Raw genomic sequence first — 118,873 nt, 5'->3', positions numbered from 1 at the left:
ACCGAAAATGTTTTCTCAAATTTTAAAAAATATTTTAATTTTTATTTTTTTATAAACTTTTAAATGTTTTTATATTTTGTTATTTATTAATTTTTATGAAATATTTTTATTTTTTACTTTACTTTTAGGCGCTCGGGTGAAATCTTAGGGGTCTAAACAGACCCCTGATATTTCCCTTTCAAAATAAAAAAAGAGATTGAGGACACAGAGTTCTCAATCTCTTTTTCTGCATCCCCTGTTATAAATGAACAGGAATCCTCTATACTGAGTGCTCCCTTTCATTTATAACATGAGGACATAGTATGTTTACCATATCCACAATCATAAATGAACAGGAAGAGATGTAGATCCCTTCCCATTCATTCATAATTGAGGTCACAGTAAACATACTATGTCCTCAATTATTTACAAACACTCAGCGATCAGTGTTTGTACCCGCTCTCCATCCTGACACGCTGTCACAGGAGGCTGAGCGAGTGGTGCAGGAGAAGAGCTCAGCCTCTTGTGACAGCAATGACAGCTGTCTCCTACCACACCGCCGCTCTCCATTCTGACACATTGTCAGACCGCACTACCCCACCCAGCCTCCTGTGACAATGTGTCAGGATGGAGAGCGGCGGTGTGGTCTCCGCCAACACATTGCTCTCCTAATCTGTGACAGGAGGCTGAGCAGTGCGGGGAAGAGAGACACTGGCTGCTCACAGCGCTCTGCTCCCACAGCGCTTTGCCTCCTGTGACAGTTTTTCTCCTCCCCGCTGGGACACAGAGCAGCGCACGGAGGGGAGGAGAGAAAGAACGGATGCACCGCTATTTCTGCCAAAAAATTGCATTTTTCGGCATTTTGCCAAAAGTGCAATTTTTGCCCAATATGTTTCGGCGGCCAATATATCGGTGCGTCCCTAATTTCATTATTAAATATTGAAAGAGAGTAACTTAATTATTAAATTTAACTAAATGTAAATGTCAGATTATGAATGTGTTGCTTTTCTTATAGGCAAAGTATGTGGAGAATCTTAAACTTGTATTCTAAGTGAACAAGATTACAAGACTTAAAGTGGTATATTCTACAGTATATGTTTAAATGACAAGTTCATGATCATTCCTTTCCTATCTGTTTACTCTTCTGACTTCTTATGTGCTTAAATCTTAAATAGATATCAATAGACGTCAGAAAAATGTCCCGGAGTATCTGGGGCAATTCTTAGACATGGCCTTGTCCAGAGTTTTCCTTCTCAGCTGCCCAACCATTTACTTTACCATAGGGTTCTAGGGTCATAGGGGTTTTGAGCAAGCAAGGCCTCCCTTACTTGCTCAAAAACTGAGGCTTGCTGGGACTGGGAGGGGTTATACTGGACTGTCCTTACAGCTTTGCCAGTGTCCAGTCTCCTGAAGGCAGCTGCATAATTCTATGTTCCAGAATGCTGTCCTGAATTGCAAATAAGACAAAACGCCATTTGTCTCTCATAATGCAAATTTAAAATAACAGTTTATTATACAAAATTCCACATTTAAAATCATGGTAAGCTCCCATGACAACACCCCCCATATAACTCCCAAAAACATCACATGCAACTACATATAACCTGATTATGCCCATGCAATATTTTTGGGTGGTTTTTAAATGTTAAGGTTTGTACACATGTTTCTTCAAAAACAGTAAACTCCAAGTGCAGGGGTGTTAACTTCTATGCAGCAGGTTGCCTATAATTTCCCCTCAAGTCCTGTGTTGTCCTTTTGGGAGGCAGAAAGGTGATTACATCAGTGCAGGGCCAAGGAATATGAGAACTCCTATCTACAAAATGAAAACTGTTGGTATGGTTAAAAGTAGGGATGTCCCGATACCGATGCTAGCATCGGAATCGGGCCCGATACAGGGCATATTGACAAGTACTTGTACTTGTCAAAATGCCCCGATGCCTAGCGATGAAGCTTGCTCTGTTTTTTTTACCTTCCGTGGTAGCTGGGGTCCTCTGGGCAGGCTGGAGGAGCGTTGCGTCACTTCTGTGGGCGGAGCTCCAGGTGGGGTCTAATGTAGTTGGCTGGCGACTGCCCAGAGAACTCCTCCTGTAGCTCCACCCACAGCAGTGACACTACGCTCCTCCGCTCAGCCTATCAGCGCTGCCGACGTCGTCCTCGCATGAGGAGAAAAAAATCATTTGTTGATCGCCGATCAGGCACAGAGCCCAGCTCAAGTGAAGAAATATGGTATCGGCAAGTACATGAGGGGAAGTACTTGTACTTGTACTTGGGGCTGAAAAAGTGGCACCGGGACATCCCTAGTTAAAAGGATGAGAAATTTGGAGGTTAAAGAAAATGATGATGAGCTGGAGATTAAAATGCTAAGGTGGTATTATGAGGTGAGTGGAAATCACTCATCTCATAGTTCTCCTTTAAGAATATCAAAATAATACTAAATTAAATGAAAACAAATCTTAGAGTAAACAGTTTGTTACTGACTCTACCATCACTGTTCAACAATTTGTACATTGCAATCATATAAACACTGCAGAGTACATAAGTGCAATTTTTTTAATCTTTCCTCATAGCCTAGGTCTTAAAGCCCCCTTATTAATTGTGTTCCCCTTCGCTGGACTTTCTCAAGTTTATCCTTCCTGTGGATTGGTGCCCATAGCTCAACTGCATACTGAAGATTTGCTGAGATCTGCTGGGATCTGTTGTTCTGCCCTTACTGGATGTACTCATACTGTGCCTTGTTACCTGTTGGATTACCTCTTGCTGCAACTCTGACCCCTGGACTACTAGCATTGTGACTCTGTACTTATTCCTTCCTGTGCCGGTTGCCTACCTTCTGGTTTGACCCTCCCATTGCCCTGCAACCCCCCAGGACATAACCCCGGCCTCTGTACCTCGCTTTGTATACCTGAATTCCCCAATAAACACCCCGCACGCCATGTTCTGTGTGATTGGACTCTGTGTATTCTCTCTCTGCGCTCCTAGTTTGTCACACACACAAAAAAAAACACTTTCTGCGACTAAATCTAAAAGACAAAACTGTATAGATAACAAATATTTATACATTTTAAATTGCGCCCTTTTTGCGAAATGGTTAAAAAAATGAAGGAACGCAAAACACATACCGTTGCTCGCTCACTTTCCGATCATCTCCCTGCAGAGAGCGGTGACTGTCTGTCTGGAGGAACGGACAGGGGAGGGGGCGGGCACAGCTGGCTCTGCCTCTAGATAGGCAGAGCCAGCTGTCACTCACGAAGCTGGATGGATCTCAACAGTATTGTGGGGATCCGTCCCGGCTGCGGGGCTCTCAGTATATTGCGGGCAAAAGCCCACGATATACTAAGCTTTGGGTCATGGGAGAAGGTTAGTACATGTCCTCCCTTGACCCTAAAGAGAATTATGGGGAAAAACACTTACCCTATAGTTCTCTTTTAAGAGGACTGTTTTTTTTCTCATTTTTATGCTTTTTACCCTTGAGATTAAAGAATATCCCATCAGTTCTCACAGTGCCTAACAGTTTTTACCATACCTCACAGCTCTTAAGGTGCCCAATAGTTCTTACAGTGTCCAACAGTTTTCAAAGTGCACATCAGTCTACACAGTGTCCAAGAGTCCTAACAGTGTCCACCAGCCCTCACAGTGTCAAACTGTCCTTACATTGCCCAACACTCTCACAGTGCCTCAACAGTCCTCCCCATGCCAAGCGAGTCTCACATTGACCAATTCTTACTCCCCCAGCCCACAGTGCCTCCAGCTCTCACAGTGCCTGCAGTTCTTATGATGCTCCCAGCTTTCACAGTGCCTCAGCTCACACAGTTCCCCCCAGCAGTTATAGTGCCCTACCCCCTCACTAACCTCTTTCACCCAGGGAGAAAACCCATGGTGTCCATTCACAAAGCTCCTGGTATCCTTCTGCTCACAGCTCCCCGACATCCCCGCAGCTCCCAGGCATCCTCACATACAGCTCCTAAACTTATATAGTTTACTGTCCAAAACTTTACTAAAAGGAATTGACTGGGAATTGGATCTTTTCTTTGGGGTTGTAGTGTCACTCAATTGTAGGATTGCTTAATAAGGACAAAAATGAGCAAACTATAAAAGTGAAAGGCATGCTGATGCTACCTAACTTTATCTAATTCAATTACTAGCTAAAGCTTACCTAATAATTTCTAACTAAATCTTATTTAAATGGGACCGTGTGGGAAGTGGATAATTTATTTTGGGGGTATCTCACTGGAATTTGTGGTATTGAGTGATTTAAAAATAAGCACTCTACCAAAGTGAAAGACATGGTACCTAATCGTATCTAATATACTGACTACAGCTGAAATAACTGACTGCCTGGGAACTGGATCATTTATTTGGAGGTACATTCACTGTAAATTGTGAGATTAGCATCACTAGCAATCTATGTGATTTTTCTGTGAAAACCTCAGAGTTTGCAAAGGAGTCATTCCCAAGTCCATGCCCAGACCAGTGGACACTAACCATGATGTAACACAGTGATTTCCTCCAGCCAACAATATTGCACCATTCCTGCTACCAGCCCCATGTCAAATGGCACCAAGCAAATTGCAACACAGTGATGTCCGCCAGCAGCATTACCACATTTCTCATAAGAATAGATACATGGGAATTTTAATTAATAGTATATTATGAATTACCAAAAGGTTATGCTAACATGTCTTCTAAAAAAAAAGTCATCCTCAAGAAAGAAAGTGCAGCAAAAGAAATGTAAAACGGGTTCACAAAAAAAAATAATCTTGCAAAAAAGGACTGGTTGAAACAGGATACGTTTCTGGTGAACAAAAATAATACCTGTAAAAAACATACTACTTTTGCCCCTGCGCAATCTGCAATTTTAAGTTTGTCTGTGAGTGACCAGATGACCGAATGGGCATGTTCAGAGGATGATGGTACAAGTGGTGACACAGGGAGACATGAGAGTGTGACTGATTCTGAATGTAATGAACCTACTTCCTGTTCAGATATGCCTTTAACACCTGTAGAATCGTATGTGCGGACATACCTTGTTCTAGTACTGCATCTGCAAAATCTGCAATGTCTTGCTCTGTTATGCCCTTCATAACCGCAGAGTCATAACAAGATATTTTTCCACATTTACAAAACCTGTAACTTCATGGATAGATATGCCTTTGCCTTCTGTAAAGTCAGAATCTGTTGCTTCGCCTTCAGGTATGCTTTCTACATTTGCAGAATCGTTTTCCACATGTTTTGATACACCTTCTACATCTAAGACATTTGTGGCACCAGATCTTTTGTCTAGTAAAACTCCTAAATCATACTTTATGAAACCACACCAGATCCAAACTATCATCAGATGCTACTAACAGGTTACCTTTCCAAAGGGTTAAAGTCTACTTTTGCCCTGTGTCTGGTGCATGAACAAGAAAATTACTTTCTTTTTGTGTAGAAACCTAAAAATTATTTGCTAAATTTGTATGGTTTTCAGTATTAACAGGTGAAGTCCAATTATTATTGGTTGGTAAGTTGAAAAAAGTACATGCATATGAACGTGTCAGTGTGTGTAAAGAAAGAACATAAGGCATCAGCAAATGCATATCCGTCTGCAGAAAAAGAACCTGTATGGATACTGAAAGTCTATTTAATTTGAACTTGTGAAACAACCAAAAAGAGAAAGTACCTAAAAACTGGGATTGTTATGTTGTTAAATTGTTAAGAAACTAATTGATATCATTTTGTGAGTTGCCAAACTAGACCTTGCTTACAGAGGGAAGGATGAACCTGCTCATAATTTATGTACCCTGAAAATAAAAATCATGGTAATTTTCTTGAGCTTTTTTTGCTTCTTAGAAAATATATCAATCTGCACAAGAATTTAGAAGAGGTTGGGGCCCTAAGTAGTAAAAGAAAGGCACAGTGCCCAAATAGTAGAGGAAGAAGATCTGGTAACATTGTTAAACAAAGCTTCAGCTAATCACTTAGACACCATCATGGGAAACATGGTGAAGGAATAGGCCAGGGTGTTAATGAAGCTTTTAAATTCAGTGTACAGATTGGCAGTGCATATGATGTTGCAGTGAAAGAACAATGCAGCATACGTTTGTAATATGTCAAAGAAAGAGCGGTACACAAGATGATGCCAGTAGTACAACTGGAGAAAGCCTGTTTGGTGTTCTAAAAGAGCACTTGGAACAATTTTTTAGTGTTAACATTATTGACTGCTCATTTGATGGTGCTAAGTGGGAGCCATAATGGAGTACAAGCCAACCTGAAAACAATGTTATGCAGCTCTGTATATACCAGGTGCTATGCTTACATACTTAATTTGGTGATTACTAATATCAGTGTGTCACTGCTAGAGCTGCAGCTAACGATTATTTTCAAAATCGATTAGTTAGCCGATTATTAAGTTCGATTAATTGGTTAATCAGATAAAAAAAATAAAATACATTTTTAAAAATGGCTCCAGTGATGGGACTACTAGTTTGTATTGAGATTGTAGTCCATCACAGGAGCAAGCTTTGAGCGGTGGAAGTAAAAAAGAAAAAAAAAAGTGTGGTGTGCAATATAGTGAAATGGAAAGTGTAAAATTATACAGTAATGAATGCAGAATGGCACCGGCTATAGAGGACTACAAAACCCAGCAATAGTACATTATACAGCACAATGCAGAATACCATCAACTATAGAGGAATACAACAAATCCCAGCAATAGTACATTATAGCTGGCGGTATTCTGCATTGCGCTGTATAATGCACTATTGCTGGGTTTTGTAATCCTCTATAGCTGGTGGTATTCTGCATTGCGCTGTATAATGTATTATTGCTGGGATTTGTTGTACTCCTCTATAGCTGGTGGTATTCCGAATTACATTGTATAATGTATTATTGCTGGGATTTGTAGTCCTTTATACAGCGCAATGCAGAATACCATCAGCTATGTAGGAATACAACAAATCCCAGCAATACATTATAGAGCACCATGCGTGGGAAAGTGCAGGCTTACCTGTCTATCGGCAGCTGTCATCCCCACGCATCTGCTCCTCCTTACTTCTTCTCCCCGCCTCCCTGTGCCGATCGTGGATGTGGGCTGGCGGTGAGCGTGAGGAGGTGTGGAGCGTGGATGCGGGCGGGTCTGGCAGCGGCGAGCGTGAAGTGGGGAGGAGGTGCGGCGCGCAGCGTGTGTGGAGACGTGAACAGGGCCAACTAATCTGAAGATGATTAATCGATTATTGAAAACATTGACAACTTTTTCAACAATCGATTGTAATCGATTTAGTCGATTAGTTTTTGCAGCCCTAGTCACTGCTGTACGAAAACTCTTCTGTTTGGATTCAAAAGGTCTGTTCTCAGGGCTATGGGCATGAAAAGTCCTCTAGATCTAAGAAAATTGGTGATGCTAGATGGTGGAGCAAGCCAAGAGCACTGTGTAACATATATATTTCCACTGCTGACCAATCAAATGCATTGTATGCCATTCTACTGTACTACCTGGTAAAGTACACATTGCTGAATCCCTGAGATTTGGCAATCAAGCGGTGAGTAAGGCCAACTTCACACCTAGACATGAGATGAAACCTTGCTTATCTCATTCCTGCTTATGCAAATCTTTGACACTGGAAACCCACATTCACAGTAACTCCAAACATATCATTTAGCTATTTTACAGGCATGGTGAAAGGTGGAAATTGCCAAATTACCAAATTCTGATGCTCAGGGATTCATTTTCTAACCTAACTACAATGGGTGGAATCATTTGTCACAATCACTAGCAGTATCCTTGTTAAAGCTGCAGGGAAGAAAAGAATGCCTGGTGAACTGTCACAGAATGAACTTTCTATCTCTTTTAAATTGTTTCAATATTTGATTTTGTATGTAGTCATTAATCAGGCCAGGAAAAAAAAATACATTTTGATTCGTATGTATCATATTTAGACACCAAATGGCTTAGCCAGACCATATAAAGGGACATTCCAACAGAAGCTTGGCAAACTGTAGAATGTTGATATTGTTCAATTTAAGGTTTACCTTTTTAGTTTAAAAGAAAATAATAAAGTTCTTAAGAAAAGCTTTGACCTCCTCCAAGATTTCGTTGAGAATAAAGACTTAATGATGTGACACATATACATGTGATAACTGTCTTACTTGTTGCTATACGATTTTGTATGGCCATAATTGCAGTCTGCTGCATATAAAAAACTTTTTTGGAGTAAATTAACTACTTATTACGCTTGCAATTGTCATATGAAAGAGTTTTTTCATAGTTGAAAATTGTAAAAAAAAAAAAAAAAACAAGATTAAGGTTTTAGGATTTGACACAGATACATTTGTACATTCTTCTTCTGTTCTCCAAAAAAAGTTTCTTTAGGGCTGAATCTAAAAACTACACTCAACACATTTCTGTAAATGTAGATTATTGTGAGCCAGCATAGGTTAGTGTATGATTCTCTATGCTGTAGACTGTAGCAAGGTTACTACATTTTCTAACATGTTTAATTTTCTTTGTAACCTTTAAATTTGTGGTTAATTGCTTAATTATGTTCTTTAAATGTAGCATGTTGCTTTTACCACTGCAGTAGTGCAGAGTTGAACCCTGTGTTGCATGGGCTTTGCAAAGAATACACTGTCTTTGCCCAGTGATGCATTTCCTTTTACTGAGGTAAATGGTTTTCAGTGGCTCTAACAGTTATAACTTAGATGTTTCTAATTGTATCATGTTAATCCTAACTAAAGCTGCTGGGGTGCAACCTTGTTTTCCATTATCAGGTTTGCAATTTGACACTTCCTGGCCTAGTGACAGGGTGGCTTTAATTGTGGTAAATGCCTTTCAGTGGCTTAAACTAAAAAAAAATGTTTTTCCAAATCATTTGATTATTCATAACTTGGGTATGAACTAAGCTATTGGTAATTAGCTTTCAGTTGCCTTTGATAAGGATACTGGGGTCTGACCTCTTCAAAGTGCTAATTGTATACTAGGCTTTGCTCTGAAAACTACTCTGTCATGTGTACATGTGGCATGATGGCATAAGTGATTTTTATAAAGTTAAACTGACCTTACCTTACAATGAAAAAGTGCTTTGCAGATGCCGGTTTTCTTAAGTGCCTCCCTCCCCAGTTACACGTACTATCCTTCCCTTCTACCTCCCCCTGCCAATTGGGTCAGCACCTTTAGCAAAAAAAAAAGGTAATGGGTAGCATGTGGCTATCAGCCATTCCTGCCCCCTGTCATGTGGGTTCCTTGGCCCCCATTAACTGTATGGTAGGGCAGCCGTGGACAGCATAAAAAAACTTGGTAGCTGCCAAGTTAGCTCTCTTAATTACATCTGCCTATCCACTTTGACTGCCATCTGACTATAGGGGCAATGAAAATTTCAATTACATAAAATAAAGCAAACTACTGCAAGATGCAAATATTTGGTGTTGTATACCTGTAATAAACCTGAATATTTTCAAAGAACAAACATTTTCAGGTCCTTGTATGCAGACTTGCTATGTAGTTTGCACTATTGTGATGAATACAATTAAAAGTATATGCTTTGAGTTACATTTTTGCTCATCTTACAGAACACAATAAGACAGTAGATATACCTTAGTACAATGCAGGCATTGGTAAGTTCAGCAACAGGTTAGATCTTTTGTTGGATATTAAAGCCAAATTGAAACCTTACACCTTTTTGTCTCTTAATAGTCCTTTACCACCATATGTTATAATTTTTACTGATTTTCATTTGGAAATACCCTAAAATAACTTTTTACCTCAATAAAAATGCTGCTTCCTAGTGGTATTGATGAGTAAAGGCAACACTTCTCATAACAGGCATTGTCACACACACTTGCACTCCAATGAAACAAAGGAGTGTGTTTGACCAGGTTAGTCAGAGTGCGCTGAACTGAGTGGTCTGGTGCCTATTGGACTGGTAAGTCATATTTAGACACACTGCACAACTACTATAGCAGGAAGGTATACTGTATGAGAATTTATGAAATTAAAGGCTATTAGTAGTCTTTCTGACTAAATATTTATTTCTGTGACCTCAACTGGACAGTAAGTTGAAGCTTCAGCCACAATTTATTCTGTCCTGGTGTTAATTTGTGAGAAATGTGAGGGTAAAATTTGACAGTTTAAACTGGAACTCGGTTAACTTTTTGCATGGAGACAACTGTTTCAATGACCGCCTCAAAGATTGGGTTTTTCTAGACATTATTTCCTGTCATGCCTCTCCAGGGCCATTTTATGCAGGCTGATTTGCATCAGCCATCCCTTCTTTAGATTTAGGCCACATTCACACTAGGGTGCGATTACGTGCTTTTATTTTAATAGTTTTCTAAAAGCATATAAATGCATCTAATGATTTCCAATGGGTCTATTCATACCTTGCATTTAGATGCTTTTAGAAGCAGTCATTTTAGCTGCATCTAGGATAAATAGAAGTCAGGTACCTCCAGAAAACAATTTTAGTTTTTAAACTAAAACGCATGTTTTTGCTGAAATCTCATTGGTTACTTCAATGAACTGTTTAATTGGACAAAGGACAGATGCATCCAAAATTATATGACTGTAAATGCGTGTCATGTTAAGCATCTAGAAGCAGAAAAAAGCATCTAGCCTGACAGATTTCCAGATAGATATCTGCATAAAAACGCAAGTGGACAGTGTGAATGGGGCCTTAGAAATAAAGTTAATACATTATACCTGGAATATCATTTTCTTTGCCTTTATAAACTAAAAGGTTTTGGTGTAGACCAGAGGAATCTTTAATTACAATAATCTATAGCAGATGTTAAAAAAGTGTAAGCACTTCTTTTGGGTAGCTTCTGAAATCCAAAATAATCAGTGAAAGGCAGGGCAGAAATTATGGTAAAAAATGCACAATTTTGCCACTAGTGTTTAGGGGATACTGGTTTTAAAAAATCTATTAGAAAATGAAATTATATTTTATGCCTAAGGGTGGCCACATGCAGACTGATACAATAAGTTTGTGATATCAAGACGACTGCAAGTGTTAGCACTAGATAATATGGGACTGTTGTGTGCACCCCCATGAATTTCAGAGAACCTCATGTGTTGCTTTTAGTTGCATGTTCTACATACACAAGAAGTTTAACAATACCATACTGTCACAGAACTGCAGGGGTTAAAATACCTAAGCAAAAGGCATCGAGTATCCCATATTATATTAACAAAACAACACAAAGTGAATGTGCTTGTATCCACTTTCAGTGCCTATAACCTATCATCGTAGTTTGTTTCAAGAAGCCCTTTGCAAGAACAGTGTTGACCCTGGGTGGTCCAGGTGCTATGGGTGACTGCTTGAAAATTGAGAAAACAAAGAATTGAAAAATGAGAGTTTGGCTCAAAGAGGAAATGTGAACAGCTTAGATTGTACATCTTCTCTTGTACACATAATATAAAAGGAGCAGGTAATCTGTCTAGTGTATTTTGTTGGGGTGACATTTTGACAACTGCAGTATAATCCCACTGTTACTTTATTACTGCATATAATGATAGGAAAATGAAGGGGGCATCAACTAATGAATGGTTGTGCACAATGTCTCAATTTATTTTCCTAGACAGAGTAAAATACTTTTAACCAGTGATGTAATCACGAGACATCAGTAAGGTTGTATACCTACCCATAAAGATCAAAATCTTTCTCCCAACATCTTTATTTGAAGACAGACAAAGGGTGACCTAGCAATTAACTAAAACAGCCATCTTGAAGGGTTCTTGGAAAATTCTACAAACCACTGGCTGCTATCTTATGTCTATATCAAATTGCAGAGACAAGTACTGTGGGAGTTTTCAAGAGCTGTGGCTGCTGGCTCTTGTCATTATGCATAGGCTTTATGTGTAGAGGGTTTATAATTAGAAATGGTTAGGTTGTTGGATTTTAATTAGGGGGTAATTATGTTTACCGCGACTACATGGATTATTGTTTCATATTGATGCATAAACCTACTTTTTACTAGACCACAATTCAGTGATCATTGTATTTTCATTTTTGCATCTAATCTAACAGATATAGTAATCTCCTGCAAATACTGCCTAAAATGTTGGTAGGTGAAATACATTGCACTGTGCCTTTTAATAAATATTCAATATACATGTTTAAGTACACTGAAAACGCTGGGATCAGCTCTCAGTCTAAGGTGCTTCAATCCTTTAAAAGAATCGCATAAAGCAATCATATTGTTTTGCTTTTAAAGAATAATTATTCAGTAGAAAAAGTAGTATTTGAATTAGTATCTGCATCAAAAAGTAAAAAATAGCTCACAGATACAAAAAATGTACACTGCCTCAATGTGTATTAATAATATTAGGTTAATTAAGTACATAAATGGCCACCTGGATAAAAAAAACTTGAAAGCAAAAAAACAACAACAACCCAGTAGTAGAACTGTACTATTTGTAGTGATATAAAAATGTTTCTTATGTTACTTGCAATCTCAATTTCCTTTCTGAGATGCTACTATGTGCAACGACAGACAAAAACAGAGGAAAAGCTGATACTGTGATTTGAACCAGGTTTACCCAGGGAATGTTCTTAATCTCTGAAACTCCTACGACTACTCTAATTATAATTCCACACTCCATGCACAGTCTTTAAATATAGACAAGGATACTTTATGCTATCCATACCATATAGTGCATATAGCTACAAGGATCCTTCTGCAGTAAAAGACAAACATATTTTATTCCAAAAACTGTACTGTACTTTCTGTCTATAACAACATTTAGCAGTATTTTTATCAACAGCTTTATAAAGATTTGAATAAAAAACACAAAAATGGATGTGCAGAAAGTAAAAGATAATTGATAATGTTTAAAAGTATTAAATGTCTAACAACTTTTGACTGATTTTATAAGAATTATTTTGCTTTCTGAGTATGTATGCCATGAAATGAGCATTCTTTAATCTGCCTTCCCAGAAATCTGCTGCAGCTCCCTCCTTGTAAAGAGAGCATAAAACATGCTCATAGCTCCCTCTGATGATCACTAAGAATCACTCAACTTTCTTGTTCGTGCTTTCAGCTGCTGAGTGGTTAGATCTAATTGCTTCCAAGTGAGGTCAGCAAAAGGTATTTATCGAAAAGCATTGAACAACAACAGGCTCAACACACACACACACACACACACACACACACAGAAGACCCCTCTTGCGTGTTGATTTATGGAAACAATTAAGATTGTGCTGGAGTTTTTCTGAGTTGAGAAATAGTTTGCTGCTACAGAATCTCATGTTGCAAAGAGCAGGCAACAGAGATGGAATACAAGCATATCCAGCTGTTATCATCGAGAGCAAGTAAGTTACTTCTGCTTTTTAGAGAACAATTGGTGTACTAGTTCTGTAGGGTTTTTATTTCAGTTTTGCATTCTAAGAGATAGGTACTAGTTTAGCTGACAGCTGTTACCAGTTTTAGGAGGTCTTCTAAGTGAATGCCTCTGGAACAGAGTGTATTAGTAGTCTAGCATTTTCTGACAGCTCAGCATGCTGCTGTCCATAAAGCATGCTTCTAAAACAGTGTCCCCTCACTGTGTTTTACTATGCTGTCAATGTAGAATTTAAGGATGTTAGCAGTAAATCAACCAAAACTCAATCATTGAAACATATTTTTATGTATTTGGTACACTTTTAATGCTAAGAACATATTTTCAAGCATGTTAGATTAAAGAAGACTTGCAGAAAACAGTGGTCAGCATCTAAATTCAGACACTGCACTAGCTGTCAAGAGTAATAATGCAGATATTAGATATAAACTTCATGATGTCTTTACAGGTCTGTTGGAATTGTATACAAAAGAAAGTGTGAGTAGCCTTCATTATTACGACTTTCAAGATCAGCGTATCTGGATCTTCTGAGGATACTAGTTTGACAGAACAGCATAGAGACATCCAAGGTTTATGGCATAATCACAAGACAATATAACTCAAGTCTGGAAGTATCCGAGTCATTTCATCTGCATTAACCACAAAGTGTGCAGTCAGGTCCTGGACCTAGAAACACAGATCCACCGGAGATTTAAGTTTCATTATGATGTTCATGAAAACCCAGATCACTGCACTATAATGCGCAAATGGATACTAACTTGGATCCTGCCAACTTTGCTCTACATACCATATCTATACATTATCTTTTTACTAGGCACGCTCTCACTAGCCTGTAATGACATGACTCCAGAGCAAATGGCTGCAAATGTGAACTGTTCCAGCCCTGAGCGGCATACCAGAAGTTATGATTATATGGAGGGTGGGGATGTTAGAATAAGAAAACTTTTTTGTCGAACGCAGTGGTATCTGTGGATTGATAAACGTGGTAATGTGAAGGGTACACAGGACCCAAACAACAGCTACAGTAAGTAAATGTCTCGTTTCATTAACTATTGTGCTCTAAAGTATGGCTGCAAATACACAGACGATGAATGATAATTATATAATGATACTGTGAATCTGGTCTTGATCCACCCTACATTATGTGCATAATCCGAGATAAATCAGGCTTGTGTTCTATTCCCATGGACAGACATTTGGCATTGATTTACCAATGTATCATTTTAGCCAATGCACTGCAGACTGGTTGCAATAAGTTTGCTAATTCTGACTTTAAATCTGGTAACCATTAGTTAACTGCAGCTTGTGTTGATAAGTGATTCAAAAGAAAGAATATTTATATGTTGAGATCCCTCCAATAGATTTCATGCTGTGCACAATTTGTGAAAGATATACTTGCCTGATCTTCACTGAGTGCAATGTTAGAAATATAGAACTGGTATTATGTGAAGAGACATCTGAAAAGTTGATTACGGTGGATGAGGAGATTGACTACTTTAACAATAGAATGTACACGAAACAGGAAAATAATCAAATAACAAGAAAGGAAGACACCGCTGATGGCGGATGAAACAACTGCAGTAACCGAGTGCACTGAGAGGAAGGGACATTGGCAGGTGGATTTTAGAGTATTGCAACTGTTAGCAAGAGTCATGCTGCTAAATGAATCAGTTATTTGTTATGAGAATTATGCTATGCCTATAAAGCCACAAATATCTCCAAAATATATTTCATGGAAAAGTAACAAATTATTATTAAAATAGGAAAATTAAGAAAGGTAGTAGGATCTAAAAGAGTCACTGATGTTTATGAGTAAACAGTAAGTGTAAGAAAAAAAAAAAAAGTTAATGGCTGGTTCATGCTAGTTGTTTGGAAATGTGCAATAAAGTGTTTCTGCAAAGTGCAATGAACATACTGAGGTATGCGAACGTTTTTTGCTTAGTCATTGTACGGCAATGTATGCAACTATACATTTTTAATTTTTTTTTACATCTGAATCTGAGTATATCATATCTGAAAACACTGTGATCAAGTTTAAAAGTATAAAATGTGAGGATTCGACTTTTAAACTTTTAGACTGTTAAAAAGTCAATGTGAACTCAAGGAAAGGTTTGGCAATCTCAAATAGTTTTAAGGATTTTTATATATAACCTATTAAAACACAATAATGCCACTTCAAAAATAAAGGGCAAAGACAATAATAACCAGTAAAGTATTTTTGGAACAGATATAGCTGTATTTCAACCCAATTGATAGTGAATTGATCATCCACAAGTACACTACAAACACTAGAGAATGTTACAAACACTGCATTAATAAAAAGCTCATGAATAATCTTAACAAGCTTGGAATGTCAGTATATTAGATACATTTATACCATGTTCCTGTAGCACTATTGTAAACATTGTTGTGTTTTGTTGTCAATCTGACACTTGGCAAGATGGTACAATTTTATAAAGGAATAGTTTTGGTCGAAGCGACCAGTACAAGCTGCTCTGATGCTGATGTTAAAATGGCATTGTCATTCTCATTATCTAGGGATTGGCTAACATAAACTGGAGCTGTTTGCTAGTTGGGATTCTGTGCTAACACCAATGCACTGCAGGTGTATTTAAAGGAATTCATCCTAGGATCAATGTTCCAGTCTCAGCATTAGAATTGATGACATTCACAATTCCATTATTATTTGCTGTGGTCTGAGAATCCAGACTGTGTGTTAATGCGTTTGGAACTCATTTCAGAACTTCGAGATTTATGGTACATTGCAGACACATTCAATGACAAAGTTAAGACACACTCAGACTTCCTGACACTGTGACATTTACAGTATTTGTCAATTTCTTAGTAATACTACCTACAGTGACTGTAAGTGACTCATATATATGTATATAGATCTATATTTATATAGATCTATATAGATATAGATCTATATCTATATAGATCTTTATCTATATATATCTTTTTGTGCTGTTTACATATATATGTATTTTTGTGCTGTGTAGATAACTGGTTTTCAGATTATCTTTTTTAATTGAGGTGCATTAACTACCTAATAAATGTGCTCTGACTAGATGACTAGGTAAGATACTAAAAACACTTGATGCGGTGATAACTTGCTAATGAGTAATGCATTGTAGAGCATGCAAGGGGTCCCATTCTATTTCTTATTTCTCTATTAATGTTCTTGTAATATAGCACACATTTACTTCACAGCAAATATGACTAGGGAACCTAACCTCACCTTACCCATTTCTATTACATTAAATACCACATCAAATGCTAAACACTACAATACCTATTTAAGGAATACAAATTATACAACAACATAATTGAGAACACAATTCCACTATAATACTAGGTGAATTTAAAGAAATACTTTGTGAACCAAACATACTCTATCTCAACATTTTATTAAATGTTGGTAGACCTTGCTATCAATATATTATGCTACGTGGTAATATGTATGTGCTAAATGTCTGCTTCAATCTCAGTCTGAAACCCATATTCAAAAGGTATGTGCCTATTTATTACCATTGCCAATAAAACCAAAAAAAGTGACTGATATGTGTTAAGATCTGAGGACTAGGTGCCCGAGGCAAAGGTTTCCTTAAACCTTAAAAGTGCATAATAGATGACCTAATTAAAAGCTTCAGACAGAATCCCCTTGTAATTAATTTCTAATTGTACTATTTTACGATGCCTGCAAGTAAAGTAGTGAGAGACAACAAGAGGTAGCATAAGTTATGGATGTTGTAGAGCCACCTTCTTTCTCTTAGGACATTTTACATTTACAAAATCACTAATAATGTTAGTGGTTTTAGTCTTCTGTATTTAACTGTAACAGCAATTTTAACCCAACACATTGTTTATATGCTAGTTTTTAAGTATATTACATCATATTTTAAACTTTAATTCAGAACAAAACAACAAAACTCACTCTGTGTTAAACTCTTTTCTTAGGTGTACCATTAACATAATAATCATTAGTAACTTAAGATACTGTAACCTTAACCCGTGTCACCTCACTAGAGTTCTACCAACTGTTTAGTCTACCCTTGTTTTCTTCCACTAGCAAATAGAAATGCTGATCAATCATCGATTACTATCTTAGCTTACATTGGACATACACTTTATGATATGATGGGATTTTAACATCAACTGAGAACATTGGAAAATGTATGGGTTCATTCCTAAAGGTTATTAAGCACTTGTGTGATAAAAAGTCAATACTATTCAAAGGAATTACCAAATGTGTTGGAAAATCTGAGACAGTGATCAGCGATTGTTGCCCTGGTCAGAGAAGATGAATCTTTGTGGGTCCAAATGCCAGCTAAATCACGGAGAAACCTTGCAGCAAATCTGGGCAACATGTGAATGGTGAAGGGCAGGCAGATTTATTAACATTGTTTATTCTTCGTAAGAGATGGGCTAAGTCTAAGAGTACCAAAACTGTACCTGGAATGGTCCACTTAAAGTATTTATACTAAGGCAGGATGTCAAATCTGGCACATCTAAGGGAATAACCCCTAGGTCAAGCATATCAAGCTATTAATTTAGGTGCAACATAATGTAAGTTATCAACTGATAGTGATAATGTGCCAAATAGCCTTTGATTAGAGCATTCTGAGGCAAACAGATTAATCCACAAACTCTCTCTCCTGAATGGAGAGATTCAGTAACTACAACAACCCTGGAGAACAATCTTACCATTTATAATTTAACATTAAAAAAAACATCATCATAATAGACAGTTTCTAAACTCAATAAAAAAGATGCATGTTTTCCTTTTAATTCAGAATACTAATAAATACCCACTTAAAATTTTAAGGGGGAAACTAGACGATTAAATAAAACATATATTTATCATGCTTATGAGTTCACTGGAACTGCAGAGCCAATTTTTGCAAGGAGCTCTTATCTCCAAGTATTTAAATATGTCTTGCTTCTGTATTTAACAGCCAGTGAGATATTTCTTTCCAAACACCACTATATTGCTGGGTGTTCTGTTTTATTTTACACTGAATACTTAATGATTATTTCAGACCACTAAAGTCTTATATGGTAGGGAAAAAAAACCTGAATGACTTATGCATTTGGACACCAAATAAACATTGACCACGAAAAATGGTGTAGATTTTACAGATATTAAGTACATAACCATAGTAAAAATAAACCAAAAGAATACATCTTTTAACAAATAAGATATGTAATTAACAACCTATTTACCTTGGTGGAGTAAAAAATGTTTAAGCAAATATGAGTCAGACATACAGAACAACTTTGAAAACCACAAATCATTAAGTTAATCTGATGCCAGAATAGAAAACTGATTAACAATTGAACTTTTTGGCAAATAATATGTTAAAAAACAAACCGGTTGTTTACTGGCCTGGTGTTACTTGGACCCACTTGTGTAATACCAGATAGAATAACCATCCTCTTGCATTTGTTTATGGACAGGTTAATTGAAAAATAAAAGGCATACATTTGACCAGTTACGTATTAGTGATAACCAGCTGAAATACAGATGAAGACACACACATAATATTTGTCATGGGCAGTAGGTGCAGTTTTCTGTGTCTAGGGGTTTGACAACTCCTGGGGTAAAGTGACCTGATAACAGGAAAATGGCAGAAATCCAGGGCACTGCAGGAGCATAAATCTGAGCAGAGTGCAGACACGCAGAAGAGCAGGTACACAATCAGGGGAGGCACAAGGGACAGTATACTGCATTGTCAGCTAAACTTAAGTGGCTCTCACCGGTCTCAAGCAAAGACCAGTGTGCCTGGTCTTTGCTTGAGCCGTTAAAGGTATAGATGGACCCACAACATTGCCTAGCTAGACAACTTAACACAGACCTACAGGAACAGACAGAGAGCTTTTACACGGCAGAAAGACAGGGACAGATAGAGTTGTGACCAGGAGCAACAGGATACACATACAAACAGAAAATATCAGAACCTGAAAGTAATGCAGACAAACAAACAGAAGCTGTAGCCACAACAGGTTGGATCAGAATGTAAAAGACGCAGTAAGAGACAGAGGCTGAACTGGTAGAGTCAGAACACACTAACTCAGATGCACCAGCACTGGCAAAGGAGAAAACACCCCACACAAACTAGCGTCTTCCCGTCACCCTAAGCTCAGTATACCGCGAGCTACAGCTCGCGGTATACTGAGACGCCGCAGTATACTGATACACAGAGACATGTTTTTCAGACATCTGCAGCATGTTTGGAGATTCCTACTATGAGTATATCAATTCAGAGTACAACCTAGGCATATTCTTGCATGTTTTCCATGCAGCAACATTTTGTTGTATTTTTAAGCAGAACTTGGACTGCAAGCCTGATTGCAGCTTTCAGCAAAAAGACAATTTAGATAATTAGTTTACCTGGAAAATTATTTAGTAGCATTTGAAAGAATACCAAACTGACTGAAGAGGTTTTACATAATATCCTGGAGTTCCTCTTTCACATTTTAATGAGCCGACATTTGTCAGCACATTACATTCTACACAGCTTGTTAGTTTAAACAAAACAGCTTAATCAGGCATAGACACTGCCGTTAATTTACAGGCAAAGCATTTAATATAATAAAACTTTGAGTACAGATTTGAGGGCTTTTTGTAAAACCATGGCTTTATACTGTTTACAATGAAACATCTGGCTATTTTATATGCACCTGAAATAGTTTTCAAGCAAAAAGAATATGATAAATAAAGCCTTACAAAATTACCTGGATACAATTAAGAAAGGCAGTTTTTTTTTTTTAAACTGACCATTACACATGAGGTAACTTACTAAAGCAATAAAGGCCACTAGCAAAGTGAATGCTCACTTTGGAAAGTAAACCAAATTAAAGAAGGTGAACCTGTGTTCACTTTAAAGTATATTTAAATCCCAAAATGTGTATTTCTTTTGGGGAGAGCAGGGGAGGGTTAACCCAGTCAGTTTCTTTAGCATCTGTGTGTCAAAGTAAGATTTCACTTCACTTCCTGTCATGTAGACATAGTTGCCAACTGTCCCAGAATTGCCAGGACAGTCCCGATTTCCGTCCCCCTGTCCCTACCCGTCTGTGTCCTAGGTTTTGTCTTGAGAACACAGTGACGCACTGATGCTCAATACTCCATGCTGGGCATTGGCAATGTGTTCCCCAGCATGTCCCCCTGTTCCCCCTTTGAACCCTGCTGCTCTCCCCTGCCTGTATTGGCAGAGGGAGTATTATAGGGGACACAGTGAGTATTATAGGGGACACACAGTGGATCATGCTGCTGGCGCCAATCAGGGAGAAGAGAGCTGCAGCAGGGAGGATTCGGGGTGCCAAGCAATCCATCCCACTGGGTGCAAGCAATGTGTTCCCCAGCATGTCCTCCTGTGTCCCCTCCGATCCCTGCTGCTCTCCTCTGCCTGTATCAGCAGAGACCGCAGGGATCAGAGGGGACACCTGGGGACATGCTGCTGGCACCCATCAGGGAGTAGAGAGCAGCATTGACAGACGGGAGGGGGTGGAGTGCTTCAGGATGCCAAGTGGAGGATTGGCAAACATGCAAAATATTTGCTTTTCCCTGTACTGAGCAAACACCAGAGTGATTAGTACTAATCACTCCAGTGTTTGTTCATAAATGAGGCGATAGTGTGTTTAATATGTCCCGCAGTTATGAATTAACATGAAGCACTACAGATCACTTCCTGTTCATTCATGACTGGGGACTTAGTAAACATACTATGTCGCCTCAGTTTCTGAATGAACAAGAAGCCTCTGCAGTGAGTGCTTCCTGTTTATTGAGCGTTGGGACTGCAGAAAAGGAGATGGAGGACTCTAAATCTCTTTTTCTATCTCAAAAGGGAGATATCAGGGGTTTATTGAGACCCTGCTATTTCCCCAAAGCACCCTGACAGTAAAGTTAAATAATAATAATAAAAAAGAAATAACCACCCCCATGCACACACAACATACATGTGCAACATTATGCACCATATTGTGGTGTGTGTTATGCACATGCGCTGCAGGGCATTATTAGAACACCTTGCCTGATATTTTTTTTTTACTTTTTAAAGTAACAATAATTCAACCGTTTGTGGCAGTGCATGGCAAAGCATTGCAACACGTTGCGATGAGTTGTAATAAGCTGCATTGCGATTAAATATATGGCTGCCTCATTTTATCGCAACACACACAAACGGCGCTGCAGATCAGATGTTACCACAACACATAGTGTGATGACAACCTCCAGATTTTTAGCACATGTTGCTAATTTACAGGTTTTGCGTTCCTTCCTTTAACATGTTGTAAAAAGGCGCAATTTAAAAATACTTGCTATTTGTTAACTCAATACAGTTTTATCTTTTAGATTTAGTACACATCTTGTAATTAATGGGTTTTTGTGTGCACTGATAATGATTTTAGTGTATTTTGTATCAAAAATATTGATTTTGTAAACATTTGCACAACTGTCATGGGAGCTGCAATATTAGTAGCACCATCTTTTTATTCTACCGCTCATGTACTTTCAGAAAATATATGGTTTGGTGGTTTTAGTGTAGAATCCACTATTACATTGGTGGTCAGTGTAGAATCCCCTTACATTGGTGGTCAGTGTAGAATCCCCGTACATTGGCGGTCAGAGTAGAATCCCCCTACATTGGCAGACAGAGTACAATCCCCCCTAACATTGGCGGTCATAGTAGAATCCCCCCCAACATTGGCGGTCATATTAGAATCCCCCCTAACATTGGCGGTCATAGTAGAATCCCCCCTAACATTGGCGGTCAGAGTAGAATCCCCCCTAACATTGGCGGTCAGAGTAGAATCAGCCCCATTACACTGGTGTTCACAGAAAAATTCCCCCTACAATGGTGGTCAGTTTAGAATCTCCCATTACATACAGGCAAAAAAAATAAAATTCCAGCTACACAGGATTTTTGCCAGCTAAAAAAAACAAAAACTTTCACCCATCAGCAGCTACAACAGGTGTTGCAGTACTCAGCAAAACAGTCAGTGGCACATAATGTTTTCTAAATATTTATTCCAGATGTGTTTGCATTATAATTTGTGTTTATCACTATTTTTTATATCTGCAAGAACTGTTGGGTTGCCACACTTTAAATAGATTGTGTGGACTAATGCAGGCTGAATGAGAGCAGTCACCCACTAAAGAGCGTGGATGGAGGAATTTTCTCTGATGGATATTGTACTCAGAGAACCGGCACCCACGGCTGTTAGAATACCTGAACAGTGACTGCATTTGAGTGGATGTAGTCACTATCCAGCCCACCCAGCTACTTCACTTTTGAAAATCTGATGTTTGTTGAGCTGGCTGGTGCTAACAGGGCTTGCTAGAAAAAGAAGAAGAAAAAAAGTGTCCTTGGAAATTTGTTTTAAATGTTGGCAACTATGCTTGAATACTCAACAGAAAGTGATGAGATATCTTTCCAATATGAGGGAAATCCCCTCTTAGACAGTTGTCATGGGAACAAATGTACCAGTTGGAAGATTTCCCCTCTTTTCCTGTTGTGGTGGCAACTCAAAATTTTGGATTTACCCTTACTTTCATTTCACATAACATTGGTGATCAGGACGATTAGAGAGAGTAAATGTGCCTAAAGGGGACCCAGACAGCAATACAATCTGACAGTGGTTCTATTCCCCTGCATTCTATCCTAATCTAAAAAAAATACCATACCAAAAAATTGGCCATAGGCGGAGCTTTAAAAGCTTTTACTGCTCATCAGTTTAGTGTTAATAGTGATTAATGGCCCTACAATTATTGCCCTCACTCTGACGTTCGCGGCGATATGTAACATGTGTGGCGCAATCGCCATTTTCACACGTAGGCGCACCCGACGCGGGCAGGGGACTTAAAAAAACATGTTTGTGTTTTTTTTTATATTTGGCTTAACATTTCTTTTTGGTAACTTTCATTTAAATTTTTGTTTTGTTTTTACACTAAAAAAAGTTATATTCACCCGATCCTTGGAGCCAGCTTGCTTTTAGACTGGTCCCTGGAGCCTCTCCCCCCCTCCGCTGCAGCGGTCTAAGGATGCTCGAGTCACCACATGCTATACAAAGTGTATAGGACATGAGGATGCTGAGGGACATAACCATTGCTGCAGCGGAAGAGGAGACAGGCTTCAGGGACCAGGAGTAGCAGCCAGCCGGCTGTGTGGTTTAGGGGAGTATAACTTTTTTTTCAGCAAATAGACAAAAACAAGCACTTGACCCTTGCAGTGTGGGAGTAGCCCCACTGCAAGGGTTAAGAACAAAATGCCCAAAGTTCTGCTTTAAACATGCTCTCTTGCAAAGTAAAAATTATTCAATAAGCAATTTTTTACTTTTTTTATTGTTTTTTTTAACTACATGTAGCTTTCTACACTATTACAAACATTAGGCACATTATGTAAACTAGAATTGCTTTCAGAGTATTAAGGGTTTCTATAGAAGAACATTTTCCCCACCATATTGTCTTATTACCAAAATTATAAACATGTCCATGCTGCTGTAACTTTATTTATATGACTGATATTATAATGCACAGTCAGCAAAGCTTTAGCTGAAAACCTACAGGTGAAACTCGAATAATTAGAATATCGTGCAAAAGTAATTGCAGTAAGTGCTGCAAAAGGGGCCCAAACCAAGTACTGAGTACATATGCATGCTTGTACTTTTCAGAGGCCCGATATTGTTCTATGTACAATCCTTGTTTTATTGATTGCATTTAATAATCTACTTTTTTGAGGTTGTGGATTTGGGGTTCTTGGGGTTTTCATGAGCTGTAAGCCATAATCATCACAATGATGACAAATCACGGCTTGAACTATCTTGCTTTGCATGTAATGCGTCTATATCTCATATATTAGTTTCACCTTTTAAGTTGCATTAGTGAAATAAATGAACTTTGCACGATATTCTAATTATTCGAGTTTCACCTGTATATGTTTTCCACTTTTTTTTTTAAATAAGCAGAAAACCTTTCCAGAACCGCTCCCCACATTCCCACTGCTTCCAACATTCCACCTATTAGATGTTTAAATAGCACTACCAAGCAGCCTACTGCTACTCTGCAGCTATCACTACTCAACTTTTTCTGAAGCGATAGAGGCCTTGAAAACCCACTGTTTCTCATGAATGAAAGTCAAGTGAACACTATTATTTGATGGGCTGGATGGTAGAGTTTCTGAGAGGGAAGAGCCCTGGGGATCAGATTTTCCACTTTCTATTTGAAATAAAACAACCTAGCAACAATCAGAGAAATAACACAATGGGGCCATTCTACGAAGTTAGATAAAAGTGGTACACTCCTTAAAAGTATTCTTCTCCTTATGGTTCCTATTTCATATGCTTTTTCTTGGGTATTCCTACACCACCAAGAGTGTGTAATTCGGGGTTCCTACCAGCATTAGGAGATTAGTCTTTTGCAACTTTTAGATTGTTTACTGCAATCAGCTTGTTATTTAAACAAAAAAATCAAAAAGATCTTTGATCATTTGTAAATGTTATTTGTTTTTTCTAATCCAAACATTCCCCCATTTGTAAGTTTATACTATAGGTTTCCTTTTCTAAAAAAGGATTCTTAACATTGGCTGAAATAAAACACCAATCTTGTCATGACACTATGTAACTCAGACTGGTTTCGGAGAATGGAAATCAGGGCATACAAAAGGTACTGTAAAAGTATAGGTTTCTGTAAGATGTCTCACGCTATTACTTTACATCCACTATTATAAGGAAGATTTCCAGACATCTTATTTGTATTTAGGCTGTAGAGTGATGGGAACTTGGTATGTTGTCAGTTCCTGACTATGATTTTAATGCATACTTTCTGTCTTCCTTTGTTTTCAAGGGAGTAACATAGCAAGGCTGGGATAATTGCATTTCACATAGCTTCAGGCAAGGCAGCTTTTGTAAATGGTACTGTTCCTTGTGGGATCAAAAGATCAAGAAAAATTGCAACCATTAATCAGAGCATCAAGTCAATTGATTAAAAGATATTACATCTTTCACGAAAGGTGTTTAAGGACAAGCACTTTGAAATATTCTTACATGTATTTAAACTTCTGCATTGTCGATTAAAGGAAACCCGTACTTTGAGACATAGGTAGGTTTTCACTGCAAATCACTCTTTATGAAAATGCTATTTTCCTGCTTATCCCAGTGATCCTCTGGTTTCAATATTTTGACTGACTCACTGATGTAGAACAAGTATGCAGATCAGGAGTTCTGATTAATTTTGACTTCACTTTATGCATGATTATTCCAGATCTGTGTCTTAGAAAGCACTGAAAACAGAAAATCAGCAAGAGGAAAAAAAAAAAAACTAGTATTACCACAAAGAGGTCAACAACAACAGCAATTTCTCCCAGCACATATTTGTTTTAGATTTACAGTAATGCCTTTAAATAGCTAAAGTGCAACTTTTCCAATGGGGACAATTGTTTCAGTGCCAGCTAGTGGGACTTCAGCTCATTTTGGGGAGATTTTCACATATATAAAAGGACAGGAAACACAGGAAAATATCCCCAATGGGGATACAGACAGCTATAAAAACTCAACCTTTCCCCAGGCTAACTAAATTATAAACTGAATAATACACACTATAATTAAAGTGACACTAAAATAGACTCAGGAGTTAAATCTTAAAAATGCATTCAAGTACCTTGACTATTAACAATACTGTACAGTTGTTGTTCATCACAGCTGTAGATCCTCAAATCATCTCTCAATTCAGCTAATGTTGTTCTTATAATTGGAGGGGGATACTTTTGTTCCCCATGCTCCCTGTTGTAAAGTAGATACAGCTCCAAGCTCACTCCCATGATGGACTACAATCTCAATACAAATGAGTAAACTAAACATGAAATTGAAGTCCATTATGAAAGCATGCTTGGAGTTGTCATGGGTTCCAGCTTTACCCTTCTCTACTATTACATAAGGGTCTATTCACGAAGCTGCCGAAGAATCTAGCCGTAGCTTCGGCCGATCCTTCGGCTAGCTTCGGCCCCAGGACCCCTTCGGTTCAGTAGAACCACTATCTCCAGGAGTCTCCCGCTCCCGGCCGCCAAGGAGAGAAACACTGCTTTTTATTCTGACACAGAGCCTTACGTGTCTATTTTTACTGATTTACTATTCAGCTCTGTACCACGGAGGGACCGAGCAGAACAGCCGAGCCGAATGGCGCTCAGCGGCATTCGGCTATTCACTCACTGCTGTTCGGCATCTATAAGAATAGACCGAACAGCAGTGAGTAGCCTGCCGGAGGTTCTGCTCCGCCGATCCAGATGTTGGATCGGCTGAGTCGAACTTCTTCTGCACTTCGGGTCACCCGAACATGCTGAGCTCAGCCGTACAAGCCTGAAGTGAATAGCCGAACAGTGTTCATTTGGGGTCGGTTGTTCACTCGGCTGCTCTCAGCAGCTTAGTGAATAGACCCCATAGTTAGATATAGTTACATAGTATTTGAGGTTGAATAAAGACATAAGTCCATCAAGTCCAACCTATTGCGTGTATGCATTTATGGTTGAGCTGGTGTGTGCTTGTGTATGAGTCCATGTGGGATTTTGCTCTTAGCAGTACATGTACCCCTGAATGTTATGGTCTCCAAGGAAATCGTCCAAGATAGATAAGCATTTTCTATTTCTGTTACTGTTTGAAAGTTCCCCTGACATTCTGGCTGGTAAAAGGTTGTCAGCAGTATAGGAACTGAGGGTTAAGGTATTTAATTGAGTCCTGGATTGCAGTACAAATTTGACAGGGGTTGTAATCTTTTCGCCCTCTATCCATAACTAAGAAAAACCTTTTGGCTGAAGATACATTTATGGTGTATGTAAACCCTAATAATGAACCCCTCTTATTTGTTTCCGTTTGGTTTATTAACTCCAACATTAAATGCATTTTGTCTGTTCAATAATGTTTTTTTTAAACAACCTCCCCCATGTTATGGAGAAGAGGAAAGGGGAGGTGTCCTGTAGTCCTAAAACACGTGTTTTAGGGTGACAATGCTGCTCCTCCATACATAGAGTAAACATTGTCACCCAAAAAACCTGAGAAAAAGAAAAAACTAATGCAGTCACCACATCGAAGGACTGGCAATCTGCAATATATCAAATGTGTGTTCTCCAATTTAGATGAGTGTTAATGTAAAATATGTATGTATAAATATATAAAACACTTCCTGACACCAACATGGCAGCATACGAATAGGGTTTAGCTCCGCCCCTCACCCAATCACAAGACCAGTTATACTATCAATCAAAATACGCCTCCCAAGGCAACCATTCTTTTTGCTGTCCTCACTGCTTAAGCCGGTTATGCCAAATAATATTTTTGATTGTTACCTTCACCTTGCCAGTTTCTTCTGGCCTGCCGCACAGGTTCAGCCTCTTCTTGTTGCGAAGTTCCCTTTGTTCAGGTGGCTAAATGCTATCTTATAAAGGGAAGCCTCCCACATATCTTTAGAGTTTGGGGTGCAGAAAGAGGTCTCTTGGGGTCTTTTCATATTCGGATGCTTCCTCCATCATGGCAGCATGTTGAAGACACTTGCTTGGCTTCCTCCTCCTGTGACTCCGGAGTGAGACACTGTTACTCAGCTGCATCATCAGAAACTATGTTTCTACTGGAATGGTCACATGCATGGACAAGATGACAAGTAGGATCCACTCCATTTTCTTTCAATTAGTTTGTTTAAGTAGTGAATGTGCTACTATTTCTTATGACTTTGCAGTACTGCTTTGCGACGGCTGAATCTTCTTTGAATATCTGTTATTATGCCTGCAAATCCACACATCCAGCTTTCCATAGGTGCCTAAACCTTACAGGTGCACTGCAAGTAAGTATGGGATTCTGTGGTGCTTTTAATGCCTTAGCTGAATCTTGCAGGTATATCCCTAAGAATCCATTAGTTTGCTTGTGGTGCTTTAACCTTGCAGGTGCCTGCTGAGTGCAGGCTGCTGCCACTTGTAGGTCTGCTACTAAAGCTTTAGCTGGATCTTACACAAATGTGCTGTTTGCCAACTCTGTCAGCTTCAATTTTGTGCCTTAATTCTTTGGGTGCCTTTCATGTGAGTATTTTTGCTGCCAACTGTGATTCCCCGGCGCTGTTAATGTTGAAATATAACTTATGGAGTTTTTGCTTCATTGCAGACTTATTCTGCCTGTTATACTGTAATCCTTTAATTGCCTCATGCACACAGCACCCAATCATGTTCAAGAAAAAAAAATCTGTTTTTTTTTTATTTTCCTTGCACATAAATGGGTATTCTTTCCAAAGTAAAGTTTCACCAAATTCACTAAGCAAAAGTGCAAATTTCCTTGCAAAGTGAACAGCGAATTTGCCCTTAGTAAATCAACCCCAATGTTTGAGGAACTGGCAGTTGTTCAGTTTTCAAAATGATTAGTAAAAGATCTACGTAATGTCAGGATACTATCATGTACGGATGAAGACAGATATATTTGTTTGCTTATTTGTTTCAGTGTACCTTCTCTTGCCAAGTCTAGTTCTAGACAATATATGGAAGTTAAAATATGCTGAATAATTGTTTTGACTGCTCTGAACATAGACCCTGCAGTCTGGTGTTGCTGAAATGGATGTCTATGTACTATGGAAATACACTTTTGCCTCCAACAATTATTATCTGTGTGGTCTTCCATGACACAATGCAATAATAGACACTTCTGCATCATTATTTTTACCAAGCTTTGCTCTCTGGCACAAGATCTTGAGAGGAAATAGCAAAATTGCAAGAGCTTATCAAGAGTAGGTTTTGTCAACTTTTTTTTTTTTTTAAGTGGGCCTCGCAACTAAGGTTGAAGGTCTGCTTACATGTAAAGCAAGATAATAGTTTTATGATATATTACTACTGTGCATATTTTATGATACCTTACTGCAAACAATAGCAATAGGTACTATTAGAATACACCTATCACTTATTGCATAAAATCCAGGGACCAAGAGTACACCAGCTACTTACCACTTACTGCTCACGCAGTCTTCTCCATAGGTGTCTGCACAATGGGAAACAGGTGGCGAATGGTAGTGTCTGGGCACTTTTATGCAATATTTACGTTACAGCACTCTGGAAGTCCTTTTATTTTTGTAGTGTATAAATGCTGTAAAATAAATGTTAGCAAATCCCTGCCCTCTCCAGTTGTGTGTTAGGCACCCTCCACTGCCTTAACCTACTCTCCTACCTTTATCTGCTGCCATCCACTTTAATTAGTACATCCAGGTATGGGGGGCATATATCAGCACCTGAGCAGCCAATTGCCAGACTTTCATGCAGCAACATGGTTGGCATGGGGCCAACCATATTGGTTATAATTTATGCTTGCTGGAAATACTTTTGGTGGTGGTAGCAGGGATTGTAGAGGCAGAAAACTAAGGGTAAATGAAGGCACCAGAGATTGTTTAGAAAAAACTGCAGAATTGTTTTTTTCTTTTCAACTGACTAGTTTGCTGTAAACCCAACTGAAGCCCATATTTTCTTGGTTTTGGCTAGAGAAGTGTAGGCTTTATGTATGCACCAATGCCATTTTCTCCAGACACAGTAGGAGTACCAATACTTTTTCTCAAGTACTCACCAATACCAATTACCGATAAAAAATGTTTAATGTCATGTGGCAATTGTGTTAAAACAATGCAGACTAATGATTTTAGGACAGTGGTAGAGAACCAGGGCCAGTCACAGCTATAACCACTGCAACCCTGGTAGTTCTGCCACTGACTCCAAGCTGTAGGGATGTCCAAACTCCGGCCCTCCAGCTGTGGTAAAACTACAAATCCCATGAAGCATCTCTCTCTGGAAGTCATGTCTGTAGCTGTGAGAATCTTGCAAAGCCTCATAGGATTCGTAGTTCCATCACAGCTGGAGGGCCGCAGTTTGGACATCTTTGCTGTAGAGGGACTACAAATCTCTGCTATACATTATACAGCAATGCAGAATACCACCAGCTATAGAGAACTACAAATCCCAGCAAAACGTTATACAGCAATGCCGAATACCACAATTTATAGAGGACTACAAATCCCGGCAATACATTATACAGCAATGCCGAAAGGCACCAGCTATAGAGAACTACAAATCCCAGCAATACATTATAAAGCAATGCAGAATACCACCAACTATAGAAGACTACAAATCCCAGCAATACATTATGCAGCAATGCAGAATAAAGAGAAAGCTACATACTCTGTTGCTCACCAGAGCTGTGCGGCGTCTCAGGAGGCTGTGTGGGGGTCTGACCAGGACTGTAACAGAGTCTTAGGAGGTGGTGCAGGGTCTCACTAGGGCTGTGCCGGGTCTCAGGAGGATATTGGGGGTCTCACCAGGGCTGTGTGTGGTCTCACCAGGGCCGTGTGCAGCGTCTCACCAGGGAGGCTTGTGGGTTTAACCAGGACTGCATTTGGGTCTCACCAGGGCTGTGTGCGGTGTGTCACCAGCGCTGTATGTGCATGTGTCACCACGGCTGCGTTCGGGTGGCGGGAAGGAGAAGATGTGTGGACAGAACCACGCTGTAAAAGACAGCTGCTGCAGTCTCCCAGCAGGCTGCCCTGAGGTCCCCAGCAAGCACAGGACCTCATGGCAGCCACTCCTATTTAAATGTAAAGTGCCAGTATCGGCGCTTAGTATCAGGGCGTTTTTACAAGTACAGTATTGGCACTGGTAACAGTGCATCCCTAGTAGGGTTATAATCTCTTGTTTATTGCTGTCTGTGTCCTGTTCACCACACAGGTATGTATGGATGTGGCATGTCAAAAAAAAGGACTCAAATTTATTCATCATTTTGACTGACCTTAGCTTTCTACGTATCTATTACTACTGCCTTCTGGCTCCGGTTTTGGTGGTTTTTACCCATATTTCCCTAATACACTAGATCTGAAGCCACCATCCCCTCCATCCACGCATGGAGGAGCCTCAAATATACCTTCACACAATAAACAAACATAAGAGAACCTCTTTGCATCTAGAGCCACCCAAAATATCCATCTATACAGGAAGTGGTAACCGCACAGTACTTGAGGGAAAGTCTTCCCTATGGCTACAGAAACCACAATAAACGCCCCACATTAAAAATGACAGTACTATCAATCTCTATCCAAAGCTAAAAAAATAGTTTTAACTGAAGTTATACTTTAAAGACTAAAAGTAAGTGTATATAGATTTAATATCAGAAGTACACACAGAGTGGCCTTATGACTACATAACTCCAAAATCTCAGAAAACACATCATACACAATTTACACCCTCTTTAAGCCCTTTTTTTCTTACACAGCTTAAGGTTCACATGGCAGGTGCATCCCTCTTTGAAGTGACAAGTATATAGTTATATTAGAAAAATCATTAAATTGTATGTAATTAACATTTTAAGGGAGCAGTCTAACAGATCTTTTTTTGGATTCAGTAATTTAGAAAATAGTTGGTGTCAGATGTGCTTTATTCTTAAAGCACTCCCTGAGAACAGCAGCAGGGGTATCAATTTTCTGCATTGCCCCAAATGTACTTTAATAGAAGACATGCACAAAGACCTTTGTATGTTTGTTTCTCCAGTGAATGGGAGGATCACTACAGGCAAGAGAGCCAAATACAGGTGAAACTCAAATAATTAGAATATCGTGCAAAAGTTAATTTATTTCACTAATGCAACTTAAAAGGTGAAACTAATATATGAGATAGACTCATTACACGCGAAGCAAGATAGTTCAAGCCGTGATTTGTCATAATTGTGATGATTATGGCTTACAGCTCATAAAAAAAAACCAAATCCACAATCTCAGAAAATTAGAATTTTGCACTATATACGGAAAAAAACGGTATCGGTGCATTCCTAATAATTAACATGTACACTAATATAAATGATCCATTGAGACAATTTAAACACATAGGAGATTTTGTTACCAAAAACTTGTAGTTGGAAAAATAATATATCTGAATGCTGCACAAATTAGACTTATTTGACCCACCAATCATGCACAGAAAATGCAAAATCTATTCACTGAGCAAATAAATAAATAGTAAGCCAATGGTTACAGCTATGGTAGGATGATGATCATAGGCAGTTATGAATTTGGATGACAACCCACTACCTTTAATAAGACCAGTGATATACTTCTTAAAAAAAATAAAAATAAATCAGTGGCCCAGTGGTTTCCTAGATGGAGGAAAGCCAGTGGACATAGTTTACCTTGATTTTGCAAGAGCATTTGATACGGTACCTCATAAACGTTTAATTTACAAGCTTCAATCTTTGGGTATTGATGAAATGGTGTGTACTTGGATAGAGAACTGGCTAAGTGAATGTGTCCAGAGAGTTTCAATAAATGGCTCATTTTCCAAGTGGTTCTCGGTTTGCAGTGATGTGCCACAGGGTTCTGTCTGGGGGCCATTGCTGTTCAACCTGTTTATCAATGATATTGGGACTGATATTAATAGCAATATTTCAGTTTTTGCTGAACTTCCATGCCTGCTCCAGCTGCAGCACTGCACCTCTCATCCTGGTCAATCACAAAATGAATACTTGCACTATTTGCTTTGTGACTGGCCGAGAAGAGGCGGAGATGCAGCGACCTACAGCTGAAGTGAATTAGGAAGTTCAATAGGAGCTGTTCTCCATCCGCAGGTATTTTGAAGATTTATGGTGAGAAGAAGGAGAGGGCAAGCAGAGGCAAGTCCCCCTTTTGCCCCCTCTCAGGGTATACAAAATGAGTTGATGATCAGGGGGTAGAACACAGTATGAGTATCAACCACTGCGGGAGGGAGCTGTGGAGTGTTGGCCTGCTGGATGCTGGCAGCTGTAGTCCGAGGAGGCAATGTTGGCACCTCAGCGGTTACTGGGCCTGGACCCTCTTGTTCCTTTCTGGACCTGGTAACCGCTGAGGCACTGGCACTACAGCTCCCAGCATGCAGCAGGCCAACACTTCCTCCCGCAGTGGTTGATACTTGCCAGGGCCCAGTCTCACATATGACCGCTGCGACCATGGTAGCTGCGCCAGTGTTAAGCATCCAGAAAATTGCCTATGTCTGACCTGCCTGTCACTGCTGCCAGAACCCCACTTCAGGCTACTGCATTCACACATACCTTCCCAATCATCTGCTGGAGACACAAAGAGGGGAAAAGCATGTATGTACTATATTGCACACCACACTTTTTTTTTACTTCCACCGCGCCAAGCTTGCTCCCGTGATGGACTACAATCTTAACACAAACTAGTCGTCAATCACTGGAGCCTTTTTTTTTATCCGATTAACCGATTAATCGAACTTAATAATCGGCCAACTAATCGATTATGAAAATAACCGTTAGCTGCAGCCCTAGATCAGAGTGAAGCCTGGCTGCTGTCTCACTTTCACTGATGACAGTCACAAATCTAGTCCCTTGCTTGGAGAGCCCAGCACTGAATTTTTCAACTCAATTTAGTGCTCCAAACTACCAGAAGCTTCTGCTGGCTGAGGTGGTCTGGAACAGATCTCAGTGTGGTCAGTGCACTGTAGTTATATCAAACTCTGAATAAGCTTAGATGCAATACTTTCTGGATTACAGTAGATTTATTTCACTTTTTTCCTGCAATGCCTCTTGAAAGTAAATATAAAGCAAATCTCAGCTTACAATATTTTTATATGTAAAACAGGTCCTTTCCAGAGATTTTAGCTGCAAAGATTTTAGCTAAAAGGTATATACTGTAAACCCAAAAGCAAAACAAAAAATCTATATTGCAGCTTACTAGTTCTTCGATGTGGTGGATGTATTAGTTTTGTTTTTTGTTTTTCCTGGTTATCTGGTCAGTAAGTCTGTTAACTTTCAACTTACTTTAACAGACCAAGATGTTAAGCCAAAAGTGACAGATAGAGGGTTGAGACAAACCATTTAACCTTCACGGGGTTTTAATGTATGTAAAACCTTTATCCAAAAAGATTTTTTGTTAAACGGTTGCTGTTACTGCTTTCAAAGTGTTAGCTAGAGTTCAGTTTTGATTTGTTAGTCAAGTCAATCTAAATTTGCTCATGCATCTAACACTGCCCTCTCCATAGGTTGACAATGCTGCCATCCAAGGGTAGCTCTGTTGCTCCTCCATAGAGTGGAGCCACCCTAGGCCAGTCAGCCTATTACTGACTAGATCACCAGATGAAATTAAAGGGGAAAAAAAATTGAAAAAAGAAAACTAATGCAGCCACCACATTTAACCAATTCACAAATCTGCATTTTTTTTGCTAGAAAATGTACTTAAGACCTCCAAACATTTATATATTTTCAGAAAGCAGAAGCCCTGTAGAATAGAATGGCAGCAGTTACAATTCTTTATGTTGCACAATATTTGCACAATTGTTTATCAAATCTATATTCTGGGGGCGCTGCCTGACCCGTACAATAGAGTACCTAGTTTGCACATCAATGAGCTCGGTCGCAGAATCGTCTCTGTCGTCACTTTCAGTGTCTGATGACGAATTTCCCAACGAATCGCTATCACTCAATTCTGCAAGTGATTCTAATTTACTACCTGGTCTAAAACCGCTTTTGACCTAAAGGGACGCTTTTTGGATGCCATGGACGTTCTCAAGTTTCCAGGCAGAACAGTAAAAGTGCAGGCAGGGCACTGGACAAAGCTCTAGGGACAAAATTGAAGCAAAATAGTTTCATACATATATGTAATTATAGCCGATTACATTGTATTCTGTGTATTCTGTGTAAATGCCATATTTGCACTTTTGAATTATCCGCCGGCTCTGCCCCCCACTAAAACGAAACTGAAAGCCGAATGTCGGCATCGGCCGGGCACACACAGCAGAGGACATGCAGGGACAAGGTAAGTGACACTTTTGCGCAATCCTGAGTGTGGCGCTTTTGGTACTGAAAATTAACCCCGAGCCACACTCGGGAATACCGCCAGGGAGGTTAATAGTCTTTACAGTCATCAGTGTAGAGTTAACAGAGAACGATGGCCCTAGAATGCTCTCGCTCAGACGTTCATGGCAATACTCAACGCGTGATGCATTTGCTGTTTGCATTTTTGTGTGTCCATTGGGAGATGGGATTGCTTTAAAAAAAACTGTTCTTTTTATTTTATTATTTAACACTTTTTAATTTTTTTTCACTTAACTTTGTTGCCATCACATAAGGATGTCTCTTTATGGCCACATCAGGGGTCTATTAGACCCCCAAATGTCGCTCCTGCCCTCCGCTGCAGTCGATCGTGCACAGGATTGTGCTTGATCATCTGTTTACCAAGCATTTGAGCCGGGCTTCTGACAGCCGAAGCAGGAAGCTCTGAAAGCACTGTGTTTCCTGCTTCAGTGATTGAAAAGCAGATCAGGGAATAGGCATAGCTGGAGGCCACCTCAAAAGGACACAATGTTAACCACTTAAAAGTTTATAAATAGCATGTTGACTTCGAGTCGTTAAGGATTGGTAAGCTTCAATATAATAAATATTTACTTTTGGGTTTAGATACACTTCAAGGAATACAGTGTCACCGCTCCACCTGTGCTGTGCTAACTTTCTGTGCAGTCAACATGTAAGAGAGTCTGATTAGCCCCTTGTGCTGTCCCAGTCTTATTACTGCTGTGCAATAGATGACAGGTTCTAGACAGATTTATGTACTAGAAGATAAAAATACATTGAATTGATTTTAAAGGAATAGGCAATAAAGGAAGAAACTGCAGTAAAATTAAATCAAACCTGGAGTTGTTTGACCAGCAGGTTAAAATAGGCTTTTAATGGAGAACTATGAGGTGAGTGCTTTTCACTCACCTCATAGTTCTAGCTGACCTGTGACAATGAGACTGTCACAGGTCGGCTCAGTAGATCGGGAGGTGACCGAACACATACAGGCGTTCGCTCACCTCTCGATCCTGTCATGGCTCTCTACCGTGACAGGGGAGGGGCTGGATTCCCCCCTCCACGCTCTGATCCGCCAGCGCTGACTGACGGAACGGACGGGGGAGGGGGCGGGTACAGTTGGCTCTGCCTCTAGATAGGCAGAGCCAGCTGTCAGTCACGCAGCTGGGCGGATCCCGACACAATTGTCAGGATCTGCTTCAGCTGCGGTGTCTCAGTATACCGCAAGCAGCAGCTCGCGGTATACTGCGGCGTCTCAGTATACCGCGAGCTACAGCTCGGGGAAAAGCCTTAACCCCATAGTTCTGCTTTAACAATAAACATTCATTCTTTCATGCTAATCATATACTTGTGCAGTTTTAACGCATATAGGCGATTTTCAAAATTTACTGAATGATAGGCTTTAAAAGGGGAACTACAATGGTTCTGGGTTTATTTTAAAACCTGTGCAGAGATTTTAATTATTTGCAGTTTAATAGGGCATTTACAGAGATTTGTGCATTGTAAAGAAGCACGTGTACCTTATGTGTATGCAGGTGGGTTTGTTTAAAGGATTATTACATTTATTTTTTGGATTTACTTTTTTTAATTTAATAACAGTTAACTTTTTTGTTATCTTTAATTATTTTATCTTTATTTTGTTTAGCAAGGGGCTGAGAAGTGCCCTGTGTGACCTGTGTGAAAGAATGCAAATGCGATTTCTTCTTTATGGACATATTAGGGATATAAAAAGATGCCTGAATAAGCACGACAAAATGCTTAAAAAACCCCCCAACAAATCCCATTCATTCTAATGGCCCCTATTCACAGCTGACCGTTTTTTCACAATAAGCAAAACGCCTGTTGCTGGAACAAGTACTTGAGCTTCTTTTTGGCAGATTACAGATCGCTTTGTCCCCATAGAGTCAATAGGATACCCGTGTTGCAACTGGTTTTGCGTGCGTTTTGCCCATTTACATCAATGTGTCACAATCTGCTCATAAAAAAGTGCAACTTACTGTGTGCGCAACAAAAAATGTGCATTTCTATGCGTGAAAACGTTGTAGGCTAGGTGTGAATCAGGGCTAAAAGGTAACACCTACAGTAGTTGTTTAGCTTTTTTTTCTGCGCCATAAATTGACTGATACAACTAGTTTTCTGCTTTTAATTGTGAATCTGGTTAGATTAATTAATTGGCACAAGGGTTGTCCTACTTGACCAACTTGTCCTGCTGGGCATTTTACACACATTATCAAGTGTAAAAGCTGACTTTAAAGAGACTCAGTCTCAAATGGACATTCTTAATAACCTAAATCTGTATTATCAAACTGTTGGAATAGTGCAACCTTACTGGTCAGGGAGAGCTACATTTTCCTATATTAAGTATATTTTATTGTGCTGAGAACAAAATTTCTGAGATGTAAACCCCTTATGGTCAACTGCAGTCATACAATTGTTAAATTAAAAATATTTTAGTCTACTTTGCAGTATTCCTGACTGAACTTTGGTCATTAGATGGTTTTATGGATGCTCCTACTGTTAAAACAACCGGAATATAGCAGTCCGTTATCAGCACTGAGCTCAAATAGATAGCTTCCATGTGGGCTTGCACTAGACTTTCACAGAAGAAGTGGAAAGCTAGCCAGAGATCCTCACTTGTGTTTCAGTTGGGAAAACATATTCTTGTTGACTGCAGAGCTGCGACCCACTGCTGTTCCTTGTGTTACTCGACCTACAGAATTAAGTGCCACCCATGTGCAAAACTCCTCTCTTCCCCTTTTCTTTTCACCAAAATAATGAAAAGGACCTGCAAGGTTACACAGGGATTTTCCCGCGAGAAATAACAAGCACTTCTGGCGCTATTTATAGTTAGTCTTATCCTCAGAGAATATATTTAAATAATTATTCAAATGGCTATAGCTATCCCTAACCAGTGTGGCCCAGATATCATACCAATTTGGTGGATGGAGATTCAGATTATTGCATGTTTAGTCAAATCTAGTGTTTTGGATTTGGTGGTGGGCACTGTGTTACAGCACATATCTGCTGCTTATATTTCTCTAGCAATATAGAGCAGAGAATGAGCAGAACAGCATAAAAATCAATGCAACAGTCCTTTTGTAAGCCCTACCAGATACAAGTTTTTAACAATGCTTACAGCCCATTTCCACCTTTGCAGAGGTATTTAAAAAAAAAAAAAAAAACATATGCCAGCAATGATCACCATGTGTACATGAGGCAAGCATATGCAGTTGCTCTATATAAAGACAAAAACTTACTTTTTCTTAGTTGTCCTCTCAGCCTCCACATGGCTTTTTTGAAATGGCAGCCTTTGTGTTCTGTGTAGACTACAGAATGCTGTGCTGTATATATACACACACAGCAATTTTGTCACATGGTGCCATGAGTTACAGTACATCAGGAGAATTGCAATACTGAATGGCACCTCAACACACCTCTTGGCCACAATGCACTACCATGCAGATCAACGCATGATACCACGATACCATGCAGTGGAAAAAAGTAATGCACGCACTACTCTTTTCCTCTGCACCACAACACACGATATTGCAGTACCATGCATTGTCAATTTTGGTGTTGTGACCCATTCAAAATCCATAAGGGCCCATTTACACCTATGCATCATATTAATTGCACAGTACTGTGTGATTCAGGCAAGCTATCGCACAGCACATCTACCATGGGTTACAGTGCATCAGGTGCATTTCAGTTCATTTGAAAGGCCTCCTAATGCACCTCCCAGCCACAGTGTGTTGCTTGAAATGGAATGTGTGGTACCACAATACTGCGCAGTGTATTGGAATTGTGGTGGTAGTGCATTGCGGTCAGGTGGTGAATTGCGATTTCTTTCAAATAAATGGCAACACACCTGCCCCACTGACACACAGTAGGTGTGTTGTACAATAGCATGCGTTGCAGTTACAAGCAGCCTGGTCTCTTTTTGCAACACACTAGTGTGAACTACACCAATGAAAACTTTTTTTTAAGTTTTCTGCATTTAAAAGAGAGAAAGAGAACCCATTGAGACAGACAGATCTGAGAGAGGGAGAGAGTAAGATAGAGCAGAGAGAGACAGAGAGATTAGATCAGAAAGCGACAAACAAAACAGAGTAACAGAGAGAACATTTAGCGACAGTTTCACCTTTGCAACATGTAGAAGAAATTGTTCCTGACGCACAGAGCCATGTGGACATGTCTTGTGATGACTCACAGGGAGGAGTTCTCCTTCTCTCTGCTCTGGCACAGCTGCTGCTGATCATCTTCTCAGAGCTGAGTGTGTGCTCCTTCATGAGAAGGGTCAGCACAGTCAGATCAGCAGAGCAGAGAGAAACATAGCTGATTACAATTTGCAGATAACATCCCGACCCTCAGAGAGTCGGATTGAAGTTCCTCTGGAGGGAATTTTGAATATCTAGGACTCTGACCTATGTAAGAGTCCATTAAAAAAAAGTATAACAAACAGCACTGTGACGCATGACAATGTACATACCTTGCACTTGCACCTCTACATTAACACAATAAACACAAATCACTTACAAAGGTGGAAATTGGCTTGTTACAATGGCACCAGGAAGCGGGTAGGATATATGAGGCAGCAAGTGAACATTTTGTCCCTGAAGTTGATGTGTTGGAAGCAGAAAAAATGGGAAAGCATAAGGATTTGAGCAAGTATGCCAATGGTCAAATTGTGATAGGTAGACGACTGGATCAGAGTAGCTCCAAAAGTACAGCTCTTGTGGGATGTTCCTGGTCTGCAGTAGTCAAGGCCAATCAAAAACGGTCCGAGGAAGGAAAACTGGTGAACTGGTGACAGGGTCATGGGTGGCCAAGGCTCACGGATACACGTGAGGAGTGATGGCTGTGCTGTGATTCAACAGAAGCGCTACTGTTGCACAAATTGATGAAAATGTTAATGCTGGTTCTGGCAGAAAGATGTCTGAATACACAGTACATCGCAGTTTGTTGCATAGGGGGCTGCGCGGCCGCAGACCAGTCAGGGTGCCTATGCTGATTAGTGTCTACTGCCAAAAGCGCCTACAATGGGCACGCGAGCATCAGAACTAAACCATGGAGCAATGGCAAAGGTGGCCTGGTCTGATAAATGACATTTTCTTTTAGATGATGTGGATGCCTGGGAGCCTGTGTGTCGTTTACCTGGAGTAGAGATGGCACCACAATGCCAACAATTATCAAAGTCATAGATCTTTGGAGGGGTATGAGCAGCCAATGTGGATTTAAAAACTGCAGTATCCAACCAATATGAACATTTTAGTTCTGGGAATTGGATCAGTAAAAATTCACATTTAAACCTCAATTCCTTGCTGTATTGCACCAGCTTCCCCCAATACCTTTTGTCAGTAATCTAGTGATCTGAGAACCTCACCTTTTAATGGAGGAAAACTACTTCCAAACACACTCATTAGAGGTCACTTTCCCAATCAGTTTCACACTTGCCTTCGAAGTGACGATGTGTTAAGTGATCCAGGAGCTGGAAGAGGAAGTTACAAAGCACATTCTTCAAAAAGTTTGCCTGTAGTGATTGCATGTTTTACATTAGCCAGACATCAAAGAATGACTGGCCATTAACACACAATATGAGGGCCTCACAATAATTGCATGTATAGTTTAGGCACTAAACAAAAATGTGCAGAGACCGCTTAGGCATTGGAGAACGTCAGGGAAGGTGCAACTTCTCTGCAGACAGAACTTGGCTAACTTCAAGTGGTTATGCAAACCTCTTCAGAGCTCAAAAACCCAGTTGACCAGGTGCCTCACCCCCTCAGCAATACTCAATTAGTCACAATTTAAACCAATTGGGGTTTCAAGAGGCACTTAAAAGTTGTATATATGTTTGAAACAGCATCATTCTATTTGTACAAATCAGACATTAAAAATCATTAATAAATATGATAAAACATGGAAAAATAATCCAAAAGTAGTCCCCTCAGCAAGTAAACCTCTCACAGCAAAATTCAAAATTCATGAATTACAGGTCCATCAACAATATGCAATACTTAGATGACTTGTATCAACAATGTCCATTAATTTGAAATCATATTTACACAGTCTGTACACTGTGGCATGCGTTTTGTTCCTGACATGTTTCGCTGATGTGATTCCATGGGGGACCAGAGGTAACTTATCTATTATGAACAAGAAGTTAGTTGATTGTCTAAGAGTCTTTATTAATGCATCATCAAATACACTTTGTGTATTAACACAACACAAATAGAACAATATATTTTGCTACTGCTCACCAAGGAGTGTTAGCATAAGTAAGAGTCATTCCAAGCAAAGATGGAGTTTAAATCTTCCCCCTTGACACGGGCTTTGGTGGGACCACAGGGATAGTACAAGACAAGGACCCAAATGACCTGTGTACTTCTATTCGAGGATCATATCCAAAAGTTATTGTCATAGATACCGACAGGGGTAACCCAGATGTGTCCTGCCCATAATCTATTTGGTCATAAACAAAACTCCATCAATTCCAAACATGTGCATTCCTACCCAGTTCCTACAAATGCATATTTCCTCACAGTGAACCACCTGCCCCTCTCCCCCTCCCTCTTTGAGTAGACCTCTGCCCACTCCCTCTATAGACACATCCCCTTTGGATAAACCAAACCCAAAACCCACCCTATTTTCCCCCCCCCCCACCCCTCCAGTGTCCATCCACCACTCAATAGCCCTACCAAATCCTTCACCCATTCTAATCCAACCACCGACTATTATGGCCAGTATACATTGGCCCCCAAACCCACCACTTACCACTATTATACCCAATCGATGCACCCTGTTTGTCTCTAAACTCCCTAACCATAGCTCACATTAAACACCAATCCAAACCCATCCCAAAATGGGATAGATCTGAGGGGAATACCTTTGGATTATGTTTCCATGTTTTATCATATTTATTAATGATTTTTATTGTCTGGTTTGTAAAACAAAATTATGCTGTTTAAACATATATTCATTTTTTAAGTGCCTCTTGAAACCCCGATTGTTTTAAATTGTGACTAACTTCAAGTGGAAGATTAGAAAAAGAATTCTAGCCTGTCAAATAGATTTTTTCCCGGTAAAAATAGTGAAGGACTGTTTAGGGTTTTAACCATTCAATTAGAAACTAATGCCAATGGGCACTTTAATAATTGATATCACATCCAAACATAAAAAATAAACCCAAATATAGTATGACAAATTTAGGCATTTATAGCCATATTAAAAAATAAAAAATAAATATAACAGGAAGAATTGTACATTAAACCCCAAGATGAAACACTACAGGTGAAACTCGAATAATTAGAATATCGTGCAAAAGTAATTGCAGTAAGTGCTGCAAAAGGGGCCCAAACCAAGTACTGAGTACATATGCATGCTTGTACTTTTCAGAGGTCCGATATTGTTCTATGTACAATCCTTGTTTTATTGATTGCATGTAATAATCTACTTTTTTGAGGTTGTGGATTTGGGGTTCTTGGGGTTTTCATGAGCTGTAAGCCATAATCATCACAATTATGACAAATCACGGCTTGAACTATCTTGCTTTGCATGTAATGAGTCTATCTCATATATTAGTTTCACCTTTTAAGTTGCATTAGTGAAATAAATGAACTTTGCACGATATTCTAATTATTCGAGTTTCACCTGTATAATGTTACAATATTCCTCATGAGTAGCTTTTAGTCTATAAAGTGATAAGCTGTAAGAAATGTTTACCATCAGAATAAAATCTGGGGTGAAATGGAATATTCTAAGTCTTCTCTGCAATTTTCAGAGTAATGTGCGATTGAATAAGACCCATAGTGCTAATTTGCTTTAACAAATGGCAGAGACTGCAATTTGACTTGTATACACAGAACAGTCCAAAGCAATAAAAAGTGTTCATAAAGGAACCTCTAAGAAGAAAGGAAGGAAGAATATAAAAAGCCATCAATAAGCTATCTAGATGAGGAAATGACAGCTAATGCTACTTTATTTGTGCATATGGATAGTTTCAGTGGATTAACAGGCAAATAACATGTGCAATCTATTTATATTCCATCCTACCATAAAGGCAGAAGAATTATGGTTTGTGAAGGACATGAGGATCGGTTTTATATGTACATGATTGACTTAGGCCTGAGCACATTATCATAGATTTGCTGCATTTGGAGCAAAAAAATGCATGAACTAGTGAAAATACATTGTTTTCATTAAGACTTGTTCACACCAGTGAGTTGTAGTGCATTAAAAAGTGCCTTGCATGCTTCAGCTCCAGTGAGTTGACCTTCATTTTGCAATGTAAATAAAGTAAAATTAAGTCCTTTAAAATGCAATGTATTTTAATCCCGTGTCAATGCACGGAAAGAATAATTCAAGACATGCATTTTTAATAATAAGAAAATACACAAAAAGGTATTATAAATGTTCCGCTTTAACTGGCCCATGGAAAAATCTTTAACTTACAACCAAAAACTTGCCTATCTATAACAAAAATAATCAAGCAATTTAGGAAGGATAAATGAAGTAGAAATCACATTGTATTATTGACACTACTACCAAATACCAATACCAAATAGTGTTGCCTATAGTTACAATCTCTTTCCAAAACAGGGGTCCCATTGGAAGATTTACCATTACCCCACTTATGTTTTAGTGACAAGTTCATGATTTTGATAAAAGTGTCCTGTTCTGAAAACATAAATTACACATTCTTTAGAAAGCAGACTCAAATCAAACTCAAAGTGAAACTAAAGCCTAAACTATTTTTTCGTTTTAGATAGAGTGAGGGAGGGTTGTAACCGCTGTATTTTTTCTCCACCATCTGCATCCCACTGAGGAGATTTCCCTTTACTTCCTGTCCCGCAGCCACAACAGGAAGTGAGAGGAACTTCTCTAAAATGAGGGAAATCCATCAATAAATTTCTTATCCATTTCTGCTCTCATGACAATTCAAAATTTGGGGTTTTCTTTCACATCAACTCTCAGTGATAATGGCCCCTAACTAAGATGCAGATAGCAACAAAAACCTGACAGGTGTTCTAATATCTCTCCACTCCATGCAAAAGTAAATATGTTTTGGCTTAAGCTCTACTTTAAACTCAAAAGAACCAATTTTTTATATTCACTCTGTCTGCATTTGAAGCAGAGCTTCTATAATATTCCTTCCCCTCCTATGTCAATACAGTTCACAAATTTGGTATGCGCATGGGAGTGTCCTTGCGTCCTCCAGTAGATGAGTAGGACTAGCAAAAAATTAAAAGTATTTACAGGGGCGCATGTTGGGAACAGAAGACACCATAATAAGGACCCTAAGAGGATACATGCATTGGGTATTAATAAACTGAATACACATTGGAGGGGGGGAAATATATAATATAAAATCATTCTGATAAGGAGGCAGGGTAGATATTTAAAGTATTTATTCTGTGTGAATAGAGGCAAAAGCAAATGTTCAGTGGCACAAAAACTATTACCCCACCAATTTATGTCAGCATGTATGGTATAAACATATGTGAGGGAACCTTGTACCTTTCACGCTGCATAGAATGCTGCAATGGGAAGGAGCCACCCTAAAACCGGATATCAGGACCAGTGCTCAGGGGACCAGCTAATTCTGCAGGTAGCTAAAACTTTTAAACATCAAGGAGCAGCATCCAATGTAAGTGATATAATCAGCATTTGAAATAGCTTAAAAATAGTTTGACTATAATATCACTTTAAAGCGAAAAAGTTTCTTGGCCCCAGTAAAAAAAAAAAAAGCTCTAATTGTATACAAAGTGAATGTGTTACCAATACAGTTCATCAGTAATGCAATAATAAATCATAGCATGCTCTTTCCCACAAAAATTTTACATAGCCAATTATCACAGGTCAGGATAATTGTTTTCTTTGAAATTATCTTCCTGTAGATTGGAATGTCATAAAAGAAGAAGGTCAGCAGAACAAAATGCTGTCTGATGATCTTCAAATTCAGAACCCAAAGATGCACTGATGACAGACTCTAATTTACAGAAATAATCTAATTATCTTTAACTATATTAGATGGCATTAACAGAAATCTAATTGGGAACTCATTGATGCCTGGAGTAGCAAAATTGTATTGAACCAAAAGAAACATTAAGCACAAGGGTTCAGTGAAGCAATGCCTTAGCATCATCCTGTATCAAATTAATTCATATTGTTGTGTCTGACAAGCCAGTTCATTTAACTTTATTCCCCTAGCAGACTCCCACCCAGGGAGAGCACTCATCAACAAGAGGAAAATTTCCAAAGCCACAGAGGCTGGATGTGCTTCTGCATACAGCTCCTGTTTGCATGAAGCTTCATGTGAATATTCGATTAAAAGGAATCAGCTGTTCACAAAGGAATCGATTTATTAACACAAAGAAATACAATGAGTTAAATTGTACTTCTGTAATAAATCAAGAAGTACATACTGCAATTAAACCATTCTATTCAATCGAAGACCACCAAGAATGTTGCAGCTAGCTAAAGTTCACTTTTGGCATGGTGACAGCTGTGATAGTTATAATCCCTGATCAGAAACCAGATTTTTTTTCTCCATATAATACTACTGGCCTTTACAGGTACATTAAGCTACGGAAAGTGAATACATTAAAAAGCGCATGTATGATACAATGCCTTGCATAAGTTTTAACCTCATGTAGTGCTACAGCCTGGATTTCAGATGTGGGGCCACATGAGTCCACAAACAGCCCTTTACAGGAAAATCCATGTCCATGTGAAGACCATGGAGCTTATAAACCACAAACTAAAAAAAAAAAAAAAGTAATTTATATTCATATTATTTCAACATGCTTTGTATCAAAAACGTTAATTGCCTCTCTAAAGAGGACAAAGTACAGATTAAAATGTGCAATTTTATTATAAGCCATCCTAGTTCCCAGATGAAAGAAAAAAAAATGGTCACGATATTGAAACATGGCTTGGTTTTACAGTGCCCACTATAAATAAATCCCACTGGTTTAAAGTGACTCTCTATCACTTTACCAACGTTTATTAAATAAGCTCACCCTGTAAAACAAACAAGCAAATACTTATGCTGATGTTGCCTGCATTGCTAAATGCTGCTCCATTATTGGAAAATCCTGCAAATCCGACACCTCTGGGTATCTCAGAACCTGCTCTCTGCCCTGATGTGCTCAGTAGTTTCCCTGTCAACCCCCATGACACTGCAGGGAAGAGTAATGATGTAGAGATGAGCTGGCAGAACAGAACTTCTTTCTGTTATGCATGTAATGCAATCATCATTATTCTATAATTCAAGGAAGGTTTGGGAGTCTGCAGAGAAGATGAGTTCATAAATCAGGTAGTCCCTCATTTGAAAACACAGTTTTATGACCCATTGTCCTTGAGTGCCTCCCAGGGCCAAGGCAGCTGGAAGCTGAATGAAAATACTGCATGATAATAACCGCTTAGTGTACTGTCTGTTGTCAAGTTATCCACTCTCTATTCCTACACCTAGAACCAAACTGCTAGCAGAGGACTGCACCAGTTTGTCCTACTCTACCATATGTCTAGTCTGTTATAATATCTAGTAATAATGATGCACAGTTGGCAATCTGTCTCCCTCAGCAAGCAGACCAGTGAAGTGGGGCAGGAAAAGGGTCTGCAGTAGATAGTAGACCTAAGAGTGGCAGCAAAAATAGATCCAGCCCTGAAACTCATATCGTATACCTCCAACCTGTGTAAATAAACATACTGCAAAAAAAGAAAACATTTAGACAGCCTGCATTTAAAGTAAATCATGTTATTCCTCAGATATCCCATCTAACAGCATCTTGTCATAAAGCCTGTTGTAAACTCTTTAAAGCTGCCTTTCTCCTTTCATAGCTCTCTAGTAATCCCCAGATAGCAGCTGTAAAATCTCAGTGTAAAATCCACTTTATTTGCTTGCACTTTAGCTACCTTTATCCCTCTTTTCCTCGTTGGCTGAATTATATATTATCTACTGGGTGTATTCAGCCAATAGAGAGTGCAGCTGTGTTTTGCACAGGTGCATTTTTATTAGCTACTTACTTACTATTATTATTTATTTTAGCTGCTTAGCTACCTTTATCTCTCCTTTCCCCATTGGCTATAATTATATATGTTTTAAACTGGCTGACCTCAGCCAATTGAAAGTCTACCTGTGCCTTGCAGGGCAAAGTGGCAGTAAGGGGAAGGTTTTCTCCTATTTGATCAAAGAGGGGGTGCAGTTTAAAGACGTTAAGGGGGGCATTTGACACAGGGCACCAAATAAAAAATCTAGGTGTAAGTATATTTGATACCTTACCACAGCTGTGATACATGTATGTATGTTTTGCCTGATGCATCCACTTTATATGAGTTTTCAAACACCTTCTTTCAACTTCCATACCTTGTTGCTTGCTTCTGACCAGTTCCCCCGGGCAGAACTGTAGGCAGTAATCTATATACAGTGTATGGAAAGATGCATATAATAAAAAGAATTTACACTAAGAAACCCTTATGCACTTTACAGGGGTGGCAAAAAATGGTCCTTGGTGTAAAATGTGAACCAAACCACAATGCTATATCCGCAATATGGGTACTTTGTTGGGTGGAATGGTGGGATGAGAAACAATGATCACCGAAATACAGACAAAGGTAAGCCCAGAGGGTACAATAGGTTGTGCTTATTTCAATAATACTGCCTAACTAGAGAACTAGTATAAATTAATCCAAATGAGTCAACGAAAAGAAAAACATGAGCTTTTTGTAATTTAGAAATACACAGCCAAAATTGTTTGGGCCTTGCTAAACTTTTAAAAGATGCCATGTTTAAAAATGGTTAGAGAAATGCTTTAAGTCATTTTTTCTAAACATTTAAGATAAGTCATGGAAATAAGCTTATGATGTCCCTCTATGTACACAATATTAAAATACTGCACTTTACAAAGTCAATTCTGCATAAAAAATTGGCTGACAAATAATAAACCCAAAAGCAATTTTCTGTTTTCCTAGCATTAAGTTATGTGGGGAACATGCTTATGATTAAAGACGTTTGCAGTCTAAACGGAATTCTGGAGACCATAAAAGAGATTTACACTTTTTATTATGCAATAATGTCTCCCTCAACTGAAACAGATGATGCTGCAGTAATTAGCTGAAATCTAAAAACAGCTTTCTTTAGCAATAAGTGGTCAAACAACATTCAACTTGAAGGGAATATCTATGCACACTACTGGTCAAGAGATTTAGAACATTGCAAGTTAAAGGAGAACTATGAGGTGAGTGCTTTTCACTCACCTCATAGTTCTAGCCGACCTGTGACAATGAGACTGTCACAGGTCGGCTCAGTAGATCGAGAAGTGAGCGAACACATACCGGCGTTCGCTCACCTCTTGATCGTGTCAGAGCTCTCTGCCGTGACAGGGGAGGGGCTGGATTCCCCCCACCCCGCTCTGACCTGCCAGCGCTGACTGGTGGATCAGACGGGGGAGGGGGCGGGTACAGCTGGCTCTGCCTCTAGATAGGCAGAGCCAGCTGTCACTCATGCAGCTGGGTGGATCCACACATAATTGTTGGGATCCGCTTCAACTGCGGCGTCTCAGTATATTGCGAGCAGTAGCTCACGGTATACTGTGGCGTCCCAGTATACTGAGTATACTGAGCTTAGGGTGACGGGAGGACGCTAGTTTGTATCCTCCCGTTACCCTAAGGAGAACTATGGGGAAAAGCCTTAACCCCGTGGTCCTCCTTTAAAGTCTGGAACACATAATTGTAGTAGGCTGTCTAGTTCAGGGTGCAAGTCACTGACTGATACTGACACCATCCTTTTGCCCACCTGACAGCATACAAAAAGAGTAATGAACCAAAGACAAGGCTCTTCCTTATTTTGCCATTTTAGCAATGGCTTTCTTAGTATTACTGTCCTGTCAACCTGTCAAATTTGCAGCTCAAAGAGTGGCTTGGTTACCACCATTACCACTGTTAAGCTATGCTAAAGGCTATGAGAAGCATTTCATATAAGCTGATAACCCTCATATCTCATATAAGTTGATGACTCTCAAAAACATATCTTCTAAATTCTATTGTTGCTTTGTGTCTACCAGACCAGTTTCCTCCAGTTTCCAAGTGCCTTTTGGTGCAGGAAGTTATTCAATGACACCCTGGCTTTTTTTGCAATCTCTCTGGAAAGGAGAGACCTACATATTATAAGGGTTATAACTAACTTGGTAACCTAAACTTTTTTTTTTTAACCTATGGCAGTCTATAGTTTACCCTTGTACCATTTCAGGTTTCTTAATGGATTTAAACTGCATAAATTAAAAGAAACTGGAAAATGGAGCAGGAAACAGTAAACTATATACTGAGTGGCCAGATTATTATGACCACCGCACCAGTACTTCGTTGTGCCACGAGATGACACCACAAGATGACTTAGTTGGGCCGCCTCGTGACTCCACGAGATGTTGAAAGGTGATGCGAGGAATCTGACACTGCACTGTTGCCCTTCTCTTGTCTTGTACCAGTCTTGCCACTCTCCGTTCTGCCCTAACATTGACTAGTCGCTGACTGCCACAATTCGCACGTTCAGACCCAGATTTTCAGCTGACAGTCGAGTCTTTAAACACTTTAACAACAGCTGCTCTTGAACATTTAACGAATTCTGCTGTTTTGCTGATACTCGCTCCATGGCTCCGAGCGCCAACATTCATCCCACGTTCAAAGGCTGTTAAATCGCATTGTTTACGCATAACTTCAGGAAAAAAAAACTTCTACTGTCGTGGTAAACAACCTGCTTCCCTATTTATAATGCTCTGGACCTCTAGCAACTTCAGCGCGAAATTATAGCTAATTTGCCTACAAACATCAGGTGGTCATAATAATCTGGCCACTTAGTGTATGTCAGTCCATGCCAGCCCATGCTGGCTTCAATATTTCTGAGTCACAGACCTCGAATAAGCATACAGGAAAATGAGTTAAAAGAAAAGTCAGAATAGCTTAACCACTTGGAAGACCGGGGTGTTAAACCCCCTTCCTGTCCAGGCCATTTTTCAGTATATGTAACTATATGTGATCCAGGGAGGTTTTGTACCATCTAATGATATCACTAATCTGTCATTTTTATTTTAATAAAGAATATATATATTTTTATACAATAAACGACTTGTATGTAATTTTGAACTGGGTCTCCTTGCATTTGATTACACTTATAAAGCCCCACTTGTTAATGAATCTCTGAAGTGGAAGTACAGTTTCATTTGCTGAGCAGATATTTGCAATCCCCACCCAAACATATAGTAACTTAGTAAAGGGGTCCAATGGAACGCTTGCTGAAATCAGAGAGACTGTGCTCCCTAATACAGAATTAGAGTAAATCCCTATTGGATATATAACATCCTAAGGGGTGGAGAACCTCAGCATGACTGCCTCCTTTACTTTTTTTACATCCTATGGGCTGTCATGTTGAGATAAATTAGTAGGCTGGGTGGAGTGTTTCAAGGTTAAGTTAGGAGGGTTAGGTAGAGAGGATTATGAAACTATTTACTAAAAGTTGACTTGTCCTTTAATTAAATTTGAAGCTAAATGACCGCTGCAAGTGACTTTTATAAAATATTAAACTATACCAGACAAGAATGATTTTGATGAACTATTATCTTTGTCTTTTTTGTATATTTCAGTCATATGAAACCAATCTGTACATTATTTACTGTGTAACTGAAATGCGATACTCACTAAGCTGCTTTTCAGATATTTAAATACTTTTGCTATGCTGAGATGATATATTCTCAAAGGTTACTGTGGGTTCATGAAAAATAAAGTATGATGTTTCTTTGTTAGATGTAATGCTGAGCTCTTTAGGCCCTTTTGACACGGGCAGTGTCTATTCCGATCAGCAGGGGATCCATGAACAGATCCCCTTCTGAATTGGAGCAGAACAGATCACAAAAGTGACATCTGTGTTGATCAAGTTTTTTTCATCCATCTTGTGATGGAGGAAAAATAATAAACTAAACGGACCTATGTTAGGTCAAACAAATGTAAGCAGACATGAGTCAGTTTACATTCAATTACCTCCGATCCATCACATTTAGGTTCTCAAAAAGGGAATTCTTTTTTTTTTCCTTTTAATTTTAGATATCGACAGACTCGGAGGTAATCGGATGTAAATGGATGCACATCCCTTTATATCTGACTGCCCATAGAATAACACTGAGCCTTCAATTGGGTCAACTTGAAAAACTGACAGGTGGATCTGATAGGAATGGCTATGTGAAAGGGGCCTAAGGTGTATGGGTATTTAATGGTGTATGAGTATTTAAATATGTGCTTTTAAAATTGACTGTTTGTACAACAAAGTATCATTACCAGCACATTAATAAGTACACACACAGTTCTTCAAGACTTAATGGCTTTCTTCTAGAGAGTAACTAAACTGTAGCTAACAGTTATGAGTTTCATACATAGATAGACCCGGCAGCCATATTAAGCTGTTGTAGGTGAAGCAATATCCCCAATAGCCCCACCGTCACAGGGCCCATGTCCAATTGAGCCAAACTCCAAGCTTGCACAGAGGGTAGAAATGGCAGCTTTTATGATCTGCCAACTACTAGCACCATATTAGCATAAGCTGTTTAGTTAATAGCTGTAGAAAAGGGAAGCATAAGGTAGGTTGATGCCTCCACAGGGCAGTTACATCAATTATTATATTGGCGGCATGTAGTTACATCATTTATTAGGTATTGCTGAATGTTGGAATGGGGAGGGTAGCAGATGTAGGAGAGGCTTCTGTTTTGGGCACTGTGGTGGTGGTGGAGGGGTGGGGGAGGAGTGCAGCTAGGGTGGGAACCTCTTCAGTCTCTAGATCTTCTGGGCAGTCCCTTGCACTGTGCTGGACATGACTGTAAAATGGACAACTCAGCTCTGCAGATTACCCTGAGAAGTAACTCTCCAAATATAATCAATGGGGTTCCTCTATCATTATAAGAACTGCCATGCTCTGTATCAAGAACACAACCCACTTCTGCCTTGCAAAACTGATGGTTCCCTGGTTCAAATCCCGGTCAGGAATGCTATCTGCCAGGAGTTTGCATGTTCTCCCTGTGCTTTTCTGGGTTTCCTCCCACACTTCAAAGACATGCTGGAAGGTTAATTGGCTCCTGTCTCCTGTCTAAATTGGCCCTGTATGAATGCATGTGAGATAGGGACCTTAGATTGTAAGCTTCTTGAGGGCAGGGACTGATGTCTAAGTAAAGCCCTGCGTGAATCGTCAGTGGTATATAAATACCAATAATAATTAAATAAACCACTCCTGAAACACAGAGCACAGAGGACCTGCTGTGAAAGTGACAGCAGAGCCCCATGTATTGCCCTGGAAGAACATCCCAGGGTAATCAGCAGGGATAGGTTGCAGTGTGACAGAGTTCTAGACTTCATTAATAACAGATAACATTATAGTCTTCACTCATAGATAATTGTTATGTGTAAATTGTTTGAAAAAATGTTGTCCCTTCTCAACACTTAGGGGTCTATTTACAAAGCTGCCGAAGGATCTAGCCATAGCTTCGGCTGATCCTTTGGCTAGCTTCGGCCCCAGGACCCCTTCGGTTCAGTAGAACCGAAGGGCTGCTGTACGGGCTATTCACTATAGTCCGTACAGCTCCCAAACGTGGCCGAGCGGCTCAGTCGACCAGCCGACAGCCTGCTTCTGACAGCTGATCTTACGGCTGGCTCCGGCCACTTGCAGAGAGATCAGCGTCCCTGTTTACCTGCTAACCAGGGACACTTATGTACGGCTGAAATCAGCCGTACCAGCCTGAAGTGGATAGCTTTTTTATCAGTATATAAACTTTTTAAATTTGAACTCATTTATCTTATAATGCCGCACTGAAAAAATGCTTTTGCACTACAAACATACTTTGAATGGGGACAAATTTGCACTTCTGTTAGAAGCTAACTTAGATCACAGATGGAAGAACATTTTTGGTTACCGGTAATGAAAGATAGGTTCTGTATTACCATGCCCATACTTGTTATGACTAAATCATGGTTTAACCATATCACATGCCACCCCCGCCCCTACCCCCACTAAAATTAAGCACAATATACAAGGTCAAAACAATTCACACTACCAATTACAGATTTGAATCCCGGTCCAAGCTTTTAAAATCAACTTTTAGGAAAGGTATTTCTTTGTTTTTTATGGTCAGTTTTCTAAAAAGTATAGTCAAACAAGTTGCTTGCATTAGGGTGAACATGTCATAATGCAACCTGACATTGAGAATACCTAACTATAACATATGGTGAAATGTATCCTTTCTATAAGTGTGTGTGTTTTGTCATGGGCTCAGTTTCTATCATAGACACTATTTGCATGATAATGTTATGTTTTTTGTGTGGCATCTCTGTAAAGCCCTTCCTTTTTGACAGGCAATTTGGTGACAACTCCAGCACCTGCCAGTTTCTCTTTTCTGCTTTATCTTGCCTCCGTCTCTCTCCCTTATACCTTTTTCCCTTACTTCTACCTCTCTCGTTTTTCCCATCTTCCTTTCTTCTTTTTTCTCTCTTTTTTTTCTTTTCTTCCGGTAGCTTTCTCTTTTCATTTGGCTCCTCTGGTTTCTCCCCCATGTTTACCAGAGTCTTTTTATTGTACATGGCACAAGTCTCACTTATCATTTTTTCAGGCTTTACTTAGCCTGATAACCTAGGAATGATGGCGTGCATTTGTATGATCTCACATTTATACATTGTTTTTTTTAGTGCTTGAACTATTTTGTTGCCTGAAAGACATTATGCGTGCACATATCCTTTTGCACTCCTACTTGTGTTACCCAATACTCTTTAATAAAAATCTATTAAAAGTGAAAATGTTAGGTTTTCAACATGTCTGTGTGAATTTCTTGTGCTGGTCAATCCAAAAGCATACTAGTTGGTTAAAAACAGCCACCCAAAACTAGCCAGAGTGTCTATGAGTCCTTATGACTTTAAACTGTAAGTACATTTAGGAGCAGTAACTGATTAACTGGTCAATGATTTAATGTATAGTTTATAACACATATATATGTAAAATAGTTGTAATTCAGATTGCTGAACATTACATATTCTACAAAGCATTTATTGTTTCAACAGTTCCTTGCTGCTAAGTAGTCCACAATATTTTAATGATTTTCCTCTCTAAAGCTAGGCAGACCGGATGTTAGCTCTATGTCTTTAATCTCATACACAAAAGTATATATAATGTTATAAAAGATGCAAACAAGAGATTTGATGGAGTAGGAGCTGGTGTAAGAAAAAGTCTGTTTGATTAATAATCATTTAAAAAACTATTATTCTTATCCCACAAGGTAAATCGTAAATAACAAAAATACAAACCTGCGGGGAAAAAAAAGTTCTCAGCACAGCATAAAACAATTTATGTACAGTACATATGTATACATGCATACAGTACATGATTGTAGTAGAACAACCAGATGATGATTGTAATGAAAAAATATATTGTCAAAATATAATACGTATGGATATTATTGGAAACCCCGTGTTTATCAGGCATAAATATTCATAAAAGTTTAGTACTTCTGATGCAGGCAGTTTACCCAACAAAACCGGTGCGACGTAAACCCTATATACCCCAGCATGACTCCCTTCAATAGACTAACAACTTCCATCTGTGGTAGATGATGAGTATAAACTCCCTACATATGCTACTGAATATTTTGGATAGGCCAAGCACATGTTAGCTGGTTTGTAAATCATAGCAGATGTCTACCATGTAATATGGAACAAGCTCTTTGAATATATGCAGTATATCTTATATGATACCCCAGCTAAGTATCCCTGAACTATATACAGATCATTGCCATCACAGAACTTATGGAAATGTCTTTAGATGAGGCCCCGTTCACACTTGACATGTGTCCGTGCATGGTTTTTGCTGCGTTTCCCGCGCATAAGTACATTTAATCAATTGGCTGCAGCACATGCGACATATATGGCAAAACTAGCTCATGCAGTGTTTTCAGCTGCAAGTGTCCTGCTTTTTCCCCCGTGCGTTTGTGAGCGTTTGATGCATGGGCAAAAATGCACATTTTACTGGTCGTGTTTGAGGTGCCATTAGCACATTTTGTAACACGTTGTGTGAACATGACACTCTTGTGGAATGGCACGTCATTTGAATATAGGCTGATGGGGATTTCTTCAGACTTTAGTACCAGAATAAAACTTATAACACACTCTGCTTGAATACAGCTGTGTTTCATTCTGGAAAAATTATAACTTTATCCATTTGGAGTTAGAGCACTGTATTTTGCACTCTTCAATTCCAACTTAGGATGTCTGATGTTTTCAACTCATAATATTGAGATTCAACTTGGCAGGTATGGACAAGGTACCAGTGCCCTGCCTCTTATGAAAACAAGTGGATGATTGTAAAACCAGAGATTGATCGCCATACTGTTGGAACTTCTTGCACAGCCTCACAGAGAAAAACAAGCACACAGTCCGATATGCATGCTGCACATGGCTTGGAATAACTGGAAGGAAGCCAGAGCTTCATTCTCTACCTTTTTCAATACAACAGAGTATATACCATAGATATAACAGAACTTATAAACACTGCCATCAACTGACTGAAATTGTATACTGCAGGAGTTATTGCAATAGATACAATAATGTGTATTTTACCACACCCACTCAATAACTACTTCTTCTGATTAATCCCACTGTATCCCACAAGTACACCTTCTTTTGCACAAGCATCCCATGTTTTACTTTTTCCTTTAGGATGTGCACATAAGCTTTGCTTCCAAAATGTTTTATATGCTTTATGTCCGGTGCTCTTCCATTCCATAGTTCATATGTTGTTTTCTCATTTGATTTACCTGGTAGCTGGTTCTGGATATAGCATACAGTCATAATTTCCTCTCCCCAGTATGTGGTAAGCAGGTTTGCATCAATCACCATACTCCTCCCACTCTCACATAGAGTACGGTTCATTCTCTCTGCAACCTCGTTTTGCTCTGGGTTGTATGGCACAGTAGTTTGAAACATTATCCCATGCTTTTTGAGAATTGTCTGTGTGTTTCCACTTGTATATTCACTTCCATTGTCTGTCCGCAAGGTATTAGGCATTTTACCAAATTTGTTACTTTCTTGAGCCAAAAACTGTTCAAGTTTCTCTGGTACTTCACTTTTGTTGTGTAGCAGATACAATGTAGTATATCTGGAGTAATCATCAATAAAAGTGAGAAAATACCTTTTCTTTCCTGGAGTAAATTTTTCCATTGGACCGCATAGATCTGAATGAATTAAATCCAGAGGTTTTTTGAGGTTCGCTGTTGCTCTGCTTTGGAAAAGCCTTTCTTGTCATGTTTCCTTTAATGCAGCTGGTACATTGCATGATTTGATCACATGGGCTAATATTTATTCCACTTGCATAGTCATTCTGAACTATTTTCTTTATTATGTCAGGATTTCTGTGACCAAGTCATCTGTGCCAAGTGTGGATGCAGTTTAAATGTTTCCCCTCTTTTTGGGTATTAAACATTTCACTGCAGTTCAGCTGATATAGTTCATCTGTGATTTTAGCCTTTGCCAACAAGGTATCAGCTTTTGTGATGGCACAATTGTCACCCTGAAAAGTCACTACGTTTCCTTATTTTGTGAGCTTCTTTATTGACAAAAGTTTGGTTTTCAAGAGCAGGCACATACAAAACATTTTCACAGGTATTTTTCTGGTGACACTCTGGGATATAGGACAATAAAGAAAACCGTCTCCTATTCCTGCTGATTCCATTATTTGTCTATCAGCGGTTGTAATTTTCTCTGTTTTACTCTGGTTAAGATTAATGAAGACATTTCTGTCTTTTATCATGTGACTCGCAGCTCCAGAATCAACACACCATGCTTGCAAAGATGTGGCGCAGCATTTGGATTGAAAAGCACATTCATTATCTGAAGTGAAGTCTGTGTCTTCCTTTATGCTTTTGGCCCTTTGTGGTTTATTTTTGCATTCTAGCTTTCCAGATTCTGCAGTCTGCCTTTAACCTCCCTGGCGGTATTCCCGAGTCTGGCTCGGGGTTAATTTTCAGTACCAAGATCGGTAACCCCGAGCCAGACTCGAGATTGCACAGAAAAGTGTCACTTACCTTGTCCCTGCGAGCCTGCGGTGTCCTCTGCTGTACGCGGCCTGCCAATGCCGTCATCTGAGTTTTAGTTTAGTTTTCGGCTTTTTGTGTTTCAAACTTTATCATACCTGGGATGTCTACTGGACTCTTGTTTGGATAGATTTAGGTGAGTTATTCCTAGGATTTACTAAGAATTACGGGTCTACAATATAAAACAACAAATTTCCATAAAAAACAATGTACCGCTTTGGGATGCTAAAATCCTGAATAATCATACCACCAGGGAGGTTAAGTGACCTTGTTTCTTACACACAAAACATTCATATGTTTCTGGTTGCACCTTCCTGGTTTTATTTATGTTTTCCATCTTTAGTGCAGACTACGCACTGGAAGCACTGTCACTATTCATCCTTTCTGTTTTACGCTTGTATTCATCCACAAGCTGCCCTTTAACATATTCTAATGTCAGTTCATCATTTGGACGTGCATCAAGTGCTGTAACAACTGTTTCATAACTTTCAGGTAAACCACCCAGTAATAGTGCTGCAGCATGAAAGTCTTTTATTTCTTCTCCTAGACCTCTCAGGCGTTCCACCATTTCTAATGTATGCCTTATGTAATCCTGTATATCCTAGCCTTTCATCAGCTTGGGTTGGTATAGTTTTCTAATCAGATACAGTTTATTGCTGAAGTTACATCTTTCATGCACCTTTTGCAATGCTTTTCCATGACTGGTAGTTCTGGTTTGTCAGATTTGCAACAAAAGCTTTGTTGCTGCTGTGGTACTAGCCATGGTCTTCTAGTTGCTGTAGTCTCTTTATTTTGCTGTATCTTGTGCTCTTTTACTTTTAGGCTGTAACTGCACTATAACTGGACTGTGGCTGTGCCTGGGCCCATAACCTGTTAGAACGTCTTGCACAGTCTCACAGAGAAACACAAGCACACAATCAGATTTGCATGCTGCACATGGCTTGGAAAAACAGGAAGGAAGCCACAGCATACCATAGATATAACAGAACTTATAAACACTGCAGGAGGTATTGCAATTGATACAATAATGTGTATTCTAACACATACCACAAGTGCTCCTACTCAGTAGAACTGAACTGTATATTGATTCTGTCTGGTGGGGAGTCTGCAGGTGTATTTTGCATCAGTTTGTGCAAGTTCCATACCAGTGAAACAAATATACAGCTGTCTATGCCAATAGGATTTTAAAACACATTTGTATGCATTTGACCCCTCTGTGGAAGCGACTGCATGTCATGAAACTTGATACCCATGTAGAATGCTCTATTTCTCTGAAACTATATGCTGGGGGGTTCTGCATTGATTTGAACAACTCTTAACCGGGTTTATGTCACTGAAATCAAGCTTTGAGTTACTTAATCCTAGTAGGATGGCTATGCCATTTATTTCTCATTGCCTTAGTGCTTTCTATAACCAATATTTTCAAGCTGTAAAACCTAAGGAATAATGCAATTGTATACTAGGGATCCATGAAATGTAACCAATATTGTTAGATGAATTAGAGTAATATATATGTGGAAACAATACAATGTGAAGGGAAGACCTGGGTGGATTTTATTTGATTACAATTATCATGTTTTTAATTGTATATCTTTGATAATGGCGATAAAATTTTGATATGAAATTTTAGGCAGTATTTTGTGATTTTATATAGATATACATAGGCACCGATAAGCCATAACATTATGATCATTGAGAGGTGAAGCAAATGATATTGAGTATCTTGTTACAATGGCACCTGGAAGTGGGTGGGATATATTGCCCCTGAAGTTAATGTGCTGGAAAAAAGTGGTCCAAGGAAGGAAAACTGATGAACCGGTGACATGGTCATGGACAGCCAAGGCTCACTGATACAAGTAGGGAGCAAAGGCTGGCCCGTGTTGTCCCATCCAATAGAAGAGCTACCGTAGCTCAAATTGCTAAAAAAGTTAAGGCTGGTTCTGATAGAAAGGTGTCTGAACACAGAGCATTGCAGTTTGCTGCGTATGGGACTGCATAGCCGCAGACCAGTCAGGTTGCCCATCCTGACCTGTGTCCAAAGCCAAAAGCACCTACAATAGGCACATGAGCATCAGAACTGAACCATGGAGCAATGGAACAAAGTGACCTTCCCTGATTAATTATGTTTTCTTTTACATCATGTGGTGTGCGTTGCTTACCTGGGGAAGACTTAGCACCAGGATACGCTTTGGGCAATGTTCTGCTGGGAAACCTTGGGTCCTGCCATTCATATGGTTGTTACTTTGTTACTTTGACACATACCACTTATCTAAACATTGTTGCTGATCAAGTACACCCTTTCATGAAAACGGTATTCCATGATGGCAATGGCCTCTTTCAGCAGGACAATGTGCCCTGCCACACTGCAAAAATGGAACACAACATCGAGTTTGAGGTGTTGACTTGGCCTCCAGATCTTAGTCCAATCAAGCATCTGTGAGATGTGCTGGAAAAACAAGTCCGATCCATGGAGGCCCCACCTCACAACTTACAGGAATTAAAGGATCTACTACTGGTGCCAGAAACCATAGCATACCTTCAGAGGTCTAGTGAAGTCCATGCCTTGACGGGTCAGGGCTGTTTGGGCCGCAAAAGAGGGACTTACTCAATAATAGACAGGTGGTCATAATGTTATATATATATATACAGTAGGTATATTATGTACACACACACACATATTGTATCCAACAAAAATAGTTTTTTTTTCAGTTTTAGATGATAACAAAGGTTATCATCTAAAAGGTTCGAGACCTGTACAACCCCAATTCCAAAAAAGTTGGGACACTGTGTAAAATATACATAAAAACAGAATGCAATAATCTCATAAACCCTTATTTTATTTACAGTAGAAAATAGAAAACATATTGAATGTTTAAACTGAGAAAATTTACCATTTAAAAAAATAAGGTAATTTTGAAATTGATGGCAGCAACGTGTCTCAAAAAAGTTGGGACAAGGCCACGTATACCACGGTGTAGCATCCCCTCTTATTTCAACAACACTCTGTAAACATCTGGGAACTAGGAGACCGGTTGCTGAAGTTTTGGGAGTGGAATGTTCTTGTCTGATTTAAGATTCTAGCTGTTCAACAGTCCTGGGTCGTCTTTATTGTATTTTTCCTTTCAAGAAGTGCAAATATTTTCAATAGTTCGAAGATCTGGACTGCAGACAGACAAGTTAAGCACCCAGACTCTTCTATTACGAAACCTCGATGTTGTCATAGATGCATTATGTAGTTTAGCATGGTCTTGCTGAAATATGCAAGGCCTTCCCTGAAAAAGATGTTTGGATGGGAGCATATGCTGCTCTAAAAACTGGATATATCTTTCAGCATTGATGGTGCCTTTCCAGATGTGCATGCTGCCCATTCCATATGCACTAATGCAGCTCCATACCTATTAGAAATTGCCAAAACGAATGTCAAATTTCAATTTGTCTGACCACAGGACAGTTTTCCACTATGTGGCAGACCATTTTAAATGAGCTTTGGCCCAGAGAAGACGCCGGCATTTCTGGATCATATTCATATATGGCTTCTTCTTTGCATCATCGAGCTTTAATTTACTTTTTTGGAGGGCACAGCGAACTGTGTTCACAGACAGTGATTTTTGGAAGTATTCCTGAGCACATGCAGTGATGCCCATCAAAGAATCATGCCTGTTTTTAATACAGTGCCATCTGAGGGCCCGAGTTTCACAGGCATTGGATTTCGATCTTGGCCCTTGCGCACAGAGATTTCTTCAGATTCTTGTAATCTATTGATGATAGTATGCACTGTAGATGATAATATATTTAAAGTCTTTGCAATTTTACATTGAGTAACATTATTCTTAAATTGTTTAACAATTTTTAGATGTTGCTTTTCATAGATTGGTGAACCTCGGCCCATTTTTATTTCTGAGACACTTTCTGAGACACTCGGATTCTCTAAGATGCTCTTTTTATACCCAATCATGTTACTGACCTGTTGCCAATTAACCTAATTAGTTGAAAAATGTTCTTCCAGCCCTCCCTTGTTAGTACCACTTACTTTCCCAACTTTTTTGGGATGTGTTGCTGCCTTCAGTTTTAAAATGACCTTATTTTTTTCTTAAAATGGTACATTTACTCAGTTTAAACATTTAATATGTCTTCTATTTGCTATTGCAAATAAAATATGGGTTTATGAGATTTGAAACTCATTGCATTCTGTTTTTAGGCAGATTTTACACAACGTCCTAACTTTTTTGGAATTGGGGTTGTACTTACAGACAAGCTTAAGATTTACATAACCATGTGTGAAGTCCATTACTTGGATACAATAAAGTCCTTCTATGTGAGGATATATCTTCCTGCTTTTATTACCAACGTCCGTGAGTGCAAAAACAATTAGTGAATCAGTGCTCTTAATCTACATAACACATGGTTATGTAGATTAAGAGGGAGTTATACATCACTTGTGAGATTCAACACAGGATTTTCTATATGTACACATTTTATGAGATGTACTAGCACGTTTTTTTTTTTTATTTTATTTTTTTTATCATCAGCACAGGCATTGTGCAACACAGGTGTTGTGTATGACACAAATTTGCATATCCCTTTGTGACAATTTCACATTTTATACTATTTTTTTCACATTTTAGGAATATAATTTTCGAGTTTGAAGCGCAGTGCTATTTTCTTTTTTCCTAAGCTTAAGATAAAGTAGGTGTTCCTGGGGAGGCAAAAAACAAAACACATTGCTCATACAGGTAGAATGGACTTCCTTCCTTTTTTTTCCCCCTTGTGCATACAGTGCCCAGCTGATGACACTATGCTGAGTTTAAAGACTGCCTTTTTGAATACAATATTCCCCATCAGGCAATAATGACATTGTGACATCAACACTGCAGAATAGCTGCAGGGTGTGCTTGTGGCGTGCTGCGGTAATCCATTAATTCTTCCTCCCGTCCTTTTTACTGAATGTCTGTACCTTGGTATGCACAGGGACGAGAGGAAGAATCTGCAGGAGTCATAGCATTCCACCCGCAACCCAAATTATTCATTATTCCTTTTATGAAGAAGTGTGCATTTATTCTTTTTTTGCCTTTCAATAGAAATTATGGATTTTGAATGAACACAACCAGGAAAAAGGGTGGGGGTTTTTTTTGTCTGGAGTTCTGTTTAAAATATGAATACGTATATAGATGAATGACATAAGGTATTAGAGTGCTGTATACTATGGTGTATATATTTAAATAGTTGTAAATATATTGTACCAGCAGAAATACATATTTTAATATACAAGTATGCATTTTATCATTGCTCTCTGCAGGTGGTTGCACATGAGATCCAATAAACCTGAGCAAATAAAGCCTTCTGCCAAGGCATTGATGACAGAACTGAAAACCATCACCTATATGATGCCATGATGAATTCTTATGTGTCTTAAAAAATAGAGGTGGCATATAATCGCTCTAAGCGAATGTTACATTAATTTTGTTAAAACAGAACTGCAAACAGATTTAAAAAAACAATTAATACAATCATGTATTTACAAAAAAAAACAATAAAAAAAAGGGGAGTATGGTAGAACTATGTAAATCTCAAGAATAGATGCAAAGAAATACAAATCCTTTTGCTGGAAAACAGCATCCATATGTGTATTTTTAACTGTGTATTTATCTGTTTGCCTGGAGTTCATCTTCAAAGATCACATGCAAGACATTCGAATATTAGTATGCACAGATGAAAGATCAAACTTAAGAGAGCTCAAATGGACTTTGTATCAGACCTAAACTAGGAGACTGCCAACATCATTTGTTGTTTCTCCATCAACTCATCACAGCTGCGGTAGCCCCACATTGCTGCTCTAATCACAATCATTAAAGAGTAGTTTGCAACTGGGAGGATATGCTGGGCAGTAAAGAGAATAGTGAAAACCAAAGATCAAGCAATTACCCACTGTTCAACATGCATTAAAGAAGCACGTTTTTTTTAGAGTTCTGATAAATTGGGCAAACTGCATAAAAAAAAGTCAAATAAGAATTTTTTTTATATATAATTTTGATACCATAAGTTATGACCATGTTATTGCCAAATAAAAAAAAATAAACCGCTGAAATGTAAAATCTGCTTTGGTCATAAGGTACAGTCCTGAAGTTATTAAAGAGGAACTTTACCCTTATCTTTGAAATGACAACAAAGACACCTTTAGAAATGTTTAGTAATGGCAATCTACAAACAGTTATAGAACATTCCCGGCTTTGTATACTTTGCATACCCTATTTTTCTTTTCCTCCCCATTCTTCCTAAAGTGCCCATTTTTTACTAAGGGCAGATTAATCCATCTCCCTTTGCTTCATGAAACTCTGGCACATATGACTAGAGACATGTGACCATGTACATCATCTCAGTGGAGGAAAATGCCTTTCCCTGAGGTCTTGTGAGATTAGAAATGAGATTTTCCAGCAATGCTCTGCTGATGTAATTTTCCCAGGATGCAAGGCTTGGGCACAGATAACATCACTAATGGCCAAGAGGTCCAGGAAGTGGAAAACTGCTATTGTAAGTAAAAGAAAAATATGTGTGTTTAACTAATGAATGTAAGATGATTTCATATCAGCATGCAGAGCTGCATACTGATGTGATTTTGTGTGAAAGGGGATAAAGGTCCACTTTAAGCATAAGTGATCATTTGCATGTCACAAATTGAAGTATTTTATTTTTAATATTAATATAATTTTCAATAGTGGTAAATGCAGAAATGACTCCACATCTCCTAGTGCTGTATAAGACATTATGTGAACGTTTTGTTTATGACTGGTGCTTATATACGGCTTTAAATCTAACCATTACAGCCTGTTTGATCAGAATGATGGATAGAATGGAAGAATAGCTGCATGACACCACTAGACATCACAAGTTTCTGGATAACACAAAAGCAGATTCAAAATTGCATACATATCACATCATGCTAGCTAAGGTAGCATATCTTATCACACTGGTGTGTAAAAATAGCAAGGAAAGTGGGTGTGAGGATACACACCACAAATCCACCAGGTAACCCCTCAAGGCAGCTAAAATTGTGTAGGTAGTGTGCTGGGAGAAACTACATCAGTAAAGAATCACAAGACCTGCCCTCAGCATGTTGTAGTCCTTCAAATGACCGAGCACAGAGGGTGGCTATTTTTTCTCTCCATCGTTTCTATGTGTGCTGAAAAATAGCCACCCTCTGGTACACAGACATTTATTATTTATATAATAGAAGCTATTTTTATTATTTAATTTTTGAGTTTAGTGTCGCTTTAAGGTATTCCACCTAAAAGGACCATGTTTTCAGAAACTTTGAATGGGTATCAGACTATCAGTGAAGTAGTACTAAAGCTATGCATTTGTTTTACCTTCATGCATTCTCTGCATGAAGGTAAAAATGGCATAGTATCTTTCCATGCTCCCCACCCTCCAAACACTAACCTACAGTTCTGTGTTCACCAAGACAATCTGTGCTGCTATGTGCACACCACGGCATGCAGCATATGAGTATTAACAAGTGAGTAAACTTCCATTCTGGTTGGCACCCCGATGCACATATATATATACACATATATATATAGCAGCACAGTGGTGTAGGGGTAGCGCTTCTGCATTGCAGCACTGTGGGTGCCTGGTTCAACTCCCAGTCAGATCACTATCTGCAAGGAGTGTGTATGTTCTCCCTGTGCTTGCGTGGGTGTCCTCCGGGTACTCCAGGTTTCCTCCCACACTCCAAAGACATGCTGGTGGGTTAATTGGCTGCTGTCTAAAGTGGCCCTGTATGTATGCATGTGAGATAAGGACCTTAGATTGTAAGCTCCTCAAAGGCAGGGACTGATGTGAATGTGCACTGTGTAAAAGTGTTGTATTAAATGTCAGCACTATAAAAAAAAACTAATAAATTAATATAAACAAATGCACCTGGCCTTTAGTGTACCGCAGTACACAGTTGAGATGAAATTGTACATTGCCCATAAGAAGTGTAGGTACTTTTTTGTGCATTGAGACTCATTAAGGGCCCCTTTCTACTGATTGGGCTGCCTTAATGCAATGCACGCATAGGTGTAAATAGAGTTCAGATACTATACTGATTTTATATTGGCAATACAGGTTCACATTATGACAACAAGCAAAGCACAAAAATTATGCCTAACCTATAAACAATTATAAACAGAAATATTATTATAATTATTATTACAGCACCAACAGTTTGTGCAGCACTTTGATGGTTAGGAGGGCCCTGCCATTGAGAGCCTACAATCTAAAAGGGAGGGGCACATGATACAAAAGGTATCAGCTGTGTGGGAATGAGCTGTTTGAGAAAGTAAGGTGTGTATTTACCCAGCTGCAAAAGCCGAGTCAATAACCGAGCCACAGTGAAGAGAGCCGAATGCCGTGTGGCTATTCACTTCGGCCATGGACGGCTAAAATCAGCCGTACATCGGCTGGCTTTGGTTATTAGCCCCCTATGTGATAACAATAAAGTTTTTTTGTTTAATATATTTTTATTGTTTTGTTTCATAAAAGTAAATTTAGACAAACATTCATAAACATTAGTTTCAAATTATCTCTAAGGTTTTAATAAATATTTATAGCTCTAATTGAGATAATTACAACTTTCACCCACTTCCAATATCCATCACTATCATCCATCATATTTTACTTCCTCTATCACTTTCTTCTCACATTCTAACTCCCACTCTTATGGTTACTAAGGAAGGGGGGGGGGGAGTGTGAGAGAGGGGAAAGGGAGTGTACCCATCCCTTGTACTTCTTTTAGAATAAACAATAAAGTTAAGTTTAAAAAAAAAAAATGAAAGTCACAAAAAAATTAGTCACGCAACAATATTTTTTTCTAGTTTTTAGACCCCCACATACACGAGCAAACATGCGTGGGTGTGGCTACAAGCGAAAACGAAGATTTTCGCCCATTACGCCGCACATGTTACATATCATTGCGACTGTCAGAGTGAGAGCAATAATTTTAGGGCCATCAATCACTGTTAACACTAAACTGATGAGCGGTAAAAGCTTTTCAAGGGTCACCTATGGCCAATTTTGGGTGTAATGTTTTTTGCAATTTCGCCGGTGTGTGCAATTTCAAGGCTTGATGTGTTTTGGTGTCTATTTAACCGACGTGATCCCATCTTTTATATTTTACCCAAAAATTGGGTAATACTAAATGTTCTATAACATAATTAAGTGAAAACTGTTTTTTTCCCCGGTATTTTTTTGTTATATAGTAAAAAATAAAAGAAAGCTCTATCTGTCCCCAAAAAATTGTGTAAATAAGTTTGTTTAACCACAATTCAAGTAAAATATACGAGTACTTGCCCAAATACTCGATATCGGCACCGATGCCGATACTAGTACAGTGATACCTTGGTTTACGAGCATAATTGGTTCCGGAAGCATGCTTGTAATCCAAAGCGTTTGTATATCAAAGCAAATTTAACCATAGGAAATAATGGAAACTCAGATGATTCGTTCCACAACCCAAAAATATGCATATAAAAATGATTACAATACTGTACTGTACTATAATATAATACAAAATATAAAGACAAAAAAAAACAATTACAGGTACCATCGTGGCTAGTGTGAGGGGGACAGGAGAGAGGAGGATTATTGTGTAGGACGACTTTCACTATCACTAACGGAATCACTGCTATCTCTTGGCTCAATGGGATCTTTTTCATTTCTTGAAACCTTAACAAGGAATCTATCCAATGTGACATTGCTTTGTCGTTAAACAGACTCATCGCTCGCACTGCTACAGCCTTATTCGGGTGCTTTTCTACAAAATTTTGCTCTTATTGCAAGACATTGCTTGTATATCAAGGCAAATTTTTTCAGAAATGTTTGCTTGTCTTACAAAACACTCTCAAACCAAGTTACTTGTAAACCAAGGTATTACTGTATTGGTGCATCCGTAGTAAAAACGTATATATTTAAAAGTATTGCAGATATGCTATTGTGGAACTGATCTCCTAATGTACAGCAGTACATGCATCAGCACAACATGTATATGTTCTTTATCCCACATCAATTACCTAAGTTGGTGAGGAGGACCAACTGCAATTCAAGCCTGTATTCTCATTTATACCTTTTTCACCACAGGTAATCAGATGCAAATAAATACATATACAAACCGACTTCTTCCTTGCACTGTTTGTTGACATTTGCGGCAGTCAGTCACTCCTGTATACATTGTATGTATGCTGCCCTCGGCAGCTTTGTGAATAGACCCCATAGTTATTTTATCTCTTGAAGTGAGCAGACGGCAATTCCTGATTTACTGATTACTACTTTTACTTCTATATGGCCTGCTTCTCAGTCCATGCCAGTTCTTTAGAGCTGGTTCACACCACAAAGTCCGCGTTCCAGTGCGTTCGGCCTCTGCAACGCACTGGAACGCAATCCGGCCGGCTCCCTGCGTTCAGGGGCGGGAGGGGGATTGGCGGTGCATTGAAGTCAATGGCACCGCAGCCACGCCCCCTGCCCGCAGTGCGATCGCCCACACCCTTAACCCAGGCACATTAGTGCTTGTGTCCCGGTCCAATACTGCAAGCACTTTTTTTGCAGATCGTACTGGACCAGAACACAGGCTAATGTGCCTATGTTCTGGGTGCGGGCAATCACACTGCGGGCGGGGGGCGTGGCTGTGTTGCCATTGACTTCCCTCCCGCCCCTGAACGAAGGGAGCCAGCCGGCTTGCATTCCAGAGGCCGAACTGGAATGCGGACTTTGTGGTGTGAACCGGCCCTTAGACATTGCTGTGGGATAAAGAACGTATGCATGTTGTGTCAATGCTTGTACTGTTGTACATTTGGAGATAAGTTTCACAATAACATACCTGCAATACTTTTAAATATCTGTATTTTTTACCTTCAGGGATTAAAGTTTTACGATCACTGTTTACTGCCGCATGTTTTATTACACACAAGCGAGGCCAGATGCATCATTTTGTTACTACAGAAGAAAAAATAGCCTAAAACATTTGCCCAGAACAGAACATAACCTACAAGAATAGCCTAAATACATTGAAACAAAAAAACTGCCTAAAACAATACCTTAAGAACATCCGATTTGCCCCATTCTCACAACAGTTCAGCTTTATACTTATATTGCCCATGAATTTTAAAATACAAATACATGCAATTACTAGAGCCAAAATATTTGGTTATTGTATGAACAGAGCATTAAATGTTTTCTCTGTTTATGCACATGTTACCTCCAGGTAAACTAGCCCAAAATATACTGGTCAGCTACAGCCACAGTGGCCCTAGCAATTGTGTTACTGCAGAGGGTACATTAGAGTTCAGCTTTAAACTTGTTGTATTGCCTATAAATTTTTAAAAAAGTACCCCAGGCAGAATAAAACTTAACCCTTGCAGTGTGGGGGTAGTGCTTATTTTCATCTAGGGTATAAAATAACAAAGATACTTACCCAAACCTCAGTCCCACCTGGCTGCCTGACTGGTCCCTGCAGCCTCTCTCCTCTCTAAGGATCTTCAAGTCATCACGTCTAATACAGTGCATTAGATGCAGAAGGACCTTCCACTGCCAGAGCGGAGAGGGAGAGAGGCTGCCACATGAGACTGGTTCACAGAATTGGCCCTTTCTGCTAGACCGGTCCCTGCAGCCTCTCTCGCAGACATTATCACTGGTACTGTATATAGTTATATTTTGTTTTGAAGTATGGAATTTAATTAATCCCCCCCCACCCCCCCCCCGGAGAAGAAAATGTGTCCAGTGTCCCCCAAGCGAACTGAAACCCTTGCCCTAGACTAAAGCGGGCACATAACCCTTGCAGTGCGGGGGTAGCCCCACTGCAAGGCTTACGTTTTATTCTGCACGAGTTCTTTAAAATACGAATACATGCATTTGCTAGATGCAAAAATATTTAAGCCTTAGTAAAATTATGTAGCACTAAATATTTTTTTACATGTATATAACAGAAACCTAGTTACACAACTTAGCCACTAAAATCTTGGATTTGATTCCCATCAGCACCATTTGCTTATTGTATGCATAGAGTTTGCATGTCTTCCCGGTTTCCTCCAGGTATACTAGCCAAAAACATACAGGTCAGCTGCAGCCAAAGTGGCTCTACCAATTGTGTGTGTGACTGCGGAAGGTATATTAAATTATAAACTGCTATGGTGTTAGTGATTGATATGACTGTTATAAAGTATATAATCTATATGGATACAAGCACTGTTAGTTCTCATAAAACATAATCAAATTAAATATTCATAGTCTCACTCTTTCTAAAGGGAAAGGATTAATGGTATAAGTTAAACGATGTAAACTAAGTGAACAGTAAAGTGAACTTAATAATTGTTTATCTTCATGCACATAGATCACTGCAAAAGCCTATCAGTTTTCAATGCCCAGTAAGGTCAAGTAGTTGCTTTATCTTACTGAAAGCACAAAACACAGTGGTCTGTTTTGTATCATTTACACATGCTAGGATTTCTGTTTTTCTTTGGAGGTGATATAGGTAGACTTTTGTTACTTACTTTCTCACAGTCTCTTTTATTCAAAACACTATTAAGATTTTATTTTATCATGTTACAATAAAATTATGCAAGCTAAATAGTGACTGTATTTTAAGGTCAGTGCAAAAAGCATGTAGGGGCCTATTCAAAGAAAAAACAGGAGATAAAAATTAGAATAAATATGGACTTGCAGTTTATAGGGGTCAGATTCCTTGTGTCATTTTAACAGAGAATAGGAATAGTGGAAGTATTTTATTTGGGTCAATGCAAAAATCATTTAGGGGGCTATTTATAGAAAAAAATTAAATAAAGACAGCATTGCTATTTATAGGGATACGATCAGATTCCTTGTTAGCAAAAGAGGACTCTACTGACGGATTAGAGGCTTTGAAATTGATGGCAGTCAGACCTATATGTAGTCACCAATGATCATGCTCATAAACAGTATATATAGAGGACAGTGGAGCCTGACGAGCAGCTTCCCGGCCGGCCCCTGTAATTACACGGCCGGCGGGGAGCTTTACATTCAAGCGATCGAGCGCCTCTATTAGCAGCTGTCACTGCTGGTCCCGAGCTCCGCTGTGCCCGATGCGGCCGGGACCGCCACGGCTCTGTGACAGGAGATCAAAGGGAGTTCACTATACGAACTCCCTTTGATCTCCTCTCAGTCCCCGAATGCAGGAAGTGATGTATATTGCATCACTTCCTGCATTCAGTGCCACTCTCCAGCTACAGAAGCTGATGAAGCAGATCCCTGCTTCATCAGCTTCTCTGGGAGTCCCTAGGTGACATTAGGGGTCTTGGAGACCCCTGATGTCTCCATAAAGAGGACCTGTCATGTAAATTGGCTATCACATAGGGGGCTTCTTAGTCCCCCCCACCATGTAATCGCAATAAAGTTGTTTGTATAAAAAAAAAAAAGTAATACAAAAATTAAAGAATTATAAAAAATAAAGAAACATAAAAAAATTAAAAAAGAAAAAAAAAATGTTAAGTCCCCGCCCCCCACATACACACGCATATATGCGACGATTGCGCCGCACATGTTACATATCGCCGCAAACGTCGGAGAGCAATAATTTTAGAGCCATTAATCACTTATAACACTAAACTGATGAGCAGTAAAAGCATTTTAATCGTCGCCTATGGTCGTTTTTCGCGACTTTGTGGGCGCACGCAATTTTAAGGCTTGACATGTTTGGTGTCTATTTACCCGACGTGACCCCGACTTTTATGTTTTACTAAAAATATGGGTAAGAATAAATGTTTTTTAACATAACGTAGGGAAACTTTTTTTTTTTTTTACATTTATGGTATATACCTCCAAAATAAAGCTCTATCTGGCCCCATAGTTGGCTAAGAGGGAGAGTGCAGCACTACCATTGGCTGCTCATGTATTTTAGCAGAGTAGGGACAGAGAAGATGCATCAAGGCTGCTGGGGGCTTCACATGGGAGAAACATAGCTGTCCCCCCCCCCACCACCCGGAGCCGGAGGAAGAGGGCATGACAGAGCACATGATCTAGTACATCAAAACTGTAAGTCCCTTTCTATCTTACACCGTTGTCTTCCGCACTCTGCGTTACATTGCTGTCCGCCGCACTTTGCGTTACATTGCTGTCCGCCGCACTTTGCGTTACATTGCTGTCCGCCGCACTTTGCGTTACATTGCTGTCCGCCGCACTTTGCGTTACATTGCTGTCCGCCGCACTTTGCGTTACATTGCTGTCCGCCGCACTTTGCGTTACATTGCTGTCCGCCGCACTTTGCGTTACATTGCTGTCCGCCGCACTTTGCGTTACATTGCTGTCCGCCGCACTTTGCGTTACATTGCTGTCCTACGCACTTTGCGTTACATTGCTGTCCTCCGCACTCTGCGTTACATTGCTGTCCTCCGCACTTTGCGTTACATTGCTATCCTCCGCACTTTGCGTTACATTGCTGTCCTCCGCACTTTGCGTTACATTGCTGTCCGCCGCACTTTGCGTTACATTGCTTTCATCCGCACTCTGCGTTACGTTACTGAGCTCCGCACTCTGCATTACATTACTGAGCCCCGCACTCTGCGTTACATTACTGAGCCCCGCACTCTGCGTTACATTACTGACCTCCGCACTCTGCGTTACATTACTGACCTCTGCACTCTGCGTTACATTACTGACCTCAAAAAAGGTCACAAGCACTCCAGCATGTAGAAAAGTCATTGTTTATTGACTTCACAAGTATATTTATCTGTTTTGCCTGAGGAAGGGACTTTGCTGTTCCAAAACATCGCTCTGATGATGTAACACCTGTGAAGTCATTAAATATTGACTTTTCTACATGCTGGAGTGCTTGTGACCTTTTGGAATTTTTCGGATTTATTTTGCGGAGGCATCCGCGGTCATTTCAGCACCCACCCTACAATTTGGGTTTTCTATCCGGTCAGAAGTGCAATGGGTGTGTATGAACATTACTGACCTCCTCACTCGGTGTTAGATTACTGACCTCCGCACCCTGCGATACATTATTGACCAATGCACTCTGCGTTATAACTGACCTCTGTCCCAATACTAAAAACCGATACCAGCACTTACATTTTTCAAATTGACTTAGGTGTCTTAGGTCCGGCACTTGCTGGGGACCTTGCGGCAGCCTTCTGGGGAGCCACGCAATGCCTGCTTACAGCGCTTCTGTCACCCGCACATCTCCCCTTACTAAGACACTCCCCACCCCTCCTGACAAGCTCCGCCCAAGACATTAGGCCAGAACCCCAGAGTAGAGCAGCAGCACAGAGTATGTGGCAACTGTATATACTATTGTTCTGCATTGTTCTATGTTTTGCTGGGATTTGTAGTCCTTTATAGCTGATGGTATTATTCCGCAAGGCTGCATAATGTGTTACTGAGAATTGCAGGATTCTATAGCTGGTGGTATTCTGCATTACTGTATAATGTACTGCTGGGATTTGTAGTCTTCTATAGCTGGTGGTATTATTCTGCATTACTGTATAATGTATTGCTGCAGTTTGTAGTCCTCTATCGCTGTGTAACATAGGTGATTATTTACACACCCCTGGTGTTTGCTGAAATTGCTTTAAACTATAAAGAAAAGCTTTTGAGAGTTTTCCTCTCTTTCTCAAGTCTGAAGCAATACCTGAGGAAGAAAGAAAAACTCTTGAAAGCTTGTCTTCTAAGTATTAGGTTAGTACAATAAAAAGGTATCACTGCATACCGCATTACTCTCGTATTTTGTAATCTTATTTATATATACTTCTTTAGTTTTTTCAGTGGTATGATTTAGTGGTGAAAATTATTAGTGCCCCCCCGTTTTGACTGTGGTATCTTATGTGCCCCCCTATATATTGTTCCTAGAGTCGCCACTGTATATACATATACACACACACACACACACACACACACATGTACATACACACAGTAAGCTCTCTGTTATCCGGTATTCAGCTAATCAGAACTCCCATCTAACCGGCAAAAAAAAATCCTGTGTACTCATTGTTCTGCCGATCTGCCACCTTCTAGAAGAGGGAGAGAGGGCTCTGGAGCATGGAAAGGTACAGGAATGGGCTGCAAAGTGCTGGATTATCCTAGAAATAAGTGTCTGAGTGATCTTTGAAAAGAGCAGTGTTTTCCTGGAAACGGGTGTGTGATCAATAGGTTGTGAAAGTGCTGTGTTATCCTGTGAACAAGTGCCACCCAGTGATCACTCCCAGTAGTGCAATGTATTGCTAATGGTTTAGAGTACAATATACTGGTATGGTATATTATGGGGTATAGCATTAGTTAAACCCATTTTTAATAGTAACTCTAAAGCAAACAGAAACTAAATTTTACACACACGCATACATATACACACAGTAAGCTCTCTGTTATCCGGTATTCAGCTAATCAGAACTCCCATCTAACCGGCAAAAAAAAATCCCCTGTGTACTCATTGTTCTGCCGATCTGCCACCTTCTAGAAGAGAGAGAGAGAGAGAGGGCTCTGGAGCATGGAAAGGTACAGAAATGGGCTGAAAAGTCCTGGATTATCCTGGGAATAAGTGTCTGAGTGATCTCTGAAAAGTGCAGTGTTATCCTGGAAACGGGTGTGTGATCAATAGTTTGTGAAAGTGCTGTGTTATCATGTGAACAAGCCACCCAGTGATCACTCCCAGTAGTGCAATGTATTGCTAATGGTTTAGAGTACAATATACCGGTATAGGTGGGGTATAGCATTAGTTAAACCCATTTTTAATAGTAACTCTAAAGCAAACAGAAACTAAATTTATCCAGAATCTACCAATCCCTGCGGATGCGGGATAACAGGGATTTTACTGTATGTATGTATGTATGTGTATATATATATATATATACAGTAAAGGGCCTCAACATGATTTCTTTGGCACAATTAACCAGGTCAAAAAGCAGGGCAGCATGTCAAAATATGCATTACTATATTCGGGTCAATACTTTTTCCCAGTTTTTTTTGCTAAAATTAGGTACCTCGGCTTATATTCGGGACGGCTTATACTCGAGTATATACGGTAATCCTTTTTAATATTAATTAAATAATAACAGGATGCAAGGATGTGATTTTTAATTCTTTTATCACAGCCAGCACATTATAGTGTGAAAAGTACCACCAAAAAGGTACCATATAAACATCAACCAATTCATCTTTGTTTTTCAAAAACTACTAGTATAGTTTAATGACTGTATACTCCTAATAAGAGAAAATTGGTAAAACTGTCCTGAATACACAATAGTACATTAGCATGAAAATGTAAAATGTTACATGTAAAAACTCTTATTTGTTTTACATTGTGCAGGTATTCTGGAAATCAGAACAGTAACAGTTGGAATTGTTGCAATCAAAGGAGTGCAAAGTGAATATTTCCTTGCTATGAATAAGTCTGGAAAGCTCTATGGAAAGGTAACATATAAATACAACGCAAAATGTAGCAAAAAAAGGTTGAGCCAATATATGAATACACCACATTAAATCACCAATTTATCATTAAAGATTGTCCAGTTTCCCGCCCAATATAGTTGTCAAATTTCCAAGAAGTCCTGCTTTTAGGCCCCCGTCACACATGCCTTACAGCACACACCAAAATGCATTATTACATGAACTGTCTTTTGCATACCATTAAGGCAGCTCATTCATGCACCTAAAACTGAACAACCATCAATTTTATAAACTCGGTGCACCCTAGTGCGCATATATTCATATCTGTGACTTGTGGTGTACTGCAACGCACATGCTTTTGGAATACGTTTGCAAGGCATGTTGTGGTGCCATTCAAAATTAATGGGACCACCAATCGTACATAGCAGTGTGATATGGTATTGCACAACAAAATGTGTTATACTGAACGTTACTGCATTGCACAGCACAGCTGTGTTCAACCCTGGAGCCCCAGAAATGTCCAAGGACCTATGCTTTATTATTCTTATCCGTGCATTGCACACTTAGCAAGTGCCTGAACAATGAGTTCCTACCTTATTGTCTGTCTTGAACAGTAATCCTGCGATCGTACGAGAATCGAGCAGTGTGAACGAAGACGTGCGACCGTTTCTACTGTACGGTCGCACGTCTTTTGTCTAAGGAGCACGCTAGAAAACCAGCCGAAAATCGCACGATTTTCAGCTGGTTTGAACGGTGCTCGGGAGACAAATGCCGAACGGCCACTGTGCGCACGCGCACACTGCCCGTTCACCATTGCGGTCATCGGAAGCCCGCCCCTCAGGGGGGCGGGCTTGCGATGATCGAGAGTACGATCTGCCTGTCCAAGATGGGCAGATTGTATGTTTTTTTAATCACTTTACAACCATCGCAAGACTAAGGTCTTGCGATGGTTGTACAGTGTATGGCCACCTTTAGACTGCTTGATGGGGTTTCTGTTTCAACTAATTTACAATCAATTAAGCATATTCTGCCAATCTATTAAATCTTTTCCAATCTGTAAAACTGATCAAGGTTTGGTAGTCCATCAAATATATTAATACAAGTTTGCCTTGATACTTTTACTCACTATCGAAAGGTGGTTAAAAGTGCTTGAAAATTGTAAGTGCCAAGTGTATGGCTAGCAATAGAGCATTACAGCTCTGAATTTGTGAACGTTTTTAAAATCCACAGTGATCTGCAGGAAAACAACAGTTTCTAGGTCCTATGAGTGCTTACTTTTACCTGATCAAACCTGTTAATGCCACAGACAACTAATAAGCGATGGTCCTAATTTCAAGCATCATTTTCCAAGATAGAGTTCAGTTTTCTATGGTTGTCCATGAAACATTTTGTCACTGAAATGTTCTTGGTTTCAGTTCTAGCCAACCCTAGTCGAGCCTTTATTGCTGTTTATGTCCCCACTAGGCAGATTCCCCCTTGTTAAGTAGTGACCATTATTTCTGAGAACGAGCTAACAAATCCATTATGTTTAACTTGTCACCAGAACAGGAAGTGAGGGGACATCTTTCAATGGCAATTCCTGTTCTGGTGGAATACAATTCCCCCTTAACTGTAGCGATTTCTTCTCAATAAAAGTTGCATCTCTCGGACAAAAAGTAATTGGAAATCTTCCCAACTGGACACAGACAAAAAATAAATAATCAAGGGGTATAAACCATTCCCTACTGCTTCCAAAACTAAATACAAAAATGTTGGTTACTTTGAAGGAAATTTATGAGGGGATAAGTTAGGCTTCACCTTTGGAAAATATTCATTGCTAGGCTGTCATGTTGATCCAATAATTCCATTATTTTCTGAGTCATTGACCCAAGAACAAGCCTGAAGATCAGGATTTCTGACTTCACTATAGCTTTATTTCTGCACGCTTGTTCCAGATCAGCCACTAAATATATTGAGGCTAGAGTCATCCAAGCAACTACTATTTTCAGAATTTTTGTCAATACTACCATCTTCATACTGAATATGTTCTAATGGGTTAAAGACTGAATACTGCTGAATGTCTAGGCGTGCATTCAGCCATAGCAAAGCATTACCTGTCTTCAGCTACAGCGAGAAATATGCCCCAAACACACCTCGAAGCATGTATTTTTATTCTCATGTGCATGGGGCCTAACTGGCTGAAGCCACTGTTAACTAAATCTTGCATGCTGAGAAGCAGAAGTTTAAGCTTAACTGAAATATTTGCATATGTGGTATGATTCATTTTTATAGCATAAGCAGATAGTGTTTTCCACAGAAGAATATTACAGCTGGGGTTATATGTGGCCATACTATATGCAACTGCTGCTGAGTTGAGTGATTATGTAATGTTATTTCTTTATATTTTAGAAATTGTGCAATGAAGACTGCAACTTTAAGGAGTTGATCCAAGAGAACAAATACAACACATATGCATCAGCCCAGTGGACACATAATGGAAAAGAGATGTTTGTTGCATTGAACAATAAAGGGTCTCCGATTAAGGGGAAGAAATCCAAGAAAGAAAACAAAAGTTCCCATTTTCTTCCAGTGCACATGTCCTAAACTTTGTTCACCAGTTCCAGCAGAATATATATATATTTTATATTTTAATAATAATATTAATAATAAAATCTTGCAAAAGGATACAAGTATAAAAAAGCTGGATCTACTACTGAAAATCCCTACAAGCTGGACTTGCGCATTTACATGGACAAAAAAAAAAGACTTCTGCTCAAAAATATACAAGGAGAAAAACCGTAAAACAATTTAGCCAAAGCAAGATATACTTTCAAGATGTAAAAATTTTGAAGCGTTGTACAAACATATGTAGTCATAATCCTGGGGTATTATTTTTTTTGGTTAAATTATCCCAAAAGAAGGAGGATTGACTTGATCATCTGATGATCTATATTTAAAATAAAATCTGCTTGTCAAATATGGCTGCTATAAGAAAAAATATTTTTGTGTTTTCTTTTTTTATTTTAAAAGAGCAGATAATAGTGTTATGTAAAATATGTCGGACCGTATGGCTGCTGGAATGATGTCAGATTTTCAAGTCAATTCTGCATGTAGACATTGAGTGGTACCTAAATGATTCTTAATGAAGAAACTGTATGCACAATATAATATAAAGAAAACGTAATATTTTACCTTTGTGACTATGGCATTCAAATTAAAATGTATTTATCAAATGAGGATATACAATTTGTTATTTACTCCTCACTCTTAAGAATGCCAGATGCTGCTCATATTTTAACAGTACTACAAATTCATTACTCGCTTGTCTATGTGCAGTTTGGTCTACATATGAGAACATCAACTTCTTGCAATACTGACTTAATAAAAGCATTTCAGTTATATGAAAAATATCTTGTTAAATAATGACTTTGTTTATAACAATATAATAGATGCAAGCTTACTTTATCAATGGTCATTACCAGTTAATCCAGCTCTTAAAATTAAAGTGTATGTAAACCCCAACAATTAACTTCTCTTAGTTGCTCCCTTTTAGCCTGTTAAATAGACTATTGAAAGCATTTTGTTATATTTGTTTGAGAAGTGCAAATAATACCTGTTGATCCTACTAGAAATCCAGTAAGCTCCTAATTCCCTGCAGTGAGCGGACAATGCTGCACTGACAATGGAAATAGATATCATCCTTGCCCACCTCTGTAGACTGCAGAACACACCCTATGTTATAGAGATTATGAGAGGGGGAGGTTCTATAGTCTACATCAGGAGCGAGTGGCTTAAAACTGCTCCTCCATAGATATAGTACAGTGAGCATTGTCACTCTAGGACAGGAAGTGTTTTACTGACAGGATCACCAGGTGAAAATAATAAAAAAAAACAAAAAACGAATGCAGCCACTACATCTAAAATCTTCCAAGCTGCAATATATAATATTTTTGTTCTTGGGTTTAGATACACTTTAACTGTTTTTTTCCCGCCAGTGCATTTGTGAAGATATTTAATATACAGGTGAAACTCGAATAATTAGAATATCGTGCAAAGTTCATTTATTTCACTAATGCAACTTAAAAGGTGAAACTAATATATGAGATAGACTCATTACATGCAAAGCAAGATAATTCAAGCCGTGATTTGTCATAATTGTGATGATTATGGCTTACAGCTCATGAAAACCCCAAGAACCCCAAATCCACAACCTCAAAAAAGTAGATTATTACATGCAATCAATAAAACAAGGATTGTACATAGAACAATATCGGACCTCTGAAAAGTACAAGCATGCATATGTACTCAGTACTTGGTTTGGGCCACTTTTGCAGCACTTACTGCAATTACTTTTGCACGATATTCTAATTATTCGAGTTTCACCTGTAGATGGTATATGGTGTCCTAGAAAGGGTTTCATAAACAGTTATGTGCAGAGCAAAATCACCAACATCGCATGGAAAAGCTGTGCAAATCTGTACACACTGATCTGTACAAAAAAAACAAACGATGTATGTTCTTTGTACATGGCCACCAAAAGCTGTCTGACTTTCCATGATCTCTTTTGATTACCAAAGAACTGTATATCCAATGTTCTATACTTATTTTGAATTCAACACCCATTGTAAAATATGGTAAATCACATGCTATTATAAAAACAGAGAACCACTCATCCAATGCAACAGCTATGTGAAATTCTAACATGACAACATTTGTGAATGCACTCCTGCTTTGGGTACAAATAAAAAATGTTTCTCATTACTTTCAATGGCAAGAGCTAAGTTTTAGGGAAAAAGAAAGAGCTTTAAAGTTTTTAAAAACATTTTTTAGAACTCTGCAGACAGTTAACTGGTATTACTCTAAAGAGGTATGACAGTGATGTACCACATGATGGATTATTTTGAAAGATTTTTCCCGTCTGTTAAAAGCCCAAAAACATTTTTAAATGCTTAAAATAAACTGTTAGATATCATTATGTCTACAGAATCTTAAAGTGCACACCTGTTGGGTTTTTACTGGGGTGTGTGTCCCAGCTAAGGAGATTCACCCTCTCTATTTGTCCTAGTTATTATTGTCATGGGGACCGAAAGTAAAGGACAATCAAACATTTTAAGTAATCACTGGAACAAGACTAAAGGGGAAATCTTTCAATAGGGACACTTGCTGCGGGAGAAAATGTCCTTCATTTTGGAGAGGTTTGTTCTCACTTTCTGTTGTGTCTACTGACTTTAGCTTGAACAGAAATACAATAGCATAACCTAAAATTATACTTAACATTGGTCCCTTGTAAGTCATAATCTCTGCATTGTAATAAAGTCAACTGCAAATGGCCATTTTTTAAAATATGTCTAAAAAGAGAAAACTCATTACTAGTGTGCAAGATTTAAGCATGGTGTATAAAGCTGGCACATTCTCCTGCCTATATTCCTCTGGTTTAAAAATTTACATCAAGCACTTCTGAGTTTAGGTGAGCTATAACTTCTTCAACCACCAAACTCTGTTCCCACCTCAACTGTTACAACCCCTTAAGATTTTATTAATATAGCATACAAACCAAAAGGTGTGCATGTAACAGAGGTTCTAGTTTTGACAAACAAATGTGACCTAAAAATAAAGGACTAATGAGTGATTTTACTTTGCAATCACTTTTGTGTTGTAGTCTTTAAAAAATGAAGACCCCCATTCACACCTTTGTGCTTTAAAACTGCAGGCAATAACAAATAGCTTTGCAGGGACACTTAATTGTATAGCCAAAGCCAAAATATTTTTTTATGTTTGTATAGAGGGTTATAGGGAATATTTATAAATTATAATATATACAGTAAACTCCCCATTATCTGACATCCAAGCAATCAGCACTCTAACGTAACCGGCAAAAAAATAAAACAAAATCGAGGACGTATGTCCTGGATTTTTTTGGGCAGGTGGCTTGATGCATATTAAAAAATTGTAATTTGCTTAGTGCACCCTAACTAAATGTATTTAGTTGCTAAAAAAATTATTTGTTTGCTGCCGACCAGTGGCTAGATTCCACGTCGGCAGCAGAATGTAAACAATGGGGAGAAATTGCTTGCTATTGGCTATTTTAAATTGCAATAGCCAATAGCAGGTTGGCTATTGTGCCCACGCACTGAGCAGAGCGGACCGGAGGGAGAACTTTCTCTCTCAGGTCCACTTCTCTGCTCAGTGGGCGGGTTTTCAATAGTCAGCTTGATATTGGGCATTTCAAATTGCAATAGCCAATAGCAGGCTGGCTATTGCTCCCACCCACTGAGCAGAGGAGTGGATCTGATGAGGGTGGAGCTGGGAACACAGACACTAATAAAAACCTGTCAAATGTTCTGACCCTTCCTTACTTTAGTCAAAATGAAAAAAAAAAACTTTAGATAGACTTTCTTTTGCAACAAATCTGAGTTTTAACTGGAATGATATGGGAAATGAAAAGTAGGTTACAAGCAAAGACATGATTAATAAGAAAGTAATTGCTGTATTACAACTCTCAAACTTAAAGCACAATTACCTTACACAAAATAATGGTTTTCGTTTGTTGTATTTGATTAGTGTGTTTTGCCATGCCTATGTAGAATGTTACTTTAAATGGTAAAAGCAAAATTGATTGGAGATATAGATTTATAAACATGTGAGCATTTTCCTTAAGTGTATTTCAAAACAAATTTGTTTAGAGTTGGAAAGGGTTAGAACCCATGTTGGATTTTTTTAGGGCTCCGTTAGAGAGATTTCCCCTCACTACTTGTCCTGTTGGACAGGAAGTAAGAGCAACTCTCCAACTGCAACACAGAAATTAAAATGCTTTTTAATTTATTTATTTATTTTTGTTTAGATTAGGAGAATGCTTTTTATTTACGTCTCCCTGTTGCAGATTGTCTCTCACTTCTTGTCTGGTAAACCATCATCACCGGGAAACAAAGTAAGGGAAAATCTATCTAACAGGGTACTGGATAGCGGTAAAAATGGGACAGGAGTTCTAGCCCTTTACCACTCTTATCTAAAACAAAGAAGAAAAACGTTTTTGGCTTGACATACACTAAGTATTTTTAAAAATAGTACAAATTCTTCTTTGAAGCTAGTTAACAACTGTAAATCACAGTCAAGTAAAATATATGTAATAAATTGCAGGTAATTTATACTTCATCTCACAGATAGAAGCAACAAAGATTATCATTTGTTTAGTATGTGATATACTCTTTGCCTTGTATACCTCCTGCTAGAGTACACAGCTTTGAATGTTTTTGAACAATTATAATTGCTCTTATCTCTTTGATAGTATTAAACTATATTTTAGTTGCATTGGAGCATTATTGATATGTTATTTAAGTTGATATGATTTTGGGGGAAAAAAAGAAGAACTTATTAGGCAGTATCTGTTTCATATGCTTTTAATTCTAGCTAAATAACAAAACATAACAAGAAAGCCTGGCGAAGTAGCAGTATTTTTCCCAAGTGACTAGACGCCATGTCTAGTACACAACACAGCTGCCAGCATACACTGGATGGTAGACAAAAATGACAGCCTGCGGCAACAGCAGCAGTAAACGTCTCTGAGGGAACAATAAAAATATGCAGAATATCATGTGCCCTATATTATTCTGGAACAAAGCACTGGAAAGGTAATTTGAGATAAAATACATAATGTAGACAAATGTTTTTGCATCTAGCCACTATTTCTATGGACACAATAAAAAAAAAATCTGTTCCGCAGTACAAAATTCAATAATATAAGCCTATTTACTCAACAAATGAAATATCACAAACTTAATTAATCCAGTACCATCAGCACCTAGATCAGGAAGCTGGTCCCACACCTTTACCTACCGGCTTGTGAGGCCACACATCAGGGTAATGGCCCAAAAGTATGTGTTAGAGAACAGGATAGAGTGGGACCAGGCTTCTGATTCATGTAAATGTATTTCAGAGCACCTGGGCTGAGCATTCCTGGACAAAAAAAGAAACTAAAGGGAAATCCCACGATCGTACGATTATCGCAAGGTGTGTGGAAGGCATGCGACCTCTGCTACTGTAAGGTCGCACGACTTTTATCTTAGGAACATGTTCGAAAACCTGCCGAGAATCGTAAGGTTTATTAGTATCCTAATAAAGTGTCATTCCAGACTAAAGAAAATATATTTTAAAACCATTCTTTGCAACAAAAATTCCTGTTAAATTCTCAATAATTTAAATCCAATAAATAATCCAACACGGAATGTGGGAACCCATCATAATAACCACAGCAGTTGTGCAGACCCAGAAAGTGAAGTACAGATTTTTTCCATTCATGACCTTTTACTGTTTTTTGTGCTTTCAACAGTAATCTTGCTCATTTGCATCTTCTCCTGTGGTAAAACTGAATAATGTAAAAACAAAACCTGTGATATGCATCTTTCGGTTTTAAAACAATTTATGAAATTGAAACAGGGCTGCGTATACATGTTGTAGGCATATACAACAGGTGTCACAGGTGGATTACAACAATTAGGCCCCGTTCACATGTAGCGAATTATCGCGCGATTTCTGCCGCGATATCGTGCATTTTTGCCGCGCGATATCGGGAGAAGTTGCCGGCCAATGCTATTCAATGGAGCTGTCTTAACTCCATGTCGCGCGTCGCTCGTCGCGGTCGCAAGTCGCTTCTACCGGACCCTTTTTCCGGCGGATTTTGCGCGATTTTGCCCTTTTTCTATGGAGCCCGACGGAGAAGGTCACGCTACCGTCGCTGGATCGTCGCTGGAATGTCGCCCCGAAAGTCGCGCTATCCCGGCCGTGCGGATCCGCTGCAAAAGGTATGTCGCTACGTGTGAATGGGGTCTAAGCTGAAATGGTCTATTCACAAAATGATCACAAATTGCTGGAGCTCAGTTTTACTACCAGTATGTACAGTCATTCATTTTCTCTATCACTATAGATATACAGTAATACCTTGGTTTACGAGCATAATTCGTTCCGGAAGCATGCTTGTAATCCAAAGCGCTTGTATATCAAAGCGAACTTCCCCATAGGAAATAATGGAAATTCAGATGATTCGTTCCACAACCCAAAAATATTCATATACAAATGATTACAATACTGTACTGTAATATAATACTGTACAAAATATAAAGACAAATAAACCAATTACCCATACCTTTGTGGTTGGTGTGAGGGGGACGAGAGAGAGAAGGATTATTGTGTAGGACGACTTTCACTATCACTAACGGAATCACTGCTATCTCTTGACTCAATGGAATCTTTTTCATTTCGTGAAACCTTAACAAGGAATCTATCCAATGTGACATTGTGTTGTCGTTAAACAGACTCATCGCTCACACAGCTACAGCCTTATTCGGGTAGCGCTTTTCTACAAAATTTTGCTCTTATTGCAAGACATTTGCTTGTATATCAAGGCAAAATTTTTTAGAAATGTTTGCTTGTCTTGCAAAACGCTCTCAAACCAAATTACTTGTAAACCAAGGTATTACTGTATCTCTATATCAGTCTATTATGGATACTCCTGTTTTTGATAGTGCTAGAATCATGGTCAGAATGTTCAGTCTCATTTATTTTTAAACTTCAGCTGTAATCAATGTGACCCTGTAGTTAAGCTACATTATATGCAAAAGGGATTCAAACTGTTACCTTTCAATACAGGTATGATGGAGTTCCACTGTTTCTCTAGCCTGGAGGCAGAATTTGATCTACCTAACCACTTGCTTTTAATTAAGATACGCAACACAGGCCCAACTCCCTTCCATACCCCATGTTCTCCTTGTCAACCCTCTGTTTTACATACGGAGTGCCTCCAGCACATCTAAATTGATTTCCTCCCTCTACAGCTTACACCAAACTCCAGACGTTATGTCGAGAGCTCAAACAAAAAGGTCAGCATGGAAGCTAGGTGAGGGCACCTTAGATGAGGAAGACTGTCAGGTCTTTTCTAAAATTTAGTTAATTTTATAACAAGCTAATTAGGCCTATAGGAACTGAACAAGATGGCTGCCAAATGTGTATCCAGCTAAAGTTATTTCCCACAGAATAAGGTAAAATGCCAAACATCAAATTCTCTGCTTTGTGTTGAAATTCCAATAGGACCATCTGGAGAGGAAACCTTCCTGTGTCTACAAGAGCTGTTTGACTATGTCATAAATGAAAACTCTCAAAGATGGGAGAATCAAGAATTCACTGATAAAAACCAGATTTGGTGGCACTTCAAGAAATGTAACCAATTATAATACAGCTGATGAAACTTCACTAAGACAAGAGACATTGGGGGGAATTTATCAAAACTGGAGCAGACAGATTCTGGAGCAGTTGCCCATAGCAACCAGTCAGCTTCTCTCTTCAGGTTTGTTCAGTTAAGATTTGAAAATGAAAGAGAGAAGCTGATTGGTTGCCGTGCACAGCTGCTCCACATTCTGTCTGCTCCAGTTATGATAATTCCCCTCATTTTTTTTTATTTAACAGTTACGTTCATAGAGGAAAGTCTCTCAGCAAGAAATCTGGGAACTCAAAGGGAATTCTAACCCAGACAGAAAACGAGCTCACTATTTCCTGACAATCAAGAATTCATATGAAATTTTATCATTCCTTAATATTTTCCTACTTTTATTAAAAGTAGGTGGAGGCACTAATTAATTAAAAAGTCATCTGGTTCTAATACTCAACAACGGGGACCTAGCGCTGTCAAGCCATAAACATGTCTCCTTGCAGTACTCAGACAAGCTTACACAGCTATATATCCTGCATCGCACTAACCTCACTCCTCTTTGGCTGTCTAAAATTAAGCCCTACTATATTCCATTGTGTCAGAAATGTTAGGTTACCCCAGGATCCTTCTAATACTTGATTTGGGCATGCCTTATAATATAGCACTACTGGTGGGAGATAATCAAATTTCTCCATGACAAGACAGGTTCACCGGTAGCTGTGGACCTAAAGTCCTGTCTCTTAGGTATACCCTGTGTTCCAGATTTAGACAATCATACCTCTGTTTTTGTGCAAGATACCCTATACATGGCCAGGAAACTTATAGCTAGATTGTGGATCCCCCATAGACCAATGAAAGCTAGAAGTTAATGCCTTTCTCCTTTTTAAACGTTTGGTTTATAAACATTGTGGTTGTTAAAGTACATTTCATAAAATATGGGACAGATGACCTATAAGGCCCTCCACCTGCGATCCCTTACAGCAGTGGTCCTCAACCTGTAGAACCTCAGGACCCACATTTGTCCTTGGTCATTAAGTTGTGACCCAAGTCGCACCACACTGGAACACACGGCATTGCAGTACCGCATGTTCTGGTGGATCAAACTGTGGGCAGAAGGTGTGTTTAGGGTACCAGTTTAATTAATTGTAATGCAGGGCATCTCCAGCACTTCCCCACCAGAATGAACAGTAGGTGTGATTGAATGGTAGTTTGCGATTAAAACAGTGACAGCCACATTCTCACACACAAATACATACTCCCAAAAAAATTAGGGGTTCAATGTGGGTTGCTGTGCTGTGATGGAGGCCCATCCATACGTGCATTGCTTGTACTGCTCCCTTGCAATCCCTATAGAGGTGCCGGGAGTCAGAATGTGACGTCACTCCAGTCCAGGCACCTCTATAGGACACGTGAGGTTGCAGTAAGCAATGCACGTATGGATGGAGCTCCCTTGCGGCCATACCTCCTGCCCACCTCAAGATGACACTCGGCGCCGGGCAGCATATTTTTAATGGCTGCTTGGCACGAGAACTGACAGTGCTGCACTATGGGGGAGCCTGAGGAGCCTCTCACCTAGTGCAGTGGAAAGCATGCGGCGACCCACTGAACATAGGGTCGCGACCCACTTTTGGGTCACGACCCACCAGTTGAAAACCACGGCCTTAGAGGATACAAAAAAATGGCTCAACACTAACAAGTTTTAATGGAGGTTTAGAAAGAGACTCTCTTTCACTTATTATGGTATATCCAATAGCAAAATATACTAGAATAAAGTAAAGCATTTAAAGAAAATGTTTTACCTGATTGATGAAATTAAACCGATATAAACGTAAAGCTTATCTTTGTGCATGGAAAAAGATGCACACAAAAAACAACTTCTGGGTGCATATGCACTGCCTATTGGCTGTCCATCACAGAGTCCTGAAATGTTCAAGCGACAGTGTCATGACATCACAATACAAGGGGCAGCAAAAAGTTTGGTTGGCTGCGTAGAAAGAAACTTCCGATCACCAGCAACATATCGATGCTGCAGTCACGTTAGAGGATTTAGGTACGTTTTTGTGGGCTTTAGATTGTTTTGTTTAAAAAAAAAAAAAGGATTGGCTAGGTTTGGGTGGGGAACATATTTTATGCCCAGAGTTCTGCTTAAATAATTTGACTGTCAATGATATATCATTGACCTTACTATGTAGCCAATGATGTATGCGGGCTTGTAAATATACAATTTTTTGTAAGCTTGTTTCTCATTTAATGGCCAGAAAAGCCTCCTTTCCAAACCATAGCTATCATCCAGTTTCAAAATCTAAGCAAAGTGGAGAGAGAAGAATTATGTTCACAGACTTCGCTCTGCAGTAAATGAACCCAGAAATACTCAGTCCTTGAAACCTCTAGGTACACGATCAGTGTTTCATAGACAGGTAAGAAGGAAATTGGGGATCATGAGGAGGCCCAAGGCCAATTTAGACCACTGACAAGGTCATATTGTGTAAACACTTAGAGAGAGAAAGGGCTGCAACCAACCAACCAATAATCAATAATAATCATTAATGAGAATAGTTGTCAACTATTCTCATTATTGATTAGTTGGTTGGGGGAAAGAGAGAGGGGGGAGGGAGATTATAGATTTTAAAGTCAAGATTTTTTTTAATGCAACCAGTCAATTAATTGAAAGAATACATCGGGAAACTAATCGATTATGAAAATAATCGTTAGCTGCAGCCCTAGAGAGAGATAATGGTCCCTCAAATGTACACAGTCTAACTTTACAGTGAATTAAAAAAAAAGGGGGGAAATAATATAATAATTTGGAAAAAAAAACAAGAAAAAGAATAAACACACAGAAATTGTATCAAAGGTGTACATAAAACCACAATTATGTTATATAGGTTAGGTATTCCTGCACCCATGTTAAATAATTATTTTAGAGATATTATTAGTTCAATGCTGAACCAATGGAAGTATTAAAGGTCTGTCACTTAGGGCCGGTTCATACCGCACCTGAACATGTGGCACATCGGTGCCTGCGTTCCGGTCCAGTGTGATCTGCAAAAATATTTTTGGAGATCGCACTGGACCAATACGCAGGCTCGAATGTGCCATGCATTTGGGTGCGGGCGATCGCACTACAGGGGGGGGCATGGCTGCGGTACCATTGACTTCAATGCACCGCCACGCCCCCTCCTGCTCCTGAATGCTCTGGAACGCACTGTTTGTGGTGTGAACCGGCCCTTAAAGTAGAACTGAAGCTAAAAAAAAACTCAATTGTGGATAGAGTAAAGGCGGGTACAACCCCTGCCAGCTATTTTTCCTATGTGCGTCCTATTGGGGAGATTTCCCTGCACTCCCTGTCTGATAGTCAAAGAAGGAAACCCTGGTGGCCAGCAGGATCATCAGAACTAGTGTCCCCATTGGAAGATTTCCCATTGATTCTTGTTCTGATGTGAGCTTTTCTTTCACTTTCAGTGTTAACTATAACCAGAACAAATAGAGGGGGTGACTCTCCCCAACAGGGACAGAGACAGGAAAAAAAAAACTAAGGATGTTCAGACACCAGTGCCGATACTTGGCCTTTTCACGGGAACTTCCAAGGTTGCAGCTGGGACCTGGGTCTGGTGCTCCACCACTGTCCTAATATCATTAGGCTGTATTGTTTTAGAAAAACTGTCACATGACAATAAACAAAAATTTATCAGTAGTTGTGATACACACAGGACACAAATGATTAAGATAAAAATAACTACATTTCTACTTGAACGCAAAAGGAAATTAAAAAGGCAGCTAAGTTAACATACAATACAGCAGAACCCCTAACTGCTCAAATGAAATTCCGAAACACAATTAGCATCCACAACTAATTATTCTGCTAAATAAAACCCAACAATACCTTATATCAGTGCTCCCCAACCTTTTTATCGCCGCGGACCGGTCAACGTTTGATAATTTTACCGCGGCCCGCTGAGGGGGGGACGTTGATTGTTTATATTTTAGATTGTTTTAATAATTTTAATTTAATTGTATTTAAACATGCCTTCAAAATAAAATACAGTTACACCAAAAAATGAATATGTCACCAGTACTGTGTGGGCGGCAATATAATATATAATTGTATGATATATATATATATATACTGAGAGCGCCGCAGCCAGGATGGAACCTTAATTAATATTAATAAAATAAATAATTAAGCATATCATGTAATATATAATATATTTCATTTTATAATTCAATGTAGATAAATGTCTTTATTGTTTGTGCTGGATAGGATAGCACTTGGCTGTATGAACATACCACAGACACTTCTCCTCTGGACTGACAAGACGCATTTGCAAACAGGCAAATACAGACACAGGCAGATACTGATCACTCAGAACTGAGTGATCTGATTGGCTGGTCGCATGTTGCCGCTTTGTGATGCCTTCATTGCATCGCGCGCTGTGATTGGCTGGAGATGAACTTTTTCATCTCACGACGCTGCGCTATGCACGCTGTCACCGGGCAGAGCGGGGGATCATAACTCACTAGACACACTGCAGGCGAAGGACCGTGAGTCGCCGCTCGCCTGTGCGCCCCGCTACTTCGCCTGCAGTGTGTCACGGCCTTAAACCTCTCGTCCATGGAAAGTCGCAAACGTTCCTTGGGCGGCCCGGTACCATTTGATCCATGGACCGGTACCGGTCCGCGGCCCGGGGGTTGGGGACCACTGCCTTATATGACTCGCAAAAGTAACTACATTTGCCTAACTGAGTGTCTATATATTGGCCCTCAGATGAACCTAGGTAAGTTCTTTCCTTTTGTCCTGCTGCGTTTATCAAACATTATATAATTCGATCATTAGTAGCAATGATAAATGTGTTGCACTCTCTCTGCTGAATTTCTTTTTAGATCACTGACCAAGAACTCAACAAGGTATAATTGATAATTATATGTGTCATTAAGCAATGGGCTGGTTTTTTTCGTGTTTATCACCTTTCTACATTTGGAAATTGATTAAAGCTGAACTTCAGGTATATGTGTATATATATTTATATACACATATACACACATGCTGTATACAGAGGGTGGCAAAAATGTATACACATTTAAGGAAAGGATAAACTGTATTAAAATTGTATTACTAAATATATACCGATAACAAAAGATGAATACAAGTAATTTTTGACTTCTGCAATTACAAGAGGTACTCAAAGTGGTTACCACCAGTGTCCAGACACTTCTGATTACGGCAAACTACTGCTTGAGCAAAGTTGACCAAAGTGTCCACTTGTCTTCCCTTGTGCACATCACACACTGTACCATGCATCTAAAACTTATCACAAATGCGTGCAATTGTTAGGCGTGTTGGAGGTTATGTTGTATACTCACGCCTCCATTGTCATTGTACTTCCTCATCGTTCTTGAATTTCAAATACCACTTCAAAATGGTCTTGCGCTCCTTGTATGACAACTATGCTTCCGCCATTTTCTTTGACTGTCCTGCCTGGTGACGCTAGCATTCATTTGATTAATGCCATCTATTGCGCGAACATGATACTACACATTGCCACCGTAATTCAATTAAACTTCGAAAAGTAATACATAGATAACATATCTTAAAATGTGTACACATTTTATTGGCACCCCCTGTATATATGTGAGTGAACCTGATAGTTCTCTGCTGCAGTTAAGTCACACTAACATGTTTTTAGTGCAAGGAGAAGCAGCAGACTGATGAGCTCATCTCTCTCTCTCTCTCTCTCTCTCTCTCTCAAATCAGCATGCTTCTTGCTTTGCACCACACCTGATTGGCTCTTTGTGCTGTCCCTCCCTGTCCCAGTCTGAGCTCTCCTGTAAAAGGGAACTGATTGCTGGTATCAAGTAAAATTTAGGCACCTTCACTGCTTGTATTGAAACAAAATCTATTTATTGTTATATTAATCAATGCAGAGCTGTATAGTTTGTGTATTTTATATTTGTCCAAAGTTCAGCTTTAAGAAAGCATTATTTTGGGAGAAAAACATGTTACTATGGTTTCATTACTGTGTCGTATACAATTAGAAATATGGTAAGTATCTGGTAAGAAAGTTTATGTAATAATAATTACTGAATGGCTACATAATACATTACCTGTTCTCTGAAGCAAATTCATTCGAAGAACATTAGTTAAAGCTGAACTCTGGCAGGCTGAACTCTGTGGCACATTTGTTTAAATCTCTGGACTGGATGGATAGAAATACACATTTTCGGGCAGGTAAAATAGCTTCCTTATAGGTATTTTATCTGTGTATATACCCGTTTGCTTGGAATTCTGCTTTGTAGTTGAACCTTTAGGGCTTGTTCACACCAAGCGCGGAGCAGATGCAGAACAGAGCAGTTACAGAACGCATCAAAAAGGCATCCAATGTATTCCAATGGTATTTTGGGCTCTAGTTCACACCACAGCGTTCAGTTCCAGAGCATGTGGAAAAACTGCAGCATGTTCTATTTTTTCTGCTCTGGAACGCACCAAAACGCATTTTAGGCTTAAAAAAAACCACCAAAAAACAACCCGAAACGCTGCAAAAAAAAAAGGCAAAACACACTGCGCTGCATGTGCAGAAACTCATGCAGATCTGGTCCGGATTTGGTGTGAACAAGCCTTTAAGCTTTACATATCTGCATATGTATATCAGCATGCTGTATCTGCATTTAGAAGTGGAAACCTTTCGGTGTTATTGTTCATTATTTCTTCCTGATGCTGAACTTACATGTCACAAATGGAAAAAGACATTATATTCATATCTATAAAGCATAGGGAAGATCCTCCATAACTATACCAAATTCACAAGAAAGTAGAATGCTTAGACATACCATTTGGCTGGTTTTCAAGTGGAAAGGCAACACTTCCTTTAGAATACTGTTCATTTTCTTCAAGAAATTGCAAACTCCACTTCTTCCATGAACCAGGGATAGGTTTAATCCCTGTAGAATTGAGAAATTGCAGCAAGTCACAGTTACTCAAACTCCCAAAGGTAATGAGTATCTGTTAAATTTCAGGTCATCTGCTAAAAGTAATTTATTTCATTGCATCCATACTGGTGTTCTTCCATACTGCACTGAACATAACCAGTTCTGCACAGAGAGTTGTCACCTTCCAATAATGTTTTTACACAACTTATAAAACTAAAAACATAAGAATGCATTTTATAGTGTGAACTGATATACAGCATACATAATATGGAAGCAATATCCTACACATCCGCAAATAAGTAAGGAGCTACTTCAGCCAGAAAAGCACTAATATTATTTATTCTGCTCTTATCAAAAGCCATTCTTGCCCAACACAACAGATTGCAAAACATGAGATAAAGCTTAGTAGTGGAATACAGTAAAACAACTTTAACAAGCAAAAGGGTAACATGTAATGGAGACGTATCAAACATCAGTTCAGAAGGAACTCGAAGACAAATTTTGTTGCAGAATTGTCTCAAAGTGGCAACACAACACCAATTTAGTCCAACATTGTAGATGTCTGATTTACCTCCACTTTCCTTATCACCAATATTGAGGTATTTCTTTATACAGTTGTCGCAACAATTGGCATCATACAGTAAAAGTGTCACAAAAAGAAACTACTTGAATTTTTCACATGCATCACATGCATGTCCCCGCCCCCAGCCACTTCCGCCTTCTTCTTGCGTGGAACGTAGCTTTGAAAAACCAGTGCGGCAGTCAGGCACTCCTTCGGCTGTTGCCACCGACTGCCTCACTGGTTTAGGGGCAGCATTTTGCCGCCCCCCTGGAAAGTGCCGCTCGAGGCAAACGCCTTGTTTGCCTCATGGTAGATACGCCCCTGTGCATTGGTACTAACAATGAAGATGTTGCAGGGTTTTCATGAACAAAAAAGGCTATACATTCACAGATAGATTATACCGGGACAGAAGGGGACATACCAACATTTCAGTATATAGAAACAAAGAAATAGGGGACTAGAAGAACCAGAAAATTGAATAATAATTAATAATATAATAATCATTTTATTAGTAAAGCAGAACCCAAAAAATGACTGATACTTATTCATATAGCTGCTTTTTGTAGCCTCTACATGAACACCCAATCTGCTCCACCCCAAAACAGAATCGATATTATTGTATTATTGAGAAAAAAAGACCTTTGCTCACCTGATTCATCCCTCCTCCATCATGGTGAAAAGCCTACCTACTCTTTACTGACACCAAAAATAAATGTGTACTTGCCACTACCACCAGCATGAGAGGGCACTCGCCACTAATCACCAGGGCTGGGGGAAATTCACCATTGACCACCAATGTTAAGGGGCCCTACACTGACAATTCTGCACAGTGCACATCCCCTACCTTACTTCTGACCATTCTGTATGTAGTGTTGTGGAATACATACTCCTGAACACTGCACTTAGTGATCTCTGCTGTACATTACATACTACTGACTACTGAACACTATAAATTGTGTTGTACATTATATAGTTCTGACAGCTGTACTCTGCAATCTGTGCTCTACAATACAAAATCTTGGTAGCCTCAGAGAAAGTATCAATTCTATGTTTATATTCTGTGTGCAGAAAAGCATATATTATAGAAGAGCTCCTGTGAGACTCGCAGTAATTAAAAGAGCTAAGTTTTTTTTGCTTTACTTCTCTTTTGGGTAACAGAAAATAGTGAGCTAAATCCTGAAATCTGCTGACACCGCAGAGCTGCGCGATAGCCGGAAAGGATCCTGATAATATCATCAGCATCCACCCTGGGTGCCTAACTGACAGTTGGCTCTGCCTCTCTGGCCACAGCCAGGTGTGCCTGCCCCCTCCTCCCCCATCTGTCCCTCCTGGGAGTCAGATGGGGGACAGACAGGGGGAAGGGAGGACAGTGACTGACATGCAGAGGGAAGAGCCAGTAAACTGAGCAATCAGCGGTTACATGATTGCCCAGCTCTGGTATAGAGTCTGCATGTAACAGCTACAGTGTCCCATGCCAGCTCTAAGGCTGGGTTCACACTTAGGCGTATTGAATATGCGCGTTTGTCGCGCGTTTCCGAGGGCTACTTGGCTGTATCCCAATGGAAACGAGAGACCAAAACACCCCAAAGAAGTACCTGTACTTCTTTGGGCGTAGGCCGTTTTGTAGCGAGTTCAGACGGGCTGAAATACGGAAAGGTGTGAACCATACCCATAGAAAACAATGGGATTTTCTAGTTTGTACGTTTTGTAGAACGTTCATAGAGCGTGAACGCGCAACAAAACGTAAAGGTGTGAACAGGGTGTAAGCTGCGGGGAAAGTGTGTTATACCCCACTGCATTTCTCCTTTGGTTGGATGCTCTTTGCTCAATTCTGCTAATAAAAAATATTTTTAATTAGTGACGAGCCCACTGAGTTCAGTTCGCTTAGAAATTTGCCAAACCCAGCTAGAAATCAGTGTTCGATGAATGAGGTAAAAAGGGGCAATTAAATATAAAATATGCAATGCCCTATATGTTTATCTTAGCTGTGTTAAAATTGTTTTTAGCTATAGAAGTTTGAAGGTTTTGTAAATGCATACAGATTTAACAAACTGTCCATAAAGCTTCAAACTTTGTATAGGAGATAATAAAATATTACGACAGCTTAGTGATTTTATAGAACAAAAAAACTGCACTGTACCCAAGAGCTGAAAACAGAATTTGAATAAAATGTTTTGTACTTACCAGACACCCACTGGAAAATTAGGTCTACTATTTCACTTTTAAATTCTCCAATAAATTGTGGAAGGGATTGTGGAAATGCTTTGTAGAATGCCGTAAACACAGCTTGTGACAAGTAATTTGGATACATCTGCCACAAAACAAATTTTAGTTACTGGAACTGGAAATTAGGAAGAAATACGAATTTAAAGTTTTAAGTAAAAAATGCTGCAAATTAATAAATTATGTGTTTTTCAAATCTGTTAATGGAATTGCTGATATCTGCTGTAGATTTCAGCATGCATTACAATACAGAACATTAGCTCTAAGCTATGTAGACACTGTTCCAATGAAGAATATAATTAATATAATGTATACAATGCATGCAGCTGTAGCCAGCTGTAATGCGGAGCAAGCTCAGGCTGTAATTTGCAGGCAAGAGTGAAGGATAAGAGGAACAAGGCATACGGCATACACAAAAATAGGATTTTTGACTTCATGTCAAATTCATTTTTTGGAATTCATTAGGGGACACAAGATTCGTTTATTCAGCGACAACTAGGTTATACTGCTACCTATAGGAGTATTTGGAAACTGGGAAACCAAAAAGACATTGGTCAGCCACGTATAACTGCTCCCACTACCAGCATGCTTCAGTTTTATAGTAAAGCAGTACTAGGAATAGATCACAAACACAGCGGTGGGACCTGTGTCCCTTAATGAACTTAAAGAAATTTTTTTACAGCAAGTCAAATATGCTATTTTCTCTCATTCATTAAGGGATATAGGGTAAAGTTATTCAGAAGCATTTGGGGCATCCAAAAGCAGCAAAAGCAGCAAAAGCAACAAAGCACTCAAGCTCACATAACTAAATAATAGAACTGGAGGTAGCCTGCAATTCACGCCTCTAAGCCTTAACTAATGAAAGGGAGACTAGTTGTCTTTGAAATAAGATCGCCAAGACCGAGATGGAATTCAGGTCCAAATGCTGATTCAGGCCTACTTACAAAAACATCAAGATTCCTTCCACAGAATATTTCCTGGAGTAAAAACGTATTTCCTCGCACCAGGCACTATACGCTCTCCCTCTGCAATGGCAGCCCTTGCCGGAAGTACACCTCCTAGCTTTTAAGAACATAGCAATTTATATAGAAATGGATTCAGAGACTCCTGTCCCTCAAAACTTGGGATTCAGCAGCCATGCCTTTAAAGCACATGACTGTAAAGCAGAATGGTAAGCTGGTCCTTAGAAAAGGGGATGCAGATGATCTGGAAGAGCCCACAGGATGTTTTCCAGAAGTTTGTTCAAGTCAGAATACCATATCTGCCTGAACCAGCTTGGAACAAAAGGATCACCGGAATGTCCTCCATCTCAATCGTGTGGAGTAGACAAGTTTCAGCAGAGGAAGGCATCGATCAGGCTATACTGATCTCACATGGACACCAAAACATCCACTGCTTCCACCAGAGGATCTCTGAACCTGCAGGCAAACCTGTTGAGTTTGTTGTTGAACCTGAGGCACCACCAAAGGCTGTGGACCTGAAGAGCGCTATGTGGCTAACTAACAGTACACAAGAAAAGTCCCACAAGCAGAGCCCAGTGCCCCGAAATCACATTCCAGGCAGGCACCGCAGTCTTTGGTTAAGTGGGGTCCAAGTATCAGTGGCGTAACAACCGGGGGGCGGTGGTGCATCTCCCCCGGGCGCAGAGACGGGGGGCGCCGCACCGCCGCCCCCGGCTGTTACGCCACTGGCTGAATGCCCTTCATGGGAGAGCAGGAGGAGACGGGGGATGGAGCGGCAGGGGGCGGAGACAAGAGATGGGGCGGACGCCCGGCGGAGATGGAAGAGGCGGGATGAAGATGGAGGAGACGGGAGGGCCAATGACTGCAGCGGAGGAGGCGGGGCAGAGGCGGAGATGGAGGAGGCTCCAGAAGCAACGATGATTGGGTGCCGAGGCAGCGGAGGCTTGTTTTCCCTGCCAGGTAGGAGGATGACTGTGCTGGCAGGGCCCAGCATAGATTCTGCACAGCCCCTCTGAGATCCGGCAGACTGCAGAGTCTCAGGGGGTCTCTGCAGGATCTGTGGGGCTTTGCAGGATCCATATGGGTCTCTGCAGCCTGCAAAGCCCCCCGCAGACTGCAGGGCCTCAGGGGTCTCTGCAGGATCAGTGGGGGCTTTCCAGGATCCGTAGGGGGCTCTGCAGCCTGCAAAGTCCACCACAGATCCTGCACAGCCCCCCTGAGATAAGGCATGCTGCAGAGTCTCAGGGGGATTCTGCAGGATATGTGGGGGGCTTTACAGGATCCATAGGGCTCTCTGCAGCCTGCAAAGCCCCCCACAGATCCTGCACAGCCCCCCTGAGGTTCGGCAGACTGCAGGGTCTGTGGGGTTCTCCGCAGGAGACAGCTTCCTGAGACTTTTATTCTGCCCTGGGTGCCACAAGTATGGACTCCCAAGCTATTGTGAGGAAACACTGATCCAAAGAAAGAGCCCAGGTCAGCAGCATGAAGAGGAAATGCATGAATAGAGCAAAAAACTTTATTAAAAAAAGGAAAACGGCTAGTAAAATGGTTAAAATGTTCTCAGTAGAGAAAAGACTTCCAACACCCTACTACACTGGCAAAATACTGAAGCATGCTGGAAGTGGGAGCAGTTAATACCTGGCAGGCCAACATATTTTTTTATTTGCCAGTGACCACACACCCTACTGAAGGTGTCAGTATAACCAAATTGTCACTGAATAACTTAACCTTTTTTGGCGTATTCCCGAGTGTGGCTAGGGGTTAATTTTCAGTACCAAAATCGGTAACCCCGAGCCACACTCGGGATTACACAGTGCTGGCATCCGTCTTCTGGGTTCCGTCCCTTGCAAGCGGCCGCGTCGCAGGGGGGCGGAACCAGCGGGAAATTTAAAGAAAAAAACAAAATCGAAAACAAAAAAAATGGAAAAATAAATAGACAAAAAAAAAGCAAAAAATATTGGGAAAAATCAAACCACCAGGGAGGTTAATACTGTATCCCCATCAACCCTTTTGCTGCCATGGGCGTGAGTACTATGTCGGCATTAGTACTCCTCGGCATTAGTGTTTGTAATAGTGTGCCTGTCGCAACCTAAAGCTTCCCTTGGTTTTCCACACTGTCCTTGGTCTACAATGCCCACTCCATGTTAGTTGCTCACTGAGCCCACTTAGTCAGAGACTTGTACTTTACAGATGCATCGTGCATCAGGAGCACACTGCACACTTGGCACACCAAGTTCAATCCAAATCCTGTCCACTCATAGGGGGTAATTTACTAACCTAAACACACGCACGCACTAGGTGCGTGTGATTTTTACACAGCAAAACGTATTTATCAACCAAAAAGTCTCTAAAAGCATATTTCCATTAATGCCATATATGGAAAAATCATGCACATGATGCATATATAATTCTGCTTCACAGTTTAGACAAAAATGGTTAGCTCATGCATTTACATTCCTTGCATTCATCAACGCAAGCAACACAACATAGAGCTAATTTACCCAACATCACCTTGCAAATTCATGCAGGGCTTTGCACAACACACCTGCTGGGTGTGTATACACTACAAAGGTGTTTAGATTCCACCCATAAATCATGCTGGGAGGGAACACACTACAGAGGTGTATACATGTTCGTGGTGTGTTTATGAGGTTAGTAAATCAACCCCATAGTCTCTGCTAGACACTGTGCACATGCAGTTACATGACTGTCAGTAAAGCAGACATTCTTTAGACCCGAATTTGGTCTGTTAGTTCAGAGAGCTTCATTGTCAGTATAAGAGAGAGGTGATTTTTGTATTAAACTGGACAAACATTACAGACGTAAAGTTAGTGGGCAGGATTCCTTTCTCTTTTATTATCCGGGAGGATATTGGGTAGCTTAATAACTTTTCCTACAAATCTACCATGGATTGTCAATGTAGTGTCCACTGGGAAGGAGACAATATTATTTGAATAAAGCATATGACAATTTAGAGGACATCTATAGCAGTACTGCATGCACCAACATGCAATGGTGTAAATCCTACAATTGCTTCTCTTATTTCTCTTATCATTCTTTATTTTGCTTGCTGTAACGTGCAATTTACAAAAGATGGAATCGTTCTTACATACTCAGCTAAACTTGTGATGTGTACGTCAAGCTGGGGTTATTTTAACATTACGGGCTTTATTTTATCTCTTACGGTTATAAAAAAAAGTTTTGGGTGTTATTTTAAAACCTTTGCAGTGTATTTTTGTAGCAGAGGTGGTGTTGCTGATGCCCTGTAGATGACTGATTTACTGAACAAGGCGATACATTTAAACCTTGGTATGGAGAGATAAAGGACCTTTTCTCTTTGTGAATTGAATTTTAAGCATATTTTATGTTAGGTAAGAAGCATTATTGAGCTTTGTGAATGTATTAATTTTACACAGCAATTATATAATATGCAATATTAACGAAATGTTGGGTGTAATGAAGAAAAAAAGCTCTGTGAATTGACCTTTTTCTGTCCCTGGGTCACAACACTGCTTATTCATAAATACAGAACAGTGAGTGCGCTTTATCACCCTAAAACAGGAAAGAAAACTGCAGCCACTAGATCTAAGGACTGGTAAGCTATAATATTTTAAATTACTATTCTTGGGTTTAGTACAAAAGAAGGTTCTGACCCACCATGAGGAACAGGACACCACACTCCTAAATATAATTGTAACAAAAACTAAAGAGAATGGGGCTTTTAAGGTGTCACTCTAGGCATGAAAAACACATAATGCACTTTAAGCCCATTTAAACACAAATGAGACACATGGTTAGGTTTCATTATGTTTTTGCTGGACTTAAATGCCAGATAAACATGAATTGCTTTTAATGCCGCCCTGTGGATAAACCATGTAAACAATGTTTTCTTGTTTAAATAGCAGAATTACCTTGAAGAAGAAATCCTTGACATCAGTAGGTACACGACAGAAAAGAGCAATAAAAGAGTCCGATAGTCTGTCAAAGAGTTGATCTTGCACTAATTGTTGAGGCTGAAGAAAAACATTGGATTACAGGACCACATAAATGCATGCATATACCTATTACAATATATAGATTATACCCACTATAAATGGCCAGCTTCTACTGCTTTGAAAAGATGCCAATGTGGAGGTAAGTAACAGACTGAGGGACAGTCACATTTAGGCACCCTGCAAAACTGCTGTAAAACAGGAAAGTGCATGCAACACTATAAAAATGCATGTTTTTTTTTTTTTTAAGTACAATTGTCTACCTAATTCCATGGCTGTTTATGTAACTTCAGTAAACATGAACACCACACAATTGAAAAGAAACCTCTAACACTGAGATTTTTCTCAAACTATTGTAAAAATCTGTAATAGTGTGTACATCATTTATCTTGCATGGCTTAAGCCGGGTACACACACTTGATGAACCGCCTGAAATTCACACAGTGGGTGCCACCGTCGGCACCCTTCCGCCAGGCATCCCTCGATCAGCTAATCAGATGCTAGATCCATTTTGGTATTCTGACAGCAGCTTGTGGCTGCTGTCAGAATACAAAGGAAATAGTGAGGGATTCATCCGTCAAAGCTTGTAAGCATTAATGGAGGAATCTGATCTATTTTTTTTTCGTTCAGCCCGCGGGCTGAACAAAAAAGTTGAAAACATGTATACCTGGCTTTAGGGTTAGTTTATATTGTCTTCAGACATATAATTAGATGAAAAGCAGCTTGATGTCAGGGAAAATGGTTTGCATCTAAGATCAGTTAAATATCAATTGACACAATAGAAATGCATTCAGGTAAAGTAGAATATAAGCAACTCAACAAGATGTGCAACAAAAGCAATAATTAGAACAACTATACAATGTTCCAAAAATTTACATTCAAACAGCTGTATTCCAGATCTTCAAAAAATGCATCACAAATGAGTGCAAAAAGCAAAGCACAAATTCTGTCTACTAGCACTTAGATCCACATATTTTTTTAAATCAGGGGTGGTCAACTTAGTTGGGTCTTCAAGTGTTGGCTCAGACAACACCATGGGGCCCAACAGTGAACATAATGCTACAAAAAACTGCCAGAGACTGTACATATGCAACAGAATTGGTCAAAGCCTGCTGGCAATACTACGTGAGATGGTCAGAGACTGCAGACAAGCCACAGGAGATGCTAAAAGACATCAGATATTGTATAAGAGGGACTGGAGACATGAGACTGCTAGAGATCACTTGTGCCACATTTGATATTCTCTCAGACAGATCCATTATCATGGAAGAAAAAAATCAGGGGAAAAAATGTAAGACAAAATAGATTGGCAGCACAAAAAAGTAGGTTAGTGTGAAAGAAAAAAAAACACACAAACAAGTCAGACTACAGTAGACATGTGCGATTCATTTCGTTACGAATCGAAATTCGGACCAATTTTCGGAAATTCGGACATTCGGATGTATCCGAACCCGAATTACAGATATAACGAATGCAAACAAATCCAAATTTCCATTTCCGAAATTCGTTAGAACGTGTGTTTCGTTTTCATTTCTTATTCGTTACGTTCAGTTCGTTGGAGCAAAGTGACATTAGAGAAGGAGAAAAACATTTTTCCCCCTCAAATGTCACTTTGCTGCAAACGAATGAACGAATGAATGAAACGAATAAGAAACGAAAACTAAACGAACGTTCGAACGAACTGCCGCTAACGAATTTAGTCTGAATCCAAATTGACTTTCACACCCGAATCCTGAAACACGAAATAACACAAAATCCGAATCAGAACGAAACTAAACACATTTTTTGGCAGTGCACATGTCTAGTCTACAGGACATTTTTTTTTCCATCGGTAGCTTGAATAAGCACCAAAACAAAGACTACTGACTGCAAGGGCAGGTTGGGCACCAGGGCCTTAAATGACAAAGGAAAAAATAATGTATTTATTACAGGTGTTTATATAGCGCTGACAATTTTGCACAGTGCTTTATATAGTTGCACATTCACATCAGTCCCTGCCCTCAAGGAACTTACAATCTAAGATCCCTATCTCACAAGCAAACATACAGGCAGATCCAGATAGGAGCCAATGAACCTTCCAGCATATCTTTGGAGTGTGGGAGGAACCAGAGTACCTGGAGAAAACCTACGCAAGCACAGAGGAAACATGCAAACTCTTTGCAAACTCCTTGCTGAATTAGATATATTATATGTATACATATTTTTTTTAAATTCTTTATTGACTGAAAAAGCATCAAAATACACTGTAAGTGATCCATATGTATACATATTAGCTGTGATTATACTTATTCTAATCATAAGCGATTTTATTTTGATAGAAATTTAAAGTCTAAAATGACAATAAAAATTTTTGTTTAAGGTATGAAATTGAGTTCTATGGCCTGTCAATCCCAGTCTACAAATGTCAAGACAATTCAATTTATGGAAGATAAATCAGTTGATAAGAATGTTTGCTTTTACTAAGAATAGACCGTACAAATGTATGTGACAGAAAAGTGGTGATTTATAAGCCAAAACAACCATATATTTTAAAGCTGTGACAGTGTAGCTGCAATGTGCTCACAAAATTGCAGTCTCTACGTTGGGTTTTTGCAATGCTTCTTCAAGCATCTGCTGGATATTCTGTTAAATCCAGTTAAACACATTTTTTTATAATTATCTAACAAATTCATTAAGTTACCTTGAACCTATGAAGAAAGAACCACCAGAAGCAATCTTTAAGCATGGCTACAGAAGTCTCCGACAGTAAATATTTTGACATTGTTTTTCCATGCCGATCCTAGGGTTTTCAAAGAATTTTAATTACAAAACTTTAATTGCACATAAAACATGATATATATAGTACTGTGCAAACGTTTTATGCAGGTGTGGAAAAAATGCTGTCAAGTAAAACTGCTTTCGGAAATAAAAGTGTTAATAGTTTATTTTTATCAATTAACCAAAATGGAAAGTAAATGAACAGAAGAGAAATCCAAATCAAATCAATATTTGGTGAGACCACCCTTTGCCCTCAAAACAACATCAATTCTTCTAGGTACACTTGCACACAATTTTTTAAGGAACTCGACTGGTAGGTGGTTCCAAACATCTTGGAGAACTAACCACAGATCTTCTGTGGATGTAGGCTGCCTTAAATCCTTCTGTCTCTTCATGTAATCCCAGACTATGTTGAGCTCAGGGCTCTGTGGGGGCCAAACCATCACTTACAGGACTCCTTGTTCTTCTTTACGCTGAATATAGTTCTTAATTACATTGGCTGTATGTTTGGGTTTGTTGTCCTGCTGCAGAATACATTTGGGGCCATTAACAATAAATGCAAAGGTATCACCGGCACACGCTTGGAAATCCAAATATCAATAATCCATTGATATATTTTATTTTGTGAAGAATGTCACATCATGTCATGCAGTGCTAACGTTTCGGGTCCACGCAGGGATCCTTCATCAGAGCCACATAGTGAGAATGTCTTAAAGGTCTATGGGACCGAAAAGGGCTGTAATCTGCTAAAGAGTAACTCGTACTTTTTCCTGCAACAGGCGTTTTTCTGCTTGTAACAAAGCACTCAGGTCTGGACAGGGGCCAAATAAATGAATGGGATTCCTTGTTTTAAGCATTTGTCGCACTCAAGACAAGTGAATGGGATTCTTTGTCTTGAGCGTTTTGCCGCACTTAACTTTGAGTGACAAAGCGCCTAGTTGTGAACTGTGACATGGATCAACTATATACTACAACTGATCACTAGTGGTGAATGCACCTGAATGCTGTACTTTAAAATTTGGTAAACATATTGCACAATTAAATAATAAATCCAAATAAACTCTGCTGCAGCAAACAAGTTAGAGAAGTTATCTGAGCTACTGGCAGCCACATTTGTAAATGTTGTGAAGTATAAGGATCTATGGTGACAGAACATATGTTCTCATGTCTTATTCTTCCATTTATGGAGGTTAATTCCGTTAAAGTTCAAAATATACATACTTGATATTGCTCAGTTTCAGCAATACACTGCAAGATCTGGGTAGCCTCCAGATGTCCAGGCAAGTCTGCTCCATTGAAACCAGGAAACACACAGTTCTGATACAAATAAAAACAAAATGTACAGTAAGTTACTTTTGTAAATCATCAGAAATTCTATTACCTTTCTGTTGAATATTTATATTAATGCACTGGTGACTGGAATTCAAATGCAAAAATTCCCCTTTGCCATGAAAATGTTAATTAACCTCACAGCAGAGAACTAGGAATGTGCAACTGTATGTGCTCCCAGTTCTCAAGATGGATGTCAAACAGAAAAACGAATCAAATAATTATTGTCAGGTTTACTGACGCGTAATGATGCTGTTAAACTTGGTCTGGGCATCTAAGCTTCACAAAATTCTAATTACAAAAGAGGTAAAGAAAAAGGTTATATAAAATGTTTTTTATAACAACAACAAGCGACACAGGTACGTTTATCTGAATATATATGTACTAAAACAACAGAAATTGCATATTTCATGGGTGACATCAAACATAAAGTTGCCTACAAAATTGAATGAAGTGAACATAGTGACCAATCAGACTGTTTGTTTAATCTACCTAGAGAATGAAAGATGAATCCTGAATGGTCAACATGAGCAGCTGTCCTTTAGCCAGTCTTCAGGTATGTAAATAAAGCTATTTATGTTTATGCAACTGCAAATCTTTACAGGTTTTTGTAACTGGTCTTTAACTCTTTTTATTCATATTAAAAATAAATGGCAGTACCATGCTTCGTTACCTGGCAAATTACAAATTGCAGAAGGTTGGTCATTCTTTACCAGTCAGAAACTTAAAGTTATGTTTTTTAACCTTTTAGGGTAGGTATCTCCAGGGAAGGGATGGTCTGGACTCGGGAGATAGTGTTCTTTGCAGGCTGCATGTAGTACTCCACTGGAACTCATTAAATTACCACTGAGCTGGAAAACATGTAATGTCACCTGAGAAGATTTTTTTTTTTTTCATTTTAGGATTACCTGTTCAACAAGATTTATTAACGACTGGACATTCTCTTTATTGGGCTGGAACTGTGAGAAATACATTCAGCACTGGATTGTGGAAATAAAGTGGCCTCTGTGTCCAGCGTGAGACAGCCTAGTTTCCCCGTTTCCTTAGAAAGATTATAAGTGGGTGTTGGACCACATAGCCACAGGCTTTGCCTTATGCTGGTGTGACATAAATGGAAGGAGGAGCTGGTCTCTAAGGACTAGATATAGATGAGAAGTGAGTCTTGAGTTCCACATACAAATCTCCAGCCACACGGAACTGGAGTTAGCCTTGAAGTCACCGGAAGTGTGACTGCCATCCCAAACTGTTGGGGGAGCAACAGTAATAAGACTGATGATACTGAAGAATTTGATAATTATGTCAGTAGACTCTACAAATCTCTTGTGGCAGGTCAGTTGTCTCTAGAAGTTGCTTCTAAGTTAATGGTGACTTTTGGCATTCTCTGGTAGCATATTAATGGCTTCTAGTAGTCTCTTGCAGTACGATGGCAACCTTTGGTAGTCTCTATTAACATGTTGGTAATGTCTAGTAGTCTCTTTCAGGTTGTTGGTGGTGGTTTCTTGTAGTCTTCTGTAAGAAGCTGGTGCCTCTAATAGAAGCATGTCAGCAGTCCACTCTACTAAGCATGGGAAAGCAAGGAAATCTATCTGCTGATATCTTCCTATTTTTCAATGCCCATTATATAAAAATGCTGATAAGCATTTAGAGCATTACATGTCTTTCATTGTTAAAACCATGATTACATTTTGCTTATACTTGCGATTATCGATATACATACTTTAGGCTCCAAGTTCACATTAAAGTGTATTTCCACGTTTGCAGCCAAATTGGAATAACACCTATTTTATATTTGTTACAGTACATGTTCCCATTCACATAGTATGAGCTATATTTATTTTTTTTAATGCTTCTTGCAGTTTAAATTGCTCTTACTTGGGATAGGGTTTCTTGGCTTCTTAAGAGTTAAAATCTCTACTTAGCCCCTCCTTCTTTGTAATATTAGGAAAGCTTGTGAGGGGTTTGCATCATATGTTAATGAAGTTAATGAAAAAAATGCAATCCACAAGTCTTTCTATAAGGACAGATCACCGTGTAGGTGCTCAGAAAAACCTTGATTCAGCTATTTTGGCTGCTGCAACAAACACCATATAAAAAGGTAAGAAATATATATTTTAACAAAATAAAATTGTTATGCTATGTGAATAGGAACACAAACATATAGAGGGGATTTCTCAAATTTGACTGTAAAAGTGGAAATACACTTCAAGCCTCTAAATTGGGTGAGTCACCCATAGACATTATGATGTTATAAAAAAAAAAAAGTTAATAAAAACATATTGTGTTAGTAAATTATCTGTACAGAGCCATGTCTACTAAATTTCACATGTAACAATTATCAGTTTAGATTGTATTTTGTATATTTAGGTGACTCACCTCAACAAAGTTTTCTCTTTCATAATAATTGATCCTGGAGAGTGCCTAAATAATGGGAAGAAATATAGTTTAGACAACTGCAAACGCTAACACATTAACATGCAATAGACTGTGTACTCCAGGCTTTGTTCAACCTGGGAGCGCACTGCAGAATACACTTTAGCAAACTGTTTAAATGTCGCAACTGGGCAGTAATTTAAATGCCCTTTTTCAAGGGGTTGGGAAGTTGCAGATATTTAAATAAGCCCTGTAAATAAACATGAATGAGAGTAGATACAGATTATTTTAGTATAAAGTCAAATTGTCTTTTCATTCGAGTCTGAAAAGTTCCTAACCTTTCTGCCAAAATGAATCATTTAAGGCCAGAAATGAGGGCAGGTATACCAATGAAGACATTACTGGAGCACTCTCTATCCCTATGTCTACTCCTTCCCACTTCCGCTGTTACTATTACTTTATTCCATTTGAAGTGAAGCTTTTCCCAATACATTTTCCATAGCCAAAAAAAAGAAGCCAGAAGAGGAGGTTAAAAATAATGGCAATTCTTTTCACTGAGCATTTGACAAACTAAGAGGAACACATACTGTATATTTTCAAAGGCAAGCTGTATACAAATATGCCCATTTCCACAAAGGTACAATTGTCAATCTGTAATCAGATGAGGCATAAGCTACCATACATTTTTAAAAATGATCATTCCTACAGGAATGATCTGGCTGCCCTAGTTCATGCTCTTGACATAGTTCTGCACATTAACTTGACTGGAGAAACAGTATTCAGGGTATATTTCCTAATCTATCCATTTAGCTGCTCCAACAGCCGTCTGACAAACTTAGGGGTCACACACAAAGACATGAGACTGTCATTCGATCCCACCACAAACTACTGTCATTTTGTGTATGAATAGCCTTCAGGAAATGCTAAATGGCACACATTTTTGCACACATTCTTACACAAAGGGGGCTTTATAAACACAGATATTAGACAATATAAAAAAAGAAATACATTGTAAAAGTTACAGAAGTGCAGGTCCAAATAGTATATCATTAAAAAGGAAAGTATGTACCTCAATTTTATCTTGTGCTTTCTGAGAAAGTTCAAGGAACTCAACTTCAGTAGCTAAAGAAGAAATGTGTAAAGAAGAAAATGAACATCAGCAAAATTATAATAAGAGCACTAATAATACAGCACCTGTCCTTTTCATGATTTTTTGTTTTTTTTTGTTCTGTATACAAACAATTTAGCTGATGCAAGCTTTCTTGACTAGTTGATCATTTTACATGGTGCAGTAATAGCCAGTGTCACGCCAGGAACAATGTTCATACCTGTCTGATTTAACTGTGAGAGTTGGCGATGGGTAGTGGAACTGAAGGTAGAGGTGTGTGCAGAATGAAGGACAGATGTGTGGAGGGGCAGAGCCTAAGCGTTACACACACAATTCTCTATGGTACATGTGTTGCTCAAGTCCCTCCCCTCTCACTAGGCTACTGACTTCCATTATTCCCACGCTGGCATCCAGAACATTCAAAATATTGGCTCTTCTATATTCTATGAAATCCCTTACTGAGCTTGTACTCATCCCAAAGTATCAGCAGCACGTGGCTAGATGATGACCAAGCTGTACTATGCCTTGAGGACATGAAGGAACAGAGAAATAATAGCAATGTTTATCCTGCTGAAACAGGCACTTTGCTGGTATTTGTGTTCTTTAAATGAACATGAAGATTTAATAAGAAATTTAGGTTAATCTGCAGCTACATTACTCCATTACATCTGACTACAGTAAGATTGGTAGGTTAGATGTTAGTGAAGAGCAAGGTCAGCATTTTACTTACCTCTAGTTACTGAACAAAGACAATCTTCTGAGGTTGGTAGATATGTTATCTGAGACGTATAACTATCCAAAACAGTCATGTGTTTTGCAATTTCTGCTTCTAAATCTTCAAAAACTTTACTATTAAAGGGAACTTTCATTAAAAACTCTTCATTAATCCTTTTGAGTGAAAAGTTAGCAAAAGCGAATACTTCTCCTGGTGGATGTTCTTCCAGAAAAGGATTTTCTGGCCAGTTTTTCTGTTCAGCAGATAAAAGTAATTCTATTAGTTTTTACAGGCTAGCCACAGAAAAAGACTATCACTTCAACTTACAGCTAGTAATCAGGAGAATACCCCAGCCGTTATATACTCATAGGTAGCACAGACACTTTAACTGAACCACCATGGAAAAGCAGATGTTAATTGTTTATGTACAGGATTGGAGGTGTGAAAGGTGTGGAACCACCCTTTTCCAGTGACATAATTTGTTGTGCGCTGGGGTATGAGGGATATTTTCCTGACATTCATCAGAACTGATAAAGTCACTTAAATAAGCTACAAAACAAGTCCAGCTGAATGTGACTAACTTCTACTAGCTACATACTTCAACTTACAAATTAATTAAGTTTTTTTAATATGCATTTTGAATTCACAAAGAATATTACTTATGGACAAAATCTAATAATGTTAAAAGTCTATTAATGTAATAATGACAGGAAAACCCAGTACCAGAATATTTACATACGCATTATCTTTCTATATAGTAAAAAAAAAAAAAACTACAAATGTGTTTGTCCATTTAAGGAAATAACATTATAATCAAACATCTCCAAATAATTATCGTTTTATTTTAAAAAAAAATTAAAAAATGGGAATAACAGCACATTAGTTAGAGATGAGCAAATTAAAGTGACAAACTACAGTAAATCCAGCCAGTTTGTTCTAAGTCAAGGTTCACTGCAAAGTGATGATTTGCTTCAAAGCCAAACCCCATTCACTCAGTGAAATCATGTTGTGCTAGAGGAAGCCAATGGAGGGATTGGCAGAGGGGGTGGGGGCCACTGAGCTGAGTTGGTAAGGTGGTTGAGATTATCAGTAGCATGCAAGATAGACTGAAGGGGAGATAGTCTGTGTGGAGGTAGGACAATGTGAAGAAAGTGGTAATAGTGGAGGCCTGAGATAATCAGGAATTAAGGCAGCAGGATTTGGACAGTGATTGCATGTAGGGCCTGAAGGAGAGGTCAGAGTCCAGGATTATGCCTGACACCTAGGCGATAGTGGATGGACTGATGGATGTGCTCTTGATTGTAATGAAAAGATTGGGAGGGAGGGGACATGGGGGGATATTATTAGTTTAGTTTATGAAAGATTGAGTTTGAGAAAGTGGTGTGCTTTCCATAACAAAGTGTAATTTAGTAAATTAGTGAGATCCCTTCATCTCTCCACAACATATTTATTGGAATTCAATTCGGGTCTATGACAAGGCCATATCAATAACACTCCATGTCTTTTTGAGCCTTTGCTTGGTGGATTTGCTAGTGTAATTGTTGATCAGAATTCATCATTAAAATGATGACTGCAAGCTGCAGGCCCTGAAGCAGCAAAGCAACTCCAAGCCATAACATTTCCAGTAACCCTTTTGCTGTCAATTACATATGTTATATGTCACTGGCAGTGGGCCCCTTTAAACAGACTCTGTTTAGCCGAGTAAAGCCGACAGTCGGCTTTACAGTGGAAGAAATTCTGGCAGCTGAGTTGCCGCCAGATCGCTTCCAGGGGCCAGTGAAGAGTGCTCTCCCGTTCATTAACCTTAGATTGCTTACTGGGCTCCACTGCCCCTCCTGCAGGCCTGAGACTGATATCACAGGTGTCGGTGGGTAGAGAGACCGGCGAACGGTTGTCCTCCCCGCTAAATGGAGCCAGAAGCAATGCTGATTGCATCTCTTCTGGTTCCTCAGGTCTCATTCCCCTGCTAGAGAAGCTAGGGCAGCATGCTCGCAGATCATGACACCCACACACATCTTGTGACTGAAAAAAATTTGTATGGAGAAATAGTCAGAAATCTCACCGATTTTCCTTGTCTTTTTATTCACTTATATAATCTTTATCTGTAGGCATTGTTTGAATTAAGAAATAACATCTTCATGTTCAAATATGTTTAAAAAGTCAACAATTGCCTTAAAGCGTACATTACATTACTGTATAGTACCTATTTAAATAGCAGCAGTAATGTCACACAGGCTAAGTCTTGTGCAAAATCACTGCTTTAATAAGAAAGTGTATTATACTGGTCTACACATTTTGGGAAAATATCGACCTCCGAGATAAAATGTGCTAATTCTTACATATTTTGATTAGATGAATTAGAAAACAGGTGATAAGATTCTGGTTGGTTGGCTAAAGTTTTCAAGATATTTCACAATAAATATTTATACTCAGGCGAGTATAATTGCCTACAAGGGAGGTAGGTGTCTGATGATCATGATGAGTCGTAACTTCTCGACAAAGTAGAGTAGAACAATGAAAATTGTACCACATGGAAGTGTATAAAGTTATCTTCACTTTGAGACTAAAGATTATTACCTGACTGTAATTTATTGTTCTTTTATTGCAAGGTACATTTGTCTTCGTTAGATCTACTCATCATACAGTTACATCTGGTGGCTTGTGAAAGTGTGATTGCCTAACATTTCCAAGGAACAATTGCGTGATATTTTCCCTCAGAAGCCAAGATGCTTCGAAACTGTGTAAACAATGCAGATAAAGGCAATAGACAAAACAAAACCAGGTTTCCAATATCTCTATGAAAAGTTTCCAAGACTTAGTGAACACAAAATCAACCAAGGCGTCTTTGTTGGTCTACAGATCCAAGAACTTCTCCGAGATGACAAGTTTGATCGTCTGTTGCGCGGCAAGGAAAATAAGGCATGGGAAGCCTTCAAGTCCATGGCAACTGAGTTTCTCAGGAACCGCAAGGCAGATGACTATGAAAAACGTGTGGAAAATTTGCTTAGATCCTATAAAGCAGTGGTCCCCAACACCCGGGCCGCAGACCGGTACCGGTCCGTGGATCAAATGGTACCGGGCCACCCAAGGAACATTAACTACTTCCGGGCCGGCCGTAGTAAAAAAAACGGCCGGCCCGGAGCTCTCTAGATCTGAGCGGGCGTCGTTAGACATCCGCTCAGACACGCCCCCTCGTGTGGGCGCGCTGGGCGTGCGCGGTCAGCGCTGAATACTGAAAAATGGCCTGGCCAGGAAGGGGGTCTAAACACCTGGTCTTCAAGTGGTTAAATTATTTCCATTTTATCTACTGTGGTGTACTGTGGTGGGAGCTGAGAGACACCACCTAAAGCCGCACCAATACCGCGCATGCGCAAAATATCGTGATATCGGGGCGGTTTTAGGTGACGTCTGGAGCTGAGCGGCTGCACGCTGCAGTAGCATTGTAGCTTTGGTAAAGAGAAGGTGTGTATCACTCTTCTCTCTGTTCACCAGTACTTTCTCATGTTTAACAGTGCTTGGTGTACGTGTATATTGTGTTTGCTCAAATTTAACCTACAAATTAGCAAAAATGAGTACGAAACAGACGTCGTTAGAAAGTTTCTTTGGGAAAAAGAAAAGGCCCAGTGAAGAGACAGAAGAAGGGCCTTCAACATCAAAGAAACATGTAACTTTTAACAGACAATACCATGAGTCCTACTTGAAATATGGATTTATCAGGACAGGTGATTCCAATCTAAAATATAAACAAACAATCAATGTGTCCTCCCCTCAGCGGGCCGCGGTAAAATTATCAAACGTTGACCGGTCCGCGGTGATAAAAAGGTTGGGGAGCACTGCTATAAAGCACTTGGTGCAAGCATGTCACTGAAAATTCACTTCTTACACACACAGTTAGACTATTTCCCTTTGAACTGTGGCGCAGTGAGTGATGAGCATGGGGAGAGATTCCACCAAGATATCGCAGGCATGGAGAAAAGATACCAAGGGAAATGGAGTCTGTCCATGCTTGCCGATTACTGCTGGAATCTCTCCAGGGATGATCCTACTGCAGCTCACAAGCCAAAAAGTGCAGTTTAGATACCGAATAAAAATGGAACCTTGTCGTTTAATCCGAAGTTAGAGCTAGTCAGTTTTTCATGCAAAAAGCTTGAAAATGTTACATGAAAAACCAATAAATGAATGGAAAGTTATGTTATTGGTATCAACAAAAAGATACATTTATAATAATTGGTGTGGCACCATTCTCATTGCTATAATCACATTTTGCCGAAAGGTTATGGAGCAAAATCTCACATCCCCCTCGTAATTTTGAATTATTTTGATGCAATTTTGACCTGAAGCTGTATCTTTGAAACTGGAGCCAATTAATACTCAGGACTTAATTTTCCTTTATTAGTGACCCAATTCTGGTAAAATTTAGATACTTTTATTTCCGAGGCTTTATCCTTGTAGACCAACGTTATGGGTGACTAGAAGTTATGGAGGAGGAGCAGAGAAGCCTGCTTTTTTTTGGAATTTGGGCTTGATGTTGTTAGCTCACTGCTGCTACTTTGCATATAGTGAACAGCTGAGTGGTCCATTGAACTACTTTTTAAATTCACCACTAACATTGGGTGAATTGACTATTTGCCCATCAGAACATATCATTGGGTCCACCATGCAGATTCACTGGCCAAGGAGGTTTTCCATTATTATTCATTTGTAATGTGCAACTTTTTTCCCCATGTTTTTTCTATGTGTTTAAACACATGGGGGGGATTCATAAATACTGGAGCAGACAGAATATGGAGCAGTTGCCCACGTCAACCAATCAGCTTTGCTCTTTCATTTGCAAAGCTTAACTGAACAAACTGAAGAGAGAAGCTGACTGGTTGCCATGAGAAAACTGTCTGCTCCAGTTTTCATGCATCACCCCCCCATTGAAGGGAATTTATCAAAACTGGAGCAGACAGAATCTGGAGCAGTTGTAACCATTTAGCTTCTATTTTTATTTTCAAAGCTTAAATGAACAAACTGAAAAGAGAAGACGATTGGTTACTATGGGCAACTGCTCCAGATTCTGTCTGCTCCAGTTTTGATGAATTCCCCCCATTGTGTATAATGTAAATGTGTGCATTTATCAAACAAGATTGTAAAAAAATGTAATATTTCACAGATGCCCTGTAAGGATGAATTTGTTTCGGTGAATGACAAATGTTTTTGTATGTGCATGACAGAAAGCAATCAAAACACTTATCCACTCTTCACCATCACCTGTGTAATGAAAAGTGTATATTCACTAGATCTCTAACAAATAATGATCCTATTACATTTTTAAGACCTATATCCAACTTTCAGTATGAAGTGTCTGAATATATACCTTTTTAATATTTAAGATAAGAAACAATAAAATGTTTTACATCTTACCAAATGTCGGAAGTTTAAAAATTCTTCAAATGTACTTGGTGGCTTTTCCATGATCTAGATCTGAATTATTAAAAATAATTGTTAAAAAATATTATATGTAAATTCTTATTTAACCATGCACAATATGTAACATTGCAATATATTTGTGCGTCAAACAGTTTAAAGCAAACTTGCGCTTTGCCCCCAGGCAGCATGTACATGCCCATCATTCACTACCACGGTGCCTGATTCAGCTGTTGGGAGAGAAGAAAATACCCAAAACTTCTAGATGTGGAGTAGTATGTGACTCACTTCCTGTGACAATCATAAGCCAAGTTCCAGCACTGTCACATGGTCCAGTCTTATAGAAGTTAATACTTATGCAACTTGTGGGGTCAACAGGTTGGCTTCTTCTGCACCCAACAGCTGGACAGAGCAGCAGGGTAGCATAGAAAAGGTGACTATGTGCTGCTGGGGAGATGGCATTACAGCAAACCTGTTACTTTTCCCAAGTTGTCGGCACTATATAAATAACTGTAATAAATAAATGGAAAAAATAGCAAAGTACAGGTTCATTTTAACGTCACTTGTGAAAAAGGTATGTGAATCCTATTATTTAACTGGAGAATCCCCTTTATCGCCAATATCTCCAACAAATGCTAAAGCTGATCAGACTTGTAAAGCTGATAGAATTTTTTTTTTATCTCTATGCAATAAAATAATGAAAAAACAGAAGATATTAGTTGTGAAAGCAGTACTGAAATCTGAAATTACATGCTGTAATAACATGCAAGAACTGAAACCCCTAACCTAAAAAATCAACCCTAAAGAGTGGTTATAATAATGACAGTTAAAGACAAACTTTCACAATGCATAGCAAAAACTTATGAGATGACTATGAGTGGGCATTTGCTTAATTTACAACATATGGCAACCAAATCTCTTTATTTTCAGCCCTTCTATATTCTACTGTAACAAAAAGTTGTTCCATATCGCGAATGCATTCCTTCTTATTAGTAAAAATATTTAAATGGAAACAACTTTTTTAAAAAAATCAGAAAAAATGAATATAGCATATATTGCACACAATTTTATAATTTAATGTTTTATTTAAAACTACAGCTACTGTGATTTTCTAAAACTGTTAAACAATGTAACGCAATATGGCGACCTGCAGGAGTTCTGTACACAATTGCTATAGAGAACAACCCCAGAAAAGTCACTTCCTGCTTATATGATTGGCTGACTGACTTTTGCAGAAGTCTGCACTAAGATGCAAGTAACATTTTAGGCATACCTTGCAATAGGAATTTCATTTTTGGTGGGATACTCTGTAAGGGTTAATTACTACTTAGGGCCGGTTCACACCATAAACACTGCAGGAAGCCGGCCAGAGTGCGATACAGTGCGTTCCAGAGCCTGACTGCTCTGGAACGCACTGTATCACACTCTGGCCGGCTTCCTGCATTCAGGGGTGGGAGGGGGCATGGTGGTACGTTGAACTCAATGGCACTGCAGCCACGCACAGTGCAATCACCCGCACCAGTACGCGTGGCACATCAGTGCCTGCGCTTCGGTCCAGTGCAATCTGCAAAAATAGTCCTAAGAGCATCTACAAGAGAATTAATGATTCAGCATTTATGTAAAGAATTATATAAATATATATCTATAAGAATCCAAAGGTTATAGGGGGTTTTGTACTCTAGAGGCCTCTATCATGGAAATCAGGTACAGTATATTATCTGTATCTTGGTGATATTAAATAAAGCTAGATTTATCCGGAAAAATGGGTTGGGATAAAAGAGGAGTCTCATATTGGTCTTTATAACTAAGAGTCTAAAGTTACGAATTTGTAAAGTTACGAATTTGTAAATTACTTTTACATGGTTAGGGGATAGTAAAAATAGAGCTCTTGATGAATATTAACTACTTTCATAAGGTTGTTAAATATTCCATTAAATAAGGACTTAAAGTACCCTTTTATAAACCAGAGGAGCTATCAGGGCCTGGGGTCCTATTAGCTTTCAGGTTTTAAACTGTTGCCACCAGCTCCTCAAAGACCGGGTTATAAAAAACTGAACTCTAGGGGGCTCCCCCACATTGCATGGGTTAAATGTTCATTTTTGTCTAAGCTAGCTTTAAATACAGTTTTTTTTATCCCACAGGCTTCCTCCTTTTTATGCGACCTCCCCCATGATGCCGATTCTCTTCAGTCACAGGCATTCCAACATCCTCATATACAATGCAGTACCAGCAGTCCTGCATTGTGAGGAAGTTGAGACCCCACCTACATCCCAGAGTAGTTAAAAGAGGAGAGCACCCACTGCCCAGAGAGCAAAGGATAAGGTAGACAAAAATTAGCTTCTAATCCTTGCAGTGGGAGTTCGGCTTTAATAATTCCAGTAAAATAGCAAAGAATTTATGGAGTTTGCCTCATCCAAAGAACCAGCAGTTGTGATATTTATGTACTAAAATCCCACTTATGTGTGTGTGCAATTAAGATGCGTGTTAGGGTAAAAGAAAAAAAGTGCTCTACTATTGGACAGGTATAGGTTTGACATATACCTCTAAAAAAATGTGATCAGCCTGTTTAAGATCATGCCACAGCATAGCAATGAGATTGAGGTTTCCTGTGATAATGTTACATTAATAGCACTTGGTGTTTTTTTTTTATATTAAACTAATGAACATCAATATTATCAAGTGTAAGATGCCCCCTCTAAGAGTCTCTGACACCTTTTTAGGGCCAAGTTATATTGTTCAGTGTGTGTTTCAGTGTATGTTTTAATGCACTTTGGCAACGTTGCAACAGTACATTTTGTATGCACTGTGAGGTGCATGCCCATTCATTTGTAATGCGACTCCAATGTGCATCCTTTGACAAAATGCCTACAGCTAGACAGATTCACAATAATACCGAATGTCTTATTTAGTTTGTCACTCGTCTGCCTGACTCTGTACTGATAAGTACTTATAGATCTTTTTGCAATTTTCAGTCATATGAGCTACAACAGATTCTGTTGTGAAGAGAATGTAAATCAAAACTGAATTTTTTTTCTTTTTATACAGACGAGCAGGTGACAACTACGCTTAATTTTATTTAAATATTTGAATTATTATATGGAACTTCTGATCCCAGTTAGCTTTTCTCATGAGCTCACCATCCTAGAGGAATCGAGCAAAAGGAGTATCAGGCAAAAACTCAAGAGACTAGCAAGATGTTACTTAGGGAGGCACCACAACTTGAAGCACTTAACATCCAAATGCTTGATCTTGGCTGGACAGAAGATTAATCCTTTAGTGCATAATGGATGTGTTTATGTTGGACAAGATGGCCGCCTTCCAGATCTGCTCAACAGAGGCACCAGCTCCTTTGGCCCAGGATGAGGACAGAGTTTGGGTGGAATGCAGTGTGATATGGAGAGGACATGCTTTCTTTGCCACAGCATAGATCATGCACATGGCTAGTCGAATCCATCTAGCGATGGACACCTTAGATGCCTTACAGTCTTTTCTCTGTCTTGGAAAAACAGTGAAAAGGGTATTCAATTTCCTAAAGAACTGGGTACTTTCGATGTATTGAAAGATGCAACTTCTAACATCTAAATTAGGAGAATTGGACTTCATTTGAAGAAGATGCCTGTTGACAGAAGGAGGGTAAAACGCTTCCTGATTCCAATAAGTTTGTAGCTACCTTAGGCAAAAATGCTAGGTCCGTCCTCAGAAAGGCTCTATCATGCAGAAGGGTAAGAAAATGTTCCTTGACCAACAAAGCCCAAAACTCGCTGACTCTGGGCAAAATAATGGCCACCAAGAAGGCCAATTCAAATGTGAGATGTTTAATGTGTTGCCTCAGTGATGGACTCAAACACAGCGTTGGGAGAGCTCTACAAAACAGTCTGGAGGTCCCAAGGAAGAACCAAGTCTAAGCCTTGTCAGAGCATAAAAGAACCGCATAGCCAGTGGATTGAGGTTACTGTTCAAAAAAACAAAAAGGGCCACTACACGAATTTTCAAAGTACTGGAAACTAGACCTTGCTCCATCCCCCACCTCGCCTCTCTTGAAGGAAGTCTAGAATTGTCGGCATGTTATGGAAGTCAGAACTGCAATACCTAGCCAAGGAGTGGTATTTTCTCCAGGTCTTGGAATATATGGCCCTAGTGATTGACTACCAGCTTTGCAGAAGTGTACTTAACGCTACTGGAAAACATTCAAAGAAAAGAAACAATGGAACCAAAAGCACACCACACAGGGGAGGAAGCACATAAACAGGACACAACAAACAAGAACAAAAAAGGACAAAATGTGGCCGAACGCCCTAAAAAAACTCTAGCTTTTAGCATTTGGCCTGCAATCCCACGGTCCATTCATCGAAAGAAAGCCGTCTTTCAAGTATACAGGGAAATACCGCTGTCCACTCTCTATGTGTGACGTTTCTGATCAACTGATATACAGGGAAGCAACAACTCAGTTTCTTACAGGCCCCTGTAAAGTCGATCATGCACTAATTTGATTTTGGATTGTCCTGAATCTGCTCAATAGAATAAATCGCTTTAGGCAGTTCTTCAGTTTTCTCGACCAGAAACATATACAGTATCTCACAGAAGTGAGCACACCCCTCACATTTTTGTACATATTTTATTATATCATTTCATGTGACGACACTGAAGAAATTATACTTTGCTACAATGTAAAGTAGTGAGTGTACAGCTTGTATATCAGTGTACATTTGCTGTCCCCTCAAAATAACTCAACACACAGCCATTAATGTCTAGACCGCTGGCAACAAAAGTGAGTACACCCCTAAGTGAAAATGTCCAAATTGGGCCCAAAGTGTCAATATTTTGTGTGGCCACCATTAGTTTGGAATTAAAATTATAATTTCTTGTATCCACCTGGACTGAGAAGCAGGCTATCCCCTACAGGAACATTTAGGAATGACAAAGAGTATATCTCACCATCTAAAAGAAGCTACACCTGAGGTATAGACTTTGTGTGTACCAATTCCAGACAGTGGAGATAAATCTCCCTGAAATGTTTTGAAGCAGGACATAGAGAGAAGAACAATGCCCTGGTTAAGGTGGAAAGAAGGCACCCCCTTGGGAAGAAAGGATGCATTAGGCCTCAAAACAATTTCTGTGTAACACTAGAAACACTAGAAAGGGCTCTTTACAGGATAAGACTCCTAACTCAGAGGCTCGCCTTGCAAAGTTGATAGCAACAAGTAAGGCAACCTTGTGAGTGAGGGTGGACAGGGAATATTTAATAGGTTCAAAGGGTGGCTTCTGAAGGACTGACAGAACCAAGCTGAGATCTCATGGTTTCACTGGAGAACATACAGGAGGAGCAAATGTGAGCAACAACACCTACGGGGAAAGACACCATTCTCTGGAAACCAGACATTGATGACTGAGGAAGTCTTGCTGACAATTTTTCATGTCTGCGGAGTGCAACAGGGTCAGAAATGTGAGGAGCTGCCAAAGAATCAGGTCCACTTCTCTTTGAACCAAGTTCTTCCCTGATGGTTGATCTAAGGAAGGAGCTGACTGTTCTTTCAGCAGGAGATCATCCAGATATCCCACAATCCTTTAGGGAGGATCTGCATTTCTTTGCAGAGATGTTGGCACATTTGACAGCAAAAACAGGGTGAAGTAACAAAGCAAAACGCTATGTGTAGCCCCCTAGATACTACATTATGGACAAAAGCATCTGCGATGTCCTGAAACCAGACAGCTGGGAAGGCTAATTGAAGTCCCCACAACTCTGA

The 118,873-nt window shown here is 39.3% G+C and overlaps 1 protein-coding gene across 1 annotated transcript; it reads left to right on the top strand.

Moving 5' to 3' along the window:
- The first annotated feature begins 13,747 nt into the window (after nucleotides 1-13,747).
- Nucleotides 13,748-77,996, top strand: FGF7 (fibroblast growth factor 7). The gene is made up of 3 exons (XM_018562906.1): nucleotides 13,748-14,312; nucleotides 74,522-74,625; nucleotides 76,990-77,996. The coding sequence occupies exons 1-3, from the start codon at nucleotides 14,027-14,029 to the stop codon at nucleotides 77,182-77,184; spliced, it is 585 nt and encodes a 194-aa protein (XP_018418408.1). The 5' UTR covers nucleotides 13,748-14,026; the 3' UTR covers nucleotides 77,185-77,996.
- Nucleotides 77,997-118,873: the final 40,877 nt, after the last annotated feature.

The sequence above is a fragment of the Nanorana parkeri genome, unplaced genomic scaffold (assembly GCF_000935625.1).
Source record: "Nanorana parkeri isolate BGI_ZX_2015 unplaced genomic scaffold, ASM93562v1 scaffold611, whole genome shotgun sequence".
In the NCBI taxonomy this organism is placed as follows: Eukaryota; Metazoa; Chordata; class Amphibia; order Anura; family Dicroglossidae; genus Nanorana; species Nanorana parkeri.
This window is presented reverse-complemented; position numbering and strand designations above follow the sequence as displayed.

Bases quoted from the DNA above. Each gene is read 5' to 3' on its own strand.
- FGF7 (XM_018562906.1), top strand. From the start codon at position 14,027: ATGCGCAAATGGATACTAACTTGGATCCTGCCAACTTTGCTCTACATA. The intron at 14,313-74,521 runs GTAAGTAAATGT...TACATTGTGCAG, and splicing joins GGACCCAAACAACAGCTACA to GTATTCTGGAAATCAGAACA. The intron at 74,626-76,989 runs GTAACATATAAA...TTTATATTTTAG, and splicing joins CTGGAAAGCTCTATGGAAAG to AAATTGTGCAATGAAGACTG.